This window comes from Cuculus canorus, chromosome 4, assembly GCF_017976375.1.
Source record: "Cuculus canorus isolate bCucCan1 chromosome 4, bCucCan1.pri, whole genome shotgun sequence".
In the NCBI taxonomy this organism is placed as follows: Eukaryota; Metazoa; Chordata; class Aves; order Cuculiformes; family Cuculidae; genus Cuculus; species Cuculus canorus.
Window position 1 is genome coordinate 58,050,120 of NC_071404.1, and position 144,179 is coordinate 58,194,298.

At 41.1% G+C, this 144,179-nt stretch overlaps 1 long non-coding RNA gene across 3 annotated transcripts; it reads left to right on the forward strand.

Annotated features, from left to right (window-relative positions):
• The first annotated feature begins 36,005 nt into the window (after window positions 1-36,005).
• LOC128852043 (uncharacterized) lies at window positions 36,006-110,768 on the forward strand. Of its 3 annotated transcripts, none has more exons than XR_008449662.1 (6): window positions 36,006-36,384; window positions 43,077-43,248; window positions 45,611-45,798; window positions 47,155-47,193; window positions 106,522-106,601; window positions 110,499-110,768. It is a non-coding gene; the product is annotated as an uncharacterized LOC128852043 (long non-coding RNA). The 3 variants fall into 3 exon arrangements; XR_008449661.1 differs by having other exon boundaries at window positions 110,502-110,768; XR_008449663.1 differs by lacking the exon at window positions 45,611-45,798 and having other exon boundaries at window positions 110,502-110,768.
• The last annotated feature ends 33,411 nt before the right edge of the window (window positions 110,769-144,179 follow it).

Genomic DNA, 144,179 nt, shown 5'->3' on the forward strand with positions numbered 1-144,179 from the left:
ATGGCATCCCTTCCCATCAGTGTGTTGATGGCACCACACAGCTTGGTTGCTGGCAAACCTGCTGAGGGCACACTCAATCCCACTGTTTGTGTTTGAAACAAAGATGTTAAACAACACTGGTCCCCATACCAGCCCCTAAGGAATGCCATTCATAACTAGTCTCTACTTGGACTCTGACCACAACTCTTTGAGTGTGACCATCCAGCCAATTCCTTATCCACCGAGCAGCCCATCCACCAAATCCTTGTCTCTCTAATTTAGAGACAAGAATATTGTGTGGGTCAGTGTCAACTGCTTTGCAGAAGTCCAGGCAGATGTTGTCAGTAACTTTCTCCTTATCAGCCAGTGCTGTAGCCCCAATGTGGAAAGCCACCAAATTCATCAAGTACGATTTGCTGTTAGTGAAATTGTGTTGGCTGTCACCAATCACCTCCTTCTTTTCTGCTCCTGAGCTAGCATCAGTTTTAGAAATTTTCCCAAAACTCAGCCATTACACTTCTAAAACAACTCAGAGATAGTTGTCTACATGTGACTAATCTGGGCTTTCTGTGCCCGAGGGTAAGTGAGATCCACTCTTCAAGTCTACTTCTCCACAATAGTAATTTCTCATTGATTTTGAAATAAAGCAAGCTGCCAGAAGCCACAGTCCAAGTGTGTATTATAGCTGAGAATAAATCAAACCTGCCATAGTATTGGCAAAGATCAAGCCTGCCCTGCTGGCTTGAATTCTGTGCAGTGTGGCAGCATAGCATTTGGTCAAAGAAGGCAAAACCAAGTGCAAATTAATTCCTTGGCAGCTACACATTTGTGTAGGGAGGGGGGGAAGTCATAACTTCTTGTGGTGATTCACAGCCAGCTGTGTACTAGGGTTCAGCTTTGCAAAGACAGACTTTCTCTACCCAAACGCAGCAGGTTTGCTGTTGTAGTGGGATCCTTTCTGCATTTCCCCATTGCATGTGATAAAAGGAGATATCGGTCTGTTAGCTTGTGCTTGCCACCGTCCTGTACTCTGAGGACTTCTGTGATGCTCAGCTGTGAAACTTCTGGATTTGAGTCCATCTGTCCTGGGAACAGTCATAAGGCTGCAGTAGAGCAGAGCTAGTAGCATCACATTTGAAAGGCTACTAATTTTGAACACTGCAAACAGCTGAAGGCTGGCATCTGGGTTGCAATACATTGCTTTGAGTTTTTTCAAGTTCACTTCACTAGTACAGAGAAGGCCAAACACGTAGACATGAAAATTTAAGTCCATTTGATTTTATAGTGTCCTGACTCTGAAATAATTCCTAACTTAGAGGTTGTACCACTCTCCATTATCACAGAAGAGCAGCAAGTTCATCAGTACCACTCATTCTGCCCTCCTCCTCCTTGTCATTTCTTTTGGATACTCTATGCATGGTACTGCTTGAAAGGTGCTGCTACTCCTGGCCTATTTCCAGGTACTAGCTAGTGGCATTTCTGGGAAAGCTGTAGGATTTTTCCCCTACTACATGTATTTCTGCTTTAGGTGACAGGTGCTGTACCGGACAGCAGATCTACGTTCTCCAAGATGATCTCAATATTTTCCAAGGAGAACAAGTTCATGTACCCATTTACACAAACACTTTTCTTTCTTTTTGGGATTGTGTTAACCTAAAATGAACAATGTTTGCACTTGAAAGAGCTACATCTGCAGAGAAGTGGAAAAACCATGTCAAAAGAACTGCTATCTTGAAAGGAAACATTACACTGGCACTGTGCAGTATGCTTGTCTTCATGGCAAATCTCTCCAATGCAGCAGCTCCTGACCTCAAGAATGTAAGGGCAGAAAGGGTGCAACATATGCAACTGGACAAACATCAGATTTGCACAAATCCAGGCTTTTCTCTGAGCCTTTATCCCTGTATGTGGCTGCACTGCAGTGAGATGCTTTGTTCTTGGGACTGGTGCTGGAGGGGTCTGCCCTTGCCATGGGCTGCTCTGCCATCCCTTCTTGGGGATGGAAGCTCAGCCTCAAATAAGTCTCACAGATACAAATGGACAGCATGAGTGCAGCTGTATTTTGTTTAGGGCAGAGCCGCCTTCTTCCCTAAATACATGCCGTGATTCCATCATCATACTGCTGAGTCCCTGCTGGCAAATGAGCCTAAACATTCTATTAACGATAGGCTGGGTCTTTTCTTTGAGCTAGAGCTGGAGGTCTGTTGTTGCTTTTTTGGGGGATGAGGGAATTCTCAGTGCTACGATTTACACTACATAATATGTGCCAAAGTCTCAGCACTGCCCTTGAGCTGGGCTTTACTGTGCCACATGCAAATGAATTGCACATAACAGAATGGTAATTTTTTACAGGTCTGTAGGCAAGCTCTCCATTTTCCACATGAGCTGAGACTCAGGAATGTGTAGATAGTCAAATATTGCTCGCTGTGGTGGCAGAGAAGCATCCCTTGCCAGATCACAATCACTGGCTGCATCAGGCTGGTGCAACCAGACTCTTCAGAGTGCTTGAGCAGGGAGGTTCTCTACTTCTGCTGATCTGTAGCTGAGGGATTTTCTGAGGCACAGGTAGTATCTCTGTCTTTCCTAACCTGAGCAAGACCTTTTTTTCTATTAGTTTCTCAAATTCACAGAAAGGTTTTGGCATCTGTAACAGCCCATGCGTCAGCTGCACAGCTCAACCATACTCGGTTGAGCTTCATCTTCACAAGCTATGTCTTGTGAAGAAGTACCACTTTTGGTCTGTTATTGAGTTTAACAAGTTTTTGCTTCATTTGATAGACTTAAGTTTTTACATCAGGAAATGCTGAGCGGTCATGCCCTACACTCTTCTCCATGCTGCTCATGACTTCATAGGCCTATACCACATCGTTCTTTCCAGGCTGGAGACCTTTTTAAGTCCCTCTCTACACAGAAGCCATTTCACTCCTTGAGCCATTTTTCCTGCTCTTCTTTATAACTTGTCCAGATGTACTGTAATTTTTTGGCATGTGAATTGAGTTCTGCCTGCAGTATTTAAGGTGCCATAGATTTGTATGGTAATGCCAGGATGTTTTCTGTCTCATTTTTTTTGGCACTGTCATACTGGGAGAACTGTGGAATTGAATGGTGCTGCAAGGTGTTAATGGATTGACTCCATTCCCAGGTTGTAATTTTCAGTGTCCCCTGCTCCAAAGTGTGTTTTCTTCTATCAGAGTACCCAGCCATGGGGCAGACCAGCCCAGGAGCCCAGCAAATTTCTTGGCATGAAGTTTTGGAATCAGCAAAAACATTCTTCTACCTTCCACATGTACAATTACGATGAGCAGCTGTTTCCTACTACATCAGTGGACTGAGTGGAGAAAAGAGCTGCTGTGTGAATGCATAAAACAGAAACACGATCTGTCCTGCCACTTTCTCTCTGTCCATGCTGTAAGGGCCTGAGCAACGCTTCTCCAGAAGGCAGTGAGCAACTTGCATCTGTGAGCTTGCCCCCTGCCTCCCAAACACTCCACCCTGCAGCTGCATCAACACAAAGGCAAATTGCCATCTTCCACCCTGCTGCTTCAGCTAAAACTGTCCTTTGCTGGTCCTATGTCAGCCCTGTTATACTTCCTGCTGAAGAGCTGCATTGAGAAGGGTCGGGATCAAACAGCACATTACATTTCTATTTTGTCAGCTGTCTCCAGGCTGTCTGCAAAAATTAGTGTAATATCATAACTTGTCTGTATGTATGTGTAGCATTACATCCCACAAAACAATAAATTGCATTTGTGTTAGGATACAAAGCTGCTAGCAATGCCTATGTTAATTTTCCACGGCTTATTAAGAAAATCATAACAATGCACGCTATTTATGCAGGATGCATTCAGAGATTTATCTCCCTAGTAATGTATTAAATTAGGACTGTGACATTAGAGACATAGATTAATGTATTAGCATTTCTACTGTAGCTTAGAGTCAGGATTATATCACAAAGGGAATTTGTTTTGTGGTCTCTTCATAGATCCATTTTTGGGCTGTCCTTCACCAGTCACAGGCACCTGGATAGAATCATGTATGTGTCACTTTTCTTCTTGTTATGCTCTTTGCAATAAATAATGGGACACTGGGAATTTGAATACTTAGCAACGTGTATGGGAAAATAACTTTTCCTACTCCTTCAATTCTTGTTTTCAGGACTTACTTGGACAATGTTTCCTCTACGTCTGTTGCAATAATCCAAATAGCCACATTGCAGGACATTGCAAAGGTTACATCCTGCCTCTATGTCATTTACTGAATATATGTGAGAGAACAAAAGCTTTATTTTTTGAAAAAAGATTGGAGTAATTGACTTCTGCTACATCACAGGATCACCGAATCACAGAAATGTAGGGGTTGAAAGTGATCCCTGAAGATCATCTAGTTCAAGACCCTGCCAAATCAGATTCACTTAGAGCAGGTTGCACAGGAATGCATCCAGGTGAGTTTTGAATATCTCCACAGAAGGACACTCCACAACCTCCCTGGGCAGCCAGTTCCAGTTCTCTATCACCCTCACAGTAAAAATTTTTTAGCTCATGTTCAGGTGGAACTCCCTGTGTTCCATTTTGTGCCTGTTGACCCTTGTCCTATTGCTGGGCACCACTGAAAAGAGTCTGGTCTCATCCTCCTGACACCTAACCTTTTGTTACTGATAAGTGTTGACAAGATCCCCTCTCAGTCTTCTCCAGGCTAAGCAGACTCAGGTCTTTCAGCCTTTCCTTGTAAGAGAGATGCTCTAGTCTGCTGATCATCTTTGTGGCCCTCTGCTGGACTCTCTCCAGTAGTTTCTTGTCTTTCATAAGCGGTGGAGCCCAGAACTGGACACAGTACTATAGTTGCAGCCTCACTAGGGCAGAGTAGAGGGGAAGGATAACATCCTTTGACCTGCTAGCCACAGTCTTCTTAATGCACCCTAAGATACTGTTGACCTTTTTGGTCACAATGGCACATTGCCGGCTCATGGTTAACTTGTCCACCAGGACTCCCAGGTTCTCCTTCACTGAGCTGCTTTCCAACAGGTCAGCCCCCAACCTATACAGATGCATGGAGTTGTTCCTCTCTAGGTGCAGGACTGTACTTGCCTTTATTAAACTTCATTAGGTTCCTCTCTGCCTAACTCGCTAGCCTGTCAGGTATCACTGAATGGCAGCACAGCCTTCTGGTGGATCAACTGCTCCTCCACGTTTTGTGTTATCAGCAAACTTGCTGAGGGTACATTCTGTCCCTCCATCCAGGTCAATGATGAATATGTTGAACAAAACTGGTCTGGGTACCAACCCCTGCGGAACACCGCTGTCCATAGGCTTCCAACTAGACTCTATGTCACCAATGACGACCCTCTGGGCTCTGCCATGCAGCTGGTTCTCAATCCACCTCCCTGTCCACTCATATAACCCAGACTTCCTAAGCTTACTTATGAGACTGTTATAAGAGACAGTATCAAAAACCTTGCTGAAATCAAGGTAGACAACATCTACTTCTCTCCTCACATCTACCCAGCCACTTATGCCATCATAGAAGGCTATCAGATTGGTTAAACATGATTTTGAATACTTACATTACCTCTGATCTCAATAAATAAACTGAACTTTTAAAGTGTCCCCTGATGTTGTAAAATGACATTGAGAGGAACTTACCCTGTGTGCCTTTTGGACTAGTTGTAAGATAGGCTGCAATGCAAGCACTTCAAGCTTATCTCGTCTGATTTGTTGACGGAAAACTGGAAAATAATTCCCACAGTGTTGGTGCTGACACAGTTTTGCAGTTTTGATATACAGAGTAAAGTATTGACAAAGCACTTTGGAGTGCACGGCATGAGTCTTGTTTCTGGGTTGAAGTTTCTGTTTTCACAACCTAAGGTAGGGCTGCAAGTGAAATTCAGTCCTTTGATAAGAGGCAGTGAAGAAAGTCCATGTGACCTGTCCCTCTCCAGTCTTCACTCAGAGAATATGCAACATCCTCCAACAATTAGATCAGGAAAACCTCTACAGCTGCTGTTTGGTTACCACATGGGTAAAAAATTTTGTTTACTCTTGTTGCAAGACAAACTCATTTCCATCGCTGAAGTGCCAGCCCTCAGAAAACTGCCTTTTCTTTAGTACTAACTTGAACTTTGCGAAAGTGCCCTCCTTTCCTCTGTGTTCTCCCTGGGGAGACCTGAGCAAGTCTGGTGGGCTGAACTGAGAGCCAGAAAAGATCTCCTAGGCTTTTCTACATATGTATATGTGGCCTTTCCTGTAATTTTCTGAACGCCTTAGCTGTCCTGAATATAAAGATGTTGAGGCAGTATCTGTCCTTTGCTATGTTTGCCCTGCACTGATAGCAGTGATGCCCAGCTGCTATCCACTGAGCTCCCTTGGCAAAAATAATATGAATTTAAATGAGATTTCTGCTTTCACTTTTTTTGTTTGTTTGCTTTTTTGTTCTTTTTTCCTTCTTCACACAATAGCATGCTGCCAGTGTGAAAGGATTTGATGGAAGCAGGAGGCAAATAATTTGACTTTAAAGCTCTGTGGCATTTTTTTGATTCTGTAATTTAAATGCAATTTTGAATGTTTAAATTACAAGAGAAATGAAGGAGTATCTTAGATATCACTAGGCTTTTTCTTCCCTCCATCTATTTTCCAACTGAGTCCAATTAAACTGGGCTGCAGTTGCTGTTGCATAGGATTTCCTCCTCCTTCCTTCTTAAATATGATATCACAGAGGTGCTAACACAGTCACCGATGGACTTGCCTTGGCCAGCAGTGGGTCCCATCTTAGAGCTGCCTCGCATAGGTCCATTGACCTCATCGGACATAGGGGAAGCTTCTAGCAGTTTCACATAAAAGCCACTCCTGTAGCCCCCCTTGCTACCAAAAAAATCATCATGCAAACCCAATACAATGTGTCTTTACAATTTCAACACCTGTAATTTCTAAACTAGCCTTTTCTAATAAAGTCAACAAAAATTCTCCCAACAACTCATGATTTCCTGAAATTTGTCAGTCTTTCTGAAATGCCAAACTCATTTCCATAGTAATACAGTTTAGAGGTTGCAAAATAACGACACAAAGAGCAAATTGTGTGTTTGCTTGCACTAACTCATGTTTCTAGTTCTTGATGAAGCTGATCACTGCACCACCAGCTGCATCTGCTCCAACAAATACACAGACTTCTTGGAGGTGAGACTGTTGAGGGTGTTCAGGTACTGTGGTTTGGTCAATCGAGTGAGAGACGTTCGCAGCTTGCCAAGAAGCAAGCTGGACCTGAAGCATGCAAAAAACATCTGCAAGTTCTGTTTTGCACAGTTTTAAGCTCAGTTTCCTTGAGCTCTCTGCCCTTGCAGCACCCAGAGAGGCTTTCAGGAGGGCTTGGGGCTCATCCGCATTGCACTTTCTCCTCTGCTGCTGCTGAGAAATGTGTTTTTTGGATTTGGATGGATACCAGCAGAAAATTTCCATAGAAAAGGAAAAGTAGCCTTCAGAGGGCTTGCCCTAGGTGCCAGATCTTGGTAAGTAAGGGTAAGCTGCTGCACTAGCTTTGGCAGTCCTGTGTGGTGTTGTCTGTAGCAGTGATTGGCATTGCAGGAGGCTTTAAACTGAGAGCCAGTATTTAGGGTTTTTCTGTGGTCCTGTGATTTTCAGTCTGTGCTCTCTACCTGAAGCTGGTTCTCTGGAGAAGTCAGAGGTTAAAATTGTTCAACCATTTCTAGAAATATTGGTAAGGAAAATAGGAAACCTATTTCCCACTCCTCCTCCTCCCCCGACCTGGTGACTCTAACTGTATCATGGAAATGTTCAATTTTAAAAAAAAAAAACAACCAGAGAAAACTCCTAACTTTCATTTATCTGCCTGTTGTTTCATCTCTTTTTGGGAAGATGAGATGGCCTTAAAGCAAAAGTAAATGTTTCTTATAGTCATTACCAGGTTTCTTTTCACAGTAAGCAGTGCCGATATCTGTGTAATGGGATTTTGGGCTCAAGGCCTGCAGTTCTGAATGAAGATGCTGAAAATGAGCAACTAGCAATGTGGAAGAACCCTTCTGCATTTAATATTTTTCAGTACAGTAAGGGGAATTGGGCAGCAGTGTATGCCCAAGAGTGGGAACTATGTGTAAGCCACATTCTTCTCCCCACTTATCAGTACTGTGGGATCATATCACTACAAGCTCTGTGACGTATTTCTGAACATGCAGTAACTATTCTGGTGCTTTCTCCACCCTCTGTAAGTGGCCAGGCTGCAGTTGGTAATGCGTGTAAAGCCATGTGCTTCATCACCCAGGGCAAGCCTAGTACCTTGCCAAGTGCAAAATATCATAAGTCTTGTTCATAGGTTAATTCATGGCTTTGCAGGATCATTTCTTCTGGTGCTTGTCTGTAATCACACAACATGCAAAGAAGGTGACAACTGCTGACCTGCAAGCTTGAATGTGCCGGAGGTGGTCAGACTGCATCCTCGTTATCTAGTGACACCACTGAGTGACAGCCTGGGGCAGCACAAGCACCCTGCCCAGGCTGCACCCTTTTGTGTAGTCAGATGAGATGACAGCTGTAAGCTAAGCAGCATATGTTGATGATCCTTTTTTTTTTTTTTCCTCCATGCTTTCTCTGTTTGCCTTGAAAAATACATGGCTTCATTTCCATATGGCTCAAAGTGTTTAAACATGAACGAGACATTCTTTTGGAAGACTTGTCATACTTACAACTCCATAAATTACTGCTGGGTTTTTTTTTTCACTTATCTTTTTGGCTAAACTTCCCCAGTTTTTCAAAGGCAGGTTCTTTACTAGAGTTGGTTTGAAATTTAATTGAAGCTTACTGTAATTTAAATATCAGCAGACTTATGTGGGTTTATTTAGTGTGCACGAAATGATGATCAAATCAACACATTGAGCAGTTCATCCCAGACAGTGCTCCAGCTGAGGGTTTATCAGATCTGCATTGGTTCAACCTTCTTTTTTTATTTCTTTTGTGCCAGAGAAATTTGTTCATCAAAAATGCTGATTAATTTTTGCCTTCATTTTTCCTCGTGCTCCAGGAAACCACTGATTCAATGTAAATGGTGCTTTTAGTTTAGCTGGAGAGAACTAGGGATAATTATGGGTGGATTTATCCCTCTATTGGATAGTGATTGTAAAAGAAGCCTGAGTTTTCAATGTTAAATTAGGATCTTTGTATGCCTGACTCAGCACACCAAAGAGAGACATGATCCTTATCGTAGGTGCCCCTAAGTTTGGGCCCTCAGAGTTGGCATTCATATTTGAGGATGTTATAATTCATAATCCCTGTATCAATTAGGCATTTGCTTTTGAAACTGGACATTAACCAGAAGTGATAATTTTTGTTACTTTGAGAAAATTCTATTTGTACACTGAAGACCTCACAAATACTGGTGAAGATATGGCAGAAAAAGGGTCAGGTATAACAAAATTGTAATAGGCTAAACTGTAATCTAGTTTAAGGAGAAATTTTTTTGGGTTTTGTCTATTTACAAGCAGACAGAGCTTCCTATAAAATTTAAATCTTTATTTACATCTCTTCAGGCAACTAATGTTGACCTACAATGCCACGTAATCTAAGGGAGCATGAGTCTTGTTCAGGGGCAAGGCAAGAAAGGGAGTAAGAGGCAGTATAAGAAAGCAAAGAAAATTGACTCTCTTGGATCTGTGTGAGATCTTCTGAATGGGAAGTTGCTGTCTATTTGAACCTTTGGGTTGTGTAGAAGCATAAAACCTCAGAGTTAGAGCTTATTTAGGAAGGGTTTCTGATATGGATATAAACAACCTACAGATCACACGAGTCAAATGTGTATTCCTGAAGAAGACTTAGGATAAGTACAAATGGTGTCAGGGGTTTCATGTATTCTCATGTGTTTAATACACGAGGTGTGCCATTAAAACTAAAGACAAGGCTGGTAAAGCTTAGATCTAAAGTGATCTATCTGTAGCAGCAAATGGAAGACTCTGTGCGGATTTCTCCTGCTTGGCAGCCACAAGATAGATGAGAGTTTACTATGCTTAAGGGACCTATGAGCATAATGTTTATTTTTTTGAGGTTTCCTCAGTGCTTCACGTTCATCAGCAGGAAAACCTCATTGTTAAAATGTAGAAACTATTTCAGACTACTGGTTCTGACCTTTGAGGTTGGCATGAATAAAAGTCAGGTTAATGAATTGTGTTGCTCCGCTAGCAAGTTGGGAAAAAAAAACTTGTCTGCTGCTCGGAAAAAAACAGTAAATGCCACAGAGATTTGTGCAGGTCTCTGGTGTAACTCCAGAGTCATGCGAGCTTCTATATGTAAGGGGCTGAATTTCTGTGGTGAAAAGAAGTTATCACTTGGCTCTGCTGAAGCTCAATCCCCGATGACTCAGAGCAACAAATTACAATGGTCATAATGATTGTCACTTGCTTGCTAAGAGACACAGTCCATTGAGCATTCTTGCCTTTATTGCTTGCTGACTTCAAAGCCACAATCCTGAAATACAATCATGAAAACTGCATTTGACATGGCACATTGAAGAATGATACAAATTCTCTGGTACACACTTACATGTGTGTTAGACTGGCCAATAGTTGTCCAGCCACTGAGGAACACCCAAAAGAGTTGGCCATTGATGAAAACACTTAGGAGCTGGCACTGAACTGATAAGACGTTTGAGCCCCTGTTTGTGTCTCCTAGGATCATGCAAGTGTTTGTACTTTAACAACCCAAATTTTGCAAGCAGTGATTTTTAAGCCTAAAATCTTCATTTAAAGTAGATGTAAAATTGATTAGGTACTTCAAAGCTGATACTTGGCAAAGGAAACTACTCTTTTTTTAAAAAATGATTGTTATTTGTTGAATTACATGCTCTGTAGTAGTGCTGATTATTGGCTCTGCAAGCCATGCAAGCAGCTGGACATTGCTCTAAAAGGCAACAGGAGTTGCCTTTCCACAGAGCTTACAGGCTGTGTCCATAAGGCGGAGGATGTGCTTTGCAACTGATGTGTCCTCTGCCAACTATGTGCCAAAGGCAGTGTGCAAATTGTGTGCAAATGATGCTCAATGAGCCATCTATCACCAATGTGCAAGCTAAGGTCTTTGTAACTGTCGCACGCATGTTGCACGAAGCCTGACGGGAGGGAGCGGTCCCGCCGGATAACGCGGGAGATTTAAACGGTCCGTTGGGAGCACGGCACGTTAGTGTAAAGTCCCTGTCCGGCGCAGGAAACCTGCTCCCCCCACCCAGACAACAAACCCCCAAATCACCCTCAAAAATAAATATGAAGTGCTGCAGGTGGAACCTATCCCCAAGGAAGAATAAGATGGCTCCCACAGCCTAGAAACATTCCCTATGCTCAGGCATCCTCAGAGGACCTTAAAAACGTTCTCTGTAAATAAAAAGAGGAGAGTGATTGTCTTATGGGATTCCCTTCTAAAAGGAGAGGAGGGGCCCATCTGCAGACCGGACCCACTCCACAGGGAGGTCTGCTGCTTACTGGGGGCATCAGTAAAGGATGTCACTAGAAAACTTCTTTCCTTGGTGAAGGAAATGGATTATTACCCCCGCTAGTATTTCAAGTAGGCAATGATGACTTACAGCGCAGAAAGCTGAAAGCCATCAAAAGAGACTTCAGGGCTCTACGGAGAATGATGGAGGGCTCTGGAGCACAAGTGGTGTTTAGTTCCATCCCAGCACTAAGGAATATGGAACAGGAGGTCAAGGACAAACAACTGATTAATGCCTGGCTCCGAGCCTGGTGTGAGGAGAGAGGCTTTGGGTTCTTTGATCGTGGAGTGACCCACGCACCCCCAGGCTTTCTTACTAGGGATGGGACACGCTTGTCTCCAAGGGGGACTAAAGTACTTTCTAAAAATCTAGTTAGGCTCTTAAATAAAGCTTTAAACTAGATGTGAAGGGGGAGGGGGAGGAGACCAGGCTAGTTGGGAATGAGCCTGGAAGTGGGACTCCAGCGACTGAGATATGGTGTGTTGGAGTGGACCACCAGTACATCACCACAGAGCAAGTGGGGGCGAGTACAGCTGGGGACAGCAAGAATGAGACTGGCACTGTGGAGTTAGTTATTCCAAGGACCAGTCAATCAAGAATAAACTCTCTTCCCTTTATGAGGGCTGAAGGTTCGTCAGCCTAGCTGAAGTGTGTTTACACCAATGCACGCAGCATGGGCAATAAGAAGGAGGAGCTGGAAGCTGTTGTAGGGCAAGGTGACTACGATGTTGTTGCCATCACAGAAACTTAGTGGGATGACTCATATAACTGGAGTACAGCTATGGGGGGTATAAACTCTTCAGGCGGGACAAGAAGGGTAGAAAAGGAGGCGGGGTAGCCCTCTATGTTAAAGAGTGCTTTGATACCCTTGAGCTGGATTACGGTGAGGAAGGGACTGAGTGCCTATGGGTTAAAATCAGAGGAGCCCACAAAAAGGCAGACATTGTGGTGGGAGTCTGCTACAGACCACTCAGCCAAGAAGAAGCAGCTGATGAGCTCTTCTATAAACAGCTGGGGGTAGTCTCTAGATCTCTACCTCTTGTCCTTGTGGGTGACTTCAATCTTCTGGATATCTGCTGGGAGTACCATACAGCAGAAAGGAAGCAGTCTAGGAGGTTCCTGGAGTGTGTGGAAGACAACTTCCTCACACAACCAACAAGGGAGAGTGCCCTCCTTGACCTGCTGTTTGTGAATAGAGAAGGCCTTGTGGGGGATGTGACGACTGGAGGACGCCTGGGACTAAGCAATCATGAGATGATAGGGTTTTCAGTTCTAGATGGGATAAAGAAGGCGATTAGCAAAACAGTCACATTAAACTTCCAGAGGGCAGACTTTGGACTGTTCAGAAGGTTGGTTGGCAAAGTCCCATGGGAGACAGTCCTTCAGGGCAAGGGAGCCCACGAGGGCTGGATGCTCTTAAAAAATGAAATCCTAGCAGCTCAAGAACAAGCCATCCCTGTGTTCTGGAAAAGGAGCCAGAGGGGGAAAAATCCAGCTTGGTTGAGCAGGGAGATCTTGAGATGCATCAAAAAGAAGAAAAAGGTCTATGAGCTTTGGAGGAAGGGGCAGGCATCTTGGGTGGACTACAGGGAGGAAGTGAGATTGTGCAGGGAAAAAATCAAGAGGGCTAAGGCCCAACTAGAAAACAAATTGGCTAAGTCTGTGAAAGATAATAAAAAATCTTTCTACAAATACATTAATGAGAAAAGGAGGACTAGGGAGAATATTCAGTCCCTACTGGATGCAGAAGGAACAACAGTGACAGGGGATAAGGACAAGGCTGAGGTACTTAATGCTTTCTTTGCCTCAGTCTTTAATAGCAAGGAAAGTTGTTCCCTCTGTGCACAAACCCAGGAGTTAGAGGAGCAGAATTAAGCTCCCATGATCCAAGAGGAGGCGGTTAGAGACTTGTTTGCCCAGCTAGACACCCACAAGTCTATGGGGCTGGATGGGATTCACCCAAGAGTGTTGAAGGAGCTGGCGAATGTCCTTTCCAAACCCCTTTCCATCATCTTCCAGCGGTCCTGGCTGACTGGGGAAGTTCCACTAGACTGGAGGCTGGCTAATGTTCTGCCCATCTACAAGAAGGGTTGCAGGGAGGATCCGGGGAACTACAGGCCTGTCAGTCTGACCTCAGTGCCTGGGAAAGTCATGGAATAGGTAATCTTGAGTGCTATCATGAAGCACATGCAAGAGAACCGGGTGATCAGGCCCAGTCAGCATGGGTTCATGAAAGGCAGATCTTGCCAAACTAACCTGATCACCTTCTATGACAAAGTGACTTGACTACTGGACGAGGGAAAGGCTGTGGATGTAGTCTTCTTGGACTTCAGTAAAGCCTTTGATACAGTTTCTCACAGCATTCTGCTTCAGAAACTGTCAGCCTCTGGACTGGACAGGCACACACTCTCCTGGGTGGAAAACTGGTTGGATGTCTGGGCCCAGAGAGTGGTGGTCAATGGAGTTAACTCCAGCTGGAGGCCAGTTACAAGTGGGGTTCCTCAGGGCTCAGTACTGGGTCCAGCTCTGTTCAATGTCTTTATCAATGACCTGGATGAAGGCAATGAGCGCACCCTCAGCAAGTCTGCAGATGACACTAAGCTGGGTGGAAGTGTGGATCTGCTGGAGGGTAGGGAGGTTCTGCAAAGGGATCTTAACAGGCTGGACCACTGGGCCGAGGCCAATGGCATGAGGTTTAACAAGGCCAAATGCCGGGTCCTGCACTTGGGGCACAACAACCCTATGCAGTGCTACAGACTGGGGGAAGAGTGGCTGGAGAGCTGCACGGAGAAGGACCTGGGGGTAATGGTTGACAGCCAACTGAACATGAGCCAGCAGTGTGCCCAGGTGGCCAAGAAGGCCAATGGCATCTTGGCTTGTATCAGAAACGGTGTGACCAGCAGGTCCAGGGAGGTTATTCTTCCTCTGTACTCAGCACTGGTGAGACCGCACCTTGAGTACTGTGTTCATTTCTGGGCCCCTCACCACAAGAAGGATGTTGAGACTCTGGAGTGTGTCCAGAGAAGAGCAACGAAGCTGGTGAGGGGGCTGGAGAACAAGTCTTATGAGGAGCGGCTGAGAGAGCTGGGGTTGTTTAGCCTTAAGAAGAGGAGACTGAGGGGTGACCTTATTACTCTCTACAACTACCTGAAAGGAGGTTGTGGGGAGGAGGGAGCTGGCCTCTTCTCCCAAGTCACTGAGGACAGGACAAGGGGGAATGGCCTGAAGGTCCTCCAGGGGAGGTTCAGGCTGGGTATCAGAAAAAAATTTTTCACGGAAAGAGTCATCGGGCACTGGAACAGGCTGCCCAGGGAGGTGGTCGAGTCGCCTTCCCTGGAGGCATTTAAGGAACGGGTTGATGAAGTGCTTAGTGACATGGTTTAAGGGAGTGTTAGGAATGGTTGGACTCGATGATCCAGTGGGTCCTTTCCAACCTGGTGATTCTATAATTCTATGATTCTATGATCTCTACACCAGTGACTGCATCCCTTTGTTGTTCTGGGAACTTAAGGGGACCTCTTTTAGCCACTTTACCTCTTTGCTTTTCCTATTACTTGTAGGGATAAAATCCCTTTGGAGGAATTAATAATCCTAGCAGAGTGTAGCAATGGGGTGCAACACCAGCTATCTCCAAGCTAAAGTGACAGATTCCTGCTTTTAGTGCTTAGCAAGCTATTCCATTATTTTAAGATAGACAATTTATGGCTGGGACCTGGAAGTGAAGTGATCTTCCCTGTCAGGCTTTAGCTCAGAAGAGGCTTTCTTCAACCCAGAAACTAAAACTGTATTTGTAGTTACTAAACGTGCCACTACATGGGATGGAAGGAAGAATTCAGTGGGGAATTTCAGGCCTCCCTCCCTGTGTGACTCCCCATTGCCCTCACAAACACAGGGAAGAGAAAACACTATGGCAAGACTCTTCTTAAAAGCAAATCTTGTTCTTTTCTTTCTAACCTCTCTTTCCTGTGAGGAGTAAAGTCAAATACATTTCTTTGACTCAGTTTCACAGAATCACAGAAACATTTACGTTGGAAAAGACCTTTAAGATTATCAAGTCCAACCACAAACCTAATTCTGCCAAGTTCAACACTAAACCATGTCCCTAAGCACCACATCTACACATCTTTTAAATACTTCCAGGGATGGTGACTTAACTACTTCCCTGGGCAGCCTGTGCCAGTGTTTGACAACGCTTTACATGAAGTAATATTTGTTACTATCTAGTTTAAACTTCCCCTTGAACAGCATGAGGCCATTTCCTCTCATTCTAGTGCTTGCTACCTGGGAGAAGAGACCAATACCCATCTCACTACAACCTTCTTTCCGGTAGCAATAAGGTCTCCTCTCAGCTTATTTTTCTCCAGACCAACAACTGCAGTTCCCTCAGCTGCTCCCTGTGAGACTTATGCTCCAGGCCCTTCACCAGCTTTGTTACCCTTCTCTGAACATGCTCCAGCACCTCAATGTCTTTCATGTACTCAGAGGCCCAAAACTGAACACAGGATTTGAGGTGCTGTCCCACCAGTGCAGAGTACAAGGGGACAATCACTTCCCTCTTTCTGCTGGCCACACTATTTATGATACAGGCCAGGATGCTATTGGCCTTCTTGGTCACTGTTGGCTCATGTTCATCTGGCTATTGACCAACACCCGGGTCCTTTTCCCCAGGGCACTTTTCCAGTTTCTGTTCCCCAAGCCTGTAGTGTTGCATGAGATTATTTTGGCCCAAGTGCAGGACTCAGCACTTGGCTTTGTTGAACCTCATACAATTGGCCTTAGCCTGTTGATCCAGCCTGTCCAGATCACTCTGTAGAACCTTCCTTCTCTCAAGCAGATCAAGACTTCTGCACAACTTGGTGGTGTCTGCAAACTTACTGAAGGTGTACTTGATCACCTCATCCAGATCACTGTTAAAGATATTAAATGGAACTGGCCCCAAAATTAAGCCCTGGGGAACACCACTTGTGACCCACTGCCAACTGGATTTAACTCCATTCACCACAACTCTTTGGGCCTGGTCATCCAGCTAGTTTTGTACACAGCAAAGAGTACGCCATCCAAGCCATGAGCAGCCAGATTTTCCAGGAGAATGTTATGGGAAATAATATCAAAGACTTCACTAGAATCTAGACTGACAAGATCCACAGGCTTTGCCTCATCTACTAAGCAGGTCCCCTTGTCATGGAACATCAGGTTAGTCAGGCATGACCTGCCTTTCTAAGCCCATGTTGACTGGGCCTGATCACCTGCTTATCCCCCGAGTACCATGTGATGGCACTCATGATGATTTGCTCCATAACCTTCCCCAGAACTGAGGTCAGGCTGACAAGCCTGTAGTTCCCTGAATCCTCATTCTGGCCCTTCTAGCAGATGGGAATCACATTTGCTGACCTCCATTGAACTGAGACCTCCCCAGTTAGTCAGGACTGCTGATAAATGACATAAAATTACTTGGTGAGCATTTGGCCTAAAATAGGCATCTAGTGCCATTAGAGATCCCCTGAGCATCACTCTTTGCCTGCAGCTGCTGTCCAAAAAAGCAAATTTCTCCGATAGCTCTATTGTTGCCTCAGTTAGCCGCGCTTGGAAGTCTTGGTTCCTCTACAGCCTCTTGAATGACACTGGCTGTCCAGGCAGAAGCAGTGAATCTAACTCTGTGTTTCCCTTCAGCCCCAACTGCTCAGAGGAATTGTGGCTATGAATAAAAAACAGTAGATAAAATTTCATAGTGGATGATTCCTTCTTGGGGCCATTAGTGAGACTGAAAATTCAGACTTTATAATACAAAGCAATCTTCCACCTGAACTGTGGAACATGTACTCTAACTCCACAATATGTTATTTAAAGCCTGTTTTATAATAGAATTGGGTATTGCAGTCTGTATAATTTATAATACATTAAAATCCATTTCATAATATATTTTAATCTCTGATGATGAATAGCTGGGACAGTTTTGCAGGTTCTGTAGTATCACTATGGCAACATCCTTTAATGAAAATAAAAAGTAGGACAATTGAGAGATACCAAGGACTGGTCAAGGAAAGAATAATGACACTTGTCAATTTATATTCTTTCCTATAGTTTATTTTCTTCTTGGAAATGACATCTATTCTGGTATTTCTGCATGTGTTTTCAAGAAATCACTTGCAACATTACTGAAATGTTGCTTCTCCCTTAACCTTTGAGGGCTCAACTTTGAAAAGAGTTGTTTACAGTGCTAAATGACTTAGACCGTCTATGAAGATGATTAGAACTCCACAGCTATTGGTGGACTGAAAATATAGCTTCCATCAGATTTCTAGTGTTTCTCAGAAATCAAAATAATACTTTATGAATCAAACCTAACATGCTTAATTCAGAAAAATTGGACTTGTCTGTCGTACTACAAGGCTGACTGTTTTTAAAAATCAGAGTGCTTGTTTTAAAGCCTACGTTTTGACTAAGCCTTAAATGGCATTTATTTTTTTCCTGAGCTGTAGTCAGCAAAGTATATTCATCACCCATTACCAAAGAAAGAAAGAAAGAAGAAATCTCATTTCATCCTCCTTTCCAAGTGGTGGTGGGGTGCACCTCTAAAATGTCACTGCAATATCTCAAAGATTTGAGATCAAAAGCTTGAAGATCTGTGGATTACCATTTGCTTATCAGGTGATATGCAGTTGCCCTGGTTTGAGCAAATTTGAATGAGTTTTCTAACTGTTCAGCTAAGTCTCATCTAAGTAACTTCATTTTCTGAAAGTTAACTGCATGTTTTTCAGACAGTGTTTCTCTCTAGAGGTGATAACATGGGCACTGGCACACAGAAAGGCCATTGCTTCTACTTTCTCCGATAGAAACCAAGGCCATTCTCGAGCTGGTGGAATGCTGTAAGTGAAAGGGGTGAAAAAGGGTCACACCTGCAGGGGAGAGTGAACAAGACAGGTGACCCAAACCTGACCAATAGAATATTCAATTGTCATACTCAGTATAAAACTGAGGGAATACAAAGGTTAAGCTCTCCTCTTTGATGGCAGCATCTGTCTTTTTGCCCTGATCCCTGAATCCATTTTCTGAGTCCCACTCCCTCCTGCTGCTAAGTCCAGCCTGAGAACTTTTCTCTCCTGCCTGCTCTGTAGCATCTGTGGTGATGCAGCCATTAAGGCAAGGTGGGTAATTTTGTATATTTGTATATATCTTATTATTTTCTTATTAATTTTATTTTCCTTATTAAAATCATTGTTTTATTAAAGCTATGTTTGTTTTAGTTTCCAACTCACAAGTCTTTCTTAATTTGTCCTTTCCCTGGGGAGACAGAGGCAAGAGTTTGGATCAGAACTGCTTGTGTTTAGCTGCTGAACAAGCCAGGGCAAGGATAAACTGTGACAGGGGTCTCTGATTTTTGGCATATTTCCAAACTCAGGCAGTCTCTTCCTGAAAAGCAAACTTTTGAAGGCCCCAGGTGTGAGGACCAAACACCAACAGTGCACCAGGTAGCCTTTTGAAATACATTTCAGTTTCTGAATGTTATTCCTAGTCATGTGCTTTCATATACTTGAAAAATACTTTTTGAGTATAAAAGCTAATAGCTATAATGTTTTGTTTTCTGACTTTAATTATTTTATAGATATTATATTCTCTTCTGTCAAATACATAGGAATTCCAGGGATGAGCTCCCGGTTAATGGAGAAGACACTGCTGGAAATTGATATGTGTAGGAGGTCACTTGCCCTCTGTGCTTCCTACTTTTTTTTCTTAAACACCTCAGGCCTCTGCTATTCGGATGAATTCAATAAATAATTTTCCTCTTTCTTTTTTTTAAAGCTTCTTTCTTCTGATCCTCAGCATAACTGATTTCCTTCAGCCTCCAAATTCTTCCATTGTAGCAAAGCCTACCTCTTGCCATCACAAGTTTTAACACTTGCCCTTCTCCAGCTTTTACATTGCATACTCTCTCTTTTGACTGTTCTTTCTCCTTCATGAGCTAAAGATTCTCCATTGACTTTTGGCAGTCAGCCATGTCTTGTCTGGTAGCAGGTCATGAAAACCAAGAACAAGGATTTGCTTGCCCTAGTCATAGCAGCTGATATCAGACTGAAGGTAAGAATATATCTAAAATGTCTGCGCATATCCAGACGTTATGTTTTTTCCCCGGTTTGTCCCAAAGCAGAACACAAATGTTGACCTTTACCTTACTAATCCATCTGCTTACTCAGGCATTTGCTTGAGGGGTGACGGCAAATGAATTTCTGCCTACAGGGCAAATTCCAGGATATATCCATTACTGTGCCATTGACATTTGCCAGCCTATTCCTGCGTTTTCAAAGTTATTTTGTTCATGTGCCCAGGGAAATTAACAGCGAACTGTTACCAGGGTTTAAAAAGCATTTCTGGAATAAAATTTCTTTTAACTCTTCCTATTCAGGAATCCTCCTGAGAAATAGGAGTAGTGAACTTGATGAATTCTTACTGTGACTTTTTGAATGTTCTCCAGTTATAGAAAGCCTCATGCCATGGACACATCATCTGTGACGTGGGATTGCAGTCTATTAATAATGTTAGGATTTAATTTTTCCAGTTACATTGTGCTTGAAACAGAGCTTTTAAACGAGCAGCTTAAAGCCTGTAACTACATGTGTAAATAGGAAGGAGACAGACTTAGCCACTTTCCAGTGAAGGAAAAACTGCCATAGCAATGGGAGAGTTGACGTAAATATCGAACTATGCATTGAGTCTAGTGCTCAAACTGCAGCTACAAGCCATTATCTGTAAGAAAAGACAACTTTATTATTAAATGTCTGAAAATGGACACACCAGGTCTCTTAGCAAGCAAGCTGATGCAGGCAGGTGTCTCTCCATTTCAGATGGCAGAATATTGGTGCTGATGGTGTTTCTTGAACATATTTTCTCTCTTCTCACACATATGTAAATTTGAGAACTAAGATCAGCTGAAAGCAGCATCACGTAAACCTATTTACTTGTTCTTTGTGGACAATTTCTTATCCCAGGACTACTGGATCTATTCATAACTGAAACCTTTTAAGTTTATGACCTGTGAAACTAGTGACTAATATGTGAATTGTTATGGAGAATGCTATAAAGGCCACATTCAAAGACCTTGTTCCTGATTCTTGCACCTCCCTCTAGACAAACATTTATTTAATAGAATCATAGAAAGATTTGTGTCGGAAGGGATCACCTACTTCCAACGCCATTGCCAGTAGGGCACCTTCCACTAGAAGAGGTTGCTCAAAGAGTCATCCAGCCTGGCCTTGAACACCTCCAGAGATGGGGCATCCATAACTTCTCTGGGCAACTTGTTCCAGTGCCTCACCATTCTCACAGTAAAAATTTCTTCCTAATATCTAATCCATAATTAGCCCTTTTCAGCGTAATGGTTTTAAGCCATGGTTTAAAACCATTGTCCCTTGTTCTGTCACTGCATTCCTTTATAAACAGTCCCTTCCCATTTCAGTACAGTGTAGGAAAAATGGCATCAAAAACACTGCATGGCACTGAGATCCTACCTAATTGCAGGAGAATGGGATTTTTCCGAGGACATGGTAGATACCTACTCTAGCTATCATTTTCTGAGGATGTTATGTCTGTGTCATATTGAGGCTTATCCACAGGCATACAGGGGTTCTTACTGTTTTCTTAATTTTTTTGCTGTTAGAGAAAAACTTTACAGCTTCTGTCTTTATCTTCTGGATAACTTTTTTTGCTATTCCAGTCTGTGTTCTGTGCTAAGAGGTCAAAACAAGCAAGGAAGCAAGGAGCTGATTCATTTCAGATCATCCCAACACAGGTGTATTCTGATAATAAGAACCTCCTTGCTGTTTTGAAAAGCTTTGGCATTCCCTTTGAGGAAGAAAAGTCTGAAACAGTCCCAGGAACAAAGGAAAACTCAAACTGACCCAATCAATAGCACTTCATTTTCTTATTGGAATGAGAACTCCACATGTGATTTTGGACTGAAGACACAAGGGACTTTGTATTTTAATTTTGTACATGTCTTCACTTTGAGATTTTACGTAAGATGTGAATCAGAAGCACTGACGTGGTCCTCATCTTTATCAGAACTCCCCTCCAACTTACAGTTTCATCAGTTATTTATTGTCACGTGTGGAACAGGAGTGACAGCCAGGCTGTATATCTTAGTTAATTAAAAGGAACATCTGCTTAATGTAATGCATCGTATAAATGGTATTTCCTTTGTATACCAGGCTGGATGAAATAATGTATCATCTACTGACCTAAGTTCCTGTGTTCCTATTGAATAGCCATTAAAGAGTGGACTTCTTTACATCATGCAGGTCCCCTTGAGGCAACATAAAAAATAAATATCGTAAGCTTGCATAAGAGCAGGTAAGTTCAAAAGAGCAAAAGGGGGTCTATACATTCCCAGAGTACAAACTTGAAGTGGCAACAAATGAATCCAGACAGTGATTATAAATCCCAGAACTAGTTCACAAACTGGTCAGGCTGCAATCTGTAGAGTCTGAGTGCAAAACTCTCTCAGTTAGGCTTGTTTTCCTGTCTTTATAGCAATAATAACTTTAGTTCTTTGTGTACTTAGGGAGGATGGTTGAACAGACAGTGATGTTGTCAAGTTGTCGAAATGCCTAATAGGAGTGAAATCCAAATAACACACTTGAGTGGTGAAACTGTAAATGAATTAGGTAATTTTTTCTAGTTTCATGCAGCCAGAGCATTCTCATCAAATCTGTCTTATTCTCTGTTAATCTTGTTTGCCTAAGAAATATTTTAGTACCTGTTTTTTCTTCACAGAGACCAAATTTCATGTGGGACTCAGCATGGGGAAGAGTTGCACCCATGGCCCATAATCCAGGGGGTTCTTGGCTGTTAACTTGGCTATTCCTTGCTGGATGTTACTGCAGGAGATGCTGTATCATTGGGTAGATATCAGAGGCAGGAAGTGTTTTGGCTGCATTCTGCAATATTTTGATACCTTAGTGCATACATAACTCTCAAGCTGAGAACTGAGTGCTCTGTAGTGCTCTGGTGCTTCAATACCTGATTTCCATTGCTTAGGAACAGAAACAGGGGGGTGAGGGCCAGAAATCCCGCTGTGCTGATTCCTAATCCAGCTTCACTGTGGCTCTTGCTTGTATTTTCTCTGTACTTTGGCTGCCAGAATTGAGAAGTCCTGGGGCTAGGCATGGCTAGGGACAGGGCTTTGAGCAAGCCATACGGACAGTATGAAACCTTTTAGAGTGATCAAGAGGGGTCAGGACTATAAAGAAGTTTATTTGCAAACCTGTCTGTCTAGATGGTTCATATAGTTATTTTCTGTGATTATCCTGCTTTACTCAACACACAGCTGTGAAGAGTTGCTGAGCCATTTTAGATGATTTGTTGCCTCAGATGTAGGAGTGCAGGATGCTACTTCAGTTACCTCAGTAGGCTGTGCTATGTTTGCTCTTCTGATGCTAGAAACCATCATCTTTGCTCTCAAAACAAAACATTTCCAACTGCCTGGCTTTGGGGTTCCACTTTAATCCTGCGTGCTAATGTCCTGGTTTACCATATTAATGCAGATTAGCTGAAAATAACTTGGCACATCAGGATTTTGTGCTCTTCTTACGCATCATAATCTCTTTGCTTTGGGTGATGTTTATTACATACTGAGCTAATAGGTTTAGTGATTTTATGACCTCTGTAACATGTTTTTTTTTGTGCTTCTACTCAGAACTACTCTTGCTTAGCTAACCTTTCAGCAAGTAATCAGTCTGGCACAATTACCCTGGGCACACTGGCAATCATTTTCAGGACTCTCTTGGGTTGAGTAGTACTGCAAATCTGCTACAAACGAACCATACATTTTAGCTTATTCATTTTGTCTCAATTTCTTTCATTGCAGCTGCAAACAACTCAAGAGCCTTCTTCAGCCTGGGCTCCTTCACAGCTGCTTTCTTTAGGATGTAGTATATAACATCTGGGGGTTCACTAGGTGAGTCTGATGGAAATGCTTCTTGTCTCCAAAAACATTTAAATCTACCTTAAGTGGGCCATTGAAGGGAATTATCTCCTCAGCTTCTGCATGGGGGATCTGAAGTCATGCAGTCACAGCCAGCACTTGGCAGAGCTTTGCCTCTCCTATCTTTTGGGTGGCAGATACTCAGCGGGAGACTGGCTAGGCAGCTGAGGATGGTGAGAAGCACTGCTATGCCCTGCATTGTGCCTGGCTGTGATTTAGTTCCTTTTCCCCTAAAGACCTGCTGCTCCTGTTGGCCTAGCTAAGAACAATTTCCTCATCTCTTTGCAAAAGTGATTTCAGAGCAGAAAGCTTGACACGTGTCTTTAATACAGAGCATGAGCAAAGAGGAGGGAGTCAGACTTACTAAGGGCAATTAATTCTGCTGCTGATGGTGAGCCTGTGTGATCCTTGTTCTAACTTCCTCTCCTCTGAAGATGACTTTTGCAAATGGATGGAAATTGTCAAAACCTGTGGCTTCAGATACTAATGCCATCTTTAACATTGCAGTGAGATTAGTCTCCACCATCTGTCACAGCTGGGAAAACGGAAACATTACTCTTGCCTCTATCTTCAGAGGACTAAAACATGACATCCTCTCTCTGTTTTTTGTTCAAGAATTACTTTCCCTCCCTTTTGCAGTTTGCTTCTGTTTGTGAGATAATGAGGGCTATTGTCTTCCACGTGCCTTTTATCAGGGAACAGTACTTTTCAGCAGACTCATTAAAATAATGGATGGCCTCAGATGGTTAATTATGTCTGAAACTTTCTTGCTGTCCAGCAGCAGGCAAGTTTTCTGACATGAGACGTGGATAGAGGTATAGTCTTACAGTTATAGCCCTTCTACCAGATCTTTCAAGATATTAGACAGAAAAAACGGTGTGTTGATGCCATCAAACCTAAATGAATCATCTGCTTTCTTTAGGGGAGTGACACATCAGTTTGGCCATTGGGAGCGGATGGATTTCAGACTGGGAAGACAACAGCAATTCATTGAGTGCACAGGAGTCGCCGTGGAATTTGTAAGGCATGTTATAAATGTAGCTGAGGGAAGAAAAAAGAAATCTCTTGTGGATGCCATCATGATTGAGGGGAAAAGAACTTAGGCTCACCAAGCCCTTCAAGCTATGTTGTCAAAGAAATACATGTTCTGGTTAATCCATCACTACTGATGACAAGTTGCATAGGGTGAACTGCTTGAAATGTGCTTCTTTTGTCCAAATTCTCATTTCTTAAAAGCTGCTTTTGAAAAGTGTATTAGTAATAGGAGAAGTTTCTTCTGCTATTAAAAAAATGTATAAAGCGCAAGTCAATGAAATACATGTGCTTAGCTTGACGGAGTTCAGTGTTCCTCACAATATCTAGGTCAAAATTGAAGATAAATTTGGTGGTCCTGACACAGTCCAGCCATTTGGGATCTCAGTTCTCGTTTAGACACAGATCAGATAATAGGAGCTCCTGTACTTTCATAGAATCATAGAACTGTAGAATGATTTGCATTGGAAGGGACCTTAAAGATCATCAAGTTCCAACCCCTCTGCCATCAGCACGGACACCTTCCATTAGATTGGGTTGCTCAAAGCCTCATCCAGCCTGGTGTTGAACACCTCCAGGGATGGAGCATTCATGACTTCTCTGGGCAACCTGTTCCAGTGCCTCACCACCTTAACAGTAAAAAATTTCTTCCTAATATGTATTTCAAAATTACCCTCTTTCACCTTAAAACTGTTGCCTATCATCCTATTCCTACACTCCCTGATAATGAATACCTCCCCAGCTTTCCTGTAGGCCCCCAAGTACTGGAAGGCTGTTGTAAGGTCTCTTTGGAGACTTCTCTACTCTAGGCTGAACAAGACCAACTCTCTCAGCATGTCTTTGTATGGGAGGTGCTTCAGCCCTCTGATCATCTTTGTGGCCCTCCTCTGGACTCCATCTAGCAAATCCATGTCCTTCCTGTGCTGAGGACTCAGACTTGAACAGAATACTCCAGGTGAGGTCTCATGGGAGTGGAAGGGCAGAATTACCTCCCATGACCTGCCAGTCATACTTCTTTTGATGCAGCCCAGGATATGTTTGGCTTTTTGGGCTGCACGCACACATTGCTGGCACATGTTGATCTTCTCATTCACCAGCACCCCCAAGTCCTTTTCTTTAGGGCTGCTCTCCATTCTCCACTCACCCTGTATTTGTGCTTGGGATTGCCCTGACCCAGGTGCAGGACCTTGCTCTTGGCCTTGTGGAACTTCATGAGGTTCACACAGGCCCACCTCCCATGCCTGTCCAGGTCCCTCTGGATGGCATCCCTTCCCTCTAGTGTGTCAATGGCACTACACAGCTCGGTGTTGGCAAAATTGGTGAGGGTGCACTCAAACACACTGTCCATGTCTGCGACAGACAACAGGTGTCCCAATACCTGTTTCAGTCCTTTGCGCTTCCCTGGAGATAGTAGTACTGCTCAGCAGTTGCAAAAACTCTGTTGTTTTGTTATTTTACTAAATAAATCATTCACTCATTAAGTATACAATGACTGGTACCCAGTTACGTTATGATATGCAGTTTAATTAAAATCAGGACTTGTTTTCAAATAGGCATTAATAATAGAGGACCACAGCTAGATGACACAGTATAGTGTGTGTGACTAGGTTCTTTGAGAAATACTATGCAGGTACTTGAAGGTGTTTTTAAGGCCTTTCAGTTTACTTGACTCTTTGAAGTAGAATTGGAGACAAGGTCTTCTGAACTTGTTTGGGGTGGGTGAGCCCGTGCCACATGAGCTCAAGTTCACTTTGCTATAGGAACTAAAGTAAAAAACCCTTAGCTCACACTTCTCGGAAGTCAGTTCATTTTTCTGTGTGTGTCCAGGTGCTTCATACATACTTTATCAGAGCTGAGCCCCAGTCCCTACCCAGAGTATGTACATGATTCTCTAGTTCAAATAACAACAGGTGCCTATTTATAGGAGGTATTATATGTAACTGAAATTACTCACATGGGTAACATTAGGGATCAAAGCTGTAAGGAAGTGTATGTATGACCAGGACTTAGTGTTTGATGGGTGTTTATGAGCTGTATGGAGCAGCTGCTCTGAGTGGGTAGCAATTTCTTTTTTATATTGAATATTGAAGTGGGTTATCATAGCGTGGAAAGGGGTTCCTCCTTCCTTTCATCTCTGTGGCATTTTTTTCCTTCCTGTTCTGATTTCATATGGATTGAACAGTCACGATGAAAGAATGGTAGGCAAATGCATACAAGAACAATTTATCTTTGTATGGTGTCAGATGCTGTTATCAGAAATAAAGTTTTGCAGGTTTCTACTTTAAATCATAACTAAAGAACTCTGACATCTCAAGTCGGGGCAGCTGCATAAGTTGTTCTGTCAGAAATGTCAGTCAGCTCTCCTCCTAAATGCACGTGCTTGACATGCTGATGTGGCCAGCGTGAAAAATTTTTTTTTTTTCAGAAAGAAGCCTTTACTGTTTATTCTCAAGAAGTAAAAGTTTCTGGGTCTCATAGTTGCAAGGAGTGCCTTTCAGATGTGGACCAAAAGTAAAGGATATCTCTCAAAGCAAGGACCCTCCTCTATTCCTTGGAGGGCCCCAGACTGGTGATTATACTTTAAACTGAATTTTAAAAATCAGCACAATTTGTATGCCTGTCCAATTGCAGCATTGGTGCTAATTCTGTATTTGTTGGTTAAGAAGCTTAGGAAGGCTGTGTATGATGAAGGTGGGAGTGCTGTTGGGGCTTGCAGTGTGTAGCAGAGTTTATTTTGTCCTTGTCTCCTCTTTGTCTTTCTATACGCCTTCTTTGATTAAGCTGACATTCTTTGTGCATCATTGTGAAGTGATAAGGGGATTTAAGTCCATCTTCAGCTATGCATTTGGTAGTTGAAGGCAGTGATCTCTCAAGCGGTTTCTTGGCCAAAGGCTGCATGAAACCTACCTTCGTGTCCCCAGTGGCCTTAGTGGCTCTGTGATGGGTTTGCAGGTCCATGCAATAGTCCCAGAGAATTCAGGTCTTATCCTCCCCACTCCCTTGGGACTCCATGCAGAAGAGAAAACGACTCTGGAGGCTCCAGGGCCAGGGAGAGACACAATGCATGGTTTGGAAGAAGGACTCAAGCAGAACTTGAAACTCCATAGTTTTTTTATTGGTGACTGGGACACACTTGCAGGCCTGCTGTAGTAGTACCTCCCTTTTGTGCCCTGCCACCTTTGTTGGAGGTCAGCCAGCCTCCATAGGTTCAAACTCATCTTTTGGAAGTTCCACCTCCATTGGCTTGTCATCTTTCACATGACAAGTGTCACATAATTTAGCCCACTCTTCAGGCTTTTCGGCACACCTCCTGATGTTTATACACACCCAATGCACCATCCCTTCCAGTGCTTCTCTGTACCAGGTCTTCTTGGCACTCCAGGAGTGAAAGACTTTGTGAGACACAGGCCAACCTTCAAAATTTGCAGAATACATTGCTTTGGATTGGTAGATGACATGCTCCTGTGTTTTTTACAGCTAGTCATTTCGGTGTCTAGTAAATAAGAACTGAGTATAGGCAAAGCCTGCCTCTAATGCCCTGATGCTCCCCCCAGCAAAAAGCTGGGCAGGGAATGATCTAGGTAGTTGCTGGAAGGATTTGGTTGGAAATACCCAACTGTTCTTCCATAAGAAAGGATCCATGGGGGACTGAATAAAGCAAGGAGACTGAAGCACTTAGCTTGACAACTGCATTTAGTTCCCATCCTGCATAGTCCCAAGTGCAAAAATAAGAAACCACTGTTTTTCGAGACATTACTGACAGCTCTTGCCAGGAAGGGCTGGATTGACTTTTTACTGGCACCTTAGTGTTTTTGATCAATAACTTCACAAATGGAAGGGAGTTTATACTTTGCCATTTCGTTCTTCTTTTTTTCCTAAGTGCTTTTTTTTTAATCAATTTTTTGTCTTATTAAAAAAATAATATAAACACTCAAGGATTAAAGTAACTTTCTCAGCCCAACAATTTGGATTTATGTCACTTCAAAAGCAGTTTCCTTTGAGTAACATGAACATTGGATTAAAGCTTTATTCCAGGCTGGTAATTAAAAGGCTAAATCCCATATACAGCATTACAACTCTAATGTGACTGGAAGAGGATTGCTTATTAGAGCCCATAGGGATTTCTGTATGGCTTTGGAGACTGATAGCCACCCAGCTCATTGTGAATCCTGTTACGGTAGATGCCAAGCCACACAGCATCGTGTTACAGCTCTCCATTGGCATCATTTTGAGCAGCTGCCACCTTTCACAGAGGAGCTGCGGATTCAAGTTTTTACCCTGCTGGACAAATGCTCATGCAGATGTACCTGTGTAAGCCCAAAAGACGTCCCCATATGCCACAAAGCCATTATTCCAGCCTGTAGATCAGGTTTATCACATGCATTTCGTAGAGGAAAACCACACCATGGTTCATGACAGTCCCTGGAGGGGAGTTGAATTACCTGACTCCTTATTTCCCAGCATAGGCCACCAAGGAATGCTAACCACCAACTGGCTTTTGCTGGTGACTGGTGCCTGAGAGGCAATGAAAAGCTACTCCTCTTCCATTTACTTGCTTAAACATCTCAGGAGTTCACTCATTGGGATTTATGAGGCTAGATCTCCTGTGGTTTGCAGAAATATGGTACCAGAGGTTCATCTATCTCTAGTTTGTAATACTCACATTAAAGCAGTAGAAGATTTAAGTACGTGTAGTGCTTGCCTAGATATTGATAAGAGACTACAAGCAACCACTCTTACGTCATGCAAGATCCAGTTTTAGGGTACAAATACAATTTGTCTGGAGAGCTGGGACCAGCCAATATGTTTACTGTACCTTCACCTGAAGTCTCAAGACACCTTTGTATGAAAGAAAAAAAAAATCAATGTAATGGAAAACTGACAACAAAAACATTGCAAACCCTGAGTAAATGCCTTTCACCACTGCATCACCATCCCTTCAAGAACAAGTCATCTTTACCTGTTCCCTTCAAGAACGAGTCATCTTTACCTATTCCCTTCAGAGTGGATTCAGGTCCCAATACTTCCTACCCTGTCCTGTTGCAATAATTACAGCTATTACACATCTGCGTTCCTGGGATAATTGTCAGTAAAGGCCAACTAACATTCCATACAAAGGAAAAGGCAGGCTTTGCCTAAAATCAATTTTTATTTACTAAACAAAACTAATGGCACAAAACACAGAAATATCTGATCCACTGTTCCAAAACAATTTTTTAAAATCAAGGTGTGTGTTTTGACCTGTGATATTGGTGCCGCACATGACTGTAGTGTTGTAAGTACAGACGGTCTTTAAATGATTTTTCTGATTGAAGGCTGGCTTTGCCAGATCCATGCGTTGAGAATGTTATGGTTTTGGTGTGTCTGTAGGCACTGGATTTTCAAGGCAGCTTGACTTCCATGATTATAGTTGACCATATTTTCAAAGAATATAAATAATCATTTTACAATTACAGTTATCTTGCTGGTAAAGATGATTTGGCTACAATAAAATTGATCAGTTGAGAAAATTTCATCGGTTTCCTTATTTTCCATATTAATTAGAACAATTAGACATCCAGGCATTTTCCGTAAGAACTTTAGTCTTCTCAAGCCAGGGTTTATCTATGTGAAAGCTGCTCTGCTTGAACTGATTCAGATTAGACTCTGCCTTGCAATTGGAGACAGGGCTCTGCTCTGACAAGGGTAGGACAGGGTGGCTATCAGGATGGCACTTGGTGCCAGTATATCCAAAATATAACTCTGCATATTTTGGATTGCATGGGTATGCAGCTATTTGGGAATATTGCTGCCTTTTGCTTTTTGTGGTTTTAGCATGGCTAGTCAGTGAACATATAATAAAAACAAAACCTGAGCGCTCTCAGGCTCTGTTCTCGAATATAGAAATCCATTGTATTAAAAAAGGCCAAATCTCCTCACATTTCTCTGTTATTTATTGTTCCTTGTGCCCTCAATTCCTTCTGTGAACTTACTGAAATGGGAACACATTGACTAGCAAGCTGTATGTTGCTGTGGCAGGTGAAGAGAAAGCTTAAGGAATGGCATTTTTTGTCCACTCTTATGTTACTATACTGAACTTTTTGTTAATTTGAGATTTTGATGGACTAAATTGCTGAGATTTAAGAGTCATAATGTTATAAAAAAATTGAAGTATTTGGGGCCATCAGGACTGATTCTGTCCTGAACAATTACAGCAGTTAGCTTTAGTTATTGTGTTTGGCATCCATTGTGCAGCATCCATTGTGCAGCTAACCCATGCTGTAGGGCAGAGGAGCTGCTTTTGGGCTTACTGTATATTGCTCCTGCTCAAGCAGTGTACATCAATAGGAGCCCTGTAGCACGCTTGGCTCTTGAACACGGAAAATGACTTTTCAGTAATGATCATCCTTGGTCTGAAAAGGTTCCTGGGAACCTGCCACATGAAATGACTGTAGGAAAAGGTCATGTGAGACTGACTGAGTCACTCACTCTCTTCCTCTCATCTTCCTCCTGTGTTTATCAGGCCATTCGAAGCCATCTATCCACTCAGTTGTCACTGCGTGACTCTTTGCTATTAAAGATCATTAATATTGTAAGAGCCATACGCTGTCTCTGCAGCGTGGCTAATTATAAAGACAAAACAGGTACCTTGCAAAAGTCATGCACTTTTGGGGAAATAAGCCTAGAAGACCTCTGTAAATGCCTTGATTTAAAGTCCAGCAGTGGAATCTGCAATAGCAGAGCACTTGTGTGACTGTTGTGGGCATGATCTTCTAAAGTATGCCCAAAAAGGGCTTTTAACTCAAAACTGAAAATTCTGTACAGACAGATTTTACTCTCATTTCCATAAAACCTCTTTGTGCCCTTCTGGCAATATAGAGGGTCCTGAAAATGAGGTCTGATTGCAGTTTTTATTTACTTCTATGTTCTTTAGGAGTTAATAAATACTGGAGCCCGCTGAGTCTGGCAGTACTCACTGGATGCCAGCTACTGCTTGCTCCTGCTGGATACTTATCCCGAGCCTGGTGGGCTACTCTGATGCTCTCAGAGACTGAGAAACACTGCACTGTCCCACAGGTGGGTGGCAGAAGTCACCACCATCTATCTGGCTTCCAAGAAGCCAAATCTGCCCTTCAGGCGGGAAGTCAAGGACTGCGGGAAGTGTTGACTGTTTGGTCTGTAATTAAAAGAAAGGTACTTACAAGAACCTATTCATATCCTTTATGATCTCCCCCAGGATCGTTTAACTGACTAATTTGGACAGCCCAGACAACAAATGAGGACTCAGTCTCCTCTCTTTCTACAACTCTGTAAACATAATCCTTGATTGATTGTCCTCTAATACAACAGACCTAAATGAAAAATTAATTAGATTGGCTACAACCCTAAGCACTCTACCACTTTGTTGTTTTGTCCATTTGATCCTTTCTTTTTTGATTTATGGGCAAAGGAAAAAGGGGAGAGAAAAAAGAGGAAAAAGAGGTTTGTACTGGATGTCACTTGGAGTCAGGTGGGTTTATTGAAAGCTGAGCTCTTAGCCAAGCTGACATCTTCTTAGCCAAGAAGCAAAATGAGCAGCAGCTGCATGCCCCTAGTGTGTGCTGTAGAGGTGGGGAGGTTCAAAGTGAGCGGTTCAAAGTGAGCAGCTCCTCTCCCCAAAATCTATGCTCTAAGCAAAGCTCTCACTTTGATTTTGAGACAATCTGGATTTGTCCTGGTGGTGTCCATGGTTCCAGTCTCCTGATTTGCATGCCCCTGCCCTCCAGTTATTTTTTCTCTTTGAAATTATAGGGCTGGTGCTAGAGATCTGCCTTTGAAAAGGCTGATGAAAGTATGTCTTATTGGAGGTGGTGAGGACCACCATTGCTGATTTTCACGGATGTTCCAGGGGCCGTGAGAACCGGCCAATATGATTTTGATCAGTCATAGAAAAATCTTCTGAGTTTGTTGAATACTGCACCATCTAAACACTAGCTAAATACGTGAGCCACATGCTTAATAAACTCAAAGGGTGAAGTATATCCCACGGTGAAAGATAAACCAACTGCATTCTAGGTTTGTAAGGTATTGCAGCATTTGGAGCAGAGTTATATGGCTTGCTAAACAAATTTTAAAATAACTCCAAAACACAGTGAAGAGTGGAAAGAAAAAAATCTGATCTGAACACATCCAAGGGTGTGAACAGCATATTGTTTATCATAGCCAAATTTTGCCAAAGCCTAAAATTAGCTGGAAAATAGCAGTATATTAAATACAAACCAGGCTAATGTTCAGGAGGAAATAATGCAACACTAAAGTGAGGAGCAATTGAAATGAGAAGCAACTTCTGTTATCTAAAGAGATATTAAAAGTGAGGGCAGAAATTAAATTGAATTCCAGAGAGCCGTTACATGGGCCAGGATTAAAGAGAAGGCAATATCAAGCAACATTATAGTAAGGATCTTCTACAGGTCACCTGTTTTACCAGAGAGTGCTAAGCACAAATTGTGAGCAAGCATAAAATCCCAAACTCTCAAATGCTCCATGAAATCAAGTCTTACTTAACTTATTAAAACAAGAAAGGTAACAATTAGTAATGACTAACAAGCTAACAGTAACAGCTTTAAAGGCAATCTGTCTAATCATTACTACAATAGAATAAGTATAGTAACTAAGAAAGATACATCACCTATTGCCTTATCATCATCATCCAGATGTGCAGTAAGCCCCTTTTTGCAGTGAAGATTTGGAGAGCATGTCCCAGCAGCTGGGGGGTTCCCATGCAGTGTGTCCACTCAAAGGTGGGATCTCCAATGATTGCTGCAAAGGGTCCAGCTTTTATATCATTAAATAAGCAACTTCCATCATCCTAAAACCATGGAGTTTCTGGCCCCAGTTGCTCACTGCCCCTCTCCCCCCACCACCAGAGCATGGCCACGGTCCCAAGAGCAGAGATAAGGAAGCAGATAAATATCTCTTATCTTTAAACTAAAGGGCTGTTGAGGTGCAACACTCCTGCACGGCTCCTCTCTTTTCACACAGCACTCATGGTCTTGCTGATTGATCAGCCAGGATGTTGATGGTCTTTTTCTAGTCCTGTATACGCTAGAGAAGCTGCAATTAAAGTGGCATGGCCCAATTCTACTGATGATGCTGACTATGATATATTTTCTCACTCTATATTAAAACTAGCACAGCACAATTCCACTGATAATAGGAATGTGAGAAGTTGAAGATTAAACAGTACGCATAGCGATGCAATAGAATTATCCATGGGTCAGCTAGGTAGTTTTAGGCCTGTCAATCAGGCCCTGTCACTTCACCACTGGACTAGATAGAAGGAATGGGTAAGGGCTTCTATAGAGAAATAGGTGCAAACTCATGTTCACACACCCTGCTGCTCATGGGGGACTTCAACCACACTAATATCTGTTGCAGGGACAACACAGCAACACACAAGCAATCCAGGAGGTTCCTGAAGTGCTTTGATAATAACTTCCTTCACCAAGTGACAGAAGAGCCAACAAGCAGAGGTGTTGTTCTGGACCTTGTTCTCACAACAACGAAGGGCTGAAGGGGAATGTGAAGCTCAATGGAAATCTTGGCTGCAGTGACAATGAAATGGTGGAGTTCAACAGCCTTAGGGCAGCAAGGAGGGTGCCCAGCAAACTCACTACCCTGGCATTTGGGAGAGCAGCCTTTGACCTCTCCAGTGATCTTCTTTATAGATTACAATGGGATAAAGCCCTGGAGGGAAAAGAGGCCCAAACCAGCTGGTTAATGTTCAAGGATCTTCTCCTCCACGCTCAGGAACTATGCATCCCAACAAAGAGGAAGTCAGGCAAAAATGCCAGGAGACCTAGATGGATGAACAAGGAACTTGTGGACAAAACTTACAGAAGAAGTTTATAGAGGGTGGAAGCAAGGGCAGGTAGCCTAGAAGGAATACAGAGAAATTATCCAAGCACCCAGGGATTAGCTTAAGAAAGTCAAAGGTCTGATTAAATTAATTCTGGCCAATGACATCAAGGGCAACTTTTATGGGTACATTGGTGATAAAAGAAAGACCAGGGAGAATGTGGGCTCTTTCTAGGAAGAAATAGGAGGCCTAGTTACCGAGCATACTGATAAGGCTCAATGACTTTTTTTGCCTCAGTCTTCACAGGCAAGGACTCAAGACACGCTGCCCAAGTGACAAAAAGCAAAGGCAGGGGCTGGGAGATCAAAGAACCACCCACTGTAGGAGAAGATCAAGTGCGAGACCATCTAAGGAACCTGAAGGTGCACAGATACGTTGGACCTGATGAGATGCATCCACAGGCTCTGAGGGAACTGGTGGATGAAGTTGCCAAGCCATTATCCATCATATGTGAGAAGTTGTGGCAGTCCAGTGACGTTCCCACTGACTGGAAAGGGGAATATATTACCCCCATAATTAAAAATGGGTAAAAAGAAAGACTTGAGGAACTACAAGCCAGTCAGTCTCACCTCTGTACCCAGCAAAATCATGGAGCAGATCTTCCTGGAAACTTTGCTGAGGCACATGGAAATGAAGGAGGTCACTGGTGACAGCCAACATAGTTTCAATAAGAGCAAATTATGCCTAAAAATGTGGTGGCTTTCTACAACAGGGCCACAGCACTGGTGGACAGTGAAAGAGTAAGTGATATCATCTACCTGGACTTGCACAAAACATTCAACACTCCCATACAACATTCTTGTCTCTAAATTTGAGAGACAGAGATTTGATGGATGGACCATGGCCTGCACTTACAGGAAGGGAGGGCCAGTTTAACATGCACAGTTTGGGCGCGTGTGTATCCAGAGTTTGCTTCAAGTATTTTTTTCTGATTTCCCAATTTGATTGCTGGATTTGAATGGGAAGATCTTATGGTGTGGTTTGGAAGGCAAAGCCTAGAATTTCCAGTCCTAAAAGGAATTTTCCTAACTTTGACGCAGGTGCGTAATGTCGTGTTTCATGTGTCATGTATAGCCTTACCTATATTTCAGCCAGTTTGGTTATCTTTGAAAAAGATATTTTCTATTCCTGTTGCCCTAGTGAGATTCTTCCTTCTGCTTCTGGTGGAAATCATCTGGCACAGCCAAGTTCCTGGCTCAATTTTAGTGCACCTTCTCATGTGCCAATTTTCTGCTGTACAGTGCTGCAGTGAATGGTACTGGGACAATTTACGGGTTTCTTTTGGGCTCCCTCACTTTTTTATCCTAATGGTGATTGTGATGGTTTTGGTTGGCATAGAGTTAATTTTCTTCACAGTAGCTAGTACAGGGCTATGTTTTGGATTTGTGCTGAAAGACATGTTTATATTACAGGGACGTTTAGTTACTGCTGAGCATCAAGGTCTTTCCTGCTTCTCTCACTGCCCTGCCAGTGAGTATGCTGTAGGTTCACAAGAAGTTGGGAGGCGATGCAGATGACCTTGACTGACCAAGGGGATATCCCATACAATAAGACATCATGCTCAACATATAAATCTGAGAGAAGAAGGAGAAAGGGGCGGGGGTTTGGAATTCGTTGTTGTGGTGTTTTGTCTTGCCAAGTAACCGCTACATGTGTGGAGCCCTGCTTTGCTGGAGATGTCTGAACGCCTGCCTGCAGATGAGAAACAGTGAAGAAATTCCTTATTTTGCTTTGCTTGCACTCATAGCTTTTTCTTTACTTATTGAACTTACTGTCTTTATCTCAACTCACGAGCTTTCTCACTTTTATTCTTCTGATTCTCTCCCCTATTCCAGCTGGGGAAAGTGAGTGAGTGGCTGTATGGTCCTTAGTTGCCAGCTGGGGTTAAACCATGACAATGACATTTCAGAGTTATAAATGAGACTGGAGTAGGAGAAAAGTGTTGTTTTGCCTGAAGCCCTTTTTGTATGTGACAAAGATGATGCTGTACCGAAAAAGGTACAGTATGAACGTACTCCAGCTGATCACAAGACTGAAAGGAGAACAGGTATGGGCTTTGCTGGGTATTTTCTCATTAGAGAGTTCAGATTTGCATACCCTTGACTTTCCTTAAAAACTCTGCTATTTCCAGGGAAATAAGACCTGAACACGTCTGTGTTTCCCTTTCTGCTTAAGAAGGCATATAAAAAACATTGCTTTTTAATCCCTTTGCATCTCTAATCTGTTTTCCTCTTAAGATCCTGATCGATTACTGCCCCAGCTACTCAGACTTCATTTTAATTCAGTAATTTTTGTGATTTTCCTGAGAAAATAACACAAGAGCTCAACCAGCAGTGGTCACGATTCCTGCTCCCCTGTTGCAGACTGTTACCACTGCACTGCTGTCTGAGACAGAGCAAGTTACTGTTGAAAATTTCATTGAGTGAGTAGTTTAATTCATTCAATTTTCAGTGAAAACCACCAACATTTTAATTTTTCACAAGTGCTTGTTTTACTTAAGGTTTCATTTTTCACAGATTTTCTTGTGGGAAAAATATTTCTTATCATCTTTTTCTGCTTTAGGATGCTTAGCCCTATCTCTGGAGCAAGTAGAGGCAGGAGGAGAAACTGAGATGCAACTTTTAAACAAACACCACCAAGACTTGTCTTATAAGTTTTTGGACATAATCAAATTAAGCTATGAGCTTCTGAAAAGGATTAAAATGAAAAATCTTTGAAGTCAGAAAATTGTCTTGGGGAGTTAGGTCTGTGAAAATGGAACAGCTTGGGGTTGGGGTTTTTTTCTCTTTTTTCTTTTTGCAAACAGCAAAATGATGTGTTGAAACATTAAGGTAATCAGATCAGCATCTGAGAACACGGTGAAATAAAGTCAATGTCAATGTCAAAGTCCTCACTGATTTCAGTAGAGTTATGATAAATCCTTGTTCAAAATGACACATCACATTACAGTATTCTCAACTTTTTCCTTTTTTTTTTAAAAAGTAATATATCTCATAAGCTATATACCCTGTCCTTCTTCTCTTCTCAAAAAAAACCCAGCTCTCTATGAGAAAACTAGAGAAGATCTTTTTTGCATTATGTAGCTGTAAACTTTTGTAATATTTCATTGAGAGCAATAGGCCAAATCAAATACTTTGAATGAAGTGCACGCTTAACTTTTGAGATGACTAGGACAGTCATAAGCAGTTCTATGAACCCTCTGTATTGCAAGTACTTCTGTCATTTTTTTGTGTAACTACTAATGGGATATGGGAACAATTTCTTCACTGCCATCTCAGAAATATATTGGCATCAGGAGTCTCTGTTCGAGTAAAAGCAATCAAAGGGCTGGCTACTCCACTGGTATTCCTGTTAATGTTGTTAAGCCCACTTCTGTGCTGGTGGTTTATTGTTTGCTGGATGGAGTAAATGAAGTTGTCACTTCAGTGTTAGAAAGAGTAAACTGAATAGTTCATAGATTTGGGTTAGGGGCACAAAAGAAGACAGAGTCACATTAGAGGTGACAACCTTCAATGGGACCATCATTCTTTCCTATTAACTCAAACATAGGCAAATATGACTGCCTGTCTGCCTCTATGGCTTGCAGGGTGATACTGTACCTGAAGGATGAACAGGAAAAGATGAGTAGACTGTCATTTCAGACTGCTTTGGGTCTTTGGAAGAGCTCAGCATCAAGTAGCTCCCACTCTGAGCACCAGGAACTGCAATGACCCAGCATGCTTCAAACGGGACTGAGCTCATTTATGAATTTTTCTCTGACTCTTGTGTTGAGCTGGTTTAGAAATATATGCCTTTAACTGCAAAACTTTTAGACTTGCATGATGATCTGATTATTTCAAACCTGTAAATAGCTTTTATGATGCAGCTCGTTTACGTTCCATATTCCAGTTTTCCATTTCATTTCTATTTTAGTTTATTTTATTACAGGGAATGATACAGCCCAGAGGATTTTTCTTCATATCAAAGTTGCTAATACTTACCTCATAAAATGTATTCTATATCTGATAGAAATAGGCTCAGCCTACAAGGGAAATATTCTGAAAGCAATATCAGCCCTACGAATCTCTCATTGCTATGGAATTGGGTAGGACTCAATCTTGGAAACATCCTCATGAGTAGTTTACCTTGAGTTACAAAATTCCTCTCAGTGTCAATGAAGCTGGTCTAATATAACATGCCTAAGAGTTTGCAGAATGGGATTTTAGGCTTTTCTTTGGCAAAGCATTTGAGTGTATGCATAAAATTAGGAACAGACTTGTGTTCAAGGTGGAACACATGCCTTTTGTTGCCAAACCAGGATGCCTTTTAGTCCTTTTCCTGTACCAGAATAGTAAAAATCATAATCGCAGCTCATACACTGAAATTAACAATGGGTGGCAGTTATGATAATGGAGCAGATAATGATTGCATTAACTTATTAATAGCTCATTTCATGAATTTCAGGTTACTTTGTGTGATGGAGCTAAGTACTGGCCAGCTTTTGCAAGCCGTGTTTCTGGTCAGTGCCCAATGTGCTGCTTAAAATGGATTATGGTTTTCTATCCTGACTTTCTTTACCGTAGCAGAGTGGGGCTGTTTGGGGCCTTATTGTTGAAGATAATTCCTTGAAAGTTCAAGGAAAGGAAGAGTTGAATTAACAGCCTGACCTGCCAGTTAGATACCCTGTGCTTCTTGCAAACTAGTCATGCATGTGCACCCTTAACTCTCTCTGCTTTTCTTGAAAATATGAAGTTGAGGGTGCTGGTTTTGTAAAATGAAGTAATTTTGGCTTCTAAAGCAGCCAGTAATGAGGGAAGGGTAAGTTATCACCAACGCCCTGCGAAGGCTTAATCTATAAAATGTTCTGCTTCATTTTGATATCATACTTATTTTAAAATGCTTAAATGGTATCGCTAGTCACTTTCAGACAGGATTTTTTAAGTTGTAAAGAAGTCAATTGCCTTGACCTACCATTACTGTTGTTCATTGCCTGCAATTCTTACAGGAATCTCACCTGGATAATTTTTCAAATTGTTGCTGAGATGTCAAGGAATTAATACGTTGCTGAGTTATTTCGCATCCTGATCACTTGTCCTGTTCTGATAACTTCTGTTCCTGGTTCAGAGCAAGTGGCTCACATTGCATTTCAAGAAATTTAATGTTTATGTTTAGGCAGGAAATTACTTTGGTGTGTAGAATCTTTCATGTAGAGTTTGCAATGGGAGGGGTCCATAAATGGGGAGTGCTTCCTATGAGGGATGGTTTCTCTCCATCAAGCTGCTTTGTGGCCTGTGTGACATAAAATTATACCAGCCTCATCCAGTCATCCTGTATGATTATGATATGTTGCAGATTGCTATTAGATAACACTCAGTTTCCCCCCATTCTTCATCCTGTTTTTTTTGAGTATGAATTAAAGCAGTGTAGCCATTTTGCGGGGTTTGGTCCAGGTTCTTGTCCCCTGTGACAGCCAGAGATGATCTGATGCATTTGGGAGAGGGGATGGAAACGCTGGCCTTGCCTCATGCCCTGCTTGTTGAGCATGCTGGCACAGCCGCAAAGCTGTGGCTGCTTTTCTGCTGGTCTCTGCTGAAACCTGCTGTCTGCTGTGCTCAGCCCATGTGTGTGAGAGGACAAGGGTGGGAGCACAAGGCACCAACACAGCTGCAAGCCTGTTCAGATTAAGGGAGAAGTAGTGCCAGAAGGTTGGGGCACCCAGCCAACATGGGTGAGGGGAAAGCAGCCACTGTGAGCTGGGTGCCAGTTTACTGACTTACCTAGAAGGACTAACAGATTAAAAATGCAAATACTGACTGTAATCACTGACCTGATATTTCATGCTCACTCAGTGGATAGGAAGAAAAGAATATTGCACTAACAAGTACTGTGATACAGTCATTCAGTACTTCAGTTTGAGAGACTTTTCCAGTTGTAATTAACATATTTAACTTGATTCTAAAGATTTACAAACATTAAATGCCACTAAGCATTCCACACCATGAATGTCAAAGAAACTCATATAACTTTGGAAGTATGTATTTCATCCATCATAACACTCTTGTCACTTAAATGGCACTCAATCCACTTAAAATTACAGCGATTATGGAAGAACATCAAGTTTCATCAGCAGTGATTACGCTGTGATTATCATACATGCAGTTCTCAGGGCTCCTTTGCTCTTATGCAACAGCTAGTTTGCAAATACATATTGGGGAAGAGTGTTTGGGGCTCTGTAGATAAACCTGATGTTTGCATTCCATCAGAGTCAGTCTCTTCAGAATGTTAATTTGTATTTTGGGCAGAGAAATTTAACTCTTAAGAGTGATTTTAAGCAGGTGGGAAGTTAAAGTCTCAGTGAAGACCTTCGCCTGCAGAGAATCACATTGGTTAAACTGACTGTAGGGAGGTCTTGGTCAACTACTTTAGGGTATTTTCCTGACTTTCCCTCATCAATCCACTGAGATTCATTAGAACTAGTAAACCACCTTCTCAGGCAACAGGATGAAGATGTATGAAATCTTCTCTTGGTAGAAGAGTGGAGAGAAATCTCTTCATTTCCTTGTTTACATCCTTGCTTATTTGCTGCCCTAACTGAAAATGTAAGGCTCTATATATCACTGGGAAGAGAATAGAGGAGAGAGATGAAACAAAAAGACCAAACCAGACCTAAATTACCATCAGTGGAAAAATTCCTTCCGAGGCTGCAGATCTTTAGATGGCAAAATAGAGTGTAGGAATTGGGGAGGAGAAGGGGAAGAGGAAACAGTCCAAATCAGCCTAACATTCCAAATGTGTTTCCTATGAAACCAGTAATAAAACTAAAGCACAGGAGAAAGTATGCTCCTTTTTTTACTTTATTGTGGCTTCAGGAGCCAAATTTCCAAAAAGACTCAGCTCCCTTCAATTCCTCCTGAAAAGAGTAGCCAAGCTTTTTGAATGCATGAATTTCATACATCATCCATGTTGAACATATACCCCCTTCCCTCTGCATCTGTTCTTTGTGTTTGCCTACTATACTCTAACAAGCACTTTCAGTAGCAGGAACTTTCTTTGAAAGGGTGGGAAGTAAGCAAATAGAAAATGCACCTGCAAAAAGCAGGATGTTCACTTCTAATCCTAATGCTGAACACAGAGCCCAAGAGCTCAGATGCACAATATCCTGGCTTCAGGGACACTTGCTTACTAAACTCTATCGCTGTTTTCCCCTTATTTTTGAGAAGCACAGGTCAGTCCTGTCGTTTGCATCCCAGTTGCATGGAAGGTTGTATTGGCAGCAGTGTGGGTTTTCCGAGCAGGCTTAACCACCTAGTCAAGGCTTGCAGGGGTTAGAAGTTCATGTCAGCTGTCACATAAGAGAAGTTATAAGGTGGCAATCTGTGTGTGATGAGCACTGACTGATCTGCCTTGCTTTGATTATTTTTGCTATCCGCTGTCTCCAGCTGCTTGCAAACAGCTTGTGCACCCAAGCCAAACTAACAAAACCTTTAAATGTATGTACATTTGCATAATTAACTTAAGAAAAGTGGGCTAAATTTCCTAGAAAAGATATTTGTTTACTTGAACTGACACTTGATATTGTGTAGGAAGATAAAGTCAGGTGTTTATTCTGTAGTTTACTCTAATTCTACCATGTTGAATATATGCACTGGTTGTATTTGTTGATGTTTTTATTTAGATGAACATGTAGATTTTAACACCTGTGGTTCACGTATATTCGCATCTAGGTTGTATCCTTGAAATGAATGCATTTCTTTTCCTTAATGGAAAGAAAAAAACTCTGCTTAAAGTGACAGATTTTCCAATAAACTTTGATTGCTGCAGATGCGTGCATCGAGGCAGGCAGTAAATCCCTCTTAGTATTGATCCCAGATTTAACCGATGGGTGACCGGTGGTTTTAACCTTGTGAAGCAGCATACTAGGTTAGTAAAAAATTCCTAACCTATGCTGTGGAGAAAAGCAGATTTCTGCTAACCATCCCCAGGACTTTGCACCAGTAAGTACTTCAGCTTTCCATGTAGCAATGTAGTACCTATACAATCCTTCAAGGGACCATGCGAGGTCATAGTGTTTTGAATTGAGCCAGGACATGTGGACTCTGTTGTAGCTTAGAATCCACATCTATTTATTTCTATTTACTGTGCTTTTAGATGAAACTTATTTAAATGCATATGAGCGTGCATGCAGGAAGGGAAGGAGAAATGGAGGGACAGTTATTTTCCCTGTCCCCATATATCCCATTCCTTTTATCTTCTGTGTCCTTGTGTTTTAGAATTGGACACACATCTTTTGTTTTGCTGCTTGTCTTTTTACACGCCTTTTCAATACTTGGAAAAAGGACAGGGTAATAAGTGGGATCCATTTAATTCTGTGCCTTCATGGATTTTAATGGTGGAAATTTCAGTGTTACAAGGTATTGATAATTAATTTTGCTCCTCTAACTCCTGTCAAGAACACCTTGAAACACTGTGTGTGTACGAGAGAGAAAATTAGTTTGTACTTTCCCTTCTACTCTTGTCTTTCCTTGATTTCGTTTGGATATAGATGTGTAAAAAGGAAACAACACCAAATTTCTATTGTTCAGGGTGTATTTTTAAAGACAGAAAATTTCTAGAATTTGTTTAGAAGCATTTTTTTCATCAATCAATAGAAAATCTCACCATCCTATCAAAATTGTCATGTTATTGAATGGCAATGGATTTATTTATTTTGAAACTTCATTTTTCATGAGAATGGTTGTTGAGTCTGATTATTTTTACCAGCTCTTCTGAAGACTTGGTCATGAGGAAACTGTCTAAATGTACGGAGATAAATTTCATAAATAATAAGAAATGGAGCAGCTCTTCTGCGGTGAAGCAGGAAATGAGTGCTGGCATCTGAAGCTTCTGCTGTGCCTGTCACATCCTGGGAGGATTATTACTCTGTTGTATTCCTGTAAGTTGGAAAGCAACCCGAATCTTTCCAAAGACATTAAGTTCAAAACACTAGATTCAAGTTTTGTTGTTAGCTGTCTAACTTGTTATTGGTTATCTGTTTATGTGGACAATGTTAGAGGAGTTACGGTGCTCTGTAACGGGAAGAAATAATTTTTGCTGTGAAAGCCTACCTGGACTACTGGAAATCTCATGACTGGAATGTCAAAACTTTTCTACTGAGTAGCGATGCGTTTTTATGAGAAATGGGGAAATTCCAACCATATTCTGAATCTTTGCCTGGATGTTCTTACGACTTTTTCAACTTGAGTACCCCGAGAGATCAGCCTGAAAGTCTTGATGTCAAATCTGCCTGACAGTCAAAGGATGATGGCAAGAGAAATAGCACCTTCTGTTAAACCTGCTAATACAGTTGGAAAATAGTAGTATGATTCCAGGTGCAAAAGGCCTTTGCAAAGTTAGATACAAGCTTAAAGCATCCACTGAAAATTCACTTAGATGAGTACCAGTTAAAGTATCTTTGAAAGAATATATTATACTGTAGGCTGGTGTCTATATCATAGCAGGAGTATTGGCAAAGAGATAGACATCTTATCATAAGCATCTTATCTCCTGAGGAAAACAATGGTCCTTTATATCTTGTGAAATGTGGCAAGATTAAAGAGGGAAGAGATTATATTGTTTTGTAAGAGTAATATCTGTACTGAATTTTTCAGTACTTAGCACAGTTATCAGTCTTGTTTTCGTGTTTGCTGGCGGATGGTATTTTGCAGGACTCCAAAGTGGCTCAGGACTGAGGGATCAGTGAGGGAGTGATGTTTTTGTGAGAGTTTTCTCCCATTAGTAGCATGTTTTCATCTGTGAATGGTTGCGTAAGCAATTTCTAGTGCAGGTTGCCTCAGCCTTAGTTGTACCAGTATAGTCATTTCTATAGAAGCATAAGAGAATGTCTTCACACTGCTACTCTTTTTTCTTGGCTTAGATAGCCAAGTTTAATTAGAAAAGCTTTCTCAGACTTCCAGAGCAGGATTTTAAAACAGGGAATAATTTCTGTGTATAGAAATGTTTGGAGAAAATCCTATTACAGTATCACTGTATTTCAGAAATCTGAAGTAGTCCTGCTGTTTTCTCAGCTTCTGGAAAATGAGGTGCTGCAATGAGGAAAAAAAGTCGTAATCTTTGATTCCCCATTCTGTATCTATTATATCCTCCTTTATTCCTACTGCAAGGGTTTGCTTCCTTTCCTGTTAGAAACCATCATGCTTTTAGGCTAAATTTATTTACATTGGAGACAGATCTAGCCACACTTATGTTAACATCTGTTAGAATAGCCACCCTTGTATTTTTCTGAGAGTTGAGGACAAGCGGTGTACGTCTCAGCTTTTGTTTTGCTATGCAAAACCCAGCAAGTTGTTTTAGCTTAGGAGAAGCCCTATTCAGGGCTGGCCACTAGCCTCATTCAAGTAGCCATGCTTGAATCCTGTCTTCATCACAGGAGGCTGAAGTGGCACTCGAGCTCCCTCCAGCTTTCTGGGCTGTGCTCATCCCATGCGACTCCTGTCCATCATTTACTGTCAGCTCTGAATGTTTGATTTTCTCACAGCACCCTCAGAGAAGGGGGTCAAAACTATTTTACAATCAGCCTGTTCTTCCAAGTCTTTTCTTCTCAAGCAGTGAGCTCACAGTAGGCTTTTTTCAGCAGGAATCCCAAATTATCACCCACGACCCTGCTCAGCTCCATCCTCCAGGCTTTCACCCAGCTAATTTTAGCTGCAAAACATGCCAACTTTGCCATGTGCTGGCAGTTCATTCCAACATTGTATCATCAGCAAATCACATTGGTACGCTCCAGAAGTCATGCAGAGGCTATTAATTTAAATAATACAGAAAATTATTCCCTAAACCAATTTTTACCTTCCAGAGTGGTTCGTTTTCCCCAGTGCAATCTGTTGCCTCTTAGTTGGTTTCATAGCTGCTTTCAATCCCTCTGCTAATCCTCATTTTCTCCAGTTTGAGTATTTCCCCTGTGACATTACGACTGATGCTTTATTGAAGTTTGAATGGTCTCCATTCTTGCATGTCCTTTATCTGGAAAATGAGTTATCTTTTTAGAGAAAGCTACCAACTAAGTTTTGTATGACTTCTCTTTGGTAAGCTCATGCTATGTTTTTTTCTTATTTTTCTGTTTGTCTGTCTTATATTGCCACTTTCCTTCAAAAGTTGTGTATTTGCTGTCAAATTAACGTTTTGTAATTGCTGCCAACTCATGCTTTTTCCTCACTTCCAGGCTCAGTAGGCTGACATTTTTCACTCTTACAACACTACCATGACTCACCAGATTTAATAAAAATCCTTTCTTTTAGCTTAGCAATCTCATGAGATATGTTAAAAAAATATAAAGGCACTGAAGGTAGAGGGCAAGCTCATACTGGCAAAGGCAATGGAGCCAAAAGAGATTAAGAAAGTATATTTTCACTCCTTGGGCTTAGAAACAAATTCCTCCTCCATGCATCTACCACTTGAGGATGTCTTTCTTGCTCTTTACCATCAGGTGAGTACCAATTGATTCAGGGTTTCTTCCTTCTGGGGGCTGGAAGAATGGAAATACCTTGAGAATAGATGTAAGGTGCCCATTTTCAGGCAAAAAATCCCCCAGTAAATCCCCTGGCAGAGACCAAGGTGTCTGCAGCATGGGGGGCCCTGTTCCACATCTGGGCAAGGCTACCCTCAGCAACCAGCAGCCAGGTTACCCCTGAGCCATCCCTGCAATACAGCTGGCCGAACATTATGTTTCACACAGCGGCAAAATCCTCCTTGCGTCTGGGTTAGCAAGGTTCAAAAGTACCCAGACTTCTAAACTGCAGGTATTTTCTGCCCTTAAAGAGTACTTTATGCTGGAAATAATGCTTTTTTGAACAATCCTGTGTTCTTTGCACTTGTTGATGCACTTGAGAGGAGCTGTGGGACAGGTGTTGAGGTTTTTATCATTCTTTATAATTCTGTTCCACCATTGCCTAGAGAGGGAAAGAGGCCATTATGCTTGATGCTGTACAAACATGCTGAGGTGATTCTTGCTCTTAGGGAGTTCTACTCTAAGTAGAGGTAGTGGGAGAAAGTATTTATGGATAGTGCTTAGAGATGGGGAGCAGAAAGTATCTTGCCAAAGGTGGCTTTGCAGCCTTGCATGAGGCTCAAGTGAAAACAAAGGCCAGTAACCATAACTTTCAGTTCGGTATCATGATTTATCTGAAGAGTAGCTTGTATTTTAATTTTATTTCCATTTATCCCTTTTCTTTTTCAGATGAATGATTTAAAATCTCCATAAATTAACATGTCAGTAAAAATTAATTTTCTTCCCAGCTTTTGCAAATTGAGTTTGGCCCCTGTGTGCATTTTTAAATGATCAGATACTGCCTCTGACTTGCACTGTGAGGAAGTAAAGTCTAGTGGTGCTAAGTCACATCCAAAAATGATAATAGGCTTCTAATGTGGGAAATAGTTTTGAAAATCCATCCCACAGAAAATTTGTGCTTGGGAAGCAGCAGAATTCAAGTGTGGCTTGGTTAATGGCTTGCCAGAATGGGCATGAAAGAGAGTGTCAGAAGTTGAGTTTGAGACATAATGGAAGACATTCCCAAATCAGATAGTATTTAGAAAAGATCCTAGTGCCTGATTTTCTCCTAGTCTTTAGGAAATCCCAGGTTGTGCAAGAAATTGCAGTAGGGTTGCTTATACTTCCTGTGAACAGGAAACATTTGCTTAAGATGTTGTGTGGCTGAAAGCCTGAGAGCACACAGGGTATGGATGAAAGAGGACTGTGAAATAAGTTGCTGCACAGAAGCTTCAGGCTCAGTGACAGACAGAGCTGCTCATCAACTCAGTGTGATATTATTTTTTTTTTCTGCAGGATGTGATTTGGATTTCATGGCCAACATCTGCAGAGCAGGTGAGTACCACTGAGTTTCCAAATCTGTTTGGGCATCTAAATATATGGCATCCTGAACGTCACTGAAAGCTTTAAAAACAATTGCAGACACCACTGCCTAGTTGTTAAAGCCTGTAAGACAGGCTACTGCAAACTGGAAAGCACAGAGGTGCTTAATTCTCTAGGTCTTTTTTTGAGGTTGTTGGGGTGTTGTTTGGGTTTGTTGCGGTTTGGTTTGGTTTGATTTGGTTTTTTTTCTGGAGTATGCATAACACTGTCTGTCAGCGCTATGGTGTTTTCTGGAAAAGCAGTTGCATATCCTCCAACTGATCAGTCATGCCCCTGAGACAACCCTATAATTAGCATTATTCTGGCAACAAATACTTTAAAGAATTTTTTGTATTTTCTTTACCCTGCTCTTAAGAAGAATAGATTATTTTTGCTTTGGCAAGTGTGCATCTAGTGCTAATTTATGTAAAGGCGTGTTTTTGCCAGGCATGCTTGGAAGAGAAAAAGGGTAACATCAAACATTTTTTTTGAATTTTCAAGTCTTGAGTAAATTTTGCTAACCATTCTTAGATATAAACTGTTTGGGAAACTTTTCTGAACATCAGTATTTTTCCACTGCAAAGTAGTGATTTGCCAAAACAACATTTTTTGCTGAAATGTATTGGCTTGATATGATGTTCACTGCAAAGGTACCTCCAGGTGTCAGATGAAATGAAAGTGTATGACCCCCATTACACTCCAGAGCAGTCACCAGCATTCAGGCTGCCTAGCTGCTTGTGCTAAAAAAACAGCCTTTTCTAGATTTAGTTGGCCTCTCCATCTCCTCTCTGTACTGCCACTTTCTGTTTTTCTCTGTTTTGTCCCTACCCTGAACCATGTCTCCCACAGCCTATAGCTCAGAATGCCCTAGGATGTTGGCCCAGACTCTTCTCCCAAAAATCCTTCCAGCTACTCCAGTGGTCTGTTATCTGTTAAGTGGAAATGAGACTCTGATACAGGCCATGTCTCCTGATGGAGAAAGAAGGTAGCTGGTATCCAGTCATTTTTATGAGAAAGCCTAATTCTGTGCAAAAGTCAATAGGGCTATTCATCAATCTCCTTGGGACAGGGGCTCAATTGCATCTGTGAGCTGCTTCTTAAAGGAAATCAAAATTGTGTGTCACGTATTTTTGTTGTTTTCCTGTCAAAAATGCAAGATGAAGGAGCACTATGACGCAGTTAGCTTCATAGAGGGCTTGAAGTTCCCTGCTCCATCTGCAGGGTTTAAAAAAGACTTTTATGTCTATCTGTGTTTAATGAGCAAACTCGCACCAGGGAGATGCAAAAACATCCCAGCACTTTGCCCATAACTTACAACATGGCAGCAAGTGACATGATGTGAGCCTTGGCTTCCCCCTGAGTTTGGACTTTGTGCCTCGTTCATTTGTGACATGCCCTCTTCTTGTTCAGAGCAAATTAGTCACCCAGGACAATGAGCTCCTTGGCCTATTCATAGTTTGTGGATTGTAAATCTCAGAAGAAGGAGAGAGCTTAACTCCATTGGTGTTATGGAAGCCAGTGGTGGATATCCCACTCTCACAGGATAAGCACTCCTGCTTCTTGACACTTGTTCAGCCTTCTTTTCCATCTCCTTCTTGCTTTCCTGACTTTGATCTGAATAGATATTTGAAGATCCCCAAATGCTCTTTAAACTCCCTTATGAATGTCATCTCCCTTGACAGCTGTCCAGAGGGATGAATTTGCAGGGAACCAACTTTGCTAAGGTGTTTCAGACATGTGGCTAGGGCATGAGCTAGGTTGCTTTCCCACTGGTAGCCATGCAAGAAAAGGGGAATGGAAGCAGGTTCAGTAGGAGCCTAGACCTAGCAGAAAGTGTAACAGGAGAGGAAATATGTTGATGTGCAGTCTGCAGCTTTCTTCGTGCTTTGGAGACCCTTACGGTCACAGGAAATTGCATCTACAGGGCTCAACTTCAATAGAGAAGGACACAGAACTGGAGCAGTAAGAGGAAAGGAATTCATATATCTAAAACAGGAGCACCAGTGATGACCATGAAACAATGTCTACACAACATATTTTCATAAAACTGAAATTCTGAGTTTCCTGAAAGGTAGCATCTTTGGGAAAGGAGCTTCAACTAATTACTTCATGACAGTTAAATCCACCAATGATTTCTGTTCCCTTCTGCAGAGAAAAAAATGCTAGATATCGTTGGTTTGTATCCAAAATTAACTTGGGAGGCCTGAGCTTTCAAATGGAGTTATCTAAAACTAGTTTAAATACTGTACTGTAAGGACTACTATTAAACTCAGGGAGAGCAAGCCGATAACCTGCACCTTTGAACGTTAACTCAAACCACTGGGACAAAGGAAATTGTGGATTAGGTGCATAGTATCAGTAAACCGATTTTGAAGAGTTTGTCCTGTCTGCATGATGTATAGTTTCTTGTTTATTTTAATCAATGAATTTATAAGAATTTATTATATGGTGATGCACCATGACTTGATAGCACAGTTCAGATTAAGTGTTCAGCTGAGCTATGTTAAATGTGTAAGATATGGATAGAAACAAGATTTTACCTAGTACATTTTTATTAATAGCTTGTGATGGCAGGATAAGTTCAGGCAATGCAGTTGAAGCTTAAAGGGGAAAAGAAAAACAATAACAGTATTATTTACAGTAAATGTTGCAGCAGCAAGCCAGATAGTGAGGAGCTGCCTGTAGAGAAGTTCAATAGTACACTGGAAGGAGATTTTCTCCATTATGTTGAGATAATGTTCTTTGCTTTCACTTGTATATATGTTGGAAGTCTTTTAGTTAAATATGAACAGCAGTTAAATTTTATAATTTTCCTGCAATTTGAACTAATTATTTTGGTATTGGTTTTGATGTTATTGACATTGTGCTGCTTTGAATAGGGTTAATACTTTTATTTGCATTTCATTTTGGTCTAGAAATAGCCCACATTCTGAGAACAAACCAGCTTTATAGAATTGCAAGGAACCCAGACTGCAAACTCCTAGTTTATCCAGTTTCTGCTCTTCATGTTTTTGCCATGTATCCACAAGGGTCTCAGTCAGTGCTAGTCTGCAGTCAGCTCTGCTGAAGCCAAGCTACACTTCAGCCTGCTTGCTTAGTATCTGCTTTCTTGATTTTTTTGGAGGAGATAAGTTGTCTGCATGAGAAATTATTTGGAGGCCACTGAATAGCCAGAAACAGTAACTGACTCAGGAGATCCCTTTGTCTGAAAATAGAGGAACAGAGGGTACCTGAGGAAAGATTCTTCTATAGTCGTCCTGTTCTTAGTGTTTTCTGGTCATTTGCTGATGGCTACTGTTGGAGACAGATTGCCCAGACCATTGATCTATGTTATATTTCTACAGTAATATTTGAGCTTGAGCATCATAAGGTGCAAGTCTAGATAGGGCTGTGAAATAGGTTTATCTGGCCTCCACCTGTTATAGTCATCCATGGCGGAATAGTAAAGTTGAGCTGAGAAAACTTGACCCAAGGATGTTGCTGGATGATGCTAGTAGTGCCACCATGAAATGACCTGTCTTCCCAGCTGGAGCATAACTCAGCTTAGCCTTGCCCCATCTGAGCACTTCAGACGCTGGTGACTGGGAGGGCTGCTTTAATGAGCATCTCTTGGTTTCTGCTCAAAATGTTTTGGTCTGAAATTTCATTTTCTGCATACAAAGAAGAACAGGGGTATTTGGATATTCAGATGGTATGATTTGCTGTATAAGTCAGTTGGTAAGTGCACATGCCAAACACCATTTGGACTTGATTCTATTTTTATTTTAAAATCTTCTTTAAGTCACCAATATTGCACAAAAAAGAGGACAGTTTTTACTAACTATAAACTCATCTTGTATTGTATGTGTTCAGAGAGGGAGAAACAGTTATTATTTTCTCCAGAAAATCTGTATTTAGAGTATGTATTTATCACTTCTGTGCTGCTAGATGTTACTAGACTTTACACTCTTTCAATTACCTGAGCAACCCTCAGGTCTTTTATAATAAGTAACACCTCAGGACTTGCTGACTCCATCAAGAATTTTTGCACCTTAATCTTAAATAGAGTTTAAGTTGTTGCTGTTGTATTGGAATCAATAATGCCAATAAAATAATCTTTTCGATAAGAAAATAGCTTAATTTTTTTTTCCTTGCTGTTTTGGTCTATATGGATACTCCTTTGAGAAATATTTCCAATGTGCAGTATTGCTACAGAGTCAGACTTTTATGGTAGCTCAGCCCCCACTAACCACACTTCATCTCACTAAACTCCTTGATATAGTAAGAAACACTGTCCCACGTGATCTGACAAACGTTTAGATGGCTGAAATAAGAAGAAATTATCCATAATGTTTCTACTAGATCTTCTGGTATTGGTACATTGCATGTTATGTTTGCACACAGTTGTCCAAGTAACCTCTGCACTGACTTCCACTGTGCTTAATCCTGAAATCTTCCCATTCAGAGCTATTTTATGTCTTTCTTCTGAAATGTACTTGTTTTTATAGCTGTCATTTCTTGTTATGTAAAACGCACATGTTGTGAGGAGGTTTTAAATTAGGACTAGCCAATCCTAATTTTATCAGGAGGTAGGAGAGAAATTAAATCAGAAAGCCTGTTGTGATCAGGTCCTGGATAGAAATGGCCTTGGCCCATCTGAATTAGCAGTACCACTGTTGTGCTCTATGCTGGCTTCAAAATGGGGTGCACATTTTCATGATTATTCATTATATTTTTTTTTCCGTGCCCTTATAACATCATGATTAGTTTCCTCACTATAAATCTTAGAGGGACTTCTGGATTTTGAAAGAGTCATATTTTCACAATGTACTTGATTACTTCTGATTATGTGAGCCCAGTGTCATACCATAAATTATCCTTCCCAATCTATCAGTGGCAAACATCGATTCCAACTGTGATGGCATGTGCTGCTTATAAAAATGTCTGCCATTGGACGCAAGCCACCTTTTTACCATGTTAATTGAAGACAGATAGTGAGGAGCTGAGATCAACAAATGGGCCTGTTTGTCATGTTGTTAAAACTCAATCTATCTGACACTGGAAATGTTTTTCAGCTCCTCAAAATGAAAGGGAAACTGTCAGCTTGAAAATCACATGTCTAGCAGAGCTGTCATCTTTTCCTTTTCAGAATCCTCCTCAAATAAGAGCTCAAACACTGTAGCTAAAAAAAAAAAAACGGTAGAAAATGCAATTCCACCTTTTGTGGAGATGTAGAAAACACTGTCCAGGTCTGAGATGCAGGAATACAGATCCATAAACACTAGCCCAGCTCTGTTCCAGAATGTCTCTATACAGGGATAGGTAGGTCCCAATGTTGTTGAGGAACTGCCAGCCATGACAATGCCCTCGAGACAGGCAAAGGTCTTCAGGGAGTCTTAGGACAGTGTAGAGGCAAGTTTGGACAGAGCTACTTTTCCGAGGCGTGAGCATCATCCCTCCAGAAATCTCAGAAAAATGCCTCAACCGTCATTCGTGCTGATGGTACAGCATTATTTCGTGTGAGTCTTTTGTTAGTAACGATCCCAGGCACCACTGCTTCTCAACCTGAAAATTTTGTTGTATTAGATGCTGTATATATATATCTGTGAAGTGATAGCTTCTTTCCTCCACAGGGCAGATGCTGCATTCACTGCTGACATAAGACTTGTTACTCAGCTTGTTGGACCCTTGTGTGTTTGCTAGAACAAGTAGCTCATCTGTTTGTGTGGCCATTAATGTTAATAAATCATTACTGGGTTACTACAGAGAAAACTTGAGTTTTACATTTATGAAGTGTTCTGAATGAACTAGAAAATCTCTACAATGAGTAGACTGAGGGATGCAAGTTAGTTGTTCACAGGTAGCTGCTGGTGAGCTAGGAAAAATCAGAAATAGTTTGGAAAATAATTTGTAGCACATTGACTTCTGTTCCCCCCGCCCCTGTCTCCATGCGTGTTTAAGGTACAAAATCCCTTGTGCTATAAATGCTGAGGAATGGATTTGTGTCTGTCTTCTCTTGACTACTTTTGCTTGGTCATATCTTCCTTGAGCAGGTAGATGAGCCCTTCACAAGCATGACTATGTATGCTCTCTGTGCTTTCTGAGATATGTTTTTATCTACATATGCAAAAAACACTCTCCAGCAGAGTGTTTCTTTAAATCAAGTGAACACATTTAGGCATATCTTAAACAGCGATATTTTAACATATGTAATCATTAAGTTTAATGCTCTTCAGTAATCTAAGACGTTTCCAATCCATAGCAGTGCTACCCTCTTGTTGCATTATGCAGAGACATGAAGTAGAGGAAGAGATAACAGAGAATATGTATGAGCTTGTATAAGTTGCCGTAGGTCTGGTGACTTTGAGAAGGTATACTGATTTACACTGGTCACAGGTTTGCCCTCACTTTCCATTTACCTTAATGGGATTTGTGCATCCGGCTTCCCCAATGTACCATGAGGAAAATTGATCGTATGAAGATTAACACTAGTACCATCATAATATCCACTGGTTGTTACAATAGATCTGTTTATCAATACACTCTAGACACATTCAATATTGTGGTGTTCCATAAAGAATTACTGTAAGTTGCCGTTCTGTTTTATTCCCTTGTTGCATTTTCACAGCACAGTATAGGAATGATAAAATTCCATGAACCGTAACTCCTAATGGCAAAGATTATCAATTTGACTCCTAATTTGGAAGTAAAATCACATACACAGTACACACTTTGCTGTAGTACAGAATAATAGTCCTGCTTGTCTTTGTGGCAACAGTGGGACATCAGAGTAATGATTAGCAGTTAATGGCTTTTAACTATAATTTATTTCTAGGTATGTAAACGTATTCGATTCACTGATCTCAGAGCCAACGTCAACAATATCATATAAGTACATAAGAATGTGAATCTTTCAATATGTCTATAGTTCAGAGCACCCCTGATATCTTTTTAAGGCATAAGAAGTTGTGCACCAAAAGGTGAACTTGCCCATGGTCTGGTGTACCAGTGCTGGGTGAACCACGGCAGTCTGTGCAATGGCTACCTGCAAATCTCATGTGGAAAAATTTAATGAATTAACTCTCAAAACTGAACTTCACTTTTAGTGAGGCTGCTTTCCCTGTTTACAGCATCATCACAGTTCTGAACCCATATGAGAGATTTTTTCTTTTTAATCTTTCTTAATATTTTCACTGAGAAGCTTTTTGAAGGCTGGCGGGCCACCAGTGTACTGGAATCTCTCTGGAACAAAGGTAAGAGGGTTTGAATGGTTCCCTTTTTGCTAACAAACCAAGGCAGATGGTACACTGAAGCCTTCCAGCGACTTCTCAATAGCACTTGAAAGTAAATCTACCATTTGCAATCTATTGTCTATTTAAATCTATTTAATTTACAATTAACAAGACACCTCTTGCTCTCTCAACTTAATTAAAGAGCTACTGACTCTTAAAAGGATTGAAATGCAATAAAGAAGATAACCTAGTTAGGGTATAATTAAGGGAATTTACGTTAGTAATAAACACGGTATTACTACCTTCTAAAAAGAATACCCCAAACTTGTGTTAATTTAAAAAAAAAAAAACTTACATTAAAATAAGTGTTCAGACATTTAATTAGCATAAAGCAAGATAGATATAGTGTATTAATTATATGCAATTTCCTTGAAGTAACCACTGAAAGAATGACACACCAAATGGCATTTGCGTGATCTATCAGCAAGCCAGGTTTTAACCTCTGCATCTTGGATTAACTCCTTCTGGGCTGCTACAGATTTCAACTTAATACCACAGGTGCCTACATTATGTCATCAGAGAGGGAAGTTGAAAGGTGATTAAAAGTATGAAATAAAAATTATGTCCTTTTTTAAACACTCACTTGACCTTGAGCTAAAACCAAAGCATTAATTTTCCTGGATTCTGACTGCAGCAAGAAATAAGGGAAACAGCATCATTGCACACTGACGGCAGGTACTTATTTTGTCCTGAGCACCATAAGCCCAGTAGGCATAGCTGCATGGACATACAATAAAATAGAAAATATTCCTATTGATTAATAGGATTTTGATTCCAGTCCTAGCAGGTCTAACTGCCATTTGTTTTAAGATGTGATCTACAGTTCACTTTGAAATATGTTTGGTTTTTTAAGGAGGGGAAAAAGAGTCCAAGCATTGACAAGGCAATACGGGGTGCAGAAGTGAGACTGCAGGGTGCTCACTCATGCCACAGGAGATCATGGTGGCTCCTTGTGGGCTTTTGACCATGGCTTGTGCTGCACAAATCCCTAAAGCACCACAGTTGGCTTTCTTGTAGCTCAGCTTCTCTTCGTACTAGTGGGTTTCCAGCTGGCTGCTTGGTCAGTAGTGTATGAAAGTACACTCACTCCTGAAGGTGCTTCATCACCACAAATAGTAATACACTCCTCAACTGCACATGTCCTTTGCTGGATGCAAGTACACTGTATTTATTGAGCATAGGGAGAATCAAGAGAAAGGTATTTGAGTGAAGTAATAAGAGTTGCTGAAGGGCAGACTTTCAAGGTACATTGTTGGTATGAAGGACAGGATCATGTTGTCTGAGCAGAAAACATGTCCTTTTTATGTGTAAGACACTCCTTGGAGATGTTTTCCTTCCTGAAAGGGAAAAAAAGGATCACTGTTAATGGAAATATTCAAAGCTGTTTCTGTACGACATGAACATCTAACTGTATTTCAGGTCTCTCTAGTGCCCCACTGGCCAACTAAAATTTTGGAGCACATGGGACTTGATATTGGCCAACTTGCAAGTCTCTGACTGAATTCATCAGGGCATTCTTTGCAGCTTTCTGCATCCAATAAGAAACTAGTCCTTCCAAGTATTCTTTTTCAAATGGATGAATTTCTACCTGTCTAGCTTAAGGTGAAGAGTTTGAAACAGCAGCAAGTACATCCAAAACCCACTCTTTTGGTTCCCATACCATTAGTTCGGGGATGAAGGTAGCACAGCTACACATTTAAATGATGCATTCATAGCAGCTAGGGCCATTAGTGCTGGTGACAGAATGGCAGAGGCTTTCTGATTAAAAACAAAAAAAACCCTCACCCACAAATTACATTAAGCCCTTCTTTGCATTTTGAAAGGCAATATGTGCTTTTTCACCTGCCACAACTGTCAGCTGGTGTGTGCTATCTCTAACCAAGCTGACATGTGCAAATTCATGATCTGTGCTGCCGTTTCCACACAAAGCATTGCAGTCTGCAAGTGCTTTTCCCTTCTCCAAAAAGCTCTTGCCTTGCTTGCTGGCTGCACTGCATGGGGGTTCAGCCTAAGGGGGGAAATGAAGCCTTTACCAGGAAGGTTTGTACTCTGCATCTACTATTAGATACTTCAGAGATGCCTGGTTTGGATTTTGGAGTCTTTTTCTCTTTTGTAATGGAGCTGTTACAACTATTTACTTTTGAACTAAGTGCATAATGTTCCTATTTTTACTCTAAACTACAGTCATATGATAATTAGTCTGTTTCTCTGCATCATCACCTAACCGCCCCCCCAAAACAAATGCTTCATTGCTGAATTCAAACTGATAATCTTTGCTGGCCATCCTATTTTAATTGTAGGCTAAAGTGCATTTGAATTGAAATAGATATTTAGAGACCATCAGGACCAAACTGCCAAGGCTTCTGTCGGGATGGTGACATAGTTGTGCTAGATGTGGGACTTGGAATATATTTACATTCCTTGTAGCGATGTAATGAGAGATGACAGATTAATTAACTATTGGAGTTGGGCCAAGCAGAGGACACAGTAGCCTAGCAGGTACCCTGTTCCCTATATGATAGATCATGTTTCTTCATGCACTCACAAACTCATTAAGCTCAATTGCAGTTATTCAGTACGAAGTATTATTTGGGTAATTGATGTTGCATCATTTGGGTGAACTTGTGTGCAGAAGACAACTGCAGGAGTGGTGTTGGGGTCTGGCAGGCTGGAGGCTGCAAAAGTTGTTTGGTTGAAGGGAGTTACTCCAACCAGGAGCATAATAGTGACAAAACCTAAAGAGAAGTGTCCTTGGCTTATGTTTCTCTGCACAGCCATACCTGTTTGGTACAGAGGTGCCTCTGGCAAGGAGATGAGGGGACTTTTCCTCCATGCACAACAAGGAGGACAGATGTTTTTTTTCAGCAACATAAAAGGATAGGAGCTGTTGCTAGAGCCCTCTTTCCCTGTGCTGTGCTTGGAGGATTTCGGCATTTCTTACTTAGGCTTGGATGCTTGGTCTGCTTTTCTAACTTTTCCAAATTTGTTGTGGACACTGCCCACTGCAATAGTGGAATAGAGAGCGTCACTGGTAGGAAATATTTCAGAGAAGAGAATAATAATTATTTTTCTTTTACAAAAGAGAGAACATTGTTCCTCAAGTCAGTTGTTTATTTAGTGGCTGCATATCAATTATCTGTTTGAACAGGTTTCATTACAGAAAGTACAAAACCCCTTAGCGTGTTTTAAAATATGCTAATCCTTACTTAGGCAGGAAATGGAAAAGGCTCATTTACAGTTTAATTTCAAATTCATTTGGGTTTACCATGTTGTGTGCTGGGACATAAATAGAAAGGCTGAAGTGGAGAGGACAGTGCTCTCACAATAAACAGGTGCTGCTGCTTTCCTTTTTCTGCTTACCCACTCAGCTACAAAATGTTGAGCACAAACTCTGCCAAAACCATTTATTCTGTGCTTTTCCTCCTAAGAGGTAACATACGGGTAGGAGCTTGTGAATCAAAACTGAGGAGGAGGGAACGACCAGGGCTTTTTCTGATGTGGTGAGCACCCACACAAAGAGCCGTTACAGCCCTTTTCTTTGGCAGGCAATGCTAATCAAACAGGATCAGCAAGCAGCCCCACAAAACCCTTGAAAAAAGCAAAACCATGTTCCCCTCTCAGGTCCCTTCTGCTGCTGGAAATGCACTGGGACAAAGAGGGTTCTTTCTTTTTCTTTTTCTTTTTCTTTTTCTTTTTCTTTTTCTTTTTCTTTTTCTTTTTCTTTTTCTTTTTCTTTTTCTTTTTCTTTTTCTTTTTCTTTTTCTTTTTCTTTTTCTTTTTCTTTTTTTCTTTTTCTTTGTTTTCTTTTTCTTTCTCTAAAAAAGCTGAGTTGCACAAATGAGATCCCCCTCCAACTTTTCCCCTTTATTAGTTTTTAACATTAATAGAACTAACTAATCCCTCTGATTAAATATTTATTTGGGTAAGTCTACCAATGCTGCTGTCAGGCCTCCCATATCAGTGTTTAATCAGTTGCTTGATGCTGTTTTTTCTTGATGAAACAAATACTATCCTCTATCATTTTCGACCCAATCGGTGGACTCCTCCCCTTTGAGCTGCTGCAAAGAAGGTGCAGTGGACAAACTTGCAAGTGAAAATTCTTCTTGAAATACCTATCTCTGCACGTATTTTAAACTTAGGAGAGGAGGATGTGTTGGGAGCAGAGGAGAAAAAATCCATCTGTGGACAGAGCCATAGTGGCAGCCCTGGGCCCAAGGGATGCCCAAAGAGTAGCATCCTTTTTTCAGGACTGTTGCTAACACAGCCCTAGCAGGGTGCTGACAGATATGCAGAAAGATGGGACAGGGTATATTTGATATAGAGCAGCAGAGTTTAATTATGGACAAGAAGCAAATTGATATTCATAGAGTGATAAATAAATAATGTGTATGCACTCACAGCGAAGGACAAGAATATATTTCTGAAGCAAAAGAAATAAAATCAGCAAAACAGAAATTAAAAATGGATCTATTCTGCACAGCTTCTGGTTACATGACAAATCCGTCAGTTCGTGGTCTGGATCCTTCTGTGTCTTGAGGAGTTGTTCACACCTGGACTAAAAGGCTATGAAATGGGCCAGGGTTATCTTTCTCATACTCTGATTCCTGCTTTGAGAATTCCAGCTAACATTTTCTCTCCTCAGGGGGTGAATTGAGCCTTGGAAGGCTCAGCAGCAGCCAAGAGCTAAAACGACAAGAGAGAAACCTGAAACATTGATTTGATGGTGATGGATAGAAAGGAAAGTGGGGCAGTATTCTCCCTGCCTGGCTGAGCTGGGGGTACAAGCCAGCACACACCTATTTCACAGGAGGCTCTTTAATATGGGATAGCTTTTAGTTAGACCTTCTCAAAAAAGCTGAGCAGTTCACATAGGAGGATCAATGCATCAGTAGAATAACTGCTTTTCTTTCTTCTTATTTTCTTAATTTCATAAAATATCTCCTAACTAGTTGATGCTCCTGAAAAAGCTCCTTCCCAAAACATGCATGTTTCTTCAAGATAAGTCTCAGCTTCCAGGTATAACTTGATATTTCTTGTACATGCAGCTATAGACATGAGCCTGAAAATGGGAAAGAAATTACCTGAAGTGAGAAAATGAGTGAGAAAACCAGCATGTTATACTTTCAACAAAACACTTTAAGTTTTACTCTTGGTTTTGGGGAAGTGATTTAAGGACTTGCCTCAATGTTTTTAATACATGATGCTATCACTGTGTTTAAAATGGAGAGAACTGGCACAGGCTGAAAGAAAACAGCAGCTTGGATGCATCAGGGTCTTGGGTGACTTCTGTTTGCCCACTGAGCACCTTTGCATGTCTCAAAATGGCTTATTCTCAGCTATATCTTTTCTATGGGCAAAGCAATATGAGTTTGTAAATATAAGATAGGATGGAGAGCCCTCAAAAAATGTGTGTGTATATACATATAATATTTTTTAAAAATTATGTAAACGGGGTCTTAGGTCATGCTTGGCACAGCTCAATGGAGTGAGGCAGCTCCTTGGTTTTCCCCTGCTTTCATTCACCCTGTGCTCAGGAGTCGCTACGCCAGTGTCCGGAGACAGGCCTAAAAAATGCTGCTTTGGCAAAGGAGAGTTTGACAAGCATGGAAAAATTAATTTTTAATTAATTTTCTTCTAGTTAAAGGAAACATGGAGAATATAACATGGAAGAACAAGATCTGAAACAAATTGCTAAGTGTAGTAATAATTTTTTCTCTTAGTTATGTGCTTTTTTTAACCTTGGTTGCTATACCTACAAAAATGCCCTTTAGCAAGAATTAAAAGAACGCAGAAGCGCAGTAGAGATATGATTTGATTTTGAAGTGATCAGGCAGGTTTTTCAAAGTTTTCCAGGAGGTGTCAGCAGTACTTACTTTAAAACTTTCATTTTCTGTGACGGAGATTTCTGCAGGAGTTATTCTTCTAAAATAAATAAAAGGAAGAATTCCAAGGTAAGGAAAAAGCAAATGTCCCACCCTGGAGGAGATGGGTCCTTGCTGCAGGCTCTGGGTGGGTTTGTAAATCTTTGTATACTGTGTATTTTGACAAGGTTTCTTACCACTGGACTCAAGGCTAGCAGGCTGTGTTGGTGTTGTTTCTTTTTTTTTGTGTTGTTAGTAAGCATCTGCCCTGCAGCTTGCTCTGGTGATTTTGTAAGTCGCAGGACTTGGCGACTTCCAAGTCCTGCAGAACACCAGCCTTCATGACCATAAAGAAAATTTTTGCCCTTGAAAATATGACTCAGTGTGAATAAATCAAAGGACAATTAAAATAATTTGAAATACTTTATTTTTTTTAATTAAAAACTTCATGGTGATGTGTTTTCAGGACTGGAAGTACTGCGTTATGAGTGAGGGTAGAAACAGCTCTCTTTATACTCTTTTATTGTCCATAGTTGGCTTTCATAGGAGCTGTTGGGATAATCTGGTCCAGGTCCTCAGCTGGTATAAGCTGGCAGAGCTTGGCAGGCTTCATAGAGTTGGAGCCAAGCTATACTGCTTTAGAAGCCAGGAAAATAATCATAACCACGTAGAGAGTGCTTTCCACATGAGGATCAGGAAACATATAGGAAAGCCCATGGAACTGTTATGGCATGTGTCTGCAAAGGAAAGCATTACTGGTGGTGGCAGTTAGTTCAGTACCATGCATCTTTTTGCGCTAATAAAAAAAGGTGGGAGGATATGCAGCCCTAATATGGCACAACTGGGGGCATAAAATGCTGTACTGTAAATGCTGCTGTTGGTAGGTGCAACAGTGTTAGTGAAAGATATAAGTGGCAATACAGACGATGTTGCCAGTCTCAGTGTTTTCAGTCTGCTTTTACGTGACAATTTAGCAAAGAAAGAAGATAATGAGTGGAATATAAGCTTGAAAACATTTCATTTCAGAGCTTGCTATAAGGAGACCTTAAGAGCAAGCATGGGCATTGCAAGGAGATGGGGGTTTTCTCTTTCAAAATCCAGTAGAGTACAATAAAGTCAGGCAGATTGACAAGCACAAAGACTTACAGTCAATTCACTTTTAAAAATGAGCATCATTGGGCTGATAGTGAGAAGATTCACTCACTAAGGTCTACTTCAGGGCTACCTGATCCAACTTTTCTACGTGACTGTAGATTTCATCTTAAAGTATCATCATACTGTTGCATGATTTTTCACATTGCAATAATTAGATGCTGGAATGCTCAATAAGTGCTAAGGAGAGCTTAGGCTGATGCACAACAAGTACAGAGCTAAGACAGACACACAGATGTAACATATGTTTTCTTAATCTCTTGCACTTGGTTCTGGCAGGGTATTTTATTAAATGATCTTTTAAAATAGTTCGGTTGGGTAACTATCATGAAGAATTCTGCTTATGAGTTAGATTTGCTTTAAAAAAAAGCAGTGCGCTGTTCAAACCATTAATGGCTGGCAGGGTTAGAGAAGAAAAATAAGATAAATCTGTTGCGTAGGATTGTGTGGGATCAGAGGACCTCTGCAGATTCTCTGCCTGATTCTTACCCATTACTAGCAGGTTATTCCTCTGTGGCTTAGAAACCTGACCTTACTGTTTCTTCTCCATTTTACTTTTAACTACTGTAACACAGGCGTTAATGGAATTACACCCACTTTAATAGGAAGCCCCTCCAAAGAGGAATTTGATCTTCTTGCTTGCCTGCATAACATCAGGCACCAGCGTTTGCTACACCAAGTTGTACTACTACTCTAAGAAACCTAGTGTTGGAGACCAAGCTAGATGCTTAAAAATGTTAACTGGTGTACAGAATGGGAGTGGAGCTGAAGAAATAGGCACTAGGTTTGAAAAAAATCAGCCCAGAAACTAGCAGAATGCAGTAAAGCCCAGCTCTCTCTCAGGCTGGTTTTGACACTTCTAATATGTGGTAAACTTTTCTGAAAGCTTTCCCTCAATAAAGACACTGAGGATGACTCTTTACTCTCAACACCAATTCACAGGAAACTTGTAGAAAGCATATAACAGAAAGGACAAACTGTTTGAAATTGAGTGGTGGACTCAATACACCATCACTGCACTCTCATAACCCTTGTTTCCCGAAGAACTAAATTCATTAGATGTGAGCATTTCAGCTGAGAAGTTATCTGAAAGGAGAAAGAGGAGAAGACAGTGAAAAGGAATAAAACCTAATGTGAAGATGTTAAAGTTCATGTTAATGTTAAGATTAACAGGGTCATAAGGACAAATGGAATAGTATGTGAGAGTAGGGGTGCAAGGGAGGTTTGGGGGAGGTTGCAGGAGGGAACTGGTCCAGGCTCCTTAACAGGGACTGATGCCCATCCCTCATCCCTGGACAGGCTTTAATCCTGCTCGGCAACTTCACTCTGCCCCTTGGCTGGAGATTAGAGAAGAGAGGATATGGGTTTTTTTTTTTTTTTTCTTTTCTTCTTTCTTTTCTTTTTTTTCCTTGCTGAATATCCTTTCTGGGGCATCTCATTCCTGACTGACTCAGCCCCTCTTGGCTCCAATGCGCCTGCGTGCTGTGAAGCCCTGAGCCGTGCTTAATGCATCCCCAGGAAACCTGGCCCCTTGCCCGCTGGGACCAAATTTCAAAGCATATCCCTATTAGCTTATTTTGATGTTTTTATCTTTCCTTGATCGGGAACCATTCTCTGCAGCCAAAACAGACACTTTCCTGACGATGTCAAGTAAATTTTTAGCTCTCCTTTGAGGAGAAGGTTTCAATAAAAGATGAGGCCACTCACCACGCTGACTGGCTCGAGCGCTGTAATGTCTCTGGCGGCTCCTGCCTTTTGCTGTAAATTCACACTTGTATGAACATTGGCTCGTCTGCCCTGTGTTGATGTAAGTGAAGGTTTGCACGCAAACATGGCCTCCACAAAAGCCACCTCAGGCGAAAGCACTTCCCACACCAACAAAATGCAGCATTACACGAGGTCTCCAGTGGGTAACTCTGTCAGCGATTTGGCAGTGGCTCATGTTTTAGTCATAAGGGACGGGGGTCCCTGGCCGGGGATTGTGGCAGGTTTGCTCAAATGCACTTGGAGCAGATTGCCCATGTTTTCTGGTGAGGGGTGCATCACCGTAACAAAGCTTTGCGTAACTGTGCGAGTGTTTGTTGAAGGTTTGATATAGGCAAACTTTGCTCACTGCAGAAACACAATGGAGAACTTGTCCCCCTCCTTTAATCTCCTGAGCTCCCACCGAAATAAAATGCAAATAAAACTACCGCTTTTCTTCTGGAGCCTGGGAGGTGCAAAAGGGTCATTCAACCTCCTCTTCTCCTTCTGAAGCTAAAATGACTGAAAATCCATATGAAATACCAAAATGGTGGGAATAATAAATCATGTTAATTTTTGCACCTCCTGGAACTTCCTGGGCTTCTTTCATTTATCGAGCTAATACTTCCATCTCTCTGCCTTTTAATTGTGTGTTGGGAAACTCCTTGTTGCTTCAAGACCACCCCTGCTCTGTGGCTGAGCACAGATTAAGTGCTGGAAATGTCCCGGGGTGCTGCAGCTCCTGCTGGCATGTGGATTTTTGCCCAGAATGTGTAGTATCCAGGTGAAATGATGGGGAGCCTGCATGCCATGAAAACACACCTTCTGGCTTCACCCAAGTTGTGTGTTTTATGGAAAATATTTGCAGAAGTGAGGAGGACAGAAGGGAAGGCTTCACAGCAGGCTCAGGGATTAGATGCACATGGAAAGGGCACAGCAGAGAAAAAAAACACATTTGTGAAAAGTCCTGTGAAGCTGGTGGAACTACACTCTAAGGTATTTCAGTACTGATTCATCCAAAATGTGCAGTAATTATATCTATGCGCCTCTTAGTAGTTCTTATACTTTCTGCACCTGCTTTCTGGGAATTTCAAAAACAGGCTGAGATTGTCTGACAAGTCCAGGTGGGGAGAGCTTGGCTGGATAATGATTTCCAAGGGCTGTCCTGCTTGCTTGTTCCCCTGTGTCATGCAGCCATCTGCAGATCAAGGTCTGGGGGATGCAACTCTGGTAGGCATGTTTGGTGCTCATGCTGAAGCAGTTCACTAGAGGAGAAATGCTGGAAATCTCCCAGAGCTGAGACTTGGAGAGTTTTAGGGTGCAGCAGAGCAAGGGAGCACAGGAGGGGAGAGGGACACTCACAGCAAAGAGACTGCAGCTATTAGCTAAATGGGAGGCAATAAGTTTTGCAATATATTTGCAGGAGGACTGACTTTTACAGGGTCTTCTTGGCCAAATATTTAATTTTTCTTTAGTAGCTTATCCCTCTGTGTCTGTCTGCACTGCAGCAAAGCCTGTGGGAAAATGCTGCTGCTGAAAATGCGAGTTGGTGGAAAACTTTTCAAAACAAGGTGTCTCATTGGATTCCCAGGACCCACTGAGTTTCAGGCAAGTTTATTGAAAAATTATTGAAAGCCTCTGCCCTCTCATTGTGCACTCCCCAGCAGGTAGCTCAAGTTTCTGTAATCCTTAAATCAAATATGACAACTTCCCTTCTGCATTGGTTTTCATTTTCACACTGACTTCAGGGTGGATATTTCTGTTTCTCTTTACCAGGGGACTGACAATAACCATTTTAAAAGAAGCAGCAAATATTATTTGTTTTTATATTTAGGTGTGCCAGCCAATGACAATTGCTGTGGCTTTGGCTAATTCTGTAGTTTAAAAAGGTAATGCTTTGAAGGGGAAAGCCAGAGCCATGCTAAACACAGTAGTATTATTTATGACTATTATTGCTTTCTGTATTCCTAAATCTACTACATAAAGTCAACACTTGGCATTAAAAGCCATCTTAAGATATCAGACTGAAGTGGGTAAGGAAAAAAACCAATAACTTCCTGCAGCATTAATTAACCTGGAACTAAAAAAGTTCACTGTAAAATAGTGGAATATTTCCTTGAAGCCTTTTCTTCACCTTTCCATACACACTTTCTCAAGCAGTTTAATCAGGCAAAAGCTTCCTTTATCATTTGACTTTTTTTTGATTCCTATCGTGGTTCCTGACATTTTGGGAAATTGCTCATTTGAAGTGTTGCAAAGAAAGTGCTGTCAGTTATTTATCAGGTTTTATGTCATGATTTGGGAAAACTGACCTTGATTTACTTGTGCCATTAGAGACTTTATCAAAGGAATGAATGAACATTTCTCTGTAGCACCATTAAGTAAAAACAGCAAAGCCTCTCAGTCACTTTTTCCAGTTAGCACACTTGAAAAAGTAGGCAAAAATATTAATTGGATTATTGGTTATATTGATGGATCCAGAAAGATTTTAAATGTCTTGCTCTGGTAAGTTAATATTTGCTCATTAACACTAATATTTAAAAAGGGCTCTATTGCACTAATTTTTTCCCATATAACACTGTCCAAAATGCATAACCAGCAACAGAAATGGAGAGATGCTCGGTGGTGCTGTGAGAAGAGGTGTGGCGGGGGAATGAAATGAAAGGCAATTATTTTGTTTTCAGCCCTTTGTTTAAATAAAGCCTCCCAATTGGAAGCTCTGCAGGACATGGTGAGAATCACCATTTGGGGTCTGGGAGGGTGAGTGCGGCTGCCAAATATTTCTTTGCCCTGTTAATCCCTTTGGGAATTCCCATGTGCTAAAAATGACGTGCCTGCTTGAGTACCTTCCCTAGTCAGAGCCACGGCTGAGGGATAATAATGATGTTGATAGCAAATGCAATAGGAAATAAACTGAAGACCAGGAGTGTTTGGCACCCTGTGGCTAGGGGCTATGTGCATTGGGGCTACGCGCGTTACTGGGCATTTGCACATAATTTTTAAGACTGTCTCCTACTCCCAGCATCCCTCTTACACATGCAAGCTTTGGGCAGAACTCTGCTTTTCTTTCCCCTAAATAACCATTCCAGTGTATGGGGCAATTTTTAAAGGCATGGAAAAAAAAACCCATCTAGCATCCACTTCTCCATCATGCTCACTGATTAGGAACTGGAGAGGCTCAAGAGCTGCTCACAAAGGGCTGATTACAAAGTCAGGGAAAATGAGAGATTTGCCAAAAGGGGCTTCTTGTCTGCTGCTATTTGTGCTGCTGTGCTTTTCCTGTGACTCCGGATCATGCCTGTAACAGCTTTGCACATTTTTCTTCCGAAGAACTCACTGAACTGACTTCTTATACTGGAAAGTTCCTTTGAGAGGTTAGAAGTATTTTTTAACAGTTGTATCCTACATGCTTAATACAAGCAAATATCTTAGACCTCCACTTTGACAATTGTAAGTAAATATAACTCTGGTGTCGATGCATCCAGAAAGAATCTGGATGTTTCACTAGCAGAATAAAAGGAATGGGTTTCTTCTAGACATTTATTACCACTATCCTCTGTAAATAAAATCTCTGTATTTTGTATATTAAAGAAAGTTTGCAAAAACATTTGCATCTTATGTCATTTGTGGACTGAAGTAGAATGTATGCTGACTATATTTTGTGGGCATGTTCAATATATCTTTTGATGAGAGTCTCGGCTGTAGGTATTGAGTAAAGCAGAACAATAACAGCAAAAACTTGAAACTCGCATGCTTTCAACTTCCACTAAGTTCTCACTTGAGAACAAAAAATCAGCAGTAATGGCAAACCACTAGACTGTGATTTCAATAGCAAAAGATAACATGGAATGTTCTCCTTTGGGCTAAAAGGGGTTAAAAAGCACAGATTGTGGCATAATTACTAAATTACGACATCTAATTTGTAGGTTTAGCTTGCTAATTGTGTGTGATACATTGGTGGCAAAGGGCGAGTACCAAGCACTGGAAGCCCTCCTATTGTCTTTGGAAATTTGTTTTGACTGGGGAAAGGTAGAGGAAAAAATCTGGCTTGCCACATGTGACTATGCCTTATCCTCTTGTGCCAGGTGGAATAAAAAGCAGCTATACAGAGTAGTGGGCTACGTGTTCGTTTTAATAGAAATAGAGGGTATGACAGGCATTTGCTGGGGTTTAGCTTTCTCTGCTGTACACTTCTGGAAAAAAACTATTCTTAGAGTAAAGACTAGTATCCTGAAGTTTTTATTGCCAGAATGTGTTTCCAAGGGCTGTCATGAGTGCCGGTATTGATATTTAAGATGAGTCCATGTCTAAGTGCCAGTGCTGTCTGCACAGTCAGTCACTCTGCATTTTTTTTTCTCTCCTTTGTAAGTAACTGTCAGTCTTTGCTAGTCGTTATTAAGCAGGGTTATTTACCTTGTCAAAAATGGATGCTTTATATTAATTCTGAAGCAGGGAATATACCGTTCTCCCTCACACTTGATAGGCAGGGTTAATATTCTCACAGCTGAAGATCTGGGGACTGGAGCAAAATGCAAATGGCCACAGAGGAGACGGCTTGAGAAAACTGCTGCGTGTGAACTTGTCAGTAAGAGAAGTGAGAAGGAATGAAACGACCTACATTTTGCTAGAGCAAACCTGGTCATTAATGAAAGAGAAGAGCATGCAGTAATTTGTACCTTTATGTGTGTACATTCGTGATGTCTGTGTCTATAGCAAAGCCACAGTCTGTCTTGAAATAATTCTGAGATATTAAACAGTTCTGTAGAAAAGATGCTTCACCCGTATAGCAGATGCATTTGAGCTGAATATTCTAGGACTGCAGCAGTCGATGTGAAAAACTCAGCCAATATTGGCAAAATAATGAAGTACTGTTTTTTTGTGCTCATGCACATGTAAACATTTTTGTTTTTAAAGGAAGTGTTTCTCTGCATCTCCTAGCTGTGTTTTAGTTAAGAACAAACCAATCCAGAACAAAAACCCAACCTAACCCAAACCTGGCAACTATTTTCGTTTGAATTTCAATTTTAAGAACTCGCAGCCATATGTGAGTGGGGTGTGCTGCAGCACACACTGATTAATCATTAGGAATAACACAGTGCACTTAAATGAAACCCTCTTCAAATCAACAGCAGTCCTGATGCAAGACAGTTTTAAAGAGCTGTAGATTTCACCTGAGAACTGTATTTTACCTTGGAGACAAGGGAAACCTATACTAAGCTTATTAGCACTAATAATAAGAACAATTACATATGGAATTAAAGATATTCTACCCCACAGAAGGCACTTTGCAGCATCATTAATAAGAGATGCAGAAATGTGTTGTATAAAAGGATGAAAACTGAATGGGGATTACTAAGTCATTATTTTGTTTGCAGGCTGGAATGATTCTGGTGTTATTTTTCCTCCCATAAATTCAGACTGTTAAAGGAAACAGATTATGATGCTGTTTAGTGTTCCTGCAAACAAGAGTTACAGACCATATTGTTCTACCTTTGAAATGAACCAGATTATAGTTTAGAGCACACGTGGGAGGACTGATACAGCAATTAAGGGACATTTCAGTCATTCACAGCAATCTTTATTTCAGGGAACTGTGTCCATCCTCAAAAGCCCAAGAAATAAATATGTATAGTTTTAGAGAATATGTGGCTAATGTGCATTCTGAAACAGAGGAAAGGCTCAAGTTAAAATGCCATAACCAGACAGGCAAATGCAGGGTTTCCAGCATGCTCTCGTGGTAGCAGATATACTTTGGCAATAATAGATCCATTTTTTCAGTTTTGCTTTTTTTGAATTTGGTCTAGGGTTTGGAGTTAGACATACCTCAGGTCAGTTTTATCCCTGCTGTCAGAAGATACCTGGGGCTGGCTAGAAAGAGATGACCTTTCACAATGGGGGCAAGGGGAGTGGTATTGAACAAATATTTAAAGAAAAGAGGGAACAGAGAACCTGGGGAAGCTATGCTGCAGGCAAATAATCTGCTATGATCTAAGAGAGCAAATGAGGCATTCTGCGTGATTCCTGCCCTTCCTGTTTTATTTATTGGCTGTGGACTTCAGTGGTGTGAATTGCCCCCACTATATCTTTCATTCATTTACTCACGCGCAATGTTCTCATAGTAGACGCAGCAGATAGTAATCGGACGTGGTAGTAGTAGTAATAATACAAATACTACAAATACAACTTCAGAAACAGGTACCAGCCCTCAAGCCGTTGTGGAGCTGCTGTCCTTGGACACTCTATTATTCAGGCCATTTGTTGGTCGGATATTGAGAAGTAGAGGTTTGCCAGGTTTATTTTTCTTCCTTCTCTGCACACATGTGCCTGAAGCCTCTCAACCCACTCTGCTAGGTGCATAACTACGTATACAGCATTTTAGTACAGATTTCATTCAAAGCTACTCAGAGCTTCTGTTTTCCCTAGGATTTCTCCGAAACCTGTCACATAGGTCCAAGACAGAATCAGAGAAAATTTCCAATGTTTAAGTTGCACATATAGATACCCTCAGTGGTCCATTTTCCTTGGCTAATATTGACTTCCTTGTGTAACCTGTGTTTGCACAGGGAGGGTATACCTTTCAGGGACATGCCTTGTGTCCTACAGAGAGAAAGGACAATCATCTCCTGGACACTGTTGTTTAAGTGAGGGGAAAAGCTGCAATTCCATCATATGTTATAATTTTTTTGGTCAATTTTATGTTGCATGGCTCAGCATGAGTGGAACATCTTTGATTTTATTCTAATTATTTTTTTAATATTTTAATCTCAGATGTTAAGAAAATTTACATTAATTAAACTTCAGTTGGCTTTAAAATTGTCATGTATCAATTTTAGCAGCATTTATAGAGAACAAGATAGATGATTTAAATTACACGCCATATGGGGCAATGCTAGGGACATTTGCTATTGTGTTAATTGCTTAAAGCTACGTTTTCTATCTCGCTTCTGGGTGAAAGAAATTTGATATCATGCTTACTGAATTAAGTGAAGGTTTGCCTGCTCAAATGGAGTAGGTACAGATTTCTCCCCCTTCTGCTGGCTTTTGCTCTGCTGCGAAGACCAGCTTTTCAGAGGAGTTCTGCTGCTTTTAACACCAGCTTTGGTAGGAGGCAGAGGCAAAGGTGTCTGAAGGGTCCCTGGCTTGCACACGAGGATCCAACCAAATCTTGTTGGGGATTAAACCTGCGGAAGTCAAGAGTCTGCTGTCTATGAAAATAAGCAGCCTTCTACATTGCCAAGGTGGAGAGGCATGTTTTGTTTGGTCTGAATTTTCAAACCCCTGCCTTCAGAGCTCTCACTGTCATTGCTTGTGGTGTTCTGAGTGTGTTGGCATAACAGGGACCAGTCCGATGAATGATCTCCAACCTGCTTCTGCTACAGCTGAATTAACATTTGCAAGCAGCAAATACTAATTTGCAGGTCTGCATCAAGTTTTGGCGAAGGGGTGTTAGATGTACCCCTGCAGAAGGGGCTTGAGTGGAAGCCAGCGGGCTCCTAAGGATGAATTTGTACACATAAGGGATATGAGTGTCACAGCTGGCCTGTGAGGAAGGATCTTTCCAGGGTGATCTGCAAGGCACAGTGATGTCACCTTTTTCTTAAGTTTGTGAGTGATATTTTTGAGCAAGCCTGCTGAATCTGTGTTATGATATGTGGGAAATCAGATTTAAATGCCTTAACAGTTCAAAGAATAGAGACTAGTGAGTAACATCCTATTGAGATATTTGGGATTAGGGATCCTCTCGCTGGTGAAACATCTCACCTTTCCCTGTATTTTTGAAAAAGCTCCATGTCCTTCTTGAAATAAGAAACAGAGAAGGGGTCACATAGTCAGAGGGCAGACACTCAGTATGCTTAGCAGAGCTTTTCTTCTTGGAGACTTCTCCAGGTGAGTGATCCAAACCTGTAAAGGCTGAACTCAGAGGCCTTAGTCTGATTCTGAAGCCTTGCCAGACACAAACCTATGCAAAACCCCCTCCAAATATCAATGCAAATCAATTTGCTTTGCAAGACCAGAAAATGCTTGAAAGTCTCCCCACAGCTGACTTTAAAGAAGTGAGGAAATAAAGCCCAGAAAGATGTTAAGGAGGTGTTATATAAAGCCACGTCTACTGGTTTGCAGTACGTTTCTGCTTCCGTCTGGTGTTTCCTTCTTGGCAATCTTGTAATGGGATTCTCCAGTATTAATATTTTAAATGAATAAATAAATATCTGATGAGATACTGTGGTTCTCTGCAATATTTTCATAAATTCTGTGGAAAGTAAAAAGAGAATTAAAGATGAGATTAAAACAGCGTGGGTGATGTATTTCTCTAGCATGTGGAAAAGTCTCTAGCTATTTATGCTTTGCCATCTATGTTATAAGTTACATCTATATTAAAAAGCATGTGTCTGTCTCTCTCTGTGTATAAATATACACATACATCTCTGTAAAGGCCATGCAGGCTATCTGTGATCAAGGAGGCTCCTGATTTCTGCTAGAACTCTTGTAATAATAATAATAGCAATGGGCTATGGCAGCATATTGTTTTTAAAGTGTCTGTGTTTCATATGAGTATGTTTTCACTTCATTTTGGTCTGAATCTGTTTTAGAAAACAAGTCTGCTGTGTAAGGACTCAACGTCTTTTTTTCCTTATATTTAGGGGAAATGTAATGCATTTTTAATCTCTGGCTCTGCATTGCAGAGTCCAGTTCTGACACAAAAGGATGCTGAGCCCTTATTCACAGTTAACGAGAAGCACCGGGCAAGAAAAGATGATAGAATAAAACCCCCTGATCTCCATTAATAGAAGTGGAATCCCAAGAGCCTGTCAGAAATGCTGCCGTGCTCCAGGACAAATATTAATATTATACCCTGCATTACAACTACATCATTCTGCTGTTAACATGGATCACGTCTGCTACACTGACTTTATTCATAGAATGAAGTCTCTGGTTTCTGCAGTACTGCACAGTAGCCTCAGGAGTACCTTGCATTGGCACAACTCCTCCTAAATCAGGAATAAAACTTGCACGGATCTTGCCAGGGCCATATGCTCAGGCAACCCCCTCCCATCCAGGCATGCTGGAGATGGAGGGTTTGCTCTGTAACAGCTGTGAACATCTCTGGAGGTCCATGGCCCTATTCCCAGTTCACCTCTGTGTTAGGGTGAAGAGTATTAGGCCTTCTGGGGACAACTTCTACATCTTGAGAGTTTTCCCAAATTAAATCAAGTGTGAAGTAAAATCTTTCATCTGGGAGTGAACCAAACTTTTTTTTCTTTTTTGTCTGCAGGTATAAATATATCCATCTTTCCATGTTGTAGAGCACCCTGGGAGTTTATATAGGACTGGGGGAGAAGGATGGGTAACCACCCTAAAATGTGTATTTATTTATAGGTATTTGTTTATAGGCATTTCTGTCATGCCAGATCTGAACACAATATGACTGAGATTTCTTTGAGTAGATTCTGTATTTACAGGCATTATTTCTTACCTGTTCCTAGCAAGAAACCTTGTGCAATATTTCTAAATCGCATTTTTCTTGATGCACAATTGACAAACTGCTGTTGGGAAAAGCAGCATAATTTTCACTAGGAAAACTCTTACTAGGAATAAACGATGACATTTACTGATTTTTCAAAGTGTTTCTCTCTGAAACTTTAATAACTTCCTGCTACATATCCTATGTCATTCCTCAGTGTATACTGTGATGCTTCCTACCTGGCAGCTACGTTTGTGGACAAGTGGAAAAGTCTCACCATATTTTGGCCAAGTTCTGTTTTTGACTTTCAGCTGTGTGCCAACAGAAAACTCCCAGCTAAGTGCTGGATCCCCACAGCCCCCAGAGTGGGCAGCTCCCCTGCGGGTGGAGCAAGGAGCCGTGGGAGGACATAATTGCCTTATAGTTTCCAAAACATTTTTCTGCTATTTGTTTCAGTGTTTGTGCGCTGCATTTCTGGCTACCTGCATTCATCAACTTCAGGCTTGGAATAAGCTATTGGCTGCACGCTAATAACCCCTGTTCTTTAATGTTCTCTTTCTAGTTAATTAATCTATTTATGATAATAGTATGTCTCATTTTGTGCTTTCACTCTAGAGGGTGTGTTTGTATTATCCTGCTGTATAGCGTTGACTGCCCCTATTATCATTTATCATTAAAGGCAGCAGCAACACTCTGGCCTGGCCTGCCAATAATTTTTCAATTAATTGCTTAGTGGTTGCTTTTTCTTTGCTTTTGGTCTTTGCCAGCGAATATTATGAACTTCTGTTTTCTTTTTTTTTTTAACTCGGCGGCTATATTTATTTTTACACTGAGGGATGTGAAGCCTGTGGTGTTGGCTGATGGGGAAGGCAGCCAGGAGGGCCGGCAGGGCTGGCCACAAGGAGGCTGTGAGTCAGCAGTGATTTGGGGTACACTTCCACACTTACCCCTCGTGGGAACCAGAGCCCACAAAGGGCAATGCAGCATGGCAGGGCCGTGTTGAAAGCATCAAGTCTGTATCTGGCTGGTGCTCAGGCCTTGTGGCTGGGATTAATCATAAAGGCTCAGGGGATGGCTGTAGCTTTGGATGTTATCATGGAGTGTCTGAGAACAGGGCTGCTGGATGCAAGTCCCTAGACTTAGTTTATGGGTGATTCCCTTCCCATGGAAATGGATGGGAGCAACAAGTTGCAGCAATAGGTTTGTGTGTCTGAAATTTTGCTTTAGCTGAACCATGGGTCCCTCTTGCCGTGGGGCAGCTGTTTCCACATTGGGTTCCCATTAATGTTGGAGCCACAGAGGTAATTTCAACCATCGACATCTGTCTTGGACTGTGATGGCATGTGAAATGAGGGCACACGCTGGTAATGGCAGCATACTGTTCCCAACTTCCATACCGACTGCAAAGGACAACAGCTATCACCCAATGCATCTGTGTCTTGGCTGGCTGGGCTGCTTGCATTTGTCTGCATTTCAGCCCTCTGGACCTACGTGTTTTCTTTGAAAAGGTAACAGCATATGGATTTAGAAAGCAGAACAGCCACAAACCACTAAATATACAGAGGAGGCGCCTGGGAAACAGCCAGAGTTGATGATTACTAAAAATGTTTGGTTTTTCTTTGTTTACAACCACTTCATTATAGGCTTGACCCGCTTACCTTATTTTTTTTTCCAGCCGCTTGGCTACTCTTTTCCTTCTGCATTCTCCCAAGGGTTTTATTTTTGAGCAGATCTGGAACTGTGTTCATGCAAAGTTTTGTCTTATTTTCTTTATCAGTACAACAATATGAAATATTTAATAAGAACTTATCACTGTGGCTACTATGAAAGATTAAATAGGTCTGTTGGCTTCAGTTCCTGAGGAGGAAACCTAGTATGCAGAAAGAGTCAGAAGAAACTGCATCAAATATGTGGAAGTAGAGACAGATCAAAACATGCGAAGCTCTGCTGCATGCTCAGCAGCTCCGCCCTTCATCCCACCTAAAGCAGGGGAGGAGGGTACAAGGTGGTATTTGAATCCAAATTTGCTGGTTTTGAAATGGAATTTGGCTTCCCCTGCAAAAGAGGGGGCAGGACAGCAAACCCTTGAACGCAGGAACCCTGCAAATGGATTGTCATCTAGTTGGTACTTCTGTGCTTTTATCCTGGCTGCTGTATACCCTCAGCTTTTGTTTCTCCCTGGGAAATCAACTGACTTTTACCCCACACTCCCCTGGGACCCTACACCAGTGATTTAAGTCTCTTTTTTTTCCTCTCATGCAAGCGGTTGCTAAAGCTCTCTCCTCTGAAGGACATTGGCAAAAGCAGTGTATGTGTATACGGCAGCTTCCCGGCATCTCTGGTGGAGGCCTCTTAAGGGATTAATTGATAGGAGATGGCTCAGGCAGCTTTGCACAGGCAAAATAATGGTACGTCTAGACAGGAGAAATGCTAAAGCAACATTCCCAGCAACAGTGGTGATGCCAGATAGCGGAGCATGCCCAGATATGCCAGGTATTGTTGCCCCTTTCTGTGAGTTACTCCCTCCAGTACAGACATCTACATTTCCCAGTGGTTCTTTTCAGCCAGGAGGGAGCTTCTACACTGGCTGCCCTGCTGGGAGAAGCTCTTTATTCCCATATTCCCAACACAGCTAATTCCAATATGCTTGGTCTGTGCTGGCAACAGTGTTCATTTCCAGCATGTGAAACAGGCAGCTTAGGAAGAGCATGGCTGTTAAGAAATTAAAAAGCATTATCAATACAATGTGGCTATAATAATGTTTTAATTCTTATAATATAATGTACATAACGGGCTGAGGGGGCCTCAGAGAGGACTGGTAATACCTGTAATGTGGTAAGACGTGTGGGTTTTTTTCTCATTTTGCTACCCATATGATTCATAGAAAGACCACAACAAACATCTTTAATTTCTCACACACTTCAGTGTAGGACTTTTACTGTCAGGACCCTTTGATCATCCACTTGACTCTTACGTACTTGTTAGTATCTTTGATGTTTTCCTTTGTAAACTAACAACAACAAAAAAAAGCTGAAGTTTACTGATTGTTTCATTATGTTTTAAAAAGCATTAAACAAGTAAATGCTATAAAGCTATGAAGATTTAAAGTGGCTGTCTTTCAAGTTGGTCTTGTACGTGCATTAAACTAGTAAAATATGCACTTATTTTATGTAGGTCATCTCTGTCATTGTTGATTGCTAAGGGATCTCTCAGTATAGAGGATGCCCTGTATACAAAGTGTGCACAGAGCATATAAGGAGTGTACGCAGAGTATGTAGAGGGCCTAACTATTTAATGTTAGACCTTCAAGTTTCACTCTCATCTTCTATAAGTCAAGCCAGTCAGTATTTGGAAAAAAAGTGGTCATGCCTTTGGGGACAAAAAGCTGCCTTTTTGCTGTATGCAGCAGGAGCAGCAGATTCTGAAGTTAAATGTAATGTGAGTGGGAGCACACCTTTAGTGAGCTCTGCAAGCAATTAAACACCTCAACAGTAAATGGTATCTAGCACCAACAGGGTGGAGGGGACACGAGCAGATGAAAGCTGTGACAAAATGGTTGCCTTTCAAGAAGACAGGTAGCTTGTAGTCTGAAAACACAATAAACAAGTAGCTTTCTGCATCTGACAGTGGCTAAAAGCAGACTGCTAAAGACAGAGGCAGCAGAGCGACACAAAAGTGCTACTTCCCTCTCTTGTACTGTTAGGTTGAGAGGCATGCATCTTTCACCTGGTTTTGAGAAAAAGGATATTATTTTCCCAGCAATTTGAGTCTTGAGTGTTTGGCACTGTAGTTGCTAGTTAGAATTATGAGAAAGGGAGCAGCCACGTTCATCCCAGGACTGATGAGAAGGAAAAATGTGTGTAAATGGTGAGAATGAAAGTTGCTGGTGTGTTTTTTTCTACTGTTACCTCTTTCTGTTGGTGTGTGTTGTGACATCTGTCTTTCTATTATCCCATTGCCCTGTAGAGATAGAGCAAGAGAAAATGAAAGTTGTGCACTAGCTAGTCAGAGGCTTAAAAAGTGAGGGACTGGGAGGAAGCATTGCTGCTGACATAGCTTTCTGTAATAAGCAGCTGAGGCTAGAGTAAGAGAATAGAAGTCATGTCCAAGTGTTTGCCTGTAGTGGTGCTGGGGAAGTGCAGGGAATTGCTATGAGTTCTGCAGGGAACACTGAACTGTAGAGAAATATGCCGGGAACATTAAATGGCCCAGAAGGGTCATGCTGCTACACAATCCAAGGCTAAGCAACCCCAGGCTAAGACTGCTACTCAGTGCCTGACCAGGCTGTTACACTCTCATGGGAAAGCAAGGCACATCTCAGGTCTAGAAGCTGCAGGGATGTTGTTTGCTGTGGGTCTGGTCTGGGCAATAAGATGCCATGGTCTCATGCTGCCTGGTTTTGGAGGCCATTCTGCCTCCTTCACTAACCATCCTTCAGGGGTGATTACTCCCTGCCTAGCTATATCAGTCATTTTTTTCCCCTCAAAGAATCCATGGGATGAGAAGTAAGGAATAGAGACTAAATTATCCATTTGAAAGGGATTAATTTATATTTTGCATGAAAGTTTCGAATTTTTTGCAGAAAACAAACCTTCTTCCTCCTCCCCTTTTGAAATCACAACCATGGTCCACTACTTGTAGAGGAAGCTTGCATTTTAAAAAATTCAGTGCTTTGAAATTAACTTTATTTTCAAATAACCCCTTCCTCTCTGACACAATCCTGAATTTTTGAAAGCTAAAGAGAACTCAGGGGTGTTGGCAAGTGCATTTCTCCAAAATGGTTCCATGGTGCAGATTTGGGAACATTTATGAGCTGTTTTAATAAATGTACTATTAAGCTGCTTTATAATTCTGGGTTCCAAAGTACTTCCCTCACTCTGGCCCAAGTCACTTCAGAAACAGAATTTAGGCACTTAAATCATTAGGAGAAAAATTAATACTGCTAAAATATAAGCAGTTTTGAAACAACAACTCCATATCTTTGGCATCAAGACCCAGATGTCAGACAACAAAACAGGTTTTGCTACCAAGAAAACCCCTTCAACTTTGAGAATTAAACTGTCATGACACCCTACAAGTCATACACTTTTTGCAGCAACCTGTCATCAAAGCTCAACATCTTGTTCAGGTCTCTCACAGTGGAAAACTGTTGCCTATATAAACCAGAAGTCACACAGGCATCCCTCAAGAAAAACAAAGCGTGACAAATTTTTCTATGTCACATCTCATACAACAAAATCAAGAAAGAGTTTTACAGTGGTGCACAAAACCAGGAGCAAAAATAATTGGTGTAGACAACTTAGATGACATAACTAATCACAAAATAAATAGATAACGTCTTTGTGTGAACATGTAGAAAAGGAGTTAAATACTCCTCCTCTGATGTCATTGCAAAGTATTTGGCTTTGTCCAGTCCACGATCACTTCCAAAACTCCTGGGTGCATGGAATTTCCTGTTTGAGCCTGCTATGTGATCAGTGCAACTCACTTGCTCCACATAGAACCAGTTGCATGATGCTATGAAGTGACCTGCTCTTTGACCATCCAGCCCAGCACCATCAGTCAGGATGCTAAGAGGAGCTGAGTTTCAGTATCAACCATTTCTGAAGCAGCTTGAACACTTTCATATGCTGCCAATACCCGTTTCTCAGTTGGAGTATAGTAGGCATTAGATCCTCTGTATCCTCAACTCCATAACTCTAGTTTGGAATACGTATCCCAAAACCCACAATGCCTAAGAAAGCTTGTGTTCCCTTTTTGCTAGTCGGTGGAGACGTAGCTGCTATTTTGTTGACCACACCCATGGGAACCTGACAACACCCATTGTGCCACTTTATTCATAAAAACTGGATCTCCTGTGCAGGTCCCTTGACCTTATTTTGTTTTATGGCAAAACTAGCTCCCAGAGGAATTCGAAATATTATGTCTCCTTTCTCAGTGTTGCCCCATACGGTGATGCTGTTGATGTATTGCAGGTATTCCGGAGCTTCACCCTGTTCCTGTACAGTCTGGATCAACCCATGGCAAATAGCAGGGCTATGTTTCCACCCATCAGGGCAACCCATTCTAAGCGCATTGGTTCTCTCTCCAAGTGAAAACGAACCCTTGGCCTGCACTCAGCTGCCAAAGGGGTTGAGAAAAATGCATTAGTGTTATAAATTGTGGCACAGCACTTGTCTGCCTTCGACTCCATTTCATACTGAAGCTCTATCATGTCCAGCATGGAAGCATTCAATGACAGCATGACTTCATTTAGGCCACAAGAGTCTACTATTAATCTCCACTTTCTTCTAGATTTTCACACTAGCCATATAGGACTACTAAAGCGTAAGTCTTGCTGAACACTCCTTGGCACTCTAGTTGATGGATCAGTTTATGGATGGGAAGCAGAGAGTCTCAGTTGGCATGATACAGACACCAATGTACCATTGTGATAGTAATTGGCACCTCTTCTTCTTTGACCCTCAGCAACTCCACAACAGAAGTGTCCTCCAAGAGACCGGGTAAGGTAGACAGCTGTTTAATTTCCTCTGTCTCCTAGGCCACTATACCAAACGCCCAGCAGTACCCATTTGGGTCCTTGAAATAACCTCTCCAGAGGTAGTTTATGCCCAAGATCCATGGCACTTCTGGGCCAGTCACAATGGGGTGCTTTTGTCACTTATTCCCAGTCGGTCTCACTTTGGCTTCCAATACAGATAGCTGTTGTGATTCCCCTGGCGCTCCAGAAATACAAACGGGTTCTGCCCTGCTTTAGCTTGAATAAAGCAGTGGAGCTGGTGAAGGGGCTGGAGAACAAGTCTTACAAGGAGAGGGTGAGGAACTGGGGTTGCTTAGCCCACAGAAGAGGAGGCTGAGGGGAGACCTTGTCACTGTCTACAACTACCTGAAAGGAGGTTGTAGTGAGGTGAGTGTTGGTCTCTGCCCAAGTGACAGGTGATAGGACGAGAGGGAATGGCCTCAAGCTACACCAGGGGAAGTTCAGATTGGAGATTAGGAAAAATTTCTTCACCAAAAGGGTTATCTTGCAGCTTATTCGGGGATAGGGATTGGGTGATTATCTCTGGGTCTCTTCCTCCTGTTCTTGTGATGACCCTAGTTCATCATAATCCCTCACTACACAAACTGATTTTTTTGTGTATTGCTTCTTCTGTACAGGGGCCACTGATACTGGCATGAAGTGGTTCTCTGGTTCAACTGCAGTGTCTGCTCTAGGGGTTGGAGTGGCCACAGTGCCTGTGGCAAGGGTTGGAGTTGTTGCAGTGCTTGCCTGTTTGTTTTCTCTTTCTTATCCCTGAGGGTGCTGCACAATATCGAGCAGTGCTTTGTAGATACTGGCCAAGGCCCAGCACAATGTGGTAAGTTGTGCCTCTTCGGAATAGCCACAGCATTTTTCTTTCAAATATTCTGTCACTCCATTGGGGTCCTTTAGCCGTTTGGGAGTGAAGTTCTTTAGATACCTGCCCATATTCTCCTACATGCCACACCACCCATACCTGTCCAGCCTTAGAGCAGTTCTCTGTGTAGTATTCTTAAAAAAAAAATAAAAATAAATAATAAAAAAAAAAAATTGTAGCCCTGAACAAGATCCGGGACACCTTCAGGAGACATTGCATTAAGAACATGTTGGCTTGAATGTCTCAAGGATATTCAAAACTCTCAAAAGCTGTTGTAATTAGCCCAAGGAAGAAAGGAGAGGTGAGTATCCCTCCTGTCTTCTCGATAGATTGGGTGTGATTATTAATAAATTCTTAGAGACAGTGCCCAAGGTGTGGAAATGACATCAATGTCACATACAAATACAGCCTAAACTCATCGTCAATGACATCATCATATTGATGTTATACAAGACAGCAACACGATAATCTTGATCCATTTCTTAGAGAATAAACAGCATCACAGGGAATATATACTGCATATAAAGATCTACTTACACAACCATGTCAACAAATAGTACAATGTTGTTTCCAGCAAGTATTTAGTTAATAAAGTAAATGCATATAACAATTTTGTTTTAACATGGTCTGTCAGATATGTCATTATCCCAACCCTTGTGCTTCACATTTGGTGCTCTAAAAGGCTGTCATGGTTTAGCCTCAGCTGGCAACAAAGCATCACTTGACTGCTTGCTTACCCCTCTCCTGCTCCTGGTGCAATGAGAACTGGAAACAAACAAGGTAAAACTTGTGGGCTGGGATATAAACAGTTTAAGAAGGCAGCAAAGGAAGAGAAAACACAACAATGGTAACAATTAAAAAATACAAAAAGCAGGTGCTACACTGTGAAAACCACTCACCACCTGGAAACCCTCACCTGACATGCTCCCAGTCACTAGCCGTGCTCTGTAGCCATGCACCCAAGCCATGAAGCCAGCCATGAAACCCAGCTGAGAAAAACAAGACACTAAACAAAATAGCTCCCCTGCCTGCCAACTCTCCCCCATACATACTAAGCATGACATTACAGTGTTGAATATCCCTTTTGCCCAGTCTGGGTCAGCTGCCCTGGACGTGTCCCATCTCAGCTAGTGAAAATTGACTCTATACCGGCTGAACTCAAGATATGAAGACATATGAACACAGAGACACACAAGTTCAGAAATTGCTTTCAGTATCTGCATGCTCATCAGGACATTGTGCCGCTTGGACCTGGCAGACAAAGGGCTTTTCAGCCACACAACCCTACTCCCACATAGCTATTTGTAAATAGTACAGTGCTATTCTTCTAGGAGGCCTGCTTTTCTTAGTCATTTTTCCTGAAATAAAGTTAGGGGGTTTTGTTGGCTTTTTTTTTTCTTCCCATCAGCCTTTCTTTAGCACACACGGCTGCAGCATTTAGTATTTGTATGGGCTCTGTAGGCTGCAGTCACACCATGTAGTCCCACTCCAGACCCAGACCCTGAGTATCAGTTAATCCTCTTACCAAAGTTAATATCCCCTGTGCTTCCATGATAAGCAAGAGTGAATAGAAATTCTCAGTCTGTTCTATATCTTAAAGTTCAGGGAGAAATTAACATACATGTATAGTGAGCTAAATTCAAATAATAACAACATTGTTTCTAACTAGAGAAATACTCATGCTATTTTACTTCTATAATGATATCTACATTTTTACCTCCGCTTTTAAAACTTTCTACAGAGTCAGACAGCCTTTGATGCTAATTCACAAATGCTCAGTGAATTCCCATCACTTCTAATCCCTCAGCCTCTCATTCTTTATAAAATGTCTTAATGCCTTCAACTACGCCCATAAGTGCTGGAAACATGGGTCTTCTTGGCCCCTGACTGTATTAAAAAGAAGTAAAAGTGAGGGCCTGTTTACAAGATACCCTTGCCTGATGTCTAATCCTTTTTTCATTTGGTTTTATTTCCTATTGGTTTTGTTTTACCTCTTAAATCAGCACATTCTGGCACCAGTGATCTCTGAAAAAGCACTTTCACTGACTTGGCCTGACACCTGCAATGTGCCCCCCTCCCTTCCCGCCCAGCTCAGACTTTCAGTTCCAGTGCCCATCACTACTGTTGTCCGTAGCACAAGTAGGTAGAAGTAGCACCTCTCCACTACGGGAGGAAAAGCTGCTCATCTGCCTTGCTGAGTTTACCTCCAACACAAATGACTTGCTTTCTGTTTCTTCCTATACTTTCTGACTGGTTTAGACTTGTACAAAGGACTTTTAATTATTAAGGGTTCATGTTCTGTACAGCTTATAAGCAGCTCTTATAAGTAGGAAGTGTGATGTGTGTTGTAAGTAGGAATGACATGATACAATGTTAATGTTTTTCATTTGAACAAATGAAAGATCAGCTTTAATGCCAATTTTGATGCCACTAGTTGAAAATGATTGGTTTCAAACTAGATTTTTAAGTCAGAGCTGGTCTGTAAAAATCAGCAACCCCTTCCAGATATAAAGCAAACAAACCCCAGCCAGAATATCACACTATGTACATCATTTTTATTTTGTAAAATATTGTTACGTTCAGTCAAGGCAGAGATTTGTAAGTGCTTACAGGTTGCAGTTGTTGACCTTAAATGTCTAGTCTGCTGCTGATTAGCACACACTGATTGCTCTTACTTTTAAGGAAAAAAATCCTCTCTCTCCTACCCGCTGAGAGTTTGGATAACACATTGATTTCAGGGGCAGAAGGGACAATTGACTTGCTTTTCATATTCCACTAATCACGGACCATTGTTTTTTTCTAATTTGCTACTTCTTTTCATGCTTTTGCAAAGTGGTTAATTATCCTTAGTTGAAAAAAAAAGAGAAACACACATCCCTGTTTTCTAAATAGATATTCTCTGAATTTAGCATCCAGATATTGTTTCATATTACAGGTCTTTTACCGGTATGCAGTCCTCTTGGTGGAGAGTCTTAAGAAACAGAGACATCACTGGAACAAGCTGACCAGGGAGGTGGTAGAGTAACCTTCCCTAGATGGGTTTAAGGAACAGGTGGGTGAGGTGCTGAAGGGCATGGTTTAGGGAGTGTTAGGAATGGTTGGACTCAATGATCCAGTGGGTCCTTTCCAACCTAGTGATTCTATGAGTCTATGATCAGCCCATTCCTATTCTGTGTCAAAAGACTTCTGCCGTGCCACAGCCAGTGTACCATATGACAGTGATACAGCAGGGATAATGTAATTTTGATTTGTTAGAAAACCTTTGCTTAGCACAGGATGGTCAGATATAGATTCTCCACTCTGCAAGACAAAGTTAGCTGCCTCCAAAGTGGACTATCCAGCTTTGGGAGTCACCCTGCTGAGCCAGTGCACTCTTTCTAAGCTCTTTGTCAAAAACCTTGGCCTCTAAAGCCAGTGGAAGATATCCTTGTCCTTAGGCTGTCTTTTGGCAGAAGGATTAAACAGGATCTTTAATGTATGCATCAAATTATGGGGGTTTTATTCAATCACACAGTCTGAAGGTTGCCAGGCTTGCTGAGGCACTGCTTTTGACATGTTTGGGTGGAATGCAGAGACATTTGGGCTTGAAATTCTTCTTAAATTTCAATGGGTTTGTGTACTGAATTCTCTGTGGATCATTTGGAACATAACAGCTTCTTGCAAATGAATATATGTACATCATATATGTGTTTCAGTTAGGGAATTAGCAATTGCTGTGATGGGAGTGTTTAAGCATCTGATAAATCAGGCGAGTTTCAAACTTCAAAACAGCACTTTTCTAGATTGACCTTCATTAGCAAATGCATATTGCCAATGGTTAGCTCTTAATCATTATCAATCATTAACACTACTTATTCTAACAATTAGTTAGAATTAACAATCATATTCTAAATTAGCCATAAGTGAGAATGAGGTTCATGCTGTGTAGCCACAGTTGATGGTTATAGCTCTTGATGGTTTCAGTGGTTGAGGTCATTGTGATCATACTCAAGAGCTCTTGCAGGAGGGAAGCTGGAAGAGAAGTGCATGACATTTTTCTTCCTGTTTTACTTCATTCCTTCTTCATGTTTTTTATGCTTCTGGACTCTCCCCAGACAGAGAAGAGATTGGACTTTCATATTGCATCATTGTTCATCTTATTTTTAGCATCCAAGCCTCCTTTCCCCCCCTTTACAATTCCGTGCAATTTAAACACTCCTGCTCAGCTACGGTACAAAGTCTTACTGTGTTGCTGGTTATAATTGACAGTGCTACTGTGGTACAAAACACTTGCACACTGTGCAGGGCGGACTGTCTCAGTGTGATTAAGTTTGGGTTGAAAGCAAAGGAATATTCCTTACACTTTGCTTTGTATACTTGTACTTTATGCAGCAAACAGGCTCCATCTTTGCTACAGGCTCTTCTGGTAGAATTGGGATGGCCACATTTTAGTTATTTAAAATGTCAGAATGCATGCTGGAATAGCTGTTTCTTCTCTGTCAATAGCCAAGATGGGTGAGGTCAACACCTCCAGAAGGGCAATTTAGCTCATTCATGTAAGATGGATGGATTAGGGTGAGATATGACTTGCACTGAATTCCTTTGAAAATCTATAGATCCTGTTGATAGCGGACAGTTTCATATGTGAATACAGCTCAGCAAGATTGGGATTCTGCACTGCTGTTTCCAGAGCTCATGTTGCCTGAAGGCTGAAATGAAGCTGTCACTGAAGTAGCCCACCAGGTTAGTTGACTGCATATCCTCTCTGCTGAAGTATGACACAATTTAAAATCAAAGCTGATACTTTTGAAGGGCCCAGGATTTTGCCAACTCTGTGTCAGGCTGCAAACAGCTAACATTTTCACCTTTGTCAAACTAGATTTAATGTATCTGGGAAAATAGGCAATCTGATAATGTATTGCTACTATTGATTTGAAGGAAGGAGCAGGAGGCGTGCTTTCCTCACTTAGATCTCCCAGGGAACTCAATATTTGACTACAAAAGCCGTGAATTCTTTTATCCAGGCACGCTTGATTTTAGAGGTGATATGCAGAGCACCAGACTTGCTGTACAGCTCAACTTCAGTTAGTTTTACGTGGTTGCTGTTCTGTGCTTTGCTGGGCCAAGTGAGACTGGTTGCTGCCAGAAGTAAGGCATTAGTAGCTGTGGACTAAGTCACCCAAATGTCACATACCTGCCCTCTCTGCAGCATCACAAAGGTCCATGCATTCCTGCTAGGGCCTTGAACAGCAGCTCTCACATTCCTGGGTGTTCCTTGGTGTTGCTACCGATTAGCTACCAAATAGTTCAGATTCCAACCAAAAGATTCAGAAAACAATTAGTCGCCTGACATAAAATTTAGTGACAAAAATTACTACTGTAAAACTGAAGTGATCCAAGCCTGCAAGCATTCTCTGTGTGGTTGTCTTTTTTAAGGAATACGGTGCTGTTGCAACCAGTCATGAACCAGTCACATCAGAAAGGGCTTTGTGTTTCCCTGAGAGCTGTTATCTGAGGAAAAACTCTGAGCCAGCATGAATAAATGATGTGTTGATAAGTTTGTGCAGCAATACCTACTCTGCAATAAGGCAACCTTAGATGATCAGCTGGAAGCCAGTGGCTGCTCGGAAGTGTGTTGATACCCAGAGCAGAGTCATAATTGTTTCTTCCACTCTGCTACTGTAAGAACAGAATGCTAAAAGCAACAATAATAAATAAGAATGAAATGCATCATAGACAGTACAAAAATATCAGACAGGGGTGCATGTCCGTCTTTCTGATCTTAAAACCATATGTATTGTGCTGCTGCTCGAGAGAAAGTTGATTTTTTTTCCCCTAAAAATGGCTAGTGAGCTTTTCAAACAGCCTTCTGCCTTTTGTGGCATGTGGGCATTTTTAGCAAAGGTCTTACAAGTCTTGTGCTAGGATCTCTAACAGCTAAGGGGAAACAAAGGGAGAAGAACATATTGTAGGGTTTTTAGGAATTTTTATGAGCACATGTATTAGCTAGTGACAGCCTGGTTCTCTGGATGGGGTTGCTCCATCAGCAGAGGGCTATTGCTAGCTTTGCCATTGACTGAGCTGGTGATGGTAGGTGAGCTAGCTGGATCCCTTCTATGTGTTCTTTTCGCTTCTTGAACTATTTTATCCATCACGTCATTTCAGAACTATTCAGTGCTGATTCCCAGGAGCGAGAAGTCACTTGCTGTGTGTTTGTGTCTAGCATAATGAGAGGCTGTAGTTGCTTGGACTTGAAGACTCATAGCAAAGCTATTAATAAAACCCAAGTTCACCAGACTGCTTTGGACATCAGCTTTGTCACTATCATTTCTGAACTAGCAGTCAGGGGATCCCATTGGTTAATTCTTCCAAATTACTTGCTAATGCAATGCAGTAGTTGAGCACATTTCCAATTAAATGCAGCTACTTTATAAAGCAATGTTTAAGTTGCTGGCCTAAATTACTCCTTAATTAGGTCATTTTTTCCTAATTGATTAAAAATAGGATTTCAAATTAAAACAGAGAGATCGAGTAACATCACCAAATGATATTATTCAAATCTGAAAGGAAAAAAAATCATCAAAAAGGAAAGAATCATTATATTGAATTGCAGATCGGCTCTAGCTATGACATTTGGGATTGTTCTCTAGAATGTCTATTATTTTCCATCTTTGAAATTAGGGCAAGGATACAATCAAATAAAAAAGTTTAAAGCCCAGAAGAAAAAAAGCCATTACAAGGCAGCTGATAAAATAAAGAAATTATTATTGCATCTCATTTGTATTATGTTAGTACCTACAGAAACAAACTAAGACCATAGACACTATACCAAGTCAAATGATCCTTTTTCCACAGAATGTAAAATTGAAGCCAGGAAGACAGACAATGGGACAAAAATTAGAAAGCAAGAGTCTAGCTTCCAAAACCTGTGAGAAAATTTGAAGGCCAAGAGGTCCATTGATCTCTTCTGTCTCTGAAAGGCCCCGGCTTAATGCTGTGGTGGATACCAAACACAGTTCCAGCACAGAAGTCTTGTAATGGAAACACTCTAAAATATTTATTCTGAACTACACTGTGTAATCCATAATAAAACACGATAGCATTTATTTAGTAATCTGATCTTTAGTAGCTTTAGATTCTGTCAATGTTATAAAAAATCAGAGCAACAAATGAAGCTAAAATTTCTGTTGAGGCTGTTTAGAGGCTATTTGCAGGGTGCTTACTTGGGTTTTTTGGTGAAAGAAAACAAACCTTGGCAGATTGACTGGGATAGGTAAAACCTAACACAGCTACACTGATTTCTGTAACATGAGGCATTTTAGGAATATCAGTGTTAAAGGGTATTGACTTTGGTGAAGATCTGTCAGATAGCTGATTCTCTTGTTTCACTGCTGCCACCGTGATTTATTTGAGATGAGAAACTAGTCACTGATATAAGTTCCATTCTATCATTTAGACAGTATTGCATTGCGTTATTTCCTTAACAGAGCAGAAATCCAGACTGCATACTCCCATTTTAAGTCTGCTCCAAACAGCTCTCTTCTGGCGCTGTCTTCAGTGAGTATCTAGCAGAGCACATATGTAAGCTGGTTGTCCTGATGTCTGAATTAACAATTTGTCTCTGCTGTACTGTGTGTCAAAAATGAGTGTTGGCCTGCTCCTGTCTCCTTAAACTTATTCTCTTCTGTTAGATCTGGCTTCTTAATCTCTTTTTAAAATCTAAATGGTGTATGCACCACTCTGGAAAACTTTCTGGCACAATTTTTAGCTGGTCATGAGCTAAATGAATCCAGACAGCAATGTTCCAAGAGCTGTAGTATTAAACGTGTACTACAGAAGAATTTCTGTTCATCTTGGGTAAACATGCCCAATTACCTCATCTGCCGAGACAACAGTAGTATTGGGTTGCATCTACCCCCCAGGTTGTGTTTTCCACAATCCTGTTCGTATACTTTCTTTCAGTATAAGAATACTGAAAGAAAGAGGAAAACTAACCTGATTAACACATGATGCGTAGGCTGATGCCATTGGCTGAATTTTGGTTCTTTTGATCATGGGGAGGTTTACACTGAACTGGGCCCGCTGATGACAGATGGAGTTTGACTGTCTTGAAGAGGGAAACAGATTCCCACTCATGAGTTGTCATGAAGGCTCATTAAGAGGGCTTTAAACTAAGTTTGAAGGGGGAAGGGTGTATAACCAGGCTCACTGGAGGTGAGCCTTAGGAATGGCATGACAAGTTTAGGGGTGAAATTGATAGCTCAGCTTAAGCACATCTAAGTATGCAGCATGGGCAACAAACAGGAGGAGCTGGAAGCCATTGTGCAGCAGGATAGCTATGGACTTAATCACCATCACAGTAGAAAGGTGGGATGTCTCTCACGACTGGAGTGCTGCAGTGGATGGCTATAAGATCTTCAGAAGGGATAGCCGGGGAAGGAGAGGCGATGGGGTAGCTCTGTATGTTAGGGAGGATTTAAATTTCATAGAGCTCAATGATTGTGATGACAAGGTTGAGTGGTTATGGATGAGGATGAGGGGGAAGGCCAAGAAGACAGATATCCTACTGGGAGTCTATTATAGGCCACCTGACCAGGATGAAGGTGTTGCACAGTATTTTGCAAGTGGCTGGCAAAAGCCTCACAATCGCCCTTGCACTCATGGGGGACTTCAACTTACCAGATGTCTGCTGGAAATACAGCACAGCAAAGAGGAAACAGTCTAGGTGGTCCTTAAAGGGTGCAGAAAATAACTCCTGACACAGCTGGTAAGTGAGCTTACCAGGGGAGGCGCTTTGCTTGACCTACTGTTTACAAACAGAGAAGGATTAGTGGGAGATATAGTGGTCAGAGACCACCTTGGGCTTAGTGACCATGAAATGATAGAGTTCTTGATTCTTTGTGAAGAGAGGAGGAGGACGAGCAAAACGACTACCTTGGATATCTGGAGGGCAGACTTTGGCCTGTACAGGGCACTAGTTGACAGAATCCCTTGGGAGACAGTCCTGAAGGGCAGAAGGGTCCAGGAAGCCTGGGCATTCTTCAGGAAGGAAGTCTTAAAGGTGCAGGAGCAGGCTGTTGCTGTGTGCCACAAGACAAGCTGGTGGGGAAGATGAATGACCTGGCTGAATAGGGAGCTTTTGCTGGGCTTAGGAAAATAATGGAGAGTTTACCACTTTTAGAAGAAGAGGCAGGAAACTCAAGAAGTGTACAGGTATCTGATTAGGTCATGCAGAGAGAAAATTAGAATGACAAAAACCCAGCTAAAACTCAACCTGGCCACTGTTGTAAGAGTTAAAAATGTTTTTACAAATACATCAACAACAAAGAGCCAAGGAGAATCTTCATCCTTTACTGGATATGGAGGGGTAAATTAACACCAACGATGAGTAAAAGGCTGAGGTACCTAATACGTTCTTTGCCTTAGTCTTTAATAGCCAGACCAGTTATCCCCAGGATATTCAGCTTCTGAGCTGGAAGATAGGGACGGAGAGCAGAACAAGCCCCTGCCGTAGGCCAGGACGAAGAAGTTAATGTCCCGCTACCCTACCTGCACACTAACAAGTCTATGGGGCCAGGTGGGATCCACCCAAGAGTACTGAAGGAACTGGCAGATGAGATTGCCAAGCCACTCTATCATTTATCAGCAGTCCTGGTTACCAGGAGAGGTCCCAGATGTTTGGAGGCTTGCCAATGTGATGCACACCTAACAGAAGGGCTGGGAGGGGGATCTGGGAAACTACAGGTCCGTCAGCCTGAGCTAGGTACTGAGGAAGTTTATGGAGCTATTCATCAGGCATGTGCAGGACAGCCAGGGGATCAGGCATAGGCAACACAGGCTCATGAAAGGCAGGTCCTGACTGACCAGCCTGAGAGTATGCTGGCAGCTCATGGCTTACACAGGTGTACTCTTCTCTGGGTAAAAAAAACGGCCGAGCCCAGAGAGTTGTGGTGAATGAAGCTAAATCCAACTGATAGTCAGTCACAAGCAGTGTTTCTCAGGGCTCAGTGTTGGAGCCAGTCTTGTTTAATATCTTTATCAATGATCTGGACAAGGGGATTTGGTGCTCCCTAAATAAGTTTGCAGATGACACTTAATTGAGTGGTAGGGGTGGGAATGTAGATCTGCTCAAGGGTAGGAAGGCTCTATAGAGGAATCTGGACAGGCTGGATCAATTGGTCAAGGTTAATTGTATGAGGTTTAACAAGGCCAAGTGCCAGGTTCTGTGCCTTGGTCACAGCAACACCATGCAATGCTACAGGCTTGGAGAAGGATGGTTGGAGAGCTGCCCTAAGGAAAACGACCCAGGGGTGTTGGTCAACAGCCAGCTAAACATGAGCCAGTGGTGTGCCCAGGTGGCCAAGAAGACCAACAGCATCCTGGCTTGTGTTACAAATAGCGTGGCCAGCAGGACTAGGGAAGTGATCCTGCCCCTCTATTCAGCACCAGTGAGACTGCACCTCAAATACTGTGTTCAGCTTTGGGCCTCTCACTACAAGAAAGACATTGAGGTGCTGGAGCACGTCCAGAAAAGGGCAACAAAGCTGGTGAAGGGTCTGGAGAGAAGTCTTATGAAGAGTGGCTGAGGGACCTGTGGTTGTTTAGTCTGGCGAAGAGGAGGCTGAGGGGAGACCTTATTGCCAACCACCTGAAAGGAGGTTCTAGTGATTTGAGTGTTGGTCTCATCTCCCAAGTAACAAGTGCTCTCATGAGAGGAATTGGCCAGGGGAGTTTTAAACTAGGTATTAAGAAATATTACTTCAAGTAAAGAGTTGTCAAGCATTGGAACAGGCTGCCCAGGGAAGTAGTTGAGTCACCAACCCTGGAGGTGTTAAAATAATGTGGCACTTCAGGAAACACTCTAGTAGGCATGGCTGAGTGTTGGACATGATGATAGTAGAGGTCTCTTCCAGCCTTGATGATTCTATGATTCTATTCTTTGATCAGAGCTTAGTCTCACGCAAGGAGTCAACACAGTCAAAGAGGAGAGTAAAAGTAGGAGAAGCATACAGCAATATCCTTGATTCTTCTAGTGATCCATATTTTGGAGGTTTTCCAAGGTAGCTGTGGCATCTTTCTCTCTCCCTTGATCTATTGTTCTGTTTGAGTTTGTACAATTAGAGTTTGCACCCATGTGAATTCTTGGTGTACTGTTGAACATGCTGTTTTTCCTTTTAACATCCTGTGTCAAGTAGTAATTTGTTTAATTATGCAGCGTGTGTAGAAATACTAGTCTACTTGTTTAAAATCTGCATACTGAACATTTAATGCGATAGCCTCTGGTTCTTGTAATCTGAGAGACACCAAATAATAACCATTTTCTTTCCCTAATCTGCTAGCAAAGACCTTTTTCTCCATAACCCTCTCAGTCATCTCCTTACTACAGAACCAAAACCTAGTCTTTCATTTCTCCTGGACAGGAAGCTGCCTAGTTCCTTTGATTGTTCTCATAATCCATCTCCAAATCTTTTGCAGTTATTTCTGAATTCCTTCTGAGACCAGGATCAGAACTGCAGCCATTAAGTAGGGTGAAGAAACATATTAGAGTTACATAATGGCACAGTGATGTCTCCTGTTCTGTTCTTTTTTCATTTCCTCTAATTTATTGACTTCTTAGACTAACACAGATGTGTCTCTCTCTTAAGGAATTTTAACTGATTTAGATCATACCACTGAGCATGTATAGCCACTACTTTTTTAAAATATGTGCTTTACTTTTGTACTTATTGACCCTGACCTTCTTCTGTGATTTTATCTTGTAGTTTCTGAGAGATCTTTCTACACTTATTTGTAGTTATATTTTTGTTTAAAAATCTTGAGTAATTTAGGAACTTAAACAGACTCTATTCCCTTGTTTTGCAAACCTCTTACCAATGAACTGAACCAGTCAACCTCAAATCAGCTCTGAAGGAACTCTAGCACTAACCTGCCTCTATTAATTCTGGCTTCTTTTCTCCATTACTTTAATCAGTGATCTGTAAGAGGACCTTTTGTTTATTGCAATCAAACATGGATCAGGAAAAGGGATTGCAATGTCCCTGAGGCTTTTTATGTTGTTCCATAGTCCTTGAAAAATAATGCTAACATCTTCACGAGATCTTTGATTATTGTCAATTTAGATATTCCTGTGAATTTAACTTTTGGAGCGCAGTCAGTGCAGCTTGAATGTATGTACAGAAAGCTGGCACTTTTCCATGTAGAAATTTGCTAAGAACATAAGTCAGTGAATGTGGGTATCTGAAGAGAAAAGTACACCTCTTACACTGCAGTTTTGAAGAGAAACTACAGTGTGTTGAGCATTTTGTGCAAACTTTTATTGTGTATTTACAGTGCTATCTTCTATGTATTTGCTGTAGAGCTGTTATGAAAGCTGTTTTATAGCAGGATGATACCGTCTTCATAGTCATTAATGTACAGTATGGATCACGCTCTCATATCAGCAACAACTTCTCGTTTTTTCCTCTTGCCACCCAGACTGTTCTTTTATTGACACCTTTTATTTGCAGTCCTCCACCATATTGTAAATATGTATCATTGCTTTTTCTAGCACATACAAGCTTCCTGTTTGGTAGGTGGATATCATAAAAAACAGCACTGAGCATTTTCCCAGCAAGATAATTTCTGCTATTTTACCCCACCTGGCTAATGCCACAATAGACTGAAAGAAATCTAAGAACCTTTGTTGAAATGGATCTCATCTGGCTTTTTCTAGAGATAAAATTAGTTCTGCAGGACATTTGGAATGGCCAAAAATCATGCAGTTTAAAAAGCATTTGAATAAGACTGTTTGTCATGATTTAATTTTTCAAGCCATTCCAAGAATAATCAATTCTTATTTATATATATATTTTTTTTAATCAAAAAGGATTTTATGTGCTTTCCAGAAAGATATTTCTATTCAAGCTACTGCTGAAATGCAACCTCTGCTTAACAGCAATATTAGTTTACAGTATGAGGCAGGGGAAAAAAAGATAAACTTACTTAAAATACACCCATATTCATTCCAAATCATCCCTTTTAGGAATAAAAAACCCATAAAAATCTGCATGATTTCAGTACGTGAAATTTGGTCTATTATATGACATTTTCAAGCATACTAACATTTCTTGTTCTGAGAGCTATAAGCTGTTTTCAAATGTTTCCTGTGGCATCTCTAATTCATTCTCACATACTGACACTTCTGACACCTGAAATGTACTGTATTTGTTGTAGCTGTTCAGGAAATTTTATAGTGATCTGTAAGGAAGTCTGCTATTTTATAGCATCAGGAGCCTGGGCTGTGGGTAAATGTGAAGCTGGTAGTACAGATTAGGCTTTGTTAAATCCTGTAGTGCTGAATACGGTAGCTGTGAGATCACCTACATAGCCTTAAAAAACCAGCTGAATCTCGGTACAGAGTGAAGTATTCCTAACTGTATGTCCTTTTATTGTGTGTGAGTTTGGAATATAATTATTTGTAACTATTAGAATTTCTCTTTGTATTTATTTATGTACACTTAAGCTCAATATAAGCTCAACGTACACACAACCGTTGCTGCCAGTGGGAAATAATGTCATGGGATCATTTATGACAGTGACTTCGAGTGCGCTGGCTTACATGGTGTCCTCATTTCTACTTTAACAACTGGATAGAATGGCGAATAATGGTAGAATATGGCCTACTGAATCATGCACATTTGCTTTTGCTTAGCATTAGATATCCCTCCAAATATTTTCATACCTGCTTGATAATTGGACTGAAATGATATTTAATTACATCGTCGAGGGCCTTGTTAATATCAGCTCCTAAGTATTTGTACTATATTTTGGATGCCCGCTTAAGATTTCATGAAGTGAGCTGGGCTGAAGGGCAAACTCCAGAAGGCTGAATCACTGCAGTCTCAGAGTCATTAATTTTGTGCAATGATAACTTTGTACTCAGAGAGCAATATTCATTATAAGCAGGAGGGGAAGCATGTGAGTTCTTAATTAACAGTGGGATATCATCAGCATAAAGTAATAGCTTAATGTTCCACAGAATCAGTGTTATAGCCTTTTAGACTCTTGGTTTTTCCATTTTAGACAACGCCAACATAAGATTGTAATTGTCTGGATACCATTTCCCTGCTCTCATCACTCTCTAGGCACTACCCATAGCACCCCATTTCTTATGAGTGACCCACAGCTTCTATTTAATGACCCAGATAAATGCTCTGGTTTACAAGAGACCTCTGGTTCCATTATGCATGTGAAGAGCAACTTATTTTTTCTCAAAATCTAACTGAATCTGCTGCCCATTGGCACACAATGGGGGCAGAGTTCCATATCAATGGATAGGTTTGCAAAATGAACATCTCAGTTTTATCTTATTTGTAGGACATGCTGCACTGTAGACGCATTAACAAAAAGTCATTGAGAGGGCCTGGACCTGCACCCAGCCCCAACCTTACCCTCAGAGACCTGACCACATAGCAGCTGAAAAAGAGTCATTTCTTTCCACCGCCTGGGTGAGAAGATGAATTCCTGTTGCCTTGCCAGCCCCACCCTGAAAACAGCTAAAAACATTACTTCTGGGGACCAGTGATTGCTCATCAACTCAGCTCCATCACTAAGGTACTAGAAAGAAGAAGTAATCCTTAGAGCCTACATGAGCCTTAAATTCTCTAAGGCATTGCCTCTAAAAGCAGCAGTGGGCACTGGGGGCAGGACCTGTCCTGAGCTGCTCTGTCCATTGGGCAGGCTCAGATCAACCAGCCCAGCCCTAACCCGATGGCTCTGTAGGCTGTGAACTCTCTGGGGACAAATTCTCTGGGCATGCAGGTCTCTTCTTCCAAGTGACAGCACAAGAAGGAATGGCCTCAAGTTGCACCAGGGAAGGTTCGGATTGGACATCAAGAAAAACTTCTTCACCAGAAGGGTTGTCAGGCACTGGAACAGCTGCCCGGGGAGGTGGTTGAGTCCCCATCCCTGGGGGATTTAAAAGATGGGTAGGTAAAGTGCTCAGGGATATGATTTAGTAGTGGACAGGTGCAGTTGGACTTGATGACCTCAAAGGTCTTTTCCAACCTAGTGATTCTATGATTCTATGATTCTATGAAAAAGACCTGTGGATTTTTACCACATCCGTCTCCTCATTCCCCTGCAATTCACTCAGTTTACACAGTGAATTGATCTGGGCTGCTTTGATGGGGGTGGTTGGGTAAGCCTAGCCAGAGCGAGCCAATCGGCGTGGGACTTTCCCCTGAAGCCTGCTGCTGCTTTGTAAGCAATATCTTACAGACTAAGGGCCTTTATGCAGTCGCCCCCTCCCCTGACAATGCTGGATATCTGGTCTGCCATAACTTATCTGTGCTGTTTTATTGTGTACCTTTTTTCATTCTCTCTTACATCCTTCTGATTTTCTGTTTATTTGTCATAGACCAGAATTGAGGCATCTTAGAAATCTTAATGCGCTTTACCCAGCATGAAGAAGGGTTGTTCCAGTGGCACATGCCTGTGAAGAAAGACAAAGGTCAATAAATTTTTACTATTTAAAAAAAAAATGTAATTAATACCTTATAAAAGAAGGACAGTTTGAACCCGTATCACTTCTCAGGGGAGACTTACCATTCTGTTCCTGCACATCCAGGGCTGTGTATCAGTCAGGCTTGGTGGAATTACTCTGTGGAAGCAGACTATATAACCACTACTTCCACAGCCTCACAGATGAGGGCTAGGACTCCTAGGCTTATTTTCAGTGAGGGTAGGAAAGACAGAAAGATGTTTCAAGGTTAAAATATTTTCACATCTGCTAGAGAGCGAGGGAAGAAATTAATTCCCAGAAGACTAATTCTGTGTGAAGGGAGCGCTAATTTTGGAAATGCAATACCTCCTCTCTGTGGGTGTAACTAATACTCATGTGTTCTTCAGGTGAGCTCCACACTGTGCTTCGGCAAAGAACTAACATTGAATCCATATTTTCCTCTTCACTCCTTTGAAGGTAGTGCCTTCAAATGCAGCTCTCATCACTGCGAATGCAGAATTTCCTGTAAACAAAAGTTATCAGTATTAAACTGCAGATGTTTTCTGATGTGTTTTGGGAAGATTTAGAGAAGCTACGGTGAATGTGTCAGATAAGGCTATACCTGCCTTTTCTGTTTCTGTGCATGCCTCTTCACTGTAAACTGAGTCTTTTTTTCCCAAACTAAGAGGTCTTATTCTTAAGGAATCTGCTCCTATGTACTAGGCCAACACGTAGCATTCAGTTCTCTGAAGAACACTTAAGGCATGACTTGCTTTTTAAAGGTATTCTCTTTACCAGTCCTTTGTAGTTCAGAAACACATTTGTGAATGTATTACTTCAACTATTTTTTTTCTGAGTGTACTCAGCCTTCAGTAACTCCTGGTTGGTTTTTTTTTTTCCCTGAAATAAACCACAGAAGCATATTGGAATGATGCAGTTTTGCTTTCAGTCCTTCATGAGCCCAACACATAGAGAAGACATATTATTATTAGAACACATATTTATACTTAATTCTGCCTGAACAGCTTCCTCACATCCTTACTATGTAATCAGAAGACTAAAACATCTGAGAAAAAGAAAAAACTAAACATCTGAGCTAGAATTAAAAATCCATGGTATATTTATCCCAGATCTTACAAAGGACTGAAAGACTTCAAATATATTGGCAGGTGGAGCCTTGTGGAGACAGCTCTTTCAAAAATTTAGCTACCTGAATACAGAATCAAATATGAGCAAAAAAGAGAACCATATCATTCACCTGTGTCAGGTGTCCTGGAGATCTATAAGGATCGTTGGATATAGTCCCCGTGACAACCATTCTACATCCAGCAGACAACTGTTTAGCGATGTGCTCCAGTTCTATGGCTTTGTCCTGCATGAAAAAGCTAATTTATACAGAAAAGGCTTAATCCAAAATCTGATTGAAATGGGTAAATAAATTTTAATTTTGTCCAACAGAGCCTGGTGGGATGAACTCATGTCTCGCACAAAGCTTGCTGCCAGCATGCTTTTTTTTTTAATTATTTTTTTAGAAAAAAACCTAGAATTTTTATGATATATTGACTGCAGTACTAATTATTTATTTCTTCCACCAACTTATTCTAAATAATATTCTAGTTTTGTTTGGTAGTTTGGCTTTTCTTTTAAATGTTTCATCTGCCCAGCCTAACATAGCTAGTGAGCACTTCACTAGAGTTAATTTAGTTAAACGTGAGGAGTTCATGACAATCAATTCACTTGGCATTTAAGGTGTGCCTACCGAGGTTGTGTGCTGACACTATGACAATATCCTTGAACTGTGGCTTGGTTTTTTTCCTTTAATTTCTAACTAAATCTAGATTACATCAGTCCAAATTTCAGACAGGTGCTTCACCACCAGAAATGCTGTTCTTTTTTCATATGCTGGACACTTGCTGTATACACCTGGCTTTTTTAGAATTTAGATGTTGGCAGGGATGGGAGCTGGATTTACATCTGCTAAAGAGAACCAGTTTTAGAAAACACTGAAACTACTCTGTATGATTAGTGCAGGTTGTATGTACCCAAACACACACCACTTACTTGAACAATGGTAATATCCGAATGCAAATTCAGTGAATTGCACTACCTCCCTTTATGAAAAGAATGTATTGTTATTCTTTATGTGAAATGGATTTTTCTGTCTGTTTATTCATGAAAGATAAATTTATATTCATGGAATACATTCTCACAATCAAATATTTACATACACAGTTTTACAGGTCTTTCCGATACCTGTATAGTTTAAATAAATGTGTCCCCTGGCTGACAGGACTCTTTATCGGCTCCAGCATGGGCCAGAAGATCCAGGTTAAAAATGCTGCTAAAAACAAACAGTAGTGCTGCAGCACTGGGCAACTATAGTCCCAAGCTGGGAATCTGACCACTTTTTACAAACAAAGCTCAGGCTGAATAATTTGAGGGATGACAGCCGCTTATGCCATCGCAGTTACTTTGCCAGCCTAAAGGAACAGTTATTCTTCCAAAAATTAGTTGGGAAACAGAGAGCCCCAACTTTGCAAACCCCAGCTATAAACAGACCTGGAGGAACAGCAGCATCCCTACAATCACCAAAATATGGGCTTTACAACATGCCTCCTCACGTGTGTGCCCAGCTACTAAAACGTGACAAACACATGCAATGGGTAGTAACTGAAAAAGTTATTCTGCAAAGGATTACATCCATTGCTTACAGCTGTCTGGCTCCTGTAAATCACTAGCACAAATTTTTTAAGTTTAAAAGACACTAGTAAATAAATCAAAATATATTCTCAAGAAAAGCAGGAAGTATACCTGCACAGCTGCAATGGAAATTTGATATTGTCCAATACAACAGTGCATTGAAATCAAAAGGGAAATATTTTCTTCTTGGAAAGTCTCATTTTTTAAACGAAGCAACAATATTTCAGGCATTTTGTGCATATTCTATAAAACAACCATGACTAATATGTACTGCTGGATGCTGGTGGGGCACCAGACTAGAAATCGGGAGAAGTGGGCTCTTACCTGGATTCCTCTAACAAGGTCTGGAGACACATGCAAGATTTTTCAAAGCATGCAAAATAGTCCATGATCCTGAGTTCTGAAAGGATTAGAGAACAGATCTGTGTAAGATGAGACACCAAACTGCAAGTAGCCCAAAGCACCAGTTGGATTTAGCATGCTTTTCTTTATCAGCTTACATCCTTATTTCCCGAATTGTTACAATGGTTCCTTGTAAAACACACCGAGACTGAAGCATGGAAATAGTTTATTGAAGAGACCGTTATTACAGGTATTGTTCTGACTGTCATTTTCTATTTCTGCTGCTCTGGTATTTGATTAAATTTGAGACATAGGAACATAGAAAAGCACACCCTCATAGTGGTTTGTTCTTTATGAGGTTATTCTCGTGTGTGCTTGCTTGCTCTCGCATATAGCCACACTCCTATTACTGTTAACATTTCTAAGGCAAGGAGATGTGACAGTTTATGGGCCATCTGTCAGGCAGTGCTGGAGCACTGTATATTGATGCTATGTTTGTAGCCAGCTCTTATTTGAAAGTTCAGTTCAAAGCACTTCCAGGTACATAAAGGGTAGAAAAAAGAGGTTGGTGTGTTTAGATTACATTAAAGTTTTAAGATTAACTAAAAGAAAGGGAGAAAAAAGTCTGCTAATGGGTAGAGCTCAGTGGAGAGGCATTATTATATTACTTCTAATGCACATAAAGCATCTCCTATTAAAAAGCGATGGCAGTTTTACATCCTATTAAATATATCAAAGCTGTACTTCAATTACAAAACCTTTCATATGCATGTTTTAACAAATATGTCTTTGATAATAGAGTGCAGCAGTCGCTTTTTAAATGCTAAACAAGATCCCTACAACACAGCACAAAGATAGGAAAGGGAAAGTATCAGAAGAAGGTAGGTCTGTTTGGCAGGGGAAGGAGAGATTTATTTCAATATTTTCTTTCCCTGTGTAGCTCACAAGACAGCGTTTACAAACCATTCCAGTGTGAATAGTGGGACACTGATAAAATAGCACAACCTGCAAACAGTATACTAGAGGAGTTTGGCAAGATGCTATTGTTTTTCCACATCGTTATCTTTGAAAACAGGCTGTGTGCTAATAATGCTAGGAACAACAAAAATGAAAGCAAGCTGTGCCTGGCTGAGACCTGCTTTGGAAAATACAAAATCTCAGCTAGGCCTGAAAAAAGCGTCTTTCCCAAAGAAAGCAGAATCTTGCTGCCTGGAGGAGATGATGAGGTGATGATGCACATGGTTCTGACCTCACCAACATACCCAACAAACATCACTTCCACAAGCCACCGAAGTCCTGATACTGCTTCAGAAACCCCAGCATGTGAACTCATGCTCTGCGGTGGGCAGTCTGGCACTGTCTGACTCAAAGGGAACAATAGTGTTAAGAGGATCAAAGAAGACCAAATAGGAACTCAAGGTGATCCTGCGTTTGAATTAGTAAACCCCCACTGCATCTGCAAATGGTTGTTAGGGCTGAACAGCGCACTGCAGATTCTCCTGGGTCCTCTTCTGCTTAAAGAGCCAACCCCTTGCATTGTTTTCCTATATCTACGCCCCTGGGAATGGAGGATTGGCATTTCAGATTTCAGCCTTCAAGGCACTGGAGTTCAGATCCCTGATTCTAATCACGCCCACTTCTAGCCTTACAATTACGCAAAAACCAAACTCCATTCTTACTCAGGGTGGACTAAGGTAACAATGTTAATAAGATCAGGCAACAGACTGCCACAAATGCAACTGCCTTTGAACATACTATTAACACCTAGTATAGGAATGAGCCCATGTCAATGGAAATACACGAACCTACAACTAGCTTTTTCAAGCTCCTGAGTTTAATAGAAGTTCATAAATCTTAAAAAGAAGGCAAAAGATATGATAATAATAAAAAGCAATAATAAGTTCTGCTTAGCCTTTTGTCCCTCTGGTTTCTTGCTTATGGAGATGCAGAAAGCTGTAGAGATTTAGTGAAATGAAGTCACCTAGCTAGAAAATAATGATAAATAACTGCACTGTAGTGTCAGAACTCTAATATCCACAGTACCAAGCACTAGGGCTGTCACAATACTCACAGAGATAGATTTTGTCTTTCCTGTCCTCTGCTGCTTTCATGCTTATGTGTCATAGTTTTTGGCTCTGCTGGCTCTTTTTGCAGAGCAAGGAATATACCAGGACCATCCAGGACATAATACCAGGACCATCTCCTCCTTAGCAAGTTGGAAAGGAAAACCAATGTCAGTTTAAGCCTCCTTCCTTCCCCTGGAATAATGCTACACAGCAGTAAAAGCACTCACAGAAATCTGCACGATGGGAGTCAGTACACTCAAAGAATCAGTCCCAGAATTGCTGTAAGATGATATCAGCTGTGAAGTAAAGGGCTAGAGCCAGGAGAGAGGGATTGTTGTCCCTGATTGCAACTCCCTGTCCAAAAGATCCATGGTGTGACAAAACCTCATGGTACCACATGAGCATACACACCACTTCCAGAACAATCAGGCTGCACAAGACAGATGCTGTCGGCCTTGGCTTGCAGAAAAGATGTCACCCAAAGGAAACACTACCTCCCTTTGTCTCTGGGCCAAATCCTCTGGGTGATATAGATTAGTATCACACCATTGAAGTCAATATTACAGATTCCAGCTGGTTAAATTGGCTTCAATCCATTCAGTCAATGAATCAGATGCTCAGCAGGTGATATACAGTGTTTGACTTGCCTAAGTAATCATTATGTCCAGAGACTCAGAGCTCTGTTCTGGAGTCTAAGCAAACAAGACAAAATGTGTTCCTCTTTTGGCCTCAGATATATCATTACACATTAAAAAGATTTCTTGAGTCAGAGGCATCAGCATTACTTCCAGCAGCTCCTGGTGCTGAAAACTAATAGTACTCACGGCTGTGTCTGTTTGTGCTGTTTTGTTGGTTGTTTCTTTTTTTTTTTTTCCAGCTGCCTCTGTTAGCACAATGGCTAAATGAAAATTCAAATTACTGTGGTGATTAGCTGCAAATATTACTTTTTGCAATGGGTTTCGTGTCCCAAGAAAACAAAGGACCATTCTCCAGTGTGCTGCAGACTGCATGATTGTGTACTTCACAGATGTCTTTGTGCAATCAGCTTTTCAATACTGGCCTAAACACAGCTTTTGATAGAGCTGAGCAAAAAGAGTGGCCTGTGGTGGGAAGCAAACTTTCCCTTACCTGGCACATAGTATTTCCTCCTCTGCAGGTATATTAATTACTGAGGGGCTACTGACTGAATGAGGTGCAACTCAGCATGAACATGACTGGAAGAAGTCCTATATCATTAAAGAAAGGAACAAATGACCTGTCCAAAAACTTACGGTGACTATCCTGTAGCGTTGTAATTCATAGCCAGGTCCTCTTGCTTCAGTTTTTCTCTGTTATAGGAAAAAATCCACAGCTGAAGGCTAACAAATTATACAGGAAAGGAAGTAGTTGTTTCTAGAGCTAACGAGATACTGAGGAAAAAAAATACCATTTCATGAAGCAGGAGCTAAGGCGTGTTTCTTCAAAGATGTGAAACCGTTACAGATGGGCTAAGTACAAGCTCCCCAAAAATGAAACAAGTCTGCAGAAAAGAAGCCAGAGAGCTGACCAAGCAACTGTTTTCAGGTCTCCAAAAGGCAGAAACAAAAGGCAGAACCTATTCTCTACATGCATAGACAACTGATCAAGTAGTCAGGGCTGAGGGAGATTTACATTACTATGAGGACAGGCTGAGAGAGTTGGGCCTGTTCAGCCTGGAGAAGAGAAGGCTCTGAGATCTCATAGAGACCTTCCAGTACCTGAAGCCAGCTACAGGTAAGCTGGAGAGGGGCTATTTGTAAAGGCTTGTGGGGATAGGACCGGGGGAATGGGTATAAACTGGAGAGAGGCAGATATAGACTAGACACAAGGAAGACTTTCTTCACCATGAGAGTGGTGAGACACTGGCACAGGTTGCCCAGGGAAGTTGTGACTGCCCCATCCCTGGAGGTGTTCAAGGACAGGTTGGATGGGCCTTGGGCAGCCTCATCTAGTGGGATGTACCTGCCCTTGGCAGGCAGGTTGGAACTAGATGATCTTTGAGGTCCCTTCCAACCCTAACTATACTATGATACTATGATACTATGATACTATGATACTATGATACTATGATACATTAGATGTGTTTTCAACATCAGAGAATATTTGCTGCACTTGTACTATGGTCCCTTTTTTGCGGCTACACAAACACATCAGTCAAGAAAAAGGTAGAGCTCATCCTGCCTTGAGGAATAAGAATACATTAAATGAAGTACATTTCCCATCTTTTTCTTTTTCCCCTGTGATTATATTCTAGTATCACATTGGAGAAGCATTGGCCTCAGGAAATCACAAAGCTCGCATCTGGAGAGAATGGGAATCACTATGTTGAGAAAGAAGCTGTGGGTGTGCAACTGTATCACTGCTCCGCTGGCTTTCTCATGAAGATTTTTGCCCAAAATAGGAAGAAAGGGGCAAAGAGCAAGCAATTTAGAGCATGCTTAATTGCATCAACTGAAACCTGTGGTGCTTAAGCATATCCTTATGTGCTTAGCTGGGCTGGAGATGCAATTTTTAAGGCATAGAGCTAGAATACCAGAAGAGGAAAGGCAGCCTGGCACAGAGAATAGGAACATTGCAGGGTTTCAAGACAACATGAATGAATGACTGAGCAAATTAAAAGCAAGGAAATATTTTTAAAAGCCGATGCAATTATAATGAGATTTTAAAATGCATCGCCATGGACTGCGACAATATAAGAGATGAAATAGGGCTGAAGATAAATTTCTGCTCTAACATGCCATGGTTCTGCTGAGTCAGCTTTTCTTTTCAGCAAGGGATGATGGGTAGGCAGAAAATACCATGGTGGAGAGAAAAGTAGGTATGGCAAGACATATATACCCAGCCACACAACAGAACCTGCTAACAATATACTGTGTGACTAAAAGTGTAACTGAGATACAGAAAAGTAGGAAAGACAAAAAACACATTTCAAAGGGGTTCCCAAAGGCTCCCAAGGAAAGGACTTGGAGCAGGTCTCTGCTCTAGGAAAATAATCAAGAAAGGTACAGTCTGTTCCCAGTTTTACCTCTTTCTTTTTGCCTCAGATTCCCCATTATTTGTCTGTCCTCACTGTGTAAAGAACATCATGGGCAAATCAATAAATGAGGTACCTGAGTTACCTGAGAGGACACAGCCAATCTCTGCCTGAAACTTGCTCCAGAGGATGCCTATGAGAGTCCCACCCTTAATATTAATAGAATTTCTTAATAGTGATACCATTCTGGCAACAAAATTGATTCTTCATTGTCAGAGAGAAAATGGCAGCTACAGTGAAGACCTTCTCAATGCTTTTAAGGTCTAAGCAGTCTCCTAAACACCTTTTTTAAACTCCTTCCATTCCTTATAGCCCAAAACAGTAAGGAAGAGAAAAGGAAAAGATGTGATCAATAATTAAAGGACTGGAAATGAGCAAATGGAATTAATTGTTCCTAGAATGGTGAAGAAAGGAACCTGAGAAATATCTTTATTTCTCAATCTGGCAGAAAATTTAAAAAGCACTTTTAAAAAGACAGATCCTGAGGTTATATATTCACTGGTTCAGGTTTCTGAGTGATGCAAATTTAGGTTTTTTTTTTTTTTTTTGTCTTTTTACATTATGCTTTCTCATTTTATGACACTTCTCAGACTTGAATCATTCACAGCAGATGGCTCCATGAATACTAGATATTTCCATAAATAATGACAGATTTCCCTCCAGTTTCCCCACCCTCCTCCACTCCACATGCCCAAGTCTTTTGTGTGCTATCTGCAGATACACATTCAAATTCTGGTCAGCAAACAAGCCTATCTAGTACCATTGTCAGTCCTGCAAGCCCAGTAGAATCAGTAAAACAATGAACTCATCATCCCATCTGATTCAAGAGCATTTTTTCCAAGCAGTGCTGAAATAGAAGGGAAAAGCTACAAGGCATCTTAAGGGAATTGAATGTCTCCAACATATAGAACCACTGCAGAAAGCATCCTAATGCTCTGCAGCACTGGCGAGACATTTTCTGCACATTGACTTTTAGTTCAGTGGTGGCAAGGAAATGTGCTCAGGTCCTCCGAATACCTTGCCCACCAAGGAAGTGCCAAGCCTTATAGTAGGTGAGGATTTGGCCTTGAATTTATCTATGGAATCTCTGTTTGCAGAGTAGGAGTTTCAAACAAAACAAGGAGCCTTATATACTAAAAGGAGCACAAAAATCCTTCGTGTTCAGACACAGTATTTCTGTTTGATCTACCTACGATAAATGATCTGTGATGTTACTGTCTCACAGAGATAAAAGCAAGGTGGCTTTTAATTCAGGACATTAAGAGGGAAATATTAAAAGATTCTTATCAGAGCAATAATTTATAGTTAACTTATTGCTTCAAGTGCTCATAATCTGCCATCTATATACATTTCTATCAAATGACCCTGTAAATAATTAATAGATCTAATTCTGCCAGTGTTGCCAGGGCAGGTTTCCCTGTAGAAGGTTAATGCTATGATTTAATTCTTTATTTATGTGATTAGCAGCCCCAATCAGGCTGTTTTAATGAGGTCACAGGCAGCGGATTATCACAACTGAGTAGCCTGGCAGGAACCCTTCAGTGTTCTGTGTCTGAATGATATTCAGTTCCGCCACACTGTCCAGGTGCCCACAGGAAACTGCCAGCAGTTATTGGGGAGCAGAGTCAGATCCCTAGCCAGGCACCAAACGCTACACAACATTTTCCAAGTAAACTGACCCATATTAGATAGCCACAGTAGTCCAGGTAAAACATGGAAACATAGGAGCTGCTGAAACACATCAGCCTCAAGGTTTATCTGCCACTTTCCTGTTTAAGAGTGTCTAGAAAAGGAAAGATAAGAATATCACTATATGGAGGTGCAGGATAATTTGTCACTACAGCAATACTTTAGGCTCATGTGTAATAGTTAGCCTTTGGATTAAAACTAAATGATGATCCTCACCACATCAACAACAGTTCTTGGCAGCTATTCTGCAATTCTTCTAGCTCAAAACTAGGGAAGTAATTGGTAAAAGTGCAATGTCTTTAAGATCTCATAAATCTGCATTTTTATGTACACAAAAGCTTTAAGTACACAAAAGAGCAGAGCCAGTGTGCCTTTCTTTCATTGCCTTGCTCTTTGTTTTTTTTTCATTTTTCCCCACCACACTCAGGCTCTCTAGGTCTCTCTCCAGGCTGCTTAAGGAATTAAGTGCCAAAAGACAATATTCATTATTATAAAGATACACAAGGCTCACGAAGTATTCACTTTGGGCTTACCTTCCATCTAGTCTGTGTCCTCACTGCTAGTGAGAAGGGCCGTCAAGAGACCCTCCGCTGTCAGCAATTCTGATTTTAACAGGGTTAATAGAAATAAGGACGCACTGATAAAGTATGGTCTGCCTGAGTAGGAAATAGTGAGAACTCTGTATTTTATTATTCAAAACCTCCATTCAGACTGGTTGAGGTCAGGAGTAACAGCACAAATGTTTCTTTTCCTTCTTTTGCTTTCCCTCTTCCTCTGTCAAAAAAGGTATCTTTCCACCTCTTTATTGACAAGATTTTTTTTTTTCATTTTCTGTGGAGTTGGGTTTTTTTTTAATTACCGAATCTTGTTTCCCCAGCCAAACTGCCTTCAGCTCCTGTTCTGTTTATTATACTAGGCACAGAAAACGATGAAAAGGAACAAATCTTGGAAGAGAAACAAAAGCCTGCAATAAGCTGTATTCTCAATTACCCTGTAGCACGCTGACTGGGAACAAGACAACTTGCTATGCTGACATATACAGCTGAAAATTGCATTTGCCATGTACAGTAGTGTTAAAGAAAGCCTTTCTCTGCATCCCTCACAGACGCCTATTGTGTTATGCCCTTCGTGAGCAGTCCACCACTTATTGGTGCAAAAATGTCCTTTGGACAACAGACAGTCCAGGTAAGCTCCAGAGAAATCAAAGCAGGAAAGTAAATAAAAGGCTAGCAATATTTATATCACTGACTCATGGATAGTCTTTTTTCTCTAACAATTTCCACCTCAGCAAGTGCTAGATCACTAAAACAACATCCATAACAATGAATTAAAGATATTGAAAAAAATCACTCAAAATTCAGTGTTCACACAGAAATGCAGAAACTCCTTCCATTTCCGCATGTTAGTTAATCTCAAGCTTCAATCAGACTAAATGCTTTTCTGCCTCACTCACACACTTGCTTGGTTTCTTGTGCTGAATCCCATTGAAAATAACAGAAACTCGGTGTATAAGATAAAGTTAACAAATTTTATGACCAGACGGGACTATCTCAATCCTCTAACCAAATTTCCAGGAGGCTATAGACCAAAAATTCCTGCTTAGAAATTTCTGTGCTATGCACAGGGAAAAAGACAGAGTCTCCTGTGTTCAAGAATGGTTTAAGTTACCATTAAGGCTGCACCCAAATCCCTCTACAAAAACTCCAGCAGAGGAGCAGGGTTGACAGCTGTGGTCACAGAGTATTTTAATATGGCCCATTAGGAACTGAGAGTGCATACAGATCACTGCCCAATAATCTAGCTCTTAGGCTGGCAGTTTTCTCACCAGGAATCCTCTGCAGCGTACAGTTGGTCAAGGTACTTTGGGTTTGGGGTAACTAAGAACTACTGGGTGACATAAAGCTATTCTCTCTCTGCATAAATGTCCCCCGTTATCCTGGCAGGGAATGTTAGCCACTTGTTTTGGTTGGTTGTTGTTTTCCATCTTTTTAAAAGGGACCATGGAGGTAATGACAATATTTTCCCTCAACAGGCAAATAAAAGAAAGGAAAGTGCTGAGCCCACAAGCACTGCTTGCTCAGGCTGCACGTTATTGCAGGACTCGGGAGAATAGCTGTAGAGTTTTCCTAAAGACCCTGCTGAGGCAGTATCACATACAGAGCAATGTCCTCATTATTGTCATGCAGCAGCAAGCAGCTGCAGGGGACCCAGGGGACCAGGAGGGAGGGAGCAGAGCATCCAAAGCAGCCTCTCACACATCTTCACCTGTAGCAGCTCCAGCAGCGGGCAGCAAGCCAGCCTGCACTTGCAGAGGGGAGGCAAGTGTTGCCCATTTAGTTTATGCTGGATGGTTTTCTGGGGGATGGTTTACATTTCTCTTTTAAGGAAGTGTTTATTTTCTAACACTTTTTTCTATTTGTTTTATTTACAAACAAACACTCTGCTGAAGATCTTTTACTCCCACAAGTCTCCTTGTGTTTTTTTTTTGCTAGGGGAAGAATTAATCCAGAAAGTGGAGACTGGTGAGGCTTCCCTTTGCTATATCTGCTGCTGATTCAGAGGGCACATTCCCCTTCTTCCCTCTCAACCTCACAAGCACTCTTTGCAAAGTGGTGTCTCTCCAATTATCTCTCTTTTAACATCTGGTTTTATGGCCAGAAGTTTCCCTCTTCTATTTCACATCCTGATTCTCTTAAAAACACATCCTAATCTCCAGACAGCTCCAGCTGCCAATTATTGATGTTTCTGGGTCTTTTTTTTCAGTAAGGTACTCACTTCTGTTTCTGTCTTCAAACTGGGAGACATATTTATGCAGTGCAGGAAAGCTTGGAGATCAATGCAAGCACAACTCCTTAATCTATGCCCAGGCTAACCTGAGGAACGGAGTAGGAGAGTTGTCCCATCCGCACTTTGACTTCTCCAGTACCACCCAATAGATTTTAGGAAATCATGATTTTCACCACAAAACTCTGTCTGGTTCTTTGTCACTTTGATATTTATTCATACCCCCATGCATTCTGTTATTATTCTGTTATTATTCTCTTATTATTCTCTTATTATTCTGTTATTATTGTTATTATTCTGTTATTATTTTAGCTTCTATCAAGATATTTATTGCAGACAAACAAGTTTACTACTGTGGAGCTCTGGGATTCCCTTAGGAAACAGCTAAAAAGTGGTATTATATTGGTCCTTATCCTCTGATACCAGAACACAGGTTAGGAAGACACTTCACCTAGTTCACCCCTACTCTGCCAGGAGAGGCATTTCACAGTAGGAAGCTCCCAATTTTCCTGCACAGCAAAATCACAAAACCATTTCATTTTTCTCAACACTCCTTCTTTGTATTTATTGCTTACTGGTCCTACAGACTAAAGCAAGCTTCCTGCTTTGTGTGTTTGACACAGGACTTATTAGGGACTTTTCTGTGCTTTCTCTAACTGTTTTGGTCTTTCTTATTGCATTTTTCCCTATAAGGTGCCTGGGTTTATAAGTCTTTCTACATTTCTCATTTGTCAGGTCCAAGCTATTTGAAGGATGCATTCTTGCTTTTGGTAATATGCTTTACCTGCTGTTTAGCCATCTCAGCTTCCTTCTGGCTTTTTTTCAAGGGGACTTTTTTGGATAAAACGGATACAGTTGCTCTGTCACTGTGTCTTTAAGTAGTCTTCCTTGCTATGAATTAACTCTTTAGCCTCTTCTAGCTTCTCCTTTTTGAAACTAAATATGAAAGCAGGACGGATTTTAGCTTTTCTTATTTCTGCAACAATGCTCCATCTAAATGCGATACGCACCCCGTGGCAGAGTGTTCCTTTGACAATAATGAATATGACTGTTGTGCAGTCCACTGTCCTGGCTTTTAGAAGTTGCTTCTGCTCTTGTTGCTTCCCTGACTGGCTGCTCCGTGAAGCCATCACTGGTGGTATCTTAAAGAGCAGAATCAACACTATACCCTGATCCAACATTTAGCCAAGCTACAAAAGGGTCAAGGAAATTTTTCATCTTTATTGTGTTTTCTGCCCTTCAAAGCAATCTGTTCTCTCATATAATGTCACAGTCACTGTCACTGTCCGGTCAGTCAATGGATAATTTAGTCCTAAAACAGCATTTATCCTGTTGAGGTCTAAACTTATATCTGAGTTGCCGACATGACTATTATACTGATCTGATTTGATTCCAAGCCTTTGCTAACACAAAACACCACTCTTCCAGCAGTACTTGCCTCTATCTTCAGTGTACATTTGGTCTTACAGTGCTCCTTGACTCTTCCTTTCCTTCTCAGAATCTTGCATCAATACTCTGGCTTATAGCTATTTCTTAGGAATTTATACAGAAATGCATGACCTATTGTTGTCTCTGCAGCCTGCTTAAATGACACTCTCTTTGCACCAACTATTGATTACCGTGCTTGATTGATCACTGCCAATTTCTGCTCTGACCTTTAATTTAAGGACATAGAATTGTTATTATTTCATAGTATCATAGTATAGTTTGGGTTGGAAGGGATCTTAAAGATCTCCTGGTAGCCTTGTCTTCTCCAGGCTGAACAAGCCCAACTCTCTCAGCCTGTTCTCACAGGGAAGGTGCTCCAGCCCTTTGAGCATCTTTGTAGCCCTCCTCTGGACCCATTCCAACAGCTCCATATCCTTCTTACCTTGAGGATTCCAGAACTGGACACAGTATTCCAGATAAGGTCTCACAGGATTTCACCTCTTGGAGAATGTATCACCTCAACTGCTTTGTTCTTATCAAAGACCACTACATCTGCTTATATTCTTGCTCATTCACTGAAAATAAACTTGTATCCTACAGCCAGATCTAAAAGAGCACTATGAAGTGACATTAAAGCTGTGAAGCTCTAATTTGGGCACTACCATGATTAGAGTGTTTTAATATCATAATAACTGATAAATAGACTATGTGTCATACATTTCGTTCCCTTTTAATCAAAACTCCTATTCTGCTAAATTAATCACCCCCTTGGGGTACAGTAGCAGATTTCCTATTTAGTCATAGAGCATCATTAATAATGAAAAATTCTGGAGGCAAATTCTTCTATTCATTTTCCTTTGTATGATCCAGCAGGTTTAAAGAGACAAGACAGAAAAGGTAGAAGTCATCAACACCTTCCAGCAATCCAAATAACAAACATAATTTTTGTTGTCAATCTTCTAACAACTCTCCTCCTTGAACGTTGAGAATATTACAGAACACAGAAGGCCATCAAGAAGAGTTTCGATGTTACCCAAATGATATTAACAAAATCAAAGGTAAACTGCATTGAGAAATGGAAAGCAATACTGCATTTTGAGCTGCTCATCTATTGTGACACCGAAAATTAGGTCCCTTTAAATTGGCTAATTTCAGAATAAAAGTGTTACGGAGCAAGCTTTCTTCACCTGATATGTCTTGATTTTTCTCACTGAAAAAAAGAATTACTAAAAACATTTTTTCTACTCTTCTGCTGAATCTTAAACAGATTTCTGCACAGAGAAGAAATTTATGCTCCACTCTCTAATGGATGCGCTTCATTTTCTGTTGAAGTGTTGTCTAACTACATATACAAATTTTGACACACTTGGTGATAGTGGTATCCGGGGAGAATGAAGCATCGTCTAAATGCAGAGCTAATGGCAGCATTAATTTTATTGGGTTTTAGAGAAACATTTTCCCTGTCATCCACCCTTGCATCGTCTAATCTATGCAGAATGGCAGGCTGATTTTTTGCTAGTGAAAACATCTCATGACCTAGGTCAAGCTACAGTTCCAAGTGTCCATTCATCTCTTCCTATCTGCTCTGTTTTGTGCAGCAGTGGCCCAGGTACTTTAGAGTAAGTCCTTTGCTTTTGTCACTTCCGCCAGAACCAACACAGGGAGAGCAAAGATTTACCTAGTCACCAGCTACCATGGATTTATGTGTTGACAGTCTCTAAATACTTTATTTTTTGCAGCATATACTGGGCTATCACGTTTAGTACCAGAAAAGTAATGCACATTCACCTTCTGCTTCATTGGCAACCAAAGTTTACATATTGCTGATTCAAACATACACGCCTACAGTTGTTAATACAGCAAACATCTGCACATATCTGTATGCGTATCTCAGTTGTCCGTATTGAGAGATCATCTCATCCTGATGCCCTTCTTAACTTTATGCCCCATGAGTAACAGACAGGCCTATATTATCTAAACAGGAGAGCTCTAGCTATACAAAGTTGATTAGAAGATATCTTTCTGTTCCTGGGACTTAGAGAGGTTTCTCTGGGTGCATGAAGCTTTCAAGTAAAACCCTTTTTGCTAATCACTGTGGTGTGCTGACAGCCCATAGAACTCCTGTCCCTCCCACATTGAGAGAGCCATAAAAGTCCAAGGCCAGAGACTGCTGATAAGCCAACAAGCAGGAAGGATTTACGGCCGACAGTAACACCTGACCTCATCAAACTCCACTCTGGGCCATTTATCACTCCTCTGTAGGAAAGCAAAAGCATCAGGATTGGGGAGGATCAAGGGAGAACAAGGAAAGAGGGAATCACAGTCACTTTAGCTCCACTAAAAGGTACAGAAAAAACCCCACCAGCAATACAGACAAGTGCCTAAATGCCCTTGAAAGCCAGTGTGTCAGGAAAAACCCTAGGCACTAAGTGAAATGGGTTTAAAACAAATGCTGAAATTTATCAAATAGCTGAGTAACCCCTTGTCTCTAAAGCTATACAAGGAAGACTATGCCTACAGTAAAAAGTGAAACCATCTGCTGCAGCAGGCAAGAACATGCAAAAAAGATGGTGAAAAAGCCTTTCTGATGAGTGGCAGTCACAGAGGAGTTTACTAATGTGCTTTTGTCCTGGGGGACAGAGCAGGCAAAGCCTTGCAGGTGGACTTAGTACAGAAAAGCCTGTCTGCATTCTGCCTTAGCCTCATTGCCATTGTGGTGGTAACAACCCATCAGACATGTAAGTGAGGAAATATCTTGAACTATGGTGTTTCAGTGTCTGACCTGCTAGCAAATAACACATTCAGACAACATAGATGCAGCCAGGGTGGCTTGCTTGTTGTGGGCAGGAAATAAGTGAATACCTGCACTGGACTGACCACAGATTCTCTTATTACTGTAAGAAACAAATTACAAAGGACAACCAGTGGGAGAGCTGGGCTATGTCCCGGAAGATGGATAGAACAGAAAGATCTTGAAGCAGCAGCTCGGAGGAAGTCGAGTGGTCTGATCACCTGAGTCTTTTACCCAAATGAATGTTGTCCCAGAGGAACATTTCTTAAACATTTGCCCTATCACTAATGCACACATCCTGGCTTATTCTCCTTCGCTCTGTATTTTTTAAAAGAACACACAAAGAGAGCTAATGAAAGGTTCTTTAAGAGCAGGAGCAGGAGCAGAAAACATCTGCATAAAGGAAATAATGAAGATGAACAAAGATAAAAACACCTTCCCTCATTTCTTTTTTCAGTGTCTCCATCCAAATTTCAAGCCCTCCCAATGGTGCAAATATTTAGACAGGTGCCTAAGAAGAGAGGCACTCCAAAACCCTATTGGCCTCTAAAAATCCTAGCTTTTTTTTTCTATCAGAACAATCTGAAGCGAAGATGCACTGTCATTTTGCCTGAAGGTAACTGCTGAGAAAAGGATCACAGGAGTACTTACCAGCACTCCAAACCACACCCATTGGCTTAATTAAGACAGCTGGGATTCCAGTGGCCATTTATGCTAGCAGGAGATAAAGCTGTTCTGCATTGTTGCAACCCTGTTCTATCATATCAGCAATTTCTGGTGAACCAATATCTAATGTGCAAACCCCTTGACATTAACAGTGAAATCACAAGCTCTCAAATAATCCCAGAGGTCCAAGGATGGACAACGCAGTTGCTATTTCAGGGCTGATTCACTCAGTGCTATAAGTAAATGAAGACCAATGCAATACTGACATAACAGCAAATTAATGAGTGGTAGTAATAGGCAGGAAATATGTGAAAATTACTCATCAAGAGATACAGCAAGGAAAAAAAAAAAACAACATTGTAAAAGAAAGGCAAACATAAGCAACCAAGAGCAATGACTATTCCCCAAAAAAACATTCACAGAAAGCTAGGGATTAGGGGAGAAATACATGTTATGTAAGCACAATAATTGAACATCGGAGAGAATTTTCACATCTGCAGATGGGAAGCACTACTAAACACAGGCTCCAGGGTGAAGGATTGCACTCAAGCTACCACATAACTCTTTTATTGTCTTAAATGTTACATTTTTAGCAGGTGTTTCATAAATAAACAATCTTATTGTATTTTAATAAGGTGTAATATATATGGGACACTGAGGCATTGAAGCTCTTTCTACTACTCGTGGAAGACCTAACACCTTTCTTGCATCCCCAATATTTTCTATATCTGTTACTTCTGTGCAACCTAACCAATTCCGTTGACTTAAGCTTTGGCTACTCACATTCACCAAACTGCTATTTATGATTTTTACCTATTCTGTCACTGGCCTACAACAGCCAATGCTTTTCATCAGGTTCTTTAAAGTCAAAGAGCATTTATGAGAGAAAGGGGGTTTTATTTTCTTGCAAGAAATGTTGATTTGGAGTAGGAAAAGCACATACGAAAAAAATTGTCCCTAAACCTGAAAACTGTCCTGTTGGGAACAGCAGATTGAGAGATGCAGTTTGCATTTCTGGTATGCTGATTCTCCTCCATGGATCTGGTGAGACTGCCTCCTTAATGACCCAGCACAGCCCTGTTTCAGAGGGAAGAAAACACATTGCAATGCAGGGACTGAGAAAGGTGCAGCACAGCAAACGCGCTGTGGCTTCCAGAAAGCATTGTCATTAAACAAGAAAAAAAAATTAATAATTTCCTGAATTATGTTGAGTGTTTGGTTTGTTTTGGGTTTTTTTTTTGGTTTGGTTTTTTTTTAATTTGGATTTTGCTGGGTTGGTTTTGTTTGGGCATTTTGATTTATTTTTTTTTTTAAATAAAAAGATATCTTCCATCAAAAGTCAGCAATGGCTGACTCTTCAGTAATCCTAGCACCAAATTACAACATTCTTCACTACAGCTTTCCAACCCAGTAATGCTACAAAGAACTGTGCAATCAGAATTTTAAATGCCCTGGGAACTGAGTTAATACCAGATGGTATCCAGCTATATTCATCATTATAATTTCCTAATATTATATTAACACTTACTAGTTTAGGATTTGAATCATCCAGCACAACGCTGCTAAAATATATGTCCTGAACTTAGTACCATGGAAAGCAGTTTTGCCTCTCTTTCCTTGGCTGACGTTTCTTTGAGTTTTTAATAATCTCGATTTTGTAACATTTTATGGCCTTATGAAAAGAGAAGACTTCTGCATGTAATATTAGTTTGTCTTTTCAGTTACAATCACAGAATTAGATCAATCTATAGGCAAGCCTACCTTTTCAGGAGTTCCCAGGTTTTTAATAGTATTGAGATGCAAGTGTTACTTTCTTTCAGATTAAGTAAAATATTCCGCACAAATGGGGTGTGCATTTTCTGCATGGGGGAATGATTAGAGCTGCCAGTTTGCTTATGTTGTTCTCCTTCCTAACACTGATGAGAAAATATGCTGGAAATTTCCAGTTGTACCACTCTCCCTCTCCTCCATATGCAAATGTAACATGTTAAGTTATACTTGGTTGCAAAGAGTTACAATGATAAATTCTTTTTACAGTGTGTGTGTGAGTTTTTTGTTTCAAGGGGTTTTTTGTTTGTTTTCGTTTCTGTTTTTTAAGTCGCATTTTTTGTTTGTTTGTTTTTGTTTCTGTTTTTTAAGTCACATTATATATGCTTCCAAACTTCTTTGGGGCATGTTTTCCTTGAAAGAGTTCTGCATTTTGTCTAGTATTCAGCTTCAGCTTTGTCTGACAGTAGAAAGCAGTTTTGCTTCCTACTCCTCCCACCTTGTGCCTTCCATGTGTTCTATAATCAATTCAAAGCTTGAAGAGCTGACCTAATCCCTACTCTTCCAACACATGGGACCCTTTGCAAAGCAGGAAAAGAATCAGCTCATCAAGCAGCACATTTTTCGGCTTTCAATGACTAGCACAGTATTTTGAACAGTTAAACTGTTTTCTTTTTGCTGTCGTATGAAATAAATAGCTTGTGAATAAACACTAAGTAAGACATTGTTCATTTAAATTGTAAGACAGTACCCAACATCTATAGTGCAAGGCATACCTGTGTCCCCATACACACAGTAAATATTTCATATATTCTTTTCCAGTAATAACATAGAATCACTGAATCATAGAATGGTTCGGGTTGGAAGGGACTTTAAAGACCATCCATTTCCAACCCCCACTGCCATGGACAGGGACACCTCCCATCAGACCAGGCTGCCCAAGGCCCCATCCAGCCTGGCCTTGAACACCTCCAGGGATGGGGCATCCACAACTTCCCTGGGCAACCTGTGCCAGTGCCTCACCATGCTCATCGTGAAGAAATTCTTCCTTATGTCTAGCCTAAATCTTCCAATTAAAAGCCATTTTCCCTCATCCTGTCACTAGGCAGAGATGTTCCATCCCTCTGGTCATCTTCATGGCCCTTCTCTGGACCTGTTCCAACAGTTCCATATATTTCTTATGTTGGGTATTCCAGAACTGGACACATCCATTCATTGTAACTAGAAAAGGAGCAATAGTTAGCACTCCTCTCTTGAAAAGATACCTTTTAGGAGGGGGCCCTCTGAAGACAAGACTTGGTGGCCCATCTTTCATCTCCTACTTTTATTTATTCCCAGTTTATACAGAAACCTCCTTTGTCAGTGGAGTTACATTGAATGTGTATCATGGTAAGTCTCTCCTTCATGTGATTTCTCATAAGATTAGGTATTTATCTGCATAACAAGACTATCCAAGTCTAACATCAACAACTGAAAGCACACTGAAATAGCTATTAAACCTTGTGCTCCAGGACATAAGTTGTTCCAATTACAGTTCAGCCCAAGACTTAAGTGGGAGCAGATGATCATTGTTAACATATCTTTGCAGCACAGGTCTTAACCCTTCCACTGATATTGCTGGTTCTGCCCACTGCTGGAAACTAACTGGGCTTTGTGCTTGGTCCAGTATGGCAGTTACTGGGCGTCTGTGTATTTGGTTAAAGTGTGAGTCACAGTTAGCCCAGTTAGGTTATAACAGAATTTGTACTCTCATTGTATTTGTATTCTCAGAAATCCATTGTTGCCCCTTCAATTATCCTTCTGACATTCTTTACTTTTCTTCATTCCCTGCAAGAAACTAAGAGGTGCATAAGCAGTACCACTGTACACAATACTAGCGCTTGAAGAAACCGTGGTCTCTACCAGCGTTATAACCCATAGGTCAGATCCTTTATTGGTCTACACTGCTGTCCGGCTCAGGATGTCAATTTACTTAGTGGATGATGTGCCTCCATAGTGCTATCTCTAAAAGAATGTGCATAATTTAGCCCAACAAAGATGATATCAAGGCTTGAAGACACTTCTGTGATCATCTAGTCTGATGTCTTACAGATAATTTCACTTGGTGACTCTTAGATCTTGGGGAACCAATGTACAAAAGATAGCTTTGAAAGTATGCAGCAGTTTCTAAAATAATATTCTCAAAACCAGCATTAATTAAAAAGAAAATTTACAAAAGAGCATGACATCAATTTTTGCTCTGAAATGGCATTATCAATAATGCATCATTTGTTTTAAGGGAATGGATGTAAAAGTATACAGGTAAATGGCTACAGTAATTTACTGTGGTTTCTTATTGCAAGGCAGGCTAAATATACTTTTTTGAGATTATTTTTTTCCTGCAAGTAAGCATCTTTGCTATTGTGCCTACTATGCATTAACTTGGAGAGTCTGGCTCAATCTCCCATGACACAAGGAAGTGTCCAGCCTGTAATACGTACCCCTGCATATTAAGAAATTTTGCCAATTCTGTGTTGACATCTTGAAATATGAATGGAAGCAATTTCAGCAGGTCCATGCGACTTAGGAGCCTAAGCATTTTCAAAATTGAAGTAGGCATACAAGTGTTTCAAGATCCAAAGAATTAAATTGCAAGAAAATCTAAATCTAGCTTAACTCTCACCTAAAAGAGAAACAACATCTGGACATTTAACAAATTCAACAGGAATCTATAGCCTCAGTGTGCCCTGAGATCCATGCAAATAAGATGTCTATGTGGATCTAACCCTGTGATAGCTCTAAAATTGGCACACTTAAGGTCCAAAATTCAAGTCTGCATAGTCAATATCTTCTACATCTTCAGTTTCATCTCTAAAAGGCTCCTGAGATTCTCTACCTCTGTATTTGGTATTCTGTGTATTACAGTGAAAGGTGTCCACCTCTCCTCATTCAATCCCACTCAGACTCTCAGCCCGGCTCACCATTATTCTAAGTCTCCAAACTCTGACTGGTCAAACATAAAATGTTACAGTTTGCTAAAAATAAGAAGATACGAAAATTTGGTGGTAGCTGTTGGCAGACTTGCCCTGACAATGGTAACAAATTCTGAATCAAGTTCCTGTCTGTCCTAGGCACCCTCTGTGTGGCAGGTACCTGCTTCTACAGTGTGAGTTTCATTCTATTTCTCTTCAGTCTTCCACTGGTATTAAAAAAAACCAACAAAACAACAACAAAAAACACCAAAAAACCAACCAACCAACCTCTGCCCCACCAGGAAAACCACCAATTTGGCTGCAGGGCAACAGAAGAAACAGCTGGATAATCCACTCTTGATGACATTAATTGATACACAAGACTAAGGTTTCAGTCCCTATTCTCCTGTACACCTGATGAGTAACTTGAAGAGATCAGATAAGAGTAGAGGGGTTAATTAAGAAGAAGCGATTTGTATTATATGCCAGCGTGATCCACAGTCCACTGAAATAAATGGAAAAGATCTCTGTAGTTAAATCAAATTAATTAACCCAACTATGATTGACTCTTGGGTGCAGTATGTGGTAAGCTGGAAATCAAAAATAGAGTTATACCTTATATAAATTTACATAAGAGTTTAAAAGGCAGTGTGGTTGGGATATATGAAATAGTATTTTCCACATGTTCTTAGAGTCACATATCCCTTTCCATGCTAAAAATACACCAAGCAATTAATATAAGCCACTGTGTTTTGCAAATCAATTAAATAACAAAAATGTCTGCTTTATTTTAGACATGAAGAAAAGCACATATCACTGAAAAAAGTTTCTCATCAAAGAAAATCTGTAGCAATGGGGAAGTAGAACTTAAACTCAGCATATCGAAAAAAATATCTTTTTCAATGCACAATTTAAAAATAGTGCAGCAGTATTTAAACATAAAGCAAGTATGAATAGTATGGCTTAAAATGTGCCTTTCTTGCTAACCCAAAGACCCTGATCTGCATACTAAGTTGTTGGAACGATCTTTGTAATTCATAATAGATTGATGAAAACTAATTGCATCATGCTGAGACCTTTCCTCAGCAAAAGCTCTCAGGATGCTCCCATGCCCCAGCACAGTTGCTTCTGATCACAGTTACTCCCACTGCCCATACTTTCCCTTCAAAACCTCTGTGCTCTTCCACCCTACACGTTCAAAACTTTACTCTCCACCAGAACTTCTCTACTAAAGACAACACAAATCATACTGTTGAATGATGAAATGGCACACGAAATCAAAATCTCTAGTTCAAAAGAGCTGAGAAATTCCTTAAGCATGAGCACCTTTCAGGATTATCCATCAGATTTCCTAGATGGTCAGAAACGTGGTATGTACAAGCCTGGGGCGAGCCACGCATGCCCTGACTGTCAAAGTCAGGAGTCCTGTATCCCCCTTTTAGCTTCATGTTAATATCTGTAAACTGGTAAACACATTTTCCAAGCAATCAACAACATAGAGAGGCTTATCTTTAAATATCCAAAACTTGCTTCTCAAATTTTACTTTCAAGATGAGGACAGGTGCAATCCAAAGGATCTGAGTATTTTCTAAACCAAAAACGTTTTGTTGGAAAGATGCAGTTTTCCTGAATCATCCTAGTAAACAAAATTCCACTGAAGTTGGCTCAGGACCCTGCACTTTGACAGGCTGGCTACTACAGAAACCAGGATTTTCTGGATACATAGCTCTTGAGAGCCCCTCTCCTCTGGAATTCTCAAGACCAGGAAATTCAAAGTCTCTGCAAGTTTTCAGAGGGCCATGCAGCTAATAAACATTCTGCAGCTCCATAAATCGCCTGTTTATTTCTTTTAAAGGAGATTGTGGAAACAAGCTTCATTTTTGTATTCTTTTCCTTTAACAAATATCACACAGTGGGGAAAAAACACTATGGAAGATTTAAATCCAAATCAATGAGCAGTTATTACCTTCCCAAGGTCACTTCAATCATTTTATTATCAGTGACACAGGAGCAAATGTTGCAAAAGCAATGTGGCAAAACCACCTATGTACTATGCTTCTGAACATGATCTGAAGCTAAATTACTTTCGGTAGTGTGCCAGTGATTGTTCTGATAATACATTTTAAGACCAGACACAGGTCATGTCACATCCATGGATTGTGTACGGAACTGTCAAAATTTCCAGAAACCTTCTGCCGCTTTGTGCACACATCTGTGTGCTGGTAACCAAGTTTGCAACGTTATTTATAATTATTAAATGCTAACAAGTATAAGCATGGGAAAGTATTTAGGATTTAGTCTTGCACATATTGAATAACAACATACAATGACTTCTAGGTGATCATGACAGACTTTAGAAATATATGCATTTTACATATTCAGAAGCATTAAAAAAGGGAAGACAAAAATAGAAGAAATGATAATTGAGTATAAAGAGAAATGTGAGAAGATTTCTCCTATCTAATGCTTTATTTCCAGAGAACTATATCAGGAGGTCTTGAGAAAATTTCCTCACGGCAGATCACAAAATGCCATGCTAGGGAGGGAGGGAGACAGCCAGCCTTTTCGGCCACAGCCCAGTACACCTGTGGATGATGTATCTTGCTGTCTCGCTTGTGTGTATACATGCATATACACATACACAGAGCACTTGGGCTTGCAGACACACCAACCCCAAGCAATAAAGTTTTGCACGGGTTTCTTTTGAGAGGTGTGTCCAAAACAGAAGGAAATGTATCCAAGAGCACTAGAAGAAGCTTCATGAAAACATGCTGCTGGAGTTGAGCTGGGTTTATCTATTCTGTTAAAGGTAGTAGAGGCCTGTTTTTTTTCTCTTAGTAAGTACGTTGGAGGCCTGAGTTACAGAGAGGAAATCCTGCTTTCAGAACAGCTGAAAATCCCTGAGATTTTCCCCCAGCTCTTGCCTGTGTGAAACTTTCTCAGCTCACCACTTTCTCCAATGAACTTTACTATTTTTCTCCAGCTATTCTGTAATGCCACTAAGGGCAGTAAGCAACTAGGAAGGTGCTTTTAGCACACAAAAAACCATAAGCTTTGACAACTGTTGTCTTGAAAACAATAGCACCCTTCCTTTGCAAATTAATTTTAATAACTGTGGCTAGTTTGCTGTGAGTCGAGTAGTTTTGCATGAACAGACACAATTAAATTAATATGCAAATGTTCCCATTCCTCTGAGAATACCAAGAAGCATTCTTTACAGCATGTGAGACAAAGAGGAGGAAAAGCAAAAAAATAACACAACCCCCCCTTGAAGAGTCTTATTTAGGAGGGTGGGACATCTTTTCTTTGGCTAAGCCACTGAAAGGGGATTCAAGCCTGACTGAAACAATGCATGTTGATGAAGCAGAAATAGAGGAGGAAGAGGATTCTTTGGAGATAAAGGAAAGAGGAAAAGACTGGAGCATCCCAAGTTATAAAAAACAGACCTCAGCAAGTCTAAATCTTCACAAAGGTGGCATTTACTGTGTCAGGCCTTACAATCATTCCCATTCTTTCCTTGCCAGCAGGGAACCCCTCTTTCTGCAGCCATGTTTGAGCAAGGGGCCCAGACAATTAGCAGAGTCTGGCCCTTCACCCTTTGACTGTCAATCACCTTCCTGAGCAGATGGGCACCAGAAAAAAATCGTTTCCAAGCGGCTTTGCCTTTCAGCTCATATCTATGCACCAGAGGCCCTGGGAATGGTGGCCTGGCTGGGAGGGTGTCGGACTCCCTGACAGCAGACACCTCTGCTACCCAGGGCATCGCTGCATGCAGGCAGGGCTCTTTGTACAGCTGAGGCATGAGAGCAGGAGCACGGACAGGCTTCCCAGGAGCCTTCATTCTCAGTCACAAAAGACCCACTGGGAGCCAAGAGACCATAATGACTCCACAGTCACTAAAAGTTATGGAAAAAACAACCCTTTCACTTGGGTCCTTGCTTGCTGGCTTTGCATGCTTAGGCAAAAGCAACCACTACCCAGACAGTGAATATATCACAGGACAGAGTGTGTGTATGTGACAGAAAGGTAGATTTGAAAAGGCTGGAAACATGAAGGCAAATAGATGTAGACGTGGATCTACAGGAAGGGAAGGGGAAGAGATGGAACACAAAGGTGCTGGTGTACTGCTGGTGTTTTCAGCACAGTGCCTTTCTCTGACCTCATGTACCACACTTAAGGGAATAAAGACCACTGGTAACACTGCAGTGGGAATGAGTTTGAAGCAAGGCCAGAGAACCAGGAGGGAGAACACAACTCCTGATTCCTCTCCTGCCAACTTGCCCCTGCCTGGGAGTAGGATCATGAGATGAGCAAAAATGCAAAGGCAGCAATGCAATACAGACTGGTAGGTAGGAAAGCGCTCACCTCTAATGTGAACAGCAATGGAAAAGCATGCAGACAAGGAAGAAAAGTCTGTTTTAAACTAGAATGAGCCAGTCAAGTCTGAGATCAGCTGCACAGGGCATGTCTCTGATCTGAAACAATAAGCCCTCTACAGATGACTGGCCAGCGGGTCCCAAAGGATAACTGTAATAATTCTGCTTGCCCTCTTTGGCTAGAGAGAGAAACAAAGGGGCTGGAAAGCATCATCTTCAATTGCCTACATATTCTCCTTAGGTCCCTGATTTGCACAAGTTTTGGAAGATCAGCGGTCTGCAATAAGCACATGCATGTGACAAGAGAGAAAGGAGGTCTGTGTGTGCTGCTCAGGCAGCATTGCACGGCAAGGATGTCATGCAAGGGTAACTGGGGCTCCTGAGTTAGCATCGAGCACATTGTCACTTTCCCTGTTTACTTTCTACGCTGTCCTATTTTCAGTCATGAGAGTGCTCTGAAAGAAAAGAACTAAAATTAATCCGGAAAAATCTGACCGTTTAGATTAGTTACCCAAAGAACTGTTTTGCTAGATACTATATATATGTTTCTTAAAATCTAATAAATATAACTGGCTCTAGAGAGGCTAGAATTTATCAGTGCCCTCTACTTTTGTTGATATGAGCTTGCCATTCCTCATTCCAAGAAGTCCACCACATCTGAGAGTGAAAATAAACAGGTTTGTTTTCCCCTTAAAATCCTATGACTGATTAAAACCTACATGAGCTTTTAATAAAAACAATCCAATTTATTTTTTTATTTACCTCCTGATTTTAAGTCTTTAAGAGACAAATTGCTATGCAGCTTTGCCGGCTAAAGTAAATAAATCATTACATAAATCAATCAACAAATAAAGTGAGAAAAAATAACCAAATAAATCACAAAAATAAAAAAGCCTGACACTTCCAGAGTCCCAAGCTCCCAGGAGCTGGCCTAGTAAGGAGTGTACCAAATTGTGCCATGCTCTGAGAAATAACAGCAAAATTTATTAAGACTTCATGCATTATAGTTGCCTTTCTGCTGTTGTTATTGAGCCTATTCTGCCTTTTTCCCTGCCTTGTCCTGTGCACACCATCTGCTAGCAAGCACTAGGAAAACAGGAAAAGGGTATTGTTATTTGTAGCTGTAGATTAAAGCTGCAGCATGTGAGACACTGTACAAATTGAAAGAGTGAAGACAAACTATGCACTAGAAGAATCAGACATCTAAAAAGATGTGGGTGAGAGAGCATGCAGAAGCAGCAAAACCATCACTTGGCCTTGGGGGTCTGGGCCTCAATGCCAAAGGTGATGCCCTTAGTTTTAATCTCCTTGACGAACACAAAGAGATGAAGGATTTATGGCACAAATAAAGAAATTACTATTGTCTGTCTGAGCTACAGTGAAAGATTGCTGGCCTAGAGTTTTATTATGTTTTTATTTAACCCCCTTACACAAGGCAATGGGAAGGAACAGGGGAAGCCTCAGCCAACAGCGCTGTACAGAGAGCAGCAGGCAAACACAGGCCACAAACATGAGCTCAGTTCTCATTCTGAGTGGGCTCTGGAGTGCCAAAGGGTTCTGCAGACACAGACTCAAGTTTTTTAATATGAATGTGCAGGTACTAACAATATTGCTTCATGGGCACTGATATCCCCTCTGCCCAAGACCAAATATTTCACCAAACCACTGAGATTGAAGTAAATTGCTAGGAAATACGTTATTTTCTTCCTTTTCTCAAAGCCTAGTTTCTGGGGAGCTTTCAGGCAAGAGCTGAAAACCAAAAATCTAATTTAAGTATAACTCCCATTTCCTGAGGAGGAACTGCCTGGAGGTGCAACAGAAGTGCAGCTCTCAGAGTTGCTCTGTCTGCTTAAACAAATCGGTAAAATGCAAGCTGTGGTCAAGGCTCCACTCCCCAGTTCTATACCAGAGAGAGTATTTATCTACTTCATGTGTTCACAGTTAGGCACAAACCTAAGCGCTCAATGAACTAAAGGAGGAACTCCTGCTGTTACTCAAATGCTTTTCAGCTTGTTTGCTTTCTGTTGAGGAACAGTTAATCAATTCTGTCAAACTTTAGATCTTTGTAGTTCGGCCTGTTACCGAGCAGCATTTATTTTTCTGTTCTGAAAATGTGAATACCTTGGAAATTAAAAGCGGTAACCTGAGCCAGGTGAATTGACAGCGAAATAAAAACTGTAATAACAGACAAACTGAGATGTTCCTAGAATGGTTTTCAGAAAGCAAGTGCTTCCTGTGAGGGCACAGGTAACCCTTTGTAGTGGATAAAAGCACATTTTTATTACAGAAAGCTCAGGCTACTTATGACAAATCACAAAGAGTGGGTGAGAATGGAGTCAATTGATTCAGAACTGTTTGCATCAATACAACCTTCAGGTACTGAAATCTTGACTTCACAATGACCTGGAGAGGCTGGTCATTCACTTTCATGAAGGAAATGAACAGTTAGACAATAATACAATGAGAGATGATAGACAAGTAAAGCATTCTCATGACTGTGTAGCATAGCAAAGATTGTAATAAAATACAGGGAATAATCAAGGTAAGTTAATTCAGCTTCATGGGGGATTTGGACTTGAATTTTCAGCAGCCTGGGGGATTTAAATGCAAAGCTTCCTCTGTGCCTGAAGGGGAAGCGGGATCTGCTTGGTATCTCAGCCTTCTGGTTTTCTTACCCAGTCACATCCTTTCACAGCAGGTAGAGGTACCGAAAGGACAGCTGCTTCCTAGGTGTGTCAGGAGCTCTATATTCTCATTGCCTGACACTCAGAAAATGGAAAATGCCAAAAACATCATAATATTTAAGACAACAACCTCTGTGAGAAGAGATGGAGTCACTGTGCTTGGGAGCTTGCATGGCAAAGGGTACAAATACAATAGGGTACAGAAATGTGGTCTTGGCCGACACATATATAATAGATGACTGGAGAGAGGAAGAAAAATTTACTCTTTTTGTTTCCTTGCCAGTGCTGGCCACAGCTGCACCAAAGCAGGTATCAGCCAGCTTCCAGTCTTCTCACTCCCAACGCAACAGCTTGGCCAGCCCATGACTTGCATTTCTTCCCCAGTCAGCAGATACGTCTGGGCAGAGATATCACAAACTGGGGTCAAGAAATCAAGAAGCAGGGCTGCAGCCAGCAGTAGCGAATGTACCTCTGTGTCAGTTCCTCAGCAGCAGCATCAAGGAGGATGGTGCTGGAGACCTGCTCTGCCACAACTTCACCTCTCTCATCTGGATGAATATGCAGATCCCCATGCAAGCCCAAAGATACATGTTACTGTCTGTAATCACCACTGAAATTTCAAGGCTGCCTGCATTAACTCTCCCTCCATGTGCTCTTGCTTCATTTGTCCTTTCCCCAGCTCTCTATCACTGTCTCCATCAATCATTTCTAAACTAAATTGCACCTAGAGCCTTCCTTGAGGTGAGGTCACACTGCATAGGTCCTAAGCAAACAGTTCTGAGCAACTTGATTTCATATCAGGAGTAAAGACAAAAGACAGTCTTGGTCTGCACCCAAACTGACTGTCTAGAAACAGTGCATCTGTGGTGAAAGATTCAAACCCTCTTTGAAAAGCAATGCTGTTTTAATGCATGAAAGGAAAGCTGGGTTGGCCCCGAGATCAGCACAGGAAAGATGAGAGCAGTTACAGCACTGTGAGTCAGCTAGGGAAGGTATATTTAAGATTGTTATAATAAGAGAGCCTTGTTCTTGTCTTAACCAGTGATCAAGGACAACTAACACAAACATTAACATTTCGGGTTCTTTTTTTCCCCACAATCTACAAAGTTAAAAACAATTATTTGAATTAAAAACATTCTATGATGACTATGTAGAAATCATGCAAATCTTTAGTGGGCAGCAGAGAGCAGAACCATGATACATCATGGCAACTCTTCTTTGAACATCTGCTTTGACAATTTTTTATGAAATAAAGACATCTCTGTTGTTCTGCAGAACAGACTATGGCTTGTTACAGAAAAAATGTAGTTTTTCAAGGCACTTTTGAACTTTCCATCTGAGTCATGAAAAGCAAGCCAACTTGAGATATACCTTAAAACATATCTGACTGCAACTCCAGCCAGTGCTAACTAAAACGATAAAATTTAAGTCCTCAGAAACCCCTTTTTTTATGTGCTCAGAAATATCCAGACCAGGCTCTGCCTTCAAACCTCTCCCTGAGGGATCCACTGATATCCAGCTGTGTTACCACATACCTCCAGGGCTGCTCTCCTTATGAGAAACCTAGGCCTTGTCTGCCCTTCCCTCAATCAGTCATTCCAGCAGCATCCATCAGGAGGAGATAGCAGAGACACTCCTGCTGCCTAAGCACTCGCAGTACCTTGCACTTCCAAACAATAACAAAACCTGCCTGGTCCAGCTGAGGCCATGAGAGATGAGTTAAGGACAGAAATCCTGCTTTCTCCAAGACAATGCAAGTCCCAGATGAGATGATGACACATGATCTTCCCCAAAAACTTTGATCATTTCTACCCAACCTCAACAGTCCTGATTGATTACTTTCTTAAGCTTCAAAAGTGACTCATAGCTGGAGAAACAATCAGCCTGCGAGAGCCTGGGACTAACAGAACCTCCACCCACCCACTGCGTCCGACCACAATACATCCAATACAGGCTACAGCATACATTTCTGTCAGAGAAGAACACGTGCTGTAGAAGACCAGGAAAAGCTGATGCGAGATAAGTACTTGATGCTTTATTACCACAGGATATCACATGTATCAGAGTAAAACAGAACACAAGCAAAAAGAAGAAAGACTGATTTATAATCCAAGGGAAAAAGAAATGGCTTTTTTTACCAACCCGGTACTCCCAACAGTTTTCCTCACAGTTGAGGTTAGAGAATATCTATAACTGGACAGTGGTAGGGGACTGCTCAACCAGCAGGAGCTGAGCATTGAATAAACCAGATCTCCTGAAAGCAACATGAGCCCTAGGTGATCACAGGATGCTATAAACACATCTGTGTGATTGCCCATTCTCACTCATTTGGGAACAAAATGGGATCTTTAATCTTACAGTAAGACCTTGCAGAGCGGAAACCCTCAAAACAGAAAAATGCATCAACCCATTCTTCCCAAGCAGAGATCTATAGCAATGTTTGAAGAGAATACACCCTCACTCTTGCTAGGTGAATCCCATGCCTATTTCAACCTTTAAACTCACTTTGTATGAGAGAGTCCAGCTACTACATAAGCCAGGCTCTATTTCAACATGAGAAGAGCTCTTCTAGAAATGACAGATTGCCTTGATTTAAACATCTCTGTTTCTAGATGCAATAAGGTTTACTTTGAAAGCTTGCAGTGTTAAATTACAGTGAATATTCTCAGCAATACTGTGAATTATGGCAAAATAATATTTGATATATCACAAAAATAAATCCGTGCATACATGCTTTCTTTCTAAATCTCTGTAATAATTTAAGATTTTTACATGCTTAAAATATCACATAGTCTATGTGCATATGTCTAAACCATATCTTTCTGTAATGGACATATGCATATGTACATATATAAACTGCACATGTATAAATTCATATGAGGATACATCTTTATTTAGGTTAATGGATCAAACGTAGCATTTATATCTGGATGGAATTTCTACCTATAATTCAGATAAATTCACACATACAATCTTGTTGCCCTATATTTGTACAGAAGCAAGTGGAAACAAGAGGCAGAAATAGTGGCTCTAAATAAAAACTCATTGTCCATGTGGTAAAAGGCTAACGCTGCTGAAGCAGGAATAGTTACCTTTTAAGCAATATAAACAAGGTTGGTCTAAAAATAGATGTTTATACAATAGCAAAACAACGTTTTTCCAAAGCGAGTTTCAATTCCAAGTACCCCTTATTAGATTTGATTGGCTGCTACCTAAGAAATTGATGTGATCAATCTTTTAGTTAATCTCCATCGTCCTTCAAGCATCACAGTGACATGGTTGGGACATGCCAGAAGTTGCAGATGCTTCATTAAGTAGTTAATCGGCAATAGTTGTAGGGGTAATTCAACATTTTTCCAAAGAGTTCAAACAGCACTTCAGGGTAAAATATGCCTCTCCACTGATATCTTTCTGGGTTCTTGTGATTAAGCATCATTATGGTTCACCATCTCTCTTCCAAATAATAAAAATTAATAATAATAACAATTATAATAATAACAACAACACGACATATGAGGCTTGTGAATGCCAGAGGGTATCTGGCACATCAAAGCCATATTTATAAGAGTAGATGTGTGGGGTTTATAGCCTGCACCAGTGGAATTTAGCAAAAGTGCTCTGGTTGTGTATTAGAGAGAATTTTCTGTACTGAAAGCTCCACAGTGAATATAGTCCGTGTAAATAGTTCAGTGGTGGGATGCAAAAGCAAACACTGATTTACTAAGCAAACTAAAAGTAGCCATGCTGTAATGTTCTTGGCTCAGATCAAATGCTTGTCTAGGGGAGTATTCTTTTTTTAACAGCAGCATAAAATTCTAGCAGCTAGAGAACATTTGAACAGTTATGCCAGCAAAAAGCATAGCTAGCTGCTACCAGAGACAGTGCAAATTTCCAGCAAGCCATGTGTGTACAATGGTCTGAGTAGTACTAACAGCTCCACTAGTTACCTTATTCTCTCTGCTCACTCAAGCTGTCAGTGAGGCTGGTTGACTGTTCATCACACGTTCAGCCATGAAACAGCATGCAGCTCACAAAACAACCCTGATTCTTGGAATGTATTCATCTGGGTACAAGCCCACATTTCAGAAATAAGTTTCAGACCATGACGTGTACTCTCACTATTTGCTGTCCACTGGACACAGGTAGTCACTGGAGTACTTAATGACATGATTAATACTAGGGAAATGGTGTCTAAGAGCTCTTTTCTTGGACCACACTGTGGTCAGTGCAGAGAAGGATGACCTGAGTGCCCACAAGACATTAGTTTCATACACTTGTTTCCAAACCTCATAGAGATTGCTGGAATGACTCAACGAAGGGAACACTGAGTTTCTTCAGGTATCATAACGTGAAGGATAGAAGTGATGCTTTGTGCTCTAAATTCAAGCAGCTTTTGGCCTTGACAAATGTTTTCATTAAATTGGAACCCATCTGACTCTCAGAATATTAAAAGAAGAGAGATCTTTGAAGAGCCATCCAAACAAATCCAGTGTTTCCATTTGTCAAAGCTTTCAGTCAAAATTAATTACATACCAAAGATGTCACGGTAGACAGGTTGAGTGGCATTCAAGGGCTGCTAGAGATACCAGTATTGGTGTATACATAAGCAGCCACACAGAAAGAGGACCCTCTTGTTCAGCCCTCTTCATGTAGCTAGTGGGAAATAAAATGCTGCTAGGTCCCTCCTGTGTTTTCCTGCTAAATCAACCTGCTACCATCACTAGCAGTGCTCTTTTTGACCCTTTTCCTCCACAAAAAAAAGAACAGCCTGATATATAGATTCATTAAATAAATAAAAAATGCTGGCCAGGGCACAGGGATGCATTGCTGAGAAGAAGAGGAAGAGAAGTTCACCCTAACATACTGATCAATGAGGCTGGAGGCTGGTGAAACACGTGCAGAAAGATAATTACGACCAAAGCATAAAGGAGGGTAGGATCTTGTGCTGTAAATCTCCCAAGGAGGTAAACTGTAAAGAAAAAAGTATATTTTTAGCTATAAAGTTGAACTTTCTGACTTTGACAAACATGCTCTTCTTCAAAGTGAAAATAAACTTCATGATTCTTATATTCATATTACAAATACACACCAAGATCTTCTTTCAAGTATGTAGTGTACAAGTGTAGTGCAGAAAAATGCTCAGCTCTGACAATATTCAGATCTATTAGGGCCTCACACATGATACAGGAGTGACCCATACGTTTAAATATATACTGGGGTCATGGATTTTCTTACTCCATGCAAACATTCACAAGAACAGTACAGCACAGGGGCTACAAAGGGCTGAGAGTTTATATACTAGCAGGGTACTGTCACTTAGAAAAGGTATATTATGCATTAGAACTGCCTAAACATATTTGAATGCTTGTTTTTATATAGACCATCTTGCTTTCTAGGAGGCTTTTTCCTCATAGCAGTTTACTTTTCCAAAGGAACAGGGACCACCTATGCCTTTTTGTGCTATAACATCTTGAGTACAAGCACAGATTTACTCTCAGCAGTGTAAGGTTCATGATTTTGTACCAACACTTCCATTTCTAGGCACAAAAACTGAGGTACGAATAGGAGTGCTTGCAAAAAGGAATAATCAGACTTGCTAGACCTTTGCTCCATAATCACTCACACTCACATTGTGAAATGGGATACTCCTGCAAAATTTCCTCCTGTACTTGCAAAGCACCTGTGCAGGGATGGGCAGACTATGCTTTTGAAAAGTGATTGTATGCAGGGATATGTTCTGTGAATCTTCCAGAATAGCAATCTAGAATTGTTGGCCTGGACTTGGTTTGGATTCCTAAGGCATCTTCTCATGTGACTGGTCATTTGAAAGTATAACTTCAAAACAACAGATAAAAAAATAAATTATTTTAAAAAAAACAACAACCAAACCCACCAGCCATCATACTTAATAGAAGACAGCAAAATCAACTCAGAAGATGGTCAGGTTTTATTGAAAAGGACTTTAGGAGAACTTGCACCACTTTCACAGAGTGCTGTGAAAGATCATGTCCCAGAAAGTTGTTCTCAGTCTTTCTACATTTCCTTAGGTGCCATTTTCAGCCCAGTTACAAGACTGTGGGACAAAATAATGTGAGATTGTTCTCAAAATAACTTACTTCCATTCCTGTATCCTGCTCTATCCCCTTTGAAAGTACAGGCCATCAAATTCAGTGGGACTTTGTGGCTGCTTAAATCTAAGCATGTACTTAAGAGTTTGGAGATTCATATCCTTAACATACAAATGCTTTCTCTCTGTGTGTAAAAAGAACATAAATCTGTTTCTGAAGGTCTGAAAAACAGACACACACACACACAGACACAGATACACACAGACACACACACAGACACACACACACATGACCTGGCTTGTTGATCTAACCAGGTCTTTCTAAGTTTGTGTGTTGTTTTCAGAGTACAGACCCCTCTTTCCTCCAAGATATTTGACAGGCCTTTAACTTGAGCACTGAACATATCCTTTACATTTGATTAAAGCTCTAAGGGTACTTTATTATCCAAATACTAGAATGTGTAAGAATGTTCATGTTTTCACTTTCCTTGCACTTTAAGAAGTCTTTAAAGTTTCTCATATTTCTTTCAAGTACTGATGCTCCCCTTTTTTGACACTATTATAGAGAATATATTTTTCCTTATCTTCTTTTACAACTTTTTCCCCTCCTACTATTTGGAGAATATACGCCAGGCTTGCTGGTATATAACTCTCATTTTGCTTTGCATGAATGTTATATTCTATGTTACAGAAAACACAGACAACTTTATTTACAGAGAACTGCTAGTGAAATCAAATTAAATTAAGACTACATGGAAACTGCAGTGGAATAATGTTGCCCATTCAAAGTACTGTAATAGTATTACCTCTGGAAAGATCCTGCTATCTCCACAAGAAGTACCATCTTATTCCATAAGCAACTACACCATCAGCTTCATCTTCACCATATTCATCATTTTATAACGTTCAAATTCAGAAAACACCTTAGAACTTGATTGAGATGTTTTAACTAATGCCTAAGTGTCTTGCACCACACAGAGTAATTAGTAGAGAAAGACATTACTCAGAAAATGAAAGGTTCTCGCTCTCTAAAATTTGGTAACAGCACCATTGAAACTGACACATTCTTGCAGATTCCTACACCTGGGTTGGGGCAATCCGTGATTTCAGTACACGATGGGGGATGATGTGACTGAGAGCAGCCTTGCAGAGAAGGACTTGGGGGTGCTGGTAGATGAGAAGCCCAACATGTGCTGGCAATGTGCACTCACAGCCCAGAAGGCCAACAGTATCCTGACCTGCATCAAAAGAAGCGTGGCCAGCAAGTCGAGGGAAGGGATTCTGCCCCTCTATTCCTCTCTTATGAGACCTCATCTGGAATACTGTGTCCAGTTCTGGAATCCTCAAGTAAGAAGGATATGTTGGCATGGGCCCAGAGGAGGGCTACAAAGATTCTCGGAGGGCTGGAGCACCTTCCCTACGAGGACAGGCTGAGAGAGTTGTGTTTGCTCAGCCTGGAGAAGAGAAAGCTCCCAGGAGATCTTATAGTGACCTTCCAGTACCTGAACGGGCTACAAGAAAGCTGGGGAGGGACTGTTTACAAAGGCTTGTAGTGATAGGACTAAGTGCAATGTGTATAAACTGGAGAGGGGCAGATTTAGACTAGACATAAGGAAGACTTTCTTCACCATGAGAGTGGTGAGGCACTGGGACAGGTTGCCCAGGGAAGTTGTGGATGCCTCATCCGTGGAGGTGTCCAAGACCAGGTTGGATGGGGTCTTGGGCAGCCTGATCTAGTGGGATGTCCCTGCCCATGGCAGAGGGGTTGCAACTGGATGATCTTTAAGGTCCCTTCCAATGCAAAGTATTCTATGATTCTGTGTGGGCCCTTCTCACCCCCTGCCACTGCAAGACACTAGAAAAGATGAAATAAATCAAGTATGTCCCAACTGCACACTCACTAAATACTGGTAGATACATCCAAATAGCCTTAAATCTTTATAAGATAGGCAGGTTTCAATGAGATTTATTACTAAGAGCTTCTCTATAATGTTCTCCCCCATGGCAAAGGTTTGTTGCTCCTTATGCAGCCACATCCACAGTGATTGGGTAGGTCATCAATTGCTCCCCTGGAGGAACGCTGGAACGACTAAAACAGGTATGGAATGGCTTTGCAACAAGACATACCTGTTTAGCCTACTGCACCTGGAGGGTCTTCCCTAAGCAAATCAACTGCAAAATGAATAAAATAGTACTGCAAATATTAAAATAACATTGTGCTATTAACCTGCAGTAATTATGCTGGTACATTGACACGCTTTTGGTATACTGCAGATGCAGTTTTACTGATGTGTTTTACTGACAAAGCATTCTCTCAGCCTGTCTAGTAACAGGCCTATTGATCAAACTGTCTTCAGCTTTGTTTCACTCTCCCCAGCCTCTGATTTTGTCCCTAGCACTCTGTTCTTCCTTTACAAAACCCACAGAGAGAAAAGCAATACAGGAAATGTTTCAAAGAGGACTGGTGAATTGAATATGTTGCCTCTAAGGGGAGGCTTTGAAAACAAGTTTACTTCTGAAGCTAGGAGAAAAGCATGAAACTTGATGCAATAATCACAGGGTAAAATTCAATAGTCTGTACCACCCAAGAGGTCAGGCCCAATGATCGCAATACCTTGAAAGTATGAAAACTGAGAGTTGCTTTAAGATTTGTGGACAGGTCAATAAAATTTACACTGTTTATGAAGTGCTCCTGGTAGACATAAAATTAACTCGCTGTAGCTTCTTGCTCATTTCTGCCTTTTGTAATTTCGTTTTCAATCCACTATCCTTCTGCTCATGGGTTTGTTGCTGTGTCTGCTGATCATGCTTTCATCTGTGTTCAAGATTTCCTTCACTCTGCTCTGCTCTCTTATCCATTTGTTCACTCCCTTATCATCCTACACAACAGCCGACATGTATCTTGCTCTGCCATTCAGCTGTTCCCTACATACAATCTACATTTCATCACTTTATTTTCTGCCTCAAGGGAGACACATCTAAGCAAAGATCCCTGGCAGACTGGCAGGGGCGAACTGACAGGGACTCTGGCATACAGCCAGTGGATGCCAACACATTCAAACCTTGGGTTAAATAGCTCTGAATCCTTGCCCTCAAGACTGATCTCTTGGCTCTTTCTACATTGACAAAGATAGGCAACAATCAGATGTATCCTTATCAGACCTTGAAGGGCAAATGAGTCTGTTGAGTAGTCTTCATTTGAATCGCATCTTCTGAAATCGATCTGACAAAAAGAGTTTGATGTATTGGCAATTTTGGAAGGGAACCAGAATTCTGGGATCACTAAACTGGAGGAACTTCCAAGGTCGTCAAACTGTCATCTCACAAGTGGAATAAACTGTGAAAAGACTTTGAATCCAAGATGGTCCATGCTATATTTGCCACCCATATACACCAGCAGCTACAAACCCCTCTGATAACATATAGCAAACTGAATGCTTACAGTACCAGAGACCAAAACCTGTAATACTATAAACAGAATGAAATCGAGCACACCACTATAGTATTTTACTCCAGCTGAGGAATACATAGGGCAAAAACTTGTCACACAGACTGTCCTTAGAGATGTGTTACTTAAGCATGGAAAATAAAAGAATGGTGTTATAGCCATGGTTGGCTATAAACTCGTCAGGCAGGACAGGCAAGGAAGGAGAAGCAGTGGGTAGTGCTCTATGTTAGAGAGTGTTTTGATTCTATTGAGCTCAATGATGGTGATGATAGAGTTGAGCATCTATGGGTAAAAATCAGTGGAACACCCAATAAGGCAGCTATTGTGGTAGGAGTCTGCTATAGACTGACTGCTCAGCCAGCAAGAAGAGGCTGATGAGATATTTTACAAGAGACTGGGAGAAGTCTTATGATCTTATGCTCTTGTCCTTGTGGGAGCAACTTACAGTCCAGGAGGTTTCTGGATTGTGTGGAAGAGAACTTACTGACACAATTAGTGAGTGAGTGAGCTGATTTGGGAAGGTTCCCCAATGGACCTGTTATTTATGAACAGAGAAGGCCTTGTGGGAGATGTGACGGCTGGAGGATGCCTGGCTGCCATTGGCTGGACAAGCATAACGTCTACTGGGTAAAAAACTGGTTGGGTGGCCAGGCACAAAGAGTTGTGGTAAATGGAGTTAAAACCATTTGGAGGCTGGATGTGTTCCTCAGGGCTCAGTGCTGGGTCCAGTTCTGTTCAATACCTTTATCAATGATCTGGATAAGGGGTTGAATGCATCCTTAGTAAGTTCATGGATGACACTAAGCTGGAAGGAAGTGTTGAGCTGCTTTAGGGTAGGGAGGTTCTACAGAGGGATCTGAACAGGCTGGATCAATGGGCTGAGGCTACCAAAAGGATTATCAGGCACTGGTACAGCTGCCCAGGGAGGTGGTTGAGTCCCCATCCCTGAAGATATTTAAAAGATGGGTAGATTAAGAGCTTAGGGATATGATTTAGTATTGGACAGGTACAGTTTGACTTGATGATCTCAAAGGTCTCTTCCAACCTAGCATTCCATGATTCTATGATTTTCATGAGTCAGAGGGTTCAAGAGGTGTAGTTCAGTCGGTATTCCTACAATCTCACAAAGTCACAGGGGAAATGCATCACCATGGGGAGCATTCTGATGGAGAAAAAGCTCTGAGCCTTCAGGTGAATAAAGCCAGGAAAGCGCACGGTCTGGCCACATAGACGAAAGGCTACCTTGCCGTGTTGCTCTGCTGACTGAAGAAGAACTAGGTCAAGAGAAGTTTAATTTGCCATGTCTGTGAACTGGATACTTCACTTTCCCCTGTAACATTCAAAATTTCCCCCAGCGTATTTTAGCTCTGAGAGGACCTGAATAAGAACTGGAGCAAGCCAGTGGACCACTCTGATCATTCCCAAGTAGCAGCTTTCAGTTGGAAGCCATCGTTTATTTATTTATTTTTTTAAACTGCTTGCTTGTGAGAAGATTTTTCAAGGTTACAGGCAGACACTGCATCAAATTACTGGATAATTTAGCATTTCAAATACTTTTTCCATGGCTATATGTGTCTGGCTCATTCCTGCAGCAGAGAGAATTAGTTCTCTGTCTGACAAAAACAAAACTGTAACATTTGTCCTCCACAGAAACCAATTCCCCTCCCCTCATTTTGGGAGAAAGTATATTACACTCTCGGTTTGTCAAAATATTTCACTTAGTTGAAAATAGAAAATTCTCCTCTGTGGGAGAAGGTATTTTTTTCTCTTAAAAGTTAGAAATAAACCTAAGTGAAATGTCATTCAGGTAAGAGAACCTGAAATATTTCAAGGTTTTCCCAAATTCTTAAGAACCTTATCATCCCTTGGATGAAACTATTAGAACACAATTCATAAATGCTTTTGGCTAACGCGAATTATCAGGAAAAAAAAAAGACATAAAGAAAAGAAGTTTTGTTTGAATGTTTCCTTATTTCTAGCTAGAGGCAATATTGCCATTGTGTTTCACTGAGATGGAAGCTGTGTTCCTGTGTCCTTTAACTCTCCTCCAAGGTTAGTAATTCACCTAATTTTTCCTCTTATACTGAGGAAAAAAATGCTTTAATTTCACTGGTTTTTTTTGGTGTTTCCCCTCCCCACTAATGGCACTGGTGGACAATTTAAAAGATACATGCTTAAAATCCATGAAAAGCTTTTCAAATATAAGTATATTGGGTAGGGACGCTGAGAATTCACAAACTAGCAAACAGATTAAAACATGGACAGCACTATGCACTTTCACGCATTGCCTTAGGACTAAAAAAAGTTACAGAGGGAAAGGAAGGGTATAAACATGCTGAAGGTAGCACTTGCATTAATGACATGTGGGGACTAAGCTGCTGTAGGCAACATCAGAGTGCTTAAAGCAACAAAGACATTAAAAGAAGGAGGTAAAAATAGATAAGAAGCTTCTTCAACATTTCACTTTGAAAAAGCGAGGTATTATGCTTTTTGGATCTGATTCTCTGTTTCGGTACTGCGGCACTGTAGATCTTGAGCACAGAAAGACAGGGACCTAAATTACAGACATACCTTTCCAGGCTGCAATATAAATGAGGTAAAAAAGTCCTACTGGAAGGGCGCAATCAAGCTCCAACTGACCAGGGCAACAGCTTTTCCTTCAAGTTCAATAGGCAGACGAGGGCCAGAAAGGAGAGTAATCGTTGTCTAGATAAGAACATTTCCTGTTAGAAATGACTGGTAAGCTTCTGCAAGCTAGTCCCTTTGGGGGATGCTGGAGGGAGGGATCGGTTGCTATAAACAATATATGTCCAACAATATATGTCCAGGTTCCTCCGAGTGCCATTTGCCTCTAATAAGTATATGATGGTTGTGGTTTCCCTCCATCAGACCTTGACTGCATGAAACTCCCATGTGTTCTGTGACTAAAATTTCCTGTGGGAAATTACAAATGCCTTTCATTTAAGCAAATTCATAAGTTTTTTTAGAAATTATCATTTTTATTTGTACTTTTAATAGAATGGAATACTGTAAATGGATTTACATATTAGATTATAATTATGAAAGTAAAATTAATTACATTTAATACTGCCTGTGTAGGCACTTAATGAAGGAACTAGAAATTTAAATTTGTCAGTTGGAACTCAGTAATGTTTTAAAAATATGAGCTGTTCCTGGGAGTATTGAGTTGGGTGCGAGTGTTTTGATCATCTGGCTCATTGATTTCTGTGTCACTGCATTTGTTTTCTGAAGTTAGGGGATCCAAATTCTACCACAACTGTCTTCCTCCTCTATTTAGCTGTCACTCACTCTATGTAACTGCCAAATTTTCCTGTACTCAAAAAGTTAGTCCTAGTAACCTTAGATATGTGATACTTTATACTTTTCTGACAAAAGGAAAGGATCTTCACAACACAAAGGACGTTGAAATCTATCTCCAGCTGAAGAAGGAGTGGAAGCTTAATTCCATTAACAATCCAGCCATATAAATCTTGGCTAGTGCACGTACTGAATTCAGCTTTTGTTTTACCATTGTAACTGAAAAACTGCAATATAATTCCCTGTGGGATGTTAAAAACTGGGTAAGTATTGGTCCTTCAGAAAATTCAAATGCCTAATTCTCACCCAGAAGCAAATTTTATGGCAGTATTTAAAGCTTCTGAAAAACCAGTTGGTTGCAGCGATTGAAGCTGAAGTGAGATTCACATCCATTTTCTAATGCCTTAAAAATAACAACAGGAAAAATGTCCTTTGCACAATAGAGTTGTAAAAAATTAGAGGTTTCACCAAAAGAGTTATTTAGATGAGAAAATTATAGCTGCACGTTTGCACATCTGCACCTTGACAATCATATCCATGAGAATGTTGTAATTGCCATGAATTATGCAAAATGCTAATTAAGAACTCTAATTCACTAATCATCTCACAGGGTCATAACTAGAGCTGAATTTTATCAAGGACAGACAATTCTGTGAAATGAATTTCTGCACTATACATCTATTTCCAGAGGGAAGAAGGGAGGGCATGTGGTCTTTGTGGTTTAGTTGGAAGGAAGGGATTCCAGAGAAAGCTCTCTGGGCAGCCCAGCTAGTGGCATCCTTTATGACTTCTAATGAACATCCTCAGTTTCCCTCAGTATAAGACCAGGAGACTAACTTCCTACCCTTCCAGGGATGTGTAAGGCTTAGTATGCTTTTGTTTATAAGATATCACCTGTGTAATGCTGCATAACTTTTCAGAAAGCTATGTGATGTCTTCTGAGCTTACAGATGCCTCTGCTAAAAGAAACAATAAAGAAGAATTTGCTGCCTGTATGCCACTGGTATCTCTTATGAATGTTTGAAGCAGAGAAAAAAAATCAGCGACTATCCCTCAGCCAGGAAAAAGGAAAAGAAACACACTATAGTTCAGGTTACATTTTTGCTGACAAATGGGGATCATCATATTGAAAGACTACTCAAATTTGATATGGTATATCTTCAAAACATTACTAACCCAGAGATGACAGAGCTAACCTTCAGAGATTCTCCTGAGGCAATGTTTAACAATATAAAACTACAAGACTCCATCAGTTTAAAGAAACTGCACCCATGTGGACAGACACAATCAGGAGAATTCTCAGAGGAAAATGCAGCAATTCTGAGAAAGATCTCAATGCCCCATTCACACTAAAGTTGCCGGGGGTAGAAGCTTTCAGATCGATTAGCTGGTGCTAAAGATCTCAGTTACAGAGGTTGGATATCACATATTGGAGATACTGCAGGCAGGCAGATGATAGATACAGACACAGACAACAAAATCAACTACCCTCTCCTGTCCTTGTGCTATCGAGTTTCTCAGCTTTCCTGCAGTTACACATTGTGCACACGTGCTGAGAGGTATGGGACTGCTAATATAATTATTTCAATGTCTGTCTGAACCAATCTTTCTAGCAGAGACAAATCTTTCTCTGCGGCATTGATCAAGGCTTCCAAACATATTTTTGACCTAACAAGAAATTCACACCAAAATGTTTTGGCAGACTACAGAAATACACTTCAGACTAAAGATGGCATAAAGTATTCACTGTAAATCAAGCTGCTTTGTGTATCTAGTGGATAAAACAGATGTGGAGATCTACGTTAGCTGAGAGAACACATCAGCCCTGTTATAACAGTAACAGAAACTGACACCAACTTCACAGCTACTAGGGGAGATTTCCAAATTGGTGAGAGTAAAAAACTTGTTTCCCCCTTTTCAAGCTCTATCTGCCTCCATACCTTATGTTCTAAATTATGGCAAATTTACAGCCAGAATGCAAGAGGAGGAACAACTTCTCAGGACTGGTCATAAATTTTATCATCCAAGTGTAGGTTGGCACCAAGGGAGACCCAGTTGGATGGAGTTTCTCATACTGGAGCCTAGGCAGGAGACAACAAGAAGGTAAGCACAGAACCTAGGGCTGCCTCTCAACTGCTCAGCATCCTTTCCCACCAACTTGGGGGATACAAGAGGAGAAGGAGATCTCAGGAAGGAAAATCAGGACACCAGGAGAAAATGGAAATGCATATAGACCACCAGGAACAGAAAGGTGGAAGACAGGTTGAGATAACACTGAGATTTCCCGCAATGCATCTTTCCCAAGTGCTTCAACCCTCCCTGTAGTGTGTCTGCCAGAGAACGGTCAAGGCAAGAGCCAGAAATACTTGCAGAGAAACATTTCCTGATCTGGTGTAAAGCAATCTCCACCAATGGGAAAGGATGTGGCTTGATATTTTCTAGGATGAAATTTTCTACTTTTGCAATGAGCAAAGAGGAAGGAAATACATGGTTAAGCTCAAAAATAAATCCAATTAGAAAAAAATAGTTAATGTTTTATTTTCATCTTTTCTAATTTATATCTCTTCATTAAATAAATTAAATTAAATTAAACTAATTTCAAAATATAATTGAATCCAAAGAGCACTCTTGCAGCATCTACCAATAAAACAGATAGAAGATGCTTCACAAAGAGGACAGAATAAATAATTTTTCCTCAAACTGACTGTTCTGGTATTACCATTAATTAACAGGAAGATGGACAGGAAACTCAATGCATTCAAAATTCAAGCCATAACACTTTGCAATTCTTCTGGCTTGGCTAAAAATATTAGTCTTTATTCTGACTCCTGTGCTCAAGTGTGGCCAGATGAGTTTGTGGGTCGTAACATGGGACTGATAACCAAGAAATGTGGATACATTTTATGGATCTGCCATGGACTCGCTGGGGAAGCAAACGGAAAGTCATTTAATCAGGCTGTGAATCCAGGATATCATGTGTGGGATTTTTCCGCTTCTGATTTCTAGTTTATTGAGCTGCAAGCAGTGTGACTGACAAGCTCCCACTGTGTGTCTGTATTCCATCTAACACAAAGAGTTTTCAACCCAGGAAAAATCTTCTAGGACAGCAGGAACACCTCAAATGATAAAAAAATCGTTATCCTCTTAGTTTTACATCCAAAACATGAGCATTTGGCATTCTTGGAAAGGTATTGTGACTGTCAATTGCTACATATTTCCACTGTGTATTCAATATAGTACTATGATTATTGTCACTCATATTATTGAAGGAGTGTGGGTGCACAATAATATGTAGCAGAGATAAACTACACAGATGCAAAGTGGAAAATGAGCGGCTCAGGTTAGAGATAGAGTATGACCTAAAATATTCTTCAAGATATGTTGCCAACATTGGTATGGCAATAGCAGAAAAGGGCTCTACAGCTGCTGGAATATGAGGCTGGATTACATATCTGTCTTAAAGCAATTACTCACTCTACTTCCTTCTGGCAGCCTTAGCCCAGTGTCCTGCACACATCAACAATTCAGTGATGAGAGGGTCAAACACAAGATCTATCAGGGAAAGCACAGAGGTTTTCCTCCTTCTAATCAGAGCAACAGGGAATGCCTTAGTATGCTGAAAGTGTTGAACAACACACACAAAAAAAAAAAAGGACTGGAAAATGGTCTCTCTCTAGGGAGAAGATATGCCTGGATGACTGTTAGGTTGACCACAAATATCTCTAGGTGCCCATCAGTTAACAGAAACAGTGCCCTGATCTTGAAAATGTGGGAAGGGCATGCCTGAACCAAGTCTTCCCCTGGTGGAAAAATGCGATATTAAAAGCATTCCACTCCTCCACCATTTGCAGTGGAGCTGAATGAAGGAATCTGTCAGTTTGTTCTTTAGGAGGAATAATCACAAAGCAGCAAATGGCTAGAAGTCAATATTTATTAAACTGCAAGCCAATTGCATTTCACGAGCGCCAGAAGTGAGAACATTATTATAAGATCTGATAAATCAAAGCACTGAGAGTAAACACACTGTGTAAGCTACAATTATATGCCTCTGCAAGATCAATAATTCAAGAGGTTTCATCCACATTATGCATGATGGCCTATGGGAAGCTGGCCTCTTGAGAGCAATTGCTTGGACTAACAACAGATGCAAGGGCTTTTGATGAATTCCTGTCTCCAAATTTCAGGTGGCTGACCATCGTAGTTTCAGAGATAGAGGAGCAATATCTCTATCTACAGTAGGTGGGAGGGCAGCTATATCTCTTTTGCTAGTATCAGGTGCAGAAAGCTCTGTGAGGACTGGTTCACACCTGCAAGCTTTGCAGGGAGTGCTTCCCTCCTCCAGGAATGCTGTGCAGTTAGGACCTGCTTGGTGCTAGTTAAAAGCCAACACGGTGTGTGTTAAGGACTACGTTCTACACTGAACTACCCACTCCAGCAAAAGGAGCTTAGAAGTGCTCCCTTCACTTTTTCTGTGGGAAGCTAAAGAACTGCCCTGCTTTGTCTTTCAGGTCACACTACCTGCAGAGGTAATGGCACTCCAAGTTACCTCTGGCGAGACAGACCCACAGAGGGCCACACTCAGTTGAAGAGAACTGATATTGTGATGAACCCTCAGAGAGATTGCTCTCCAGGTCTCCCACTGTTCAATGGACCTGTCTTACTTCTCATGTCAGCAGCAAAACTCTCAGGATTTTATTTCAAATAGGTTATTCTGATGTCTAGCTGTTGATTTAGATTCCCCTAAAAGGCCCTACAAATTGCATTCTTGCATTGGAAACAATCAATATCATTCCTTCTTGCCCTCCTCAAGATAGCACTTGAATTTTTTTGAAGAATGCTCTCAAACACAAAGACTGCTTGACCTTTACTGCATACCCAGGGCCTGTTTATTTCTTAGCCTTCTTGTTTAGGAGGGTTGCTGCCATGCTGTGACTCACTTATGCTCCACTGGAGTAGCCTCCATACTGAGTCTACTGATTAGCCAAAGATTCACTTATCAGCAGATGAGGTTATGAGGTTGTCTTAGCTATACTCCCCAGCAACCTGCTTGATACTGATTTCATTTGCAGTAATAGTACCATAAAGTAAACAGTCTTGCCTTTGTTATTTGCTTTAAAGTAATCAATGCAGTGTGCAACTCATTCACTCTGAGGCTTAATCAAATTAACTATATTTGTTCCCCACTTATAGCTATGGATTTCAGTCCTAATTAAGCTCGTAATCCATGAAGTTGTTTTCTTCCTGGGATACTATGGGAAAGGCTGTTCCCACCTCCTTCCCCTCCCTCTCACACAGGGTTATGTCAATTGGAAAGCTGTTTCTTTAAAGAAGATGCAGTTACTTCCGCTATCAAGTTGCCAAAACTCAATGCCATCAAGCTTCTAATTAAAAATCTAAATAATTTGAAAAGGGCTAAATAAATAACTCCAGAAGGGTGGTCGGTTAGCCGAGCTCATCAGAAATACATTGGCATATGCCAAGGCAGAATCTGATTTTCTAAGGATGGCTTAGTTTCCAGGAAAAATTCAGCAATGTGTTTATAAAACCAGATTGCTTTAAGCAGCAGTAATTCTCTCTAGTTGGGAACACTGTGCTTTCCTAAAGAAACTGGAGGCATGCTCTCTTTGTTTGTGTGCTAATCCTCCATGAAAACTTCTGAACTTTTTGATCCAGCTTAATTACATTTGGCAGAAAGACTGGCATCTCAAAGTTACTGTTTCCCTGCAGTTGTTGGAAACAGCTGGACAAGTAAGTGAGAGACCCATTAGTGCTCAAAGAGGAATAAGCTGTACACATATGAGTTTAACTGCATGCATAGTAGACAACGGAGAAACTACAGGGGCAGAGCTCTAAAGAGTCACTCCTCACAAGGATCCACCACTCTGCCATATTAATTCCTACTAGTAGGACAAAAGCCATCTGCTACTTGCATACCCCTCTGAACTTACTCTCACAGTGGTACTACCTGTAGTCTCAGCCCTGCAGGGAACTGGAACTGGGCTCCTCTGCCAAGAGCTGAAAGCTTTCCATTCTCGCTGAAGTACCACTTAACATTTTATTCTGAAAACAGTCAAAACACAGTTCTGACTCTTAAAAACTCAGTATTTTTTTCTGTGTTTTCCCTGGATTAAATTATTTGATTCACCATGACATAATGGATAATTTTAGTCCCCTAATATACACCAGTTATATGCAGGAAGGGTTTTCTCTGAAAAAAATTATTTGTAGTAGGTAAGTTTAAGCTTGTGCTTAAGAGCAGTAATTGATGTTTATAACAATAACAACTAACTCATATTAATAAAGTAATGAAAATACTCAGGGAGATTAACAGCAGATATGATTTGTTGTGAATAACTGCTTCCTTTGAGAAACCCTAGCTCTCAACTCCTCACAAAACCACATCGTTCCAAACCTGCCCAAGTAAAAGCGAGTTTCTGTATTTTCCAGGTTAATTTCTCAGGGTTGTCCAGTTAAGAGTAACCA